The 144179-nt window shown below is 36.7% G+C and overlaps 1 protein-coding gene across 2 annotated transcripts; it reads left to right on the top strand.

Annotated features, from left to right (window-relative positions):
- The first annotated feature begins 47768 nt into the window (after window positions 1-47768).
- On the top strand, window positions 47769-141984 carry NPFFR2 (neuropeptide FF receptor 2). 2 transcript variants are annotated; one of them, XM_053217264.1, is made up of 5 exons: window positions 47919-48055; window positions 115762-115898; window positions 123200-123549; window positions 132705-132804; window positions 139248-141984. In XM_053217264.1, exons 3-5 carry the CDS (start codon window positions 123222-123224, stop codon window positions 140095-140097), a joined length of 1278 nt encoding a protein of 425 aa, XP_053073239.1. In that variant the 5' UTR covers window positions 47919-48055; window positions 115762-115898; window positions 123200-123221; the 3' UTR covers window positions 140098-141984. The 2 variants fall into 2 exon arrangements, with proteins under 2 accessions (XP_026913961.2, XP_053073239.1); XM_027058160.2 differs by lacking the exon at window positions 115762-115898 and having other exon boundaries at window positions 47769-48055.
- Window positions 141985-144179: the final 2195 nt, after the last annotated feature.

The raw sequence follows: 144179 nt of genomic DNA, 5'->3' as shown, positions 1-144179 counted from the left end.
ACAAACAACAATAGCATTAATTTGCTAAGGAAATTTAATCTTTTATTGAAGAAGTAAAAGCATAAATATGAGTAATATGCTTTTGGCTATTCTTGAGACTAATATGAGTTTCAAATGCTCTGCATTGAAGCCAGGAAATTTGCTAATTTCAAATGAGATAAATGTATCCTGCTAGAGCTATTAAAACCATGTTGTTGAAAGGGTTATGAATGAGTTCCAAATTCAGGCAGGCTGCTAATATCACAGCATGAAAATACAAAAAAAAAATCAACATACCTGTGTTAAGAGATATGAGCAAGGGCATGAACTTTTAGTGTGTGATTACGATCAGTCAAGGACTGTGCAGTATGTTCTATGACACCTACATTATCTCATTTAATTCTTACAGATTATGCTTACCATTAGTGTATTTTACCCTCATTTTAAAGATGAGTAAACTGAGGTTCAGTGTCATTCACCACATATTTGAACTCAAGTCTTCTGCTATTAAACCTAGTAAATAAACTTTTCATTTTACTGTGGGTAATGTAAGCATGTTAATTATTTTGTAGGAAATGATCCCTTCACACCCAAAGGCAGTGGAAAAATTAATAGAAATTTCATCATTTCCTTTTTGAAGCCTTTGTGCCTATCATATAAAGATTCAATTTCTAAAAAAAATGGTTTAGGGTTTTTTTTTTCCTTTTTTGGAAGCAGAAAACTTTAGAGCATATTTTACGCAAGATAAAAATGTTGGCTTTATGCAGCTTTTAGAAAAGGGTTTATTTGCTGAAATACACAGGTTTTCCACTGTGCTTAATTTCCCCTGAAGTAGTATAATGTATATATTGCTACAAAAATGTGTTAAAATCATCAAATAGAACTTGATTTATGTACTTTACCAAATATTTGCTATACTTAAATAAAAATTGTATCTACTTCTTAAAAAGTGCTCCTGCAAGCAGAATTTTTAAAGACTTACATAATGAATAGGTATTTTCCCCCTGAATGGCACCCTTGGAAAATGGATGAGAAGATATTTCCTCTGATGAGAACTCAAAGGCAGTTCTGCAGAGAAAATACCTTTAAAGATGCTACACAGTTAAGAGATTTATTTTTAAATGAATTTATAGCGCTGAGGAAAAATTGGCATGGCATTTACTACATGTCTTACATTAACTAAAGAATTAGAGCCTTTTTTAAAATGTTTATTCATTTTTGAGAGAGAAAGTAGTAGGGGAAGGGCAGAGAAGGGGACAGAGGATCTGGAGCAGGTTCTGTACTGACAGCAGTGAGACAAGCGCAGGGCTCGAACTCATGCACTGTGAGGTCTTGACCTGAGCTGAAGTCAGGCACTCAACTGACTGAGCCACCTCGGTTCCCCCAAGATTAGAGCTTTTTATGGCTATTTTAAATCAGTCTAAATTCAGGTGGGTTCTCAAGTGTTTCCTCTATATAAATCCTTAAATGTCTCTAAAATAGTGATTATAGGCGTACATTTGATAGACAATAAGCTGAGAAGAAAGTTTTAGAAACAAAAGGAATTCTTAAAGTTAATAAAGCTTCTAATTTCGTCGCAAGTGATTTTCTGTCCACTTCGGACTAGGGTATAACCTCACTGATAATATCACTATATCTGGATAAAAGACTGAAGATAAGAAGGTTTGACCAGTGATGAAAGCATTAGAAAAGGTAGGGACCCAGAGAACAATATTTGTGGTGATTGATTTAGGATGTGGCTTCCCACATGGAATGTGTCAGCTGTCACAACTGTTCAGTTTGCCTGAAGTTTCAGTGTCTCCCTATGATGGAGTACATTTACATAACCTGCTTCCTTGAACGCTATTGGCATTCTTGACATTGGCTGAGTTTAGAGCACTGACAATATTGTTTTTATCAGCCTGTGAAGTTGAGAGCTGTGACCTAGACCTTTATAAATTCACCAAGGTAGTCTCTGGGGCCTGGCTGGATGGTCAGCTGCCTGCTCTGGTAAACATTCCTTCAGCATCTGTAGGTGAGCGTTTCATCACTCAGTAGATGAGCACTTTTTCCTCTGGGAAGATTTATACTGTGTGACTTATAAAAGTGATAGCATTGGTTTCCAAAATATTCTCGTGAAAGACAATATTGTGAGTCCTTTGAGAATCTTCTTCACTCTGTCCTCGGGGCTAATCACTGTGCTTGGCACACAGTCAATGTTGTTGGACAAATATTTCTTGAATTAATAAGTAAATGAATAAGAGACATAATTTAAACAATGAAAATGCCTAGTTAGGAAAGGAAAAAAATTGCTAACTCCAAAACCAATGATGTATTAACCTACGTATTGTATGCAATGATGCATAAGTCACCTACTTATTAGCTTTCAACCACAATGATAATATAACCTTAAATACATTCCGATAATGATTATATTTAAAGTCTCATTTTAATATCATCTCTCATTTGTTGGGCCGAGAAAGTTGGGTTACAGGCTTGAAAGTGAAAAGTGAGAGGAAGAAGTTTGCAGAGTTTTGAATCCAGCCAATGTCATGTAAGAATTTTAAGTGCTTCATTAGTTTAAAAGGGTAGACTTGTTAAAACAGTTTTTGGTCATTCCTGCTTCCTTGAAATATTTTACATTTTAATTAATTTCTCACTCTTCATTTGGGAAAGAAAAGAGAACAATACAATTGTCTGTTCAAGTACAAGAATTGCAGTTTTAGACCATTTGTCTGCTTGGGATTGGGATATTCCAGTTAAATAAACACATTGGGGACTGATTTCTGGTTGAAACTATTATTTGGGGAAAAAAACAGACTGGTTAATATGTGAATTAGTGTAGATGGAAAAAATCCAGTTTGGTAGTAGCATTAACTGTCTAGATAACATATATTTTATAAGGATTAATAATAACTAATTCTCATTCTGAGAACAAAAGGAGGAGCAACATTTAGTTCTTATTTAAATACTCCTATTTAAATAGTCCTTTGTAGGCAATTAATGAACTTCTAACCAGTCACTTGAGTTTGTAAATTCCTGAAAATTTGCTCTGACCTCCCTAGCAGACTAATACTGATCTAAGACCATTTTTAGCAAGAGTGGTACCAGGAAGCTCTCAGTAAAAGTGGATTCTAGACGTAGGTAACTCCAAATAAACGTAATATCAACACTATAGTGGAACAATGTCACATTCTGCAGATTGCTCAGATGGTTCAGTCCTATAGGACTATATTGTGATAGAAAACTGTGGAATTGATATAGTCCTAGGGCCAGTTTATGAATATGTATGTTTGCTCAGCCATGTTGATGAAAACCACCTTCGAGTCTCCTTTTTGATGGGTTTAGAAAAGAATGCATTTAACCAGATCAATAATTGAATACCATGTCCTTGAAGGAATAAACACTAATAAACGTGCCATATTCACCCCATCAGCTACAATTTGAGGTATGACTTGGTTAATTTGCAGTAGTCCACTGGCATTTCCATGATGCATCCTTTTTTTTTTTTAAACAGCAGCCAGTAAAGTGAAATATTTCTTATTTTACAAAGTAAGGAACCAATGTGACGGTTCTGACAAATATTAACTATGACCATTCCTGTTATACTTCTGAGAACTGAACTTTTGGTAGGTCCATGGACCTAGTGGAACCACTGTGAGACAAAACTGGGTTAGAATTCCACCTGACCCCATGTCCTCATGTACCTTATGTTGCTGGGAATCAGCATCACGAGCATTGTGTCCACTAGTTCTGTCATTACATGAAGGGCCATAGGTCCCTTTGGGAAAGAACTATAGGAATCAGTACTATATACATAATAGTAGTTTTTGCAGACTCTTGCATGGGTACCTGGCCTTTCCTTCAGGTTTTGGTTCTGCTCTCAGACCTGGTTCAGATCTGGAAAGTAGACAAAAGGCTTTCCATAGGGCAGCAAATCTTAGGCTTCTAGACATTTTAAAGCAATATTCTTGTTGGGTGCTCATCTTCCTTGCTACCATGAACACCTTGCTCTATTAATCATCTCCATAATTCCTATAGGTCAGCATTCCGATCTTGTTGCCCAATATGCCTATCCTGCTTCTACCAAAATCATAGGTGCCTAGGGAGCCTGACTTTTTGAAAAAAGCATTGCAAATCATTGGCCTTGAACTACAGAGGATAGCCATCTCTGAGCTTTGTGGTGATGCCACTGCTTCCTCAACATTGCATTCCTTATTTCATGATAAATGAAGTAATCTCCCTGAAGAACATACGAAACTGGTAGATTTCTGGTGTTGTAGAGTACATTCATTCTAGCATGCCCACTTCTGAGACTTTGGATGCTTTCTTCATAGTCTGTGACAGCAGTTCTGGTATCTCTACTTGTCTGGGATTCTAAGGGCCATTCTATCAATGCATTAGATCTGTGTGTGATGTTCTTGCCAGGTATTAAATTCACTTTCTTAAAAATACTGTCCTATCCATAAACTCTCCCTTGTTCATATTTATATCCCATCCTCTCAACCCAGGACTCCCAGAATTCACTTGCAGACACTCTTCCACTTCCTGCTTCCATTTTCAGTAGCTCCTTTGGTGTCCACTTCCTTTCCTACATTTGAGGCCCAACATTTTCCTATTAGGATGATGCAGAGATTTGACCTGAGTCATCAGAAAGATGAACATTGAGTTACAAGGCACCATCATAATTTGAGGCCTCTGCAAATTTTTTAAGCAGGGCACATAGGGAAGGGGCTCTGCCTTTCCACAGGGGGAATGGACCATTACTTCAGGCTTTGAGGGTTTAAAGAAATCTGAAGATTTATAGTTTTCAAGTGTACACACCCTGATAGGTCCATTCTAAGTCTCTGAGTCCTGTTCATTCTGTATCAGGGCCCTGACTTTGACGTAATAGTCTAGGCTCTGAAAATTTAAGCGTTCTTTGAAGTTCTGCTGCCATTACATTCTGCTCTTGAGCTCTATCTACCCTCTAGCTGCAGGAGATGAATGTCTCTTTAAATACGTACAAGATGGCCATGTCAGCCTCATACTTTCTGTCTTTAATGAACAATAACACTCAACAGCTATCTAAATCTGTAATCCTTATAGTCCATTATTTCCCCAGCATGCTAGGGACTGTGAATAATCCTCTTCTCACCAGTGATAGGGTTTTGGGGGGTGAGTTACCTCTAGAATCCATTTTTATTAAGAGTTTTCTGACATCACTCTTGGTGCAAACTGTCTAAGGTCCATGTATTAGTCTGCTAAGGCTAGCATCACAGAATACTACAGAATGGGTGGTTTAAAAAACAGAAATTTATTTTCTCACAGTTTTGGGAGCTGGAAGTCCAAGAAGAAGCTGCCAACATGGTGGTTTTCTGGTTTTCTCTCTCCTTAGCTTACAAGCAACTGCCTTCTCACTGGGTCCTCACATGTGTACTCCTGGTGTTTCTTCATCTTATTGGGTCAGGCCCCGCTATTTGACATCATTTAATTAATATCTAATTTTCTCTTTAAAGGCTGTATCTCCAAATACAGTCACATTGAGGATTAGGAGTTTAACATGAATTTTGGAGGGACACCATTCTGTCCATAAAAAGTTAAATAGAATCAGAGCCTGAGAAAAGGGATTCCTGCGAATATGATTTATTGAGGGAAGACTTTCAGGGAAAGAGAAGGAAGTGGGGGCATGATACAAAGCGAGAAAGAACTAAGCAAGACTGTAATCCATCTGAGACGAGTTTTGACCTGATTCTATAGAGAACTCTGGAGTTCAAACAGCCCCACAGAATTGACCCCATCTTGAGGCAAGGAGGCTGGCACTTGTACCCCATATCCATCCGTTACTGGCTGCTGGATGTCCCTGGGAGTGTGGCTAGCCCTCAGTCCCAGGAGAGGGCAATTCTTTAGAGAAGAAAGCAGCTGTAAGCAGTTACCAGCTGGTGATATGTGTATCTACTTGTAAAGGAGGTCTGGACAACCAACAGCATCCACTGTACACAAAAAAGTTTGTTTCATGTCTCACAATATGTACACACCACTTAAACCACAATTTCACTTCTAGAAATCTATTGTTGGAAAAAATTCGAAGATACAATCAAACACTGATGAATAATGAAGTATGCCACATTATTATTTATGGTGTTGGAAATTGGCAAGCATTCTAAATGTCTAAAAAGAGAATAATGCTTAAAGGGATTGTAGTGCATCTCTATCTGGGAATTTCTGCATTAAATTTTCATAGTTTTAATGACTTGGAAATGTTTATCATATGTTGTTAAATAAGAGTAGAGATTTCAAAAAACTACATACAGTTTAAGTTCAATTGTCTATCTCTATATATTTATATCAAAATATCAGAATAACATTAATATATTAACTGGGATTATCTACTAGTTATAGAATAAATGAGTTTTGGATTGTAGTTTTTCTAGGCTTTTCTGTACATTTTAAATTACAAAGTCAACGTCTTTATGAGTTATAAGACTAGAAAGATTTCTAGTTATTCTTAGATCAGATTTGTTCATGTTTCTTTTAATGGACATGTCCATTTTGTCCTCGCGAAATTTATTGGCATAGAAATGTTTATATTACCCCCATGTTTCTAGTAATGCCTAGAAGATCTTTGGTGGTATCCTCTTTTCATGCCTAATATTGGTGATTATATCTTCTCTCTTTTCATAATTGGTCTCACTAAAGGTTTGTTAATTTTATTGAGCTTTCAAGGGAACAGCTTTTGCTTTGTGGTAGCAGAGTAATGACACTCCAAAGATGTCCATATCCAAGTCCCAGGAACTATGAATATGTTATTTAGACAGCAAAGGAACTTTGCCAATGTGATTGGGGTTAAGGATGGTGAGATAGAAGATTATCCTGGATTATCTGAATGGGCCCAGAATAATATAAATCGTTAAGAGTAGAGAAATTTGCAGCTGAGTCAGAGAGAGATGTGACTACATAAGGTCAAAAAGAGGCAATGTGAGGGGCTCCTGGGTGGCTCAGTCAGTTGAGCGTCCGACTTCAGCTCAGGTCATGATCGCACGGCTTGTGGGTTCAAGGCCCGCATCAGGCTCTGTGCTGACAGCTCAGAGCCTGGAGCTTGCTTATGATTCTGTGTCTCTCTCCCTCTCTCTCTCTACCCCTCCCTTGTTCACACTCTGTGTGTGCCTCTCTGTCGAAAATAAACATTAAAAAAAATAATAAAAAATAAAAAGAGGCAATGTGAGTTGACACTATAATCCTGGCTTTGAAGATAAAGGAAGGGGGCTAAGGAATATGGCAGCAGAAAATTAACACATTGTTTAATTTCTCTTATTCTTTGGTCGTTTATTGATTTCCTATTTATACTGTATCTTTCCTTCACTTCTTATGGTATGTTTTGCTTCCCCCCTCCCCTCACCTTCTTATGCTGGAAATTTAGATAATTTAGACGTTTTAAATGTCTATGCTTCTTATGCTGGAAATTTAGATAATTGATTTTAAATTTCCCTTTCTAACATAAACATTTAAAGCTAAATTTTTAATTCTCTAAATTTATAGCTGTACCCTACAACTAGTTATGTTGTGTTTTTCTCATGATTTATTTAGAAATATTTTTTAATTACCCTTGTGATTTCTTCTTTCACCATTATGTAGTTTCATTTCTGTATATTTGGGGGATATTTTGGAAACTGTCCAGTTAGTTGTAATACAATTCCATGCCAGCCAGATTTGTGTGATTTCAATTGTTCTAAATGCGTTGAGGCTTGTTTTATAGGCTAACATATTGCTAACTTCCTTTATCATTTCTTATAATTAAGTTCTTCTGTTAATGAATTTTCTTGTATTTTTGTCTGGAACATCTTTATTTTCTTTCATTTCTAGATAAATCTAGATTGACAGGTTCCCTCTCCATCTTCAACATGCTAAGGATGTCATCACACTGTCTTCTGAATTGCATTATGTCTAACAAAATGTGCACGATCATGATTATTTTCCCTATGTTTATGCTTTTAAGATTTTTTGTCACTGGTTTTTAGTAATCTGATAGTAATCTGCCTTGTTGTGGTTTTATTATCTATGCTGATTAGAGTTGGCTGAGTTTCTTGGATCTGTGGGTTTATAGTTTTTATTAAGTTCATAAAGCTTCTAATTATTATTTTTTCAAATATTGTTCTGACCCTTACCCTTTAATGAGTCCAATGACATGTATTTGACCTCCTAATATTTTTCATGTGTCAATGAGGTACTCCTCATTGTTTTTCAGTCAGCTTCTTTGTGCTTCAGTAGTGCTAATTTGTCCTGTTGTTTGCTCATGTTCACTAATCTTTTCTTCTGTGGTATCTAATGTGTTGACACCATCTGGTAAAATTTTCATTTTGGTAGTTGTATTTTTCAGCTCTCTCAAGTCCATTTTGACTTATATATATATATCTTTTCTTCCTCATTATGTTAATACAAATTCCAGTTGCTTTGACCTCTTTGAAGGCCATCTCTTTCCTCATCTCAACAGAAATGCCATGCTCTGCTTAAAGTGTCCCTCTTTGATCTGGGTCCGGAAAATACATTTAGAAAGAAAGCTAGGAAAAATGATGGGACTCCTCATTTGTACCTTCTCATCTCTCAGGGACCACAGTTCTGTACTATTTACTGTTAAATTTCAGAAAACAGGGTCGCCTGGGTGGCTCAGTCGGTTAAGCGTCCGACTTCAGCTCAGGTCACGATCTCGAGGTCCGTGAGTTCGAGCCCCGCATCAGGCTCTGGGCTGATGGCTCAGAGACTGGAGCCTGCTTCCGATTCTGTGTCTCCCTCTCTCTCTGCCCCTGCCCCGTTCATGCTCTTCTCTCTCTGTCTCAAAAATAAAAATAAAACGTTAAAAAAGTTAAAAAAATTTTCAGAAAACATTTTCCCATATATTTTGTGTAGTTTTCTAGTTGTTTTTAGTGGTAACATAATTCCTGAGTCTGTTTTTTCCCTTATGACCCAATGCAGAAGTCTGCTGTATTTTTAAGCTATGTCCGAAAAAAAAAAAAAAAAAGAAAAGAAAAATTGGCCCAACCAATTGATTTGTGAAATGTGAGTATGTTGAATTATGAATAACATAGTTGCTTCTTGTTAAATTTTTAACAAGCTATGCATCTCTATTCAAGTAGGAGAAAGGAATATTTCTTCTGCTTCTCAATTTTCTACTTTGTAGCTGGATCCCAGAAAAGTTTTCCTGCTTAAAAATCATGCATACCCTTTAAGGTCAAGATCACATAATTGTATCTTCCAAAAGAACTTCTTTTTCTCCAAGGAAACAAGGGAAATTCTTTTTGCCTTTGGACTTCTTAGAGCATGTATTTATACCTTTGTTAGGGGACTTACAATATACTATCTTGAAAGCAGGCATGTCTCTTACTTTTCTAGCTTGCCTGAAAATTCCATAAGGGAAAGAACTGAATCATACCATCTCTAAAATTGCCATGATAGCCTACACAATACTTTTCTTAGAGTAACTATCAAAAAGTATTTTTAAATAAGTGAATAGACTTAACTGTTTTGTCTTTGTATTAATTTTGTAATACATATCACATTCTTATATATTGTGTATAAGGAGAAGTTAAGTATACTTTTGAAGTGTCAGTATTGTGTTAAGGAATATTTTGGAGTTAAAAGGGGCTATTTTGGAAAGAATTGAGTCATACCTTTAAGATTCGAGCTAAATGGAACAGTAGAATTCCCATTAGTTTATTTTTATGTGCCAAAAAACAGTACAAATCCATGATCTTAAAACCTGGAGGCACATTTTCAGCAGAACTCCTTTTGAAACTTTTATTAATTGTAGGCATACGTAGAAGAGAACTACACATTGTTCTGTTTCAGTTGTCATATGAACAGAGTCACCCTGAAATAAAATTAAGGCTACTATTCTGTCTTTAGAAGAGAATGAATATATCAAGCTAACTTTAAGGGGAAAATGTACTATATAACATTTGGAGACCTATAAAAATAAAGAATAGTGTTATTTTTTAAAAGCTAGCTTATTGCTGCTCAACTTTTTTTTTTTAACTTTTTAACGTTTATTTATTTTTGAGACAGAGAGAGACAGAGCATGAACAGGGGAGGGGCAGAGAGAGAGGGAGACACAGAATCCGAAACAGGCTCCAGGCTCTGAGTGGTCAGCACAGAGCCCGACGCGGGGCTCGAACTCACGGAACGTGAGATCATGACCTGAGCCGAAGTCGGACGCTTAACCAACCAAGCCACCCAGGCGCCCCGCTGCTCAACTTTTTTATTGTTAAATTTTCAAATCTACAGAGGAATTGAAAGACGAATACAAGAAATATCTGCCTATCCTTTGCATAAATTCACTCATAGTTTACCAACATTGCTACTGTTTTGCTCTCTTCCTCTGCAAAGACACACACATACACACCCCTTATTTTTGGTTGAATCATTTGAACTGGAGTTGCTGACATCATGACACTTGAGTTTCAGTATTCAACTACAAAAAAGTATAGCAGTTTTCCAAGTTAACTTAATTATCACTAATACAAAAACATCATAACCAATATAGTTCATATGTAAATTTCCCTGATTGCACGAGGTGTAGATTTTAACAGTTACTTAATTATTCATCATTCATTCATTCCTTTGTTTGTTTTAGGTAGTAAGATCCATAAGCTTTAACTGAAGTTCCTGCACAGCCTTTGAGTGTTATAGGACTTTTGTTTCTTTTAATACCTAACAGTAGAAAAGTCCCAGTCTACTTTTGTTTTTATTTTGTTCTGTTTTTCATAGTATTGAGTCTTTTAAAGGATCCAAGCCAGTTCCTTTGTAAAATGTGCCAAGTCCTGGATTCATTTGATAATCCCTCATGATTGGATTAAGTCCAGAGAGTTTAAGCAAGAATATACTATGTTAGTGACATGTATTTTTTATATATCACATCAGAAAGTGTAAAATGTCACATTGTCACACACTAGTCATGCTAAGATTGATTGTGCTTAAGTAGAAGAAAGCATAATTTTGTACAAATTTGTACAAGTATAGTATAAAGATTTATGTAAAGAACAGTATAAAATTATATATAGTATAAAATTTATATAAAGAATAAATTTATATTGATCATAGCAAGTGAAGGCATTTTAAAAATAATGCTAAATATATAATTTATTGTTGGGTTTCTCTACTTCATTGATAAGTGTATACATTTAAAACACATTCAGATTTTGAATCTGAATATTAGCTGTTATAGCTTTGCTACATTAAAGCACTTATTTATTTCTTTTTGGTGCATATTATCTTGGTTCAAGCTATTATCTTGAAGACCATAGAAAGGTGAATTTCAATGAAAAATGTGTATACATAAAATAAATTTGGTTGCAAAATTTTATTTTTAATGATAAAATGACCAATTAATCTGCTCATAAGCATGAATAGGATAGTGTGTTATTGTAGTTAGGTCCATAAAACTAATTTGAATAGAATTTCATGTATCACAATTTTAAATGAGCCTGAATCACCAACCATCCTATTTATTTGATAACCAGGAGGAAATGATTATGCTAAACATCTTTTAATGAATAATCATAACTTGATTTGAAAGCACCAGAAAATTCTGCAGATTTTGATAAATTGTCATAGAAACTTTCTATCAGTAACGGGCCAAGAAAATGAAATGCTATCGTCTACTTCTGTTTGCGAAGCTACCTCTTTCCTGTTCTTACTGCATGTGCCAGAAACACAAGCATTTATAACTAACTGAAGCTCTCTATTGAAATGTAAGTCTATGATCAGAAAAGGTAGGCAGGTTGGCATTAGGATTAGCTGAGGAGAGCTGATTTTACTATTATGAACTACTCTTTGAGTCATGGTTTGAAAATAATATTTTTTGTCAGTTCTTCCATCTGGAATTGGTAATATAAAAAATCCATTCCCCTTCTACTTCTTTCCATTCATTTATTCTACAACTACTTACCCAATAGCTACCAGGTGCTGGGATATGGTTGAATGGGCAGGAAGAAGATAACATTTCCTATGGAGCTTACATTTTCATGAGAGAGACAAATAATAAACGGATTTGTATCATAAAATGGCAGGTTGGGACAATTACATTAAAAAATAAAGCAGGGATAAAGAACAATTGAAAATAAAAGGGCCTTTTACACAGAGTGATTAAGGAAAATATCTTTATTGACATTTTAGCAGAAACCAGTGAAGTAAGAGAGAACCATGAATTGATTTGGGGGAATAGAATTTACGGCACATGGAAGAAAGAGCAAGCATAAAGGTCTTGAAAAAAGAGAGATTGATGCATTCGTAGAAAACCAAGGAGGCCAAGGGTGTTAGAGCACAATGAATAAAGGCAGAAGGAAGTGATATGTGATCAAGGCAGGTTAATTAAGAACTGGGATGTTATCAGAGTGCAGAGTGTAAAGGACAAAACCCTTAGCAGTAGTTCTCAAGCAGGGGTAATTTTGTCCCCAGGGGACATTTGGCAAAGGCTGGAAAACTTGTGAGTTGTCACAACTGAGGGTTTGATATTGACATTAGTGGGTAGAAGAAAGAGATAACTGTCAAACTTTCTACAAGGCACAGGACAGCCATCAACAATATAGAATCTTCCCATCCAGAATGGCAATCGTGCCAAGGTAGAGAAACCCTGAGGACCAGAGGGCAAAGAGGTCTCTCGGGCTACTCTGTGGAGAGAGGTGCACCTGTGAGCAGGTGCAGGTAGAGCTGCAAGAATAAAAGCAGTGCGGCTGGGTAGGAAGTTATTGCAGGGTGGTGGTTTGGACTACTGGCAATAAAAGGAATAAGAAACAACGGAGCAATGCAATCAGATAGTGATTTAAATATATGATCAACCAACTACAAATCAAAGGAATGGGAATCTTAAGAATGACATGTTATTTATCATTGACAAAATGAAAGGTATGGGTTAATTTGTCCCACGCTTTTCTGGGCAACCTGCTTATCCAGAAAAAGTCTCCACCCACTCCTGCAAAGCTCCATGGAAAAATGGATATCATCCAGTGCTTAAAGCAGTCAGCCCTGATCGACTCCAGGAAACGGACCCCGGTCCGACATACCCAGGCAAGGACTGGTATTTGCACAGCCGTAGAGGCTGGTGTGGCAAATCCTTCCAGAATCTTGATCTGGTAAGCTGCCTGCAATGCAAAGCTTTGACCCCAGGCAAGTGAGTACATCAGGAAGAGGCAGGATGGGACTGGAGTTAAGGTTCTGACATATCATATTGCTACTGTCCCTGATCCCACCAGAGGAGGGGTTAATACTTCCCCTAATTATAGACTTACAGCCACATAGTCCATGGGACAGGGTGTCTCTCACTGAGCTAATGTTCTTTTCTGCCACATTGCTGACCATTGCTTTGAACTATGAGGAGGCAAGAGGCCAGGTTAGGAGAGAAGAGGGACAGCCCTACACCTGCTCTTGATCCTTTCTCAGCAAGTTTTTCCCTACAAAAGCAAAACCAGCACATGTGGTATATGTGCCCATCGGCCATTTGGATTTATTTGTATCCAAATACACGAATATTACTACTTGGAAATATACTTACAAATACTAGTGAGTATATCAAGAGATAAGCACTCTTGTATATGTCTGACCTTTCTGGGGTGAAATCTGGAAATAAATTCCAAAATATAAATCATGGAAATGCTGTGATGCAACAGTCTAACATCTAAAAAATAATTAGGCAAATATACAAGGATATATATATAAGAAGTAAAGCACTATCTTTGTTAGTGAAAATTGGCCAAAAGACTTAATCTAATCAATAAGGAATTGGGTCCATAATTTATAATATATCAACAAAAGGATTCCATTGGATATGATATATTTCTGTGTAAAATAATATGTAGTAGCATGGATAGTGAAATTCCTTTTTATATTAGTAGATAAAAATATATACATGTGTGCATTACATATTCAGCAAAATGTTTATTAGTAATGATTTTCTCTGAGGAATAGGAGTGAGGGGGGTTTTCCAAATTGTGATTTTTTTATAACTAGTTTGAATTTCTTAAGATAATCATACTTTTATAAAAGACACACTAAATTTTATTTATTTTTTTAAATTTTTTTAATTTTCTTTATTTTTGAGAGGCAGACAGAGAGCGCGAGTGGGGGAGGGGCAGGGAGAGAGGGAGACAACAGAATCCGAAACAGGCTCCAGGCTCTGAGCTGTCAGCCCAGAGCCGGACGCGGTCCCGAACCCGGAGATGGTGAGATCATGACCTGAGCCGAAGTCGGACGCTTAACCGACTGAGCCACCCAGGTGCCCCTAGACACACTAAATTATAAACACAGGAAACTCTCCATCTTAATGTGTTCTATATTTTGCCTTTTAAATGTTGTTTCAATATATCACAAAAAAAGAACTGGAAAGTAAGAGAATAATTTTCAGTCCTCCAATTGCTACATCACGATAGATTTGCTTTAAATTAATTTTCACACACAACTGCCTCTTGAATTTCCATACAGTATCTTATAGGTGAAAAATAAAACGAATGCCAAGAAGAAATACGTTGTCTTTGAGTGGTGCTATATTTAAAGGGAAATTTGACTTTTTTGTATCAAAAAGGTGTATTTATTGGCAATATAACACTATAGTCATATAGTTATATATACGTTCAGTGTCTTGCTTTTACCTAAAGTGAAGAAATAAAAGGAATCTATGCAAATATTATGTAGAAAATACAGGGGCGCCTGGGTGGCTCAGTCGGTTAAGCGGCCGACTTCAGCTCAGGTCATGATTTCACGGTCCGTGAGTTCGAGCCCCGCGTCGGGCTCTGTGCTGACAGCTCAGAGCCTGGAGCCTGTTTCAGATTCTGTGTCTCCCTCTCTCTGACCCTCCCCCGTTCATGCTCTCTCTCTGTCTCAAAAGTAAACGTTTAAAAAAAAAAAAAAAGAAAAAGAAAATACATGCACACGGAGAAATTACAGATCTTGTCAGTGCTAGAAAGAAAAACTGCCCCCAACATGCAGTAGCTAGTACTCATAGCTAGATCTTGGTGTTCTTCTTCTGGACATACATTTCCGGGAGCACTGACATCTGACGAGGCAAAAACCAGATTGCTGCGTAATGACAATCATGACAGACATGATTACATGTCTGAACACAAAGACATAAAAATTGTCCAAACCACAAAAATGATCAAATATCCCAATATGTCAGCCAATATAAGTAGTGTTTCTTCTTTAATTAAGGCATTAGCTTAATTTCATCCTTCCTACCTTCCAGATAAGATTTATTAGGCTATCCAATCAGAGAAAACTTCCCCACTTTCTGATACCATCCAAGCCAGAGAAAGCCCTGCTTTTTAAAACCCACTTTGAAATCACTTAACATAAAACCTAGATGTTAAAATATGTCTTTCCCACCCTTCTTCAATAAGCTGCCGCAGAATCACCATGACACAGGTTCTCCCTCACTGCAACAGCATGAAAAGGAAGATTTGTGTCCCTGGTGCTATTGAGTTGGATCGACAATACCACCGGTTCTTGAAATAGACAGATTTGTCTCTATGGGCCCTTTCAGCTCTAAGGTTTTTCTGTTCATCTAGTCATATTGAAGCTGTCAAGTTAAACCATTCTTAAATAGTTGATTGTGATGTTTTCTGGTGCTTAAGATCTCCATGCCCCGACATGAAATAGCTGTTTAGTCATGAGTAAATTATTTAGCCTCTTAAGTTTTAATTCTTTCAACTGTAAAGTCTGGAGAATAATACCTATCTGGGAGAATTTGGCAAGAATTAAGTCAGATGTTGTATAAGAGTATTTAGCACTGTTGTTGGTCTGTAGTAATTGCTCAATAAGTGGTACTTGAATTGACTGTTAGTGTGGTCATTATTATTTTTTATTACTGTAATTATATTCAATTCTCTGTGTAAAACATGTTTTTCTATGATTTATCTGAGTATATGAATTTAAAGTCTATCCAATGTCTAAATTTATAAATTTCTACTGCATAAGTCAATATTTTCAAAAAATTAACATCCACATCATTGTGTTATAACTTGATTTAAGTCTACTATCTTCACCTGTTGGCCATACTACTTTAAATTATCTCAATTTCTTTAATAACATTTATACCAATATGTACAGAAAGCTCAGTTTTTATATTTCCTTTTTATATTTTAGAATAGAACATATAACAATGAATAAAATATTCCAGAAAAGAGTGAAACATCTAAATTTAGGGGTGTCTGGCCCCGATTGTACATGGGTGACTGTTTACCTGTAGACCACTGTGACTTCTTCATTCATTCCTTCAATTGCTTAGGCTATAAATCTGAGTTAGCCCAAGTTCCTTTCTTTCTTTCCTATTGACCATTTCTCCTTCTACTCTCCTCTCCTTGGCTGAGTTACAGCTCCTGCCTCTTCCTATTTAACAATAAATCCTTTAAAATATATGATGACCTGATAATTTATGTTCCCCTCTGTGTGAACCACCCCAGTTCAAATCATGTCTGTCACCAACACAGACTATCACAAATGCTTTCTAATTGACTTTTCTGTTTCCATTATTTTTGCTTCTCTTTTGTACATTTCTATCTGATAGCTGGGATGAACTTTTAAACAAACAAATCATATCAGGTCATGTCCCTGCTTACAACTTTCCAATGGTCTTTCAGTAAACTAAAAACTCAAACTCCTTATAATGGCCTACATGATCTAGCCCTGTCTCCTTTCACTCATTTCCTCATCTTTTAACTTTGTCACTATTAGCTCCTCTTTTGATCTTCGTTAATGAGTCTCTTCTTCAGAAAAGTTTTTTACCCATCTAAAGTGTCTCTCCCCCAATCCCTTTCAAGTCCCTTATTTTTTTCATAGTATCTATCATGATCTAATATTATATCACTTGCTTGTTTGATTGGCTATTCCACCTTCCTAACTTCTCAAATCTCAAAGTATAATGGAAACTATTAAAGAGATAAACGGTAGGCATGGAGGTGGCCAAGGTTATTAATGCTAAAACGATGGATTCCCAACAATGCAAATGCCAAGGCAGTTCTGTCAGAACACAATTTATAAAATATGTTAGTAAACACAGGGAACCAGTTCCTACTTCCTGTGCCAAGAGGTCAGTTTGCTGTTTTAGATAGTAAAGGCAGTTCTGACAAAACTCACCAATACCCCTTCCTGCAGAGGGACAAAGATGGAGGCAAGGGAGAATGACCTCAGGGACTTTTTCACCAAAGATAGAGGATGATTCCCCTCTCTTCACCACATCCAGAATAACAAAAGTAATTTTAAAAATGAAACAGTAACAAATTCAGAATCAGTAGGGTTTTTTAGTCAATTCTCTTTATTTTTTTGATCTGATAAGTAATAGATTTTACCTGCACTATTTCCTTTATGTTAAGATTTCTCTCCTTAATGGTGACACTGTTTCAAATTTCTAGCAGGGACATAAGACCTCCAAACTGCTCACCCCCATCCTAATTTTAGAAAAGGTAGAGAAAAAGATATTTCTTCATTGAAAATATGCTGATCTTGGTCCAGTCACTGTTTCTCCCTCTATAGGTACTGTGCTTCCCTCTTTATTCAATGTGAATGATCATGTGGATTCAAAATTCAACTTGTCCTTTCTCATTTTGAGAGGCCAACCTCATATATTCTCTAACAGAGCTCTTACCAAATGACAAGAATGTAAAAGAATTCTCACAACGTAATGCATAAAACTAAGGGACATGCTATGCATAACTCTGTAGCCTTGTCAAAACTTACATAAAATAACCTACAGGGAACAGAACAATTTAACCTTTCTGATTATGCTAACTAGGAGTTCCCCAGATATACATGTTCACAAAAAAGGACACACTATCATCTAGAAATTAGCCTACGAGCCTCATTAGTTTGCTTAGGTAGAATTGCCCAAGGTTCTTTGGCAAAGCAGATCCTGCAAGTGAACAGAATTAACATGTACTTTGAGATCCTTTCCCTGAACAATCTGGGGTCATGAAAGAAAAATGTTAATTTTCCATTTTTCACCAACAAGTTCTGTTAGCAGTGGAAGAGACTCCCTTCAGTGAGAGGGAATCATAATTATATTGAGGGAGAAGTCTGGAGGCCATCCAAACCTAAGAAAGAGATGAAGATTGATGTATTTGAAAGTAATTTGCACATGTTAACCAATAGTCAACACAAGGGTGGCTGATGTGCAGTACAGAATACTTCACTAGAAAGTCACAGTTCTTAGGACACTTCTCTAATTCAGTTCCCCCATTCTATTCCAAAGCAAGGCACCTGAAGTACATGATAATGAAAGAGATTAATCCATCCACAGGGACAGGTGGAAAACAAAAACACAGAAATTTTAGCCATATTGTATACTTGAAGGGAAAAAAAAAGCTGAGCAGAGATAGAACTAATTACTGGGCCACTGGTTTTAATATACCTGGGAAAACAGTTCCAAATGCCTAAAATGTCCCTCTTTGTTCAGGCTGTCTAGATGACTTGAGAGGATAATGTAAACATTATTAAGCAGGATCTTCAGCTTAAAGTCTAAGGATGACATTTCAATATTACTCAGTGACTCGGATCTACCCTTGCAGGTTCCACCCCAATGACTTTAAGACAAATAGCTGTGCTAGATGAACCTACTCCCATTCAAAAATGAATACAAAGGAGGGGCACTTGGGTAGCTCAGTCTGTTAAGTGTCCAACTTTGGCTCAGGTCACGATCTCATGGTTCATGGGTTCTAGCCCCATGTTGGACTCTGTGCTGACAGCCTGGAACCTTCTTTGAATTCTGTCTCTCTCTCTATGCCTCTAACTGGCTGCACTCTGTCTCTCTGTCTCTGTCTCTGTCTCTCTCTCTCAAAAATAAACATTAATTTTTTTTTAATGAATACAAAGGAAAAAGAAAGAGAGGAAAAACTAGATAAGGGTAATAAAGACCATGGCATCTATGCAAAAATTCTGCGAAAGAAAAAAATAAAATTAGCAAAGCATTCAAAAACTTTTTAAAAAAAGCATTCTTTTGAAAAATATGCCATATTCTTAACAGCATTTTTACAAACCAAAGTTATAATTGAATTCAATTTAAATCACAAGAACTATTTTTTTTGTTTTCCCATCATAACACTCTCATAACAAATATTTATATTTTTATTATCCCTTTTTAACATTTAAAAATGGAGAATTTTACTGCTCTATATGTAAGATTTAAAGCCCTTTTATCTGTATATACTTTGAAACTAAACCGTATAAACATTATGTTAAAATTCTTATTCCAAACTATTACCAGAACTTGAGTGGTGTCATCAACTATGGATATTGTGGTATAATATTAAACTTGCATGGTTTTCTTTTTCTTGTAAGGCTAGTTTAGTGGTGATAAACTCCTTTGTCTTTTGTTTATCTGTAAAGCTCTTTATCTGTCCTTCATATCTGAGTGATAACCTTGCAGCAGAGAGTAATGTTGGCTGTAGGTTTTCTTCTTTTTTTTTTCTTTTAATGTTTGTTTGTTTATTTTTGAGAGAGAGACAGAGAGTGGGGGAGGGACAGAGAGAGACAAAGAATTCAAAGCAGGCTCCAGGCTCTGAGCCGTCAGCACAGAGCCCAACACAGGGCTCAAACCCACAAACCATGAGATCATAACCTTAGCTGAAGTCAGACCCTTAACTGACTGAGCCACCCAGACACCCCTGTAGGTTTTCTTCTTTCAGAACTTTGAATATGTCATGCTACTCCTTTGTGACCTGAAAAATTTCTGCTGGAAAAGCAGCTGATAACCTTATAGGTTTTCCCTTACTTTTACCTATAAAAAGTTATAGGTAACTTTTTGTTTTTGTCTTGCTGCTTTTAAGATTCTTTATCTTTGATCTTCGATATTTTAGTTATTATGTGTTACGGTATGGTCCTTCTTGGGTTTAAGGGCAGTTTTCAGTTATTATTTCTTCAACTAAGTTTCATCTCTTTCTCTTGCTTCTTCTCTTGAGACCCCTATCATATGAATGTTTGTTCACTTGATCTTTTTCAAGAGATCCCTTAATTTATCTTTTTTTTTTTTTTTAATTAATGTGTATTTATTTTTGAGAGAGAGACAGACAGAGTGAGTGCAGGAGAAGGGCAGAGAGAGAGGGAGTCACAGAGTCTGAGGCAGGCTCCAGGGTCTGATCTGTGAACACAGAGCCTGATGCGGGGCTCAAATTCACAAATGCAAGATCATGACCTGAACCGAAGTTGGACGCTTAACCCACTGAGCCACCCAAGTCCCCAAATTTATCCTCTTTTTAAAAAAATTCTTTTTTTTGCTGTTGAGCTTGTATGCTTTCCATTACTCTTTCTTCCAGATTGCTGATATGTTCTTCTGTATCCTCTAGTGAGATTTTTACAAATTTCCTCTAGTGTGCTTTCTATTTTTACTTATCATATGCTCCAACTCTTATTGGTTCTTTTGAATATTTTCTATCTATTTATTGAAGGTCTCACTGAGTTCTTCCACTCGTTTCTCCAGCCCAGTGAGTACCTTTATGATCATTACTTCAAATTTTCTATCAGGCATTTTACTTACCTCAGTTTCATTTAATTTTCTGAAGTTTTTTTTCTTGTTTCTTATCTTAATGCATATTCCTCTCTCCTAATTTTGCTTGACTTCCTGTGTTAGTTTCTGTGGATGCTGTGGATTTGTTTTTATGTATCTAGTGAAGCGGCCAAGTCTAACATTAGAGAAATGGTCTTATGTATGATGGCCTCTATGTAGACTGTGTATTTGGTGCCTCTTGCTGACTGTTTGGACCTGTGGCTTTATATGCTAATTACTCTCTTAAACTGTGGTGTGCCTTGATCTCTCTTGCAGTTCTCTCTCTTTGGTTGTCCAGAAGCTATTTAGTCCTCCCTGGGTTCTTCAGGAGGAATTGTTCTATTATTAGGTGTCGTTCTGTGTGTTCTGCAGAGGAGGGGAGTTCAGTCTTCCTTCACCATCTTAAACGGGAACCCAGATTATTCAGTTCACTTGACTGGTTATTTCTTCACAGGTGACAGTTACGTGGGCAGGTTCACATTGTGGTAACTCATTGAGCTGTACGTGCATGATCTGGGGGCCTTTCTGTATAGATGCTATTCTTTCACACACGTAATTATTGTTAAAAGGATTGATTAGCTTTCTTTTTCATAGGCTCCTTTATTTAAATTTAGGCCTGGGTTTTTGTTGTTGTTGTTTGTTCTGGTTTGTTTTACTATGGGAAATCACATAATTTGGGCAAGCAGCGAGGTGTAGGAGCCGTTGGGAATACACCAGATGGAACACATTCTGATGCTGGAGGTAAAATAAGTGTGTGTGTCTGCATGGCACTTTTTCTTTCAGGCAAGCCCTGCCTCACCTGTCATTAGGAACACAAATTATGGGAGATCATTACTGAATATCAGCAATACATACTATTCTGCTCTCTGTGGACTGTGAGGGTCCCAATCCAGATTCATTCTCAGAGAAGACCAAATAAGGAATCACCTTCAGAGAAAATGTTGTCAAAGCAGAGAAATTAGAATGAAATATATATATTTATATACACACAGTAGATATATAAATTTAGTGTGTGTGTATATATATATATATATATATAAATTCAGTGTATAAAACATATATGAATATGAATATATATTTATATTTATGGCCAATGGTATTTTATGTTGTCATTTTTAAATAACATTGCACTCATATTGTCTATTAAAAATGACTAGTTATAAAAACTTGTATTAAAAGAAAAATATTTGGGAGCATCTGGGTGGCTCAGTTGACTAAGTATCTGACTCTTGATTTTGGCTCAGGTCATGATCTCATGGTTTGTGAGTTCAAGCCCTGTGTCTGGCTCTGCACTGACAGTGTGGAGCCTACTTGGGATTCTGTCTCTCCCTCTCTCTGCCCCTGCCCCTCTCCCTCCCTCCCTCCCTCCCCCTCACTCTCTCTCAAATAAACTTAAAAGAAGAATATTTGGAATGAAGTAATATCACCAAAGACTTCAATGTACATTGAAAGATTCATTAGGATTTGATGAAGATAAATTGATTCGCATAGTCATTTAAGTTGCTTAATGAATCAATTTGAAATTAAAATTAGTTTAATTTTATTAAATGTCATCTATTTCTATTGCAACGAAAGCTGTAGCGCATTGCTTAGATGTTTATCATAAATATTAACAGTAAAAATTCTAGGTCACTGGGTAATTTTTCATTCTTTTGATTTTATTATCTATGCCTTGGTACAAACAGGACTATTTATCAGCGAGGTAAAAAATCTGACAGGGTAAGCAAATTGAAGACTTTTTCCCGAGTATTATTTATGGTACCAACTACTCAAAACTTAGTTTTTACATTACTTCTATTCTTATAATTTGACTTGTCTGTTTCTATATACACAGATTTCCAATTTTTACTTACTTTCTGTTTAACACTACGTTAAGGAAAATCTTCCCACTTTTAGGTTCATTTCTAAAAATAGCCATTGATTCATATACCAAAGTAAAAAGCAAACTAAATATTTATAGTCAGTAGTTTCAAAATATTTTAGTAGGCAGTATAATTTTTGTTTGTTTTTTATTAAGTTTTTAAAAGAAATTTTAGGTTCATAGCAATACTGAACAGAAAGTATGGAGTTCTCATATACTCCCTGTGCACACATACACACAGTCTCCCCCTCTGTCAAATCTCCCTCCAGAAGGGAGTACATTTGCTACAGTCAGTGAACCTACATTGCCACATAATTATTGCAGTGCAGTATTTTTAACTGACATTTTCTAAGAACTTTAGTGCTAATCTGTTTCTTCAGGCAGTTTAAATGCCATTTGAGAGATAATACCATAGTGACTCAGAATCTCTGAAAACCCCTCTTATTCAGTGAGGCATAGTTTGCAAAGCAGGGTTCTAAATAATAGTTATAAGTTATGAAGCACTAGTTATTACACCTGTTCATCAACTAATAAGAATTCAACAAAACAGAACCTTATAAATTAATATGCTCCTCCTGCATTTCTTTTTTTTGTTTTATTTTTCAATAATTATTAAGCAATTGTTGCCATACACTGAACATTTCTTACTGTCCAATATCTGTATAAGTGACAGTTATATCTTGTATTTGCATAGTACACCATTGTTTACAATACACAATGCTACCTCATATTTAAGCATGAATACATTTATTCTGCTGTGAAATGATCTTCACAATCATGGCCCTGAAACCCTTTGGCATCCTGAGTAATCCAAGAAAGCCCAATTATAACCCTGCTACTATACTTTAAAATCCAGAGGAGTATAGATTTTTCTTTTAAGCATTAGGTAGTAGTTTGAAAAAAACAACATTGGTAGCAGTGGTAACAAAATAATCATATATCCTGGCTGTCGTTATTTATGCAGTCACTGCAATTATGTTAAATTTTCTTATATCCCTATTAAGCTAATATTTTACTGTTTAAAATGTACAACTTTATTATATCATTTCTCCCTTATTTCTTTCTTTCACACTTTTGTTACAAAATCATAGCGTATATAGTCAATAGAGATTACAAGCTTCAAGATCTAAGGCAAACATTATATTGACTAGGCTGGACTGAGGATTAATATGAAGACTTTGGGCAATGATATGATTCTTTACATCTGATGTGGTGGCACCTTTAACTTCACCTTACTCATCAATTAATAAAGGCTATTTATTGATGCATGGATTTTAAATAAATACAAATAAATTGACAACACACTGCAATGAGGACAAATACCTGAATCCACAGAAGTATCCATGCCCAGTAAAGATAATATAGAGCACAGCAGACTAGTAATCATGCAACACAAGAGAGTAAGATCAGGAAACTGAACAGAGCCAAGATGACATTTCTTAGCCTCACCTGGTAGAGTCTATACTAACTAGTCAGGAAGTAACAACCAAGCAATTTTGGTTTATATGCTATTTTACTTTATTGTCTCTGTGTTCATGGTTATGTTAGCTATTGTAATAGTTAGGAATGTTTTAACCAGGGATCTCTACATCACAGGGCCTCAGCCTAGGATGAAAGCACTCTGTTTTCTTTTGGACTTCGCAAGCCTAAGGCCACAAAGTGGGAGAGGTGAATCTGACACAACAAAAAATGAGAAGCGCTAAGAAGTTACATTTGACTATGCTGGCTGTCACTCCACCATAAGCCATTAAGAGACACAGCATAATTTTTGGAGATACTTATGTTTAGCCTGGGAGACTTCTCCGTGGCTAGAAAAATCATGCATCAGAGCAGTCCAAGGAAGAGAGAGAATTAATCTGCCTAATTCCCTCCATTCTCCCACTTCCCATTGGTCAACTACCTTCAACTTCTGGGTTTCATTTCATTATTTGGTCCCGTCTGTTTTTATCTGGTATGCCATATTTCAATCCCTGTGGTATGGTGGTTCACTGAAGCCTCGAAGGGGAAGTAGGGATCAGAAACTCTAGGCATGTAGCTAGTCAGCCTAACTGTTCTAGAGGGAAAGGGCTCCACAGTCCCCAGCTCTCCTAGGGTAGGTGGTTGGTCACAGGCAACGGAAGTTCCAGCAGTCCGATGGTTGAGTATGGAGGCAACTGAGGAGGAGAGCAAGAAGCTGCTGGTTTAGGGAATCTGAGGAGGTGCCCAAGTCTTATACAAAGTCCCAATAAAAAGCACAACACTTTAGTTTGGTTTATTTACGGAGAGTTTATTGCCAAAGTGGTTTATTTAAAAAGCTTATTCTGCAAAGGTGTGGGTGGATTGTATTGGAACCATAGGCACTAGTATAATTATAGTACTCTTTTCACTGTGTGCTAGAGCTCCCCATGAGCTGAATCCAAGAAGAAGCCAGAGCCCTTTGATGCTAATCAAAACAGATTTTCCTTCCCAGACACAAAACAGGATGGAGAAGAGTGGAGTTGATCAGAAGGAGCAAAGGAAAGCTCTTGCGCACCATTTAATAAATGGAACTTGTTATCTTGTAATGTGAAATTACTTAAATTTCCAAGTAAAGGAATCTCTTCAAGCTTGTCTATAGTGAACTCTACTTTCTGCTTTTAAACTAGTCTCACCTACTAATCCAATGGTTTTCAAACTGTAGTAAGCACCAGAATCACCTGGAGCGCTTGGTACAACACAGATTGTAGGCCCATGACCAGAGGCTCAGTTTCTGATTGAGTAGTTCAGAGACAGGCCCAAGAATTAACATGTCTAACAAGTCCCAGGTGATCCCATTGTTGCTGGGCTGGGGACCACACTCTGAGAACCATTGCACTTGCTTATCATAAAGGCAAGCCTCAATGCAAACATTGTCTGAGGTGATTGCTCAGGTGCCCCCTTGACCTTTCACCATCTCTTGCCTGGCAATCTGTTGCCCACTATAGCAGCTGCTCTTTCTACCTCGCCCCTGCCTATACACAGAGTTTTGATCCTTAGTTTTGCTTGAGATGGTTATAAATTCACGGCTTTAGTGAATTCACTGACTTTAATCTTTTCCTCCTACCCTTTCCGGACTAGCCTCTTGACCATTGCCCTGCATTTGGATTACCTCTCTCCCACACTGTTTCTGGTTTAGCTCCCCTGGCAAGGCTTTCTGTCTCCTTTTCTTTGCCATAATAGGCTTCTGATCTTGGGAAGGATCTTGAGAAGGATTCCAGTTCCCAGACTTTCAAAACCTCAGTCTTGTTCATTCTCTTCCTCAGTGTCTCTCCAGAGTTTCCTTCCTCACCTCCAGGATAGGTGGTTGTGAAAAAATGACCAGTTGGGACTCTGACCCCAATTAACAAATGCAATCATAATTCTAATGCCCAGAATGAAAACGCAAAAATGTAATGTATGCTACAATATAATACAGATCAAAATTATTTTTTTCTCTTCTCTAAGTCTAGGTGTTTTACACAGTACGTAAACAGTTTTTGTTTGCTTACTTTTTTAGGTAGATTAAGCTGGAGGCAGCATTCAGGATGGATGGGAAAATGAAGAGCCAAAAGTTCTCTTTGGAAATTTAGAAAGAAAAATATCTTCTAGCTAGAACATTCAACATATCTTTAGTCTGTGTGATGACATGCTCTTTGGAATGGGGGGAACAAAGGCAGAAAAAGTCATTGCTTTGTGTACTAAGATTAAGTTTTCTAGTAGGAGGGATTTTAGGCTACATATCAATCTTGTTGATGGCTAATGAAGAGAGATTGACATCTCGAAACAAGTAAGCATTTTTAAGGCATCTGTTCTGCTTTCCCTCTCATAGCTCTGATTAAGGTCATATACCTCTGCTACTGTGCATACCCTCCCTCCTAGACTTACCCATGTGAAGGTGGTCATTACTGTCCTGGACATGGTAGTAAAGTGCATTTATTTTCTCTTAATTTGGGGAGCACAACCATTCTGATGAAATCACATTGTTAAACTTCCAATGGCACGTTGTAAAGTCATGATGACTTCCCTGGTGAAGCTGAATTAATTCCGAGAGTTAAGTTGGCATCTTGCCCTCATTGCCATGATTACAGCCTCCTGGGAAAGAAAACATACCCTAAAATTTATGCTTCAGCTCATGGATACCTAATACAACAGTCTTTGAATTAAATATATAATAGTGCCATTCAACTCTTTGTTGGTTAAAAGGCTGTGTGCCTAGTTTTGTATACTTAAATCTTTAGTATGGCCTTGGTGATTTATTTTTAAGTATGGTTCCCTAGAATTTATCTTCCATTTTCTGGGGCATAAGGAATTCCTTCTGTGGAATGAACTCTAAGAGTTTTCAACAAGAGTTCTGGGAAGACAATGTCATCAAACACTGCAGAAAGGAAGTTGTTTCTCTAAGTGCCTTGTCTTGATTTAGATATGGTAGATCACAACATAACCCACTCAGTCTCTTAACTGAAAGCTTGAGTCAGAAATCCATGGGTGATCTGGGGCGCCTCAGTGGCTCAGTCAGTTAAGTGTCCTCAGTGGCTCAGTCTGTTAAGTGTCCCACTTCAGCTCAGGCCATGATCTTACATTCACGAGTTTGAGCCCTGTGTCAGCCTCTGTGCTGACAGCTCAGAGCCTGGAGCCTGCTTTGGATTCTGTGTCTCCCTCTCTCTGACCCTCCCCTGCTCATGCTCTGTCTCTCAAAAATGAATAAACAGTAAAAAAAAAAAAAAAAAAAAAAAAAAAAATCCATGGATGGTGTAATACTTCCTCAACCTTAATAGAAATTAAAAATTTGGCAAAACTGGAACATCTTGTAATTAAGTTAACCATCAAGGAAAGTTTTTGCATCTTGTTCTTTCTGAAGTGCTCCACTCATCAAAACCACTGACATACTCTCTCCCTTTCAAAATGCTGCTTAATCCCAGGCACTTGATATGTTTGGCCATACTGGGAAATTAATAATATTCAACTCGTCTCTGATCACTGAGTTCCTCTGTTTTTCTCTATTTCAAAGAAAGAGCAGAAAAGCTTTTTTTTTTTCAAAACTTTTGTTTCAGGATGTTTAAGCAACTTTTTTGACTTTTGTTTTTTCAGTGAGGTGACTCAGCTCTTTTGAGGAAACATAATTCAGGAACGTTTCACAGTTGATTAAAAAACATAAAGTGTATGCAATAAAATGCTAATGAAGAGAAATGCTAATCCTGAATAATGTTAAGAGGAAATACACATTTTAAAAAATGAGAATAAGAAGTGAGTAAAAAGGTCTCTCTCTCATATAACCACATTTCCCAGGCTTTCATGCCCCACATGGCTTCTCGGTAGGTTAATCGGAGGCCCTGGCCAAAGACTAGAAAGTGGAAGGGGAGAAGCAGCCAAAACATTTCTCCTCTTTCTGTACCATCTGTCCCTTGTTCATGGCCCCAGTTTCTCATTAGATTGTCCTTCCTTCTGTAGTCCCAGCTCTCCTTGGACAGGCCCACTGTTATTCCAGCTTCTTCTGGGCAGCCACTCCCTGAGCTCTGCTAATACCACCTCCCCACTTGACCCTCCAGCACTCGGACTGCTAGCAGCTTCCACCTCTTTTCTCTTTGGTTTCTTAGCTCTTCCATCTCTCTCTTTTTTTTTTTTAACATTTATTTATTTTTTTGGGGACAGAGAGAGACAGAGCATGAACGGGGGAGGGGCAGAGAGAGAGGGAGACACAGAATCGGAAACAGGCTCCAGGCTCTGAGCCATCAGCCCAGAGCCTGACGTGGGGCTCGAACTCACGGACCGCGAGATCGTGACCTGGCTGAAGTCGGATGCTTAACCGACTGCGCCACCCAGGCACCCCATCTCTTTTATAACCAACTGTTGACATTAAATTCCTTTTGATTGCAATATCTCAAGTCACTTCAGTTTTCATGATGTACATAATGATTTCTCTTTACCGGTTTTTTAGAATGTTTGTTTATTTGAGAAAGAGAATGAGGAGGGACAGAGAGAGAGGGAGAAAGAGAATCCCAAGAGGGCTCTGCATGTCAGCATGGAACCTGATGTGTGGCTCCATCTAATGAACCCTGAGATCATGATCTGAGCCAAAATCAAGAGTCGGATGATTAACTGACTGAGTCACCCAGGTGCCCCTTTACTGATTTTTTAAAGTAAATTTTGTTTTTTAGAACAACTATGGTATACAGAAGATGTATGAAAATAATACAGAGAGTTCTCATACACCCTGCATTCAGTTTTCCCCATTAGGAACATCTTACATGAGTAAAGCACACTTGTAACAATTAATGAATCACTATTAATATATTATTGTTTTTAAAAGTCTATAATTTATTCCAATCTCCTTTGCTTTTTTGCCACATATCCTTTTTCTGTTCTAAGACCTTATCCAGGATATTAATTACATTCATGTAGAATCATCTGGGCCGTAATAAGTTCTTCAACTTTGCTGGTTTTGTATAACTCTGACAGTTTTGAGAAGTAGGTCAGATAGAATTTTGTAGAATGTACTCTATTTGGATTTATCTGATGTTTTTCTCATGATTAAACTGAGTTTTGGGGAGGAAGATTGCAATAGTAAAATGTCATTTTTTGTCATCTCATATCAAAGGTACATACTATCAACATCATTGATCTCTATGGAAGTTGTCCTTAGTTGACTATGGTAATGTTTGTCAATTTTCTCCATTGTAAAGTTGCTCTCTCCCCTCCCCTTTTCATACTGTACTTTTTGGAAGGAAATCACTATGTGTGGCTCACATGTAAGGAGTATGGGTGCTCTAGTGATTTTAAAGCCCTTATCTTGTAATTCCACAGGATTGAAGGTAATGTTTCTTGATGTAATGTTACTTGTACAATAGGAGAGCTGGCCCCAGACTGCTCAAGAGATCTTTGTCCATCTTGGCTATGAGCTATTCCTCTCATTTAATATGTTAACTACAGTATGCCTGTGAGTTACACAGACCACAGACCACAATACCTTTATACTATAGAAGAGTTGCCACTTTCTCTACTTCAAATGAAAAAAAATCTGAAATCAGCCAAAGCTCTCTTTTTCTATTACTTAAAATAGTCTTTGTATTCCACAACTCAAAGTGGGATACCAGAACCATGCAGTGTTTAAAGCCTCAAAGATTCCCTTCCCTGGAAAGGAACTGGAAGAACAATTAGGTATTCATATGGTAGAATCCTCTTATCCTCGTTTGCATAGATGATAATAATAATAATAATAATAAACAGTACAAATGTAAGAGATTCAGATGAAACAGCTGTCAGCCACTGATCAAACAATTAGCAATAAGGACCAAGTTCTCACTTAGTGGGATAGCCTTTAGCTTTTCACCTGTAATAAGACTTAGTAAAAGCAAGCATGGCACAAGTCTGCTGCAGTGAGCATGTCATCGTTACTTTTGGGAATAAATAGCTTGAATCAGACAAACTAGTCATAATATTTTGAATGCAATGTTTCTTTTGAGGGTATTTAAAAATTGTTCCTCTGAAAGGATTTTAACAATCTTAATCAACAGTGCACTAGGTAGTAATATAGTAATGAAATGTTCATATGAAAATACCTCCTGTCAACTTTTTCATGTTACAACACTGGGCATTGAGTTAAAGTTCTCATTCAACAAAAACCTACTGAACATATATAATATGCAAGCATATCTAATTTCTGTGGTATCCAGGGGAGTGCTACTCAAGGTGCTGTTTCTCAGTGGGATAATGGGCTTATGTCAGGAATATAAATGAGACACAATTACCTTCATCAAGAGTCTTGTTATAATTTTTCATAATATTATAATCCTATGTATTTCTGTGATGTCAGTTGTTTGTCCTCCATTTTGAGTTCTCTCTCTCTCTCTCTCTCTCTCTCTCTTTTTTTTTTTTTTGAGGAGTCTAGCTAGAGGTTAATCAATTTTATTTTTTCAAAGAACCAGATCTTGGTTCTATTGATCTGTTCTACTGTTTTTTAGTTTCTATTTCATTTTCTTTTGCTGTAGTCTTAATTATATCTTTTTTTCTCTACTGCCTTTGGATTTTATTTGTTCTTTTCCAGCTTTTTTTTGGTGTAAGTTTAGGTTGTTTGAGATTTTTCTTGCTTCTGAGGTAGGCCTGTATTTCTACAGTCTTCTCTCTTAACAGTTTTTGCTCTATCCCAAATATTTTGGATCACTGTGTTTTCATTTTCATTTGTTTCCATGTGCTTTTTGATTTCCTCTTGATTTCTTGGTTGATTCATTCATTGTATAGTAGCATGTTATTTATCTTCACGTATTTGTGTTCTTTCCAGATTTTTTATTATGATTGATTTCTAGTTTTATACCATTGTAGTCAGAAAAGATATAGTATAATTTCAATATTGTTTAATTTATTGAGACTTGTTTTGTGGCCAATGAATCAGACAACCTAGAGGAAATGGATAAATTCCTAGAAATATGTAACTTCCAAAACTGAGTCAGGAAGAAATGGAAAATTTGAGCAGAGTGACTACAAGTGCAAATTGGTACAGCCACTGTGGAAAAGAGTATGGAAGTTCCTCAAAAAATTAAAAATAGAGTTAACATATAATACAGTAATTCCACTATTGGGCACTCAAGCAAAGAAAACAAAAACACTAATTTGGAGAGAGATGTACATCCTATGTTTATTGCAGCATTATTCACAATAGCCAAGATATGGAAGCAAGCCAACTGTCCATCCATAGATCAATGAATAAAGAAGATGTGGTATATGTGTGTGTGTGTACATACAGTAGCATTATTTATAATAGCCAAGATGTGAAAGCAGCTGACATGTCCATTGATGAATGGATAAAGAAGATGTGGGATGTGTGTGTGTGTGTGTGTGTGTGTGGTGTGAGAGACAGAAATGGAATATTATGAGGCCATAAAAATTGAAATCTTGCCATTTGCTACATGGATGGATCTAGAGAATATAATGCTAAGTGAAATGAGCCAGTCAGAGAAAGACAAATACAATAACTTCACTCATATGTGGAATTTAAGAAACAAAACAAAAAAGAGACAAAAACAAAAGAAAAGAAAACAAAACAAACCCCGACTCCCCAATACAGAGAACAAAGGGTGGTTTGTCGGGAGGGATGGGTGAAATTGGTGAAGGGGATTAAGAGGACACTTACTGTGATGAACACCGGGTGGTGTACTGAATTGTTAAATCACTATATTGTATACCTGAAAGTAACACTATGTGTTAAGTATACTTCAATTAAAAAAAAAAAAAAGAAAGTCTAGCTGTAAAGAAATGTGAGCTTAACTACACAATGTTCTTAGTGATATATTTAACTTACATTCTGTCACATGCTCTTCATTTTGTATCTGACAAGTAACAAACAGTTCATAGATTCACGCCTGTCCTTGGACTGCATTTTGAGTAGCAATGGTCTAGGAAATGATATATAGTGGCTTAGTAGTTACCTGGATTTTTGTTTTGCTCTTAGAATATGGTTAAGACAGATCTATATGACTTCAGTTATTCTAAAAATCAGGTTAGAGCTCTTTTGTATTATTCTAGGCATACCTTTTAATGTAAAATCAAGAAGAGTAGGTCTCAGAGATGAAGAAAGGACAGATCATTCAGAAAGTATGCAAAGGATTAGATTTTGAAGTCAGGACAAACATCTGCATACCCTTACAGAGTCCAGAATAACAGAAGGATTTCATTGAGAATGCAGAGTGTTTTTTATAAGGAGACATAAAATTCACATTAATTGCTCTGTTTCCCCCATATGATAGATATTAAATTCAATCTCCTAAAATGCCCTTTAATGTGATCAGGTCTCTCCATTCCCACTGCTTCTGCCACATTCAAGACTCTTATTTATCCTGTACGATCATTCATAGCATCTTATACTTTTTTGCTCATGTTTTGCATACTCTGCTTTATAACCATTTCTAACATATATATTTTATATTAGATTTTAACAATTTGGAAATATCAGAAGTACTTGAGGATATAATTTTACATATCAGATAAAGGGTTAGTATCCAAAATCTATAAAGAACTTATCAAACTCAATACCCCCAAAAATGAATAATCCAGTGAAGAAATGGGCAAAAGACGTGAATAGAGATTTCTCCAAAGAAAACATCCAAATGGCCAACCAACACATGAAAAAATGCTCAACATCACTCATCATCAGGAAAATACAAATCAAAACCACAATGAGAAACCAACTCACACTGGTAAGAATGGTTAACATTAACAACTCAGGAAACAACAGATGTCGTTGAGGATGTGGAGAAGATGAACCCTTTTGCACCACTGGTGGGAATGCAAACTGGTGCAGCCACTCTGGAAAACAGTATGGAGGTTCCTCAAAAAATTAAAAATAGAACTACCCTATGACCTAGTAATTGCACTACTATGTATTTATCCAAGGGATACAGGTATGCTGTTTCGAAGGGGCACAGGCACCTCAATGTTTATAACAGCACTATCAACCATAGCCAAAGTATAGAAAGAGCCCAAATGTCAATCGATGGATGAATAAATGGATAAAGATGATGATGATGTGTGTGTGTATGTGTGTGTGTGTGTGTGTGTGTATTATATATATACACACATATATATGTATATATGCATGTGTGTACACACATACACATACATACAATGGAGTATTACTTGGCAATCAAAAAGAAAGAAATCTTGCCATTTGTAACTACGTGGATGGAACTAGAGGGTATTATGCTAAGTGAAATTAGAGAAAGTTGTTTCTTCTAAGACTCATTTGATGACCGTATCCATAAGTTTTCTATAATTTTAGACTGTGAGCTTTTATTTGGCCAATCTTAATCTATGGGAATACTGCAAGGCCTGGTTCTATAAAGAAAACATTTATTTTCACTTCTTCCATGAACTCAAGAGTTCTATTAATAAGGGACCTCATCAATTAACTCATTATATTTTGTGTATAGAATCAACCGGAGAGTAAAATTTCAAGTTCTAAACCTGTCCAAAGGCAGAATTATGTTTTTAATTTATCTCGGGAATCACTTTTCTCTGTAGAACACAGGCTTAGATAGGTATCTTTCCCTGTCTTCCACTTTTTCCTTGACTCTTCCCTCACCCTTAATATTAAAGGAATAACTTTTCAAAGATCCTGCTTCAGTGGTGTCTCAGTTCCAACTTACGTGCATGATTGTGTATCCTTGTCTTTTGTTTTCTTTGCAGTCATTAAAATGCAAGGGCTAGTATTGGCAAAGGCCTTCAAAGTCTCGAGAGCTGTGGCTTTAGCTATGTTTTTCCAACATCTTCGTGTTTGACCCTAGGGATTTCCCTATTCTCTTGTACTTTCAAATAGGTATTTCAAATCATCGTTACTATATTATCCTCACCATTAATAATATTTTCAAGCAGGAATCACAAACTCCCCAAAATGGAAATTCACAGAAGCTTTTACCTTCTGATTTTCCTTTTATTTCTTAAATATTATGAAGAAGACATGTCACTGCTTTAAATCATACTGTTCTAATTTTATAGTGGTGATTCACTAATTTTCTTTTTTTTTTTAATTTTTAAAAATGTTGATTTATTTTTTGGGAGACGCAGAGCAGGGGAGGAGAAGAGATAGAGGGAGACACAGAATCCAAAGCAGGCTCCAGGTTCTGAGCTATAAGCACAGAGCCCTGTGCAGGGCTCAAACCCATGAACCATGAGATCATGACCTGGGCTGAAGTCAGACGCTTAACAGACTGAGCCACACTGGTGCCTCAAATTTTCTAATGTCTGCTAAATAATGGGCAGATGCTTTTATAGCATATAATAAAACTTGAAAGCATTAGCCAGAGTTTGAAGTCCCTAGTGCATCCATTAGGCAACTGGGTTGGACAGGTTATTGCTAGCCTTTTCTCTAACACTCATGTGTTTAATTTTCTCTGTCGTTATTTTATCTAAATTACCTTTATATTTCTAGAAGCAGCCCTCAGGGTGGATTTTTTGTTCTTTATGCCAATTCTATTCTTTCCTGCTTAAATGATACTTCCCTTTGTGTCTATTTGATGCCCTGATTGTTGGACAGTAATTGTGCATTAAAAAGTCACCATTTATTTTTTCTCATTGAAAAACTGAAGACTTATTACATTATTCCAAGGATATTCTCTCTTGAGGTAGGAAAGCACCTTTATGTGAGCAAAGTCTCTTTTGAAATAGCTCTCCAAATGTTAAAAACTATAGCAAATAAGTAATCAAGACAAATGGTCTAATGATGACAATTTTATAATGACATGAATTTGATAGGTTTAAGTTAACATTGCTGTAACAGTCCGTTGATATTCGATGTTAAGATGTTTACTGTCTAGTCTAGCAGACTCTTTTGCTGTCCCCAAAAGAGTGTTCTTATATTTTTTTCATAAAAAACAAAAAACAACAGGCCTGGAATACTGTACAACTGCCTAGGTTTCGTTTGTTTTTTTGTAATGGTGATGTAATTATCTAATTATCAGAAACATCCAACTGAAAAGTCTAGTACTTTGGGACGTGCTCAGTGGATTTCTTTGTAGACAAAAATATTTGTTTAAAAAAAATTTTTAACATTTATTTATTTTTGAGAAACACAGAGAGAGACAGAGCATGAGCAGAGGAGGGGCAGAGAGAGAGGGAGACACAGAACCCAAAGCAGGCTCCAGGCTCTGAGCTGTCAGCACAGAGCCCAATGCAGGGCTCAAACCCATGAACTGTGAGATCATGACTTAAGCTGAAGTCGGACGCTCAACCTACTGAGCCACCCAGGTGCCCTTGTAGACAAAAATATTTACACTAACTGTTTCTTCTACAAATTGAGAGTATTTATATTTCTCTGATTCTTTAGAACTTTTGAGAACTGATTTGTTATTCAAAGTAAAACACATAGAATATAAATAGACTGACTAATCCTCAATTCTACTGTTCTGTGTAGTCACAAGGAACCAATATGTTATTTTTAAATAATTTTAGTGCTTATATTTCACTAAAAATGTCAAAATAATCAGTCTATCCAATGAGTGATAAATTCTTCACATTGTTTTTTATTTAAAAAGCATTAATAGATAATTGGCATGAAGCTAGTATTTTAATGGAACATGTTGATTTATTACTGGGTCAGGATGATATTATTAAATGAATTTGTTGTCAAGGGGCACCCTCCACAGAAATATATGTAAATTGGTCATGAATAAATCACTAATATGAAGAATGTATTAAAATCTTAATCTAATTATAATTTCATTGAAAGTTTACAACTTTCTATTCTTATAGCCCACATCCATTGTTACAAATGTGTAAAAAGAGAAATATTAGCTAATTGTTTTTTACATCTTTTAAAATGCCCAGAGTTCTTTTTTAAAGTTTATTTATTTTAAGAGAGAGAGAGAGAGAGCATGGGAGAGGCAGAGTGGGAGGAAGAGAGAGAGATTCCCAAGCAGGTTCCACACTAACAGTGTGGAGGAGCTTGAACTCATGAACCTTGAGATCATGACCTGAACTGATATCAAGAGTTGGATGCTTAACCAACTGAGACACTCAGGTCCCCCAGATTTCTTCATTTGAATACTTTTGGGAATTCTTCATGGGTATGAAAGTGATGCTAAATATAAATCCTCGTATCTCTTTACTTATAAAAAATTATAATATAGGGGCACCTGGGTGGCTCAGTTGGTTGAGCGTCCGACTTCAGCTCAGGTCATGATCTCATGGTTTATGGGTTTGGGCCCAACAACAGGCTCTGTGCTGACAGCTCAGAGCCTGGAGCCTGCTTTGGATTCTATGTTTCCCTCTCTCTCTGCTCCTCCCCTGCCCACACTCTTCTCTCTCTCAAAATTAAAGATTAAAATTTTTTAAAAAAATTATAATATATAACCAATATCTTTAAAAATGATGTAATACTTATTCAAATCTACTGAGAAATTTGATCTTTGGTGATTGGTAAGAAAATACTCTAAGATAGCAAGAGTTCATAAATAAAACATTTATTTTGAAATAAACCCAGATCTATTACCTATCTTGTATTGTGATTTTTTTAATTAGGCAAACGATTCAAATATCTCTTGCATCGATACATTTTAAAAGAGGGAAATGGGGATATATTTATCATCCAGCTTTCTGGTAGACTACTGTGAAGATTAATGGGATACTACTATTTACACTTTAATGACAAGCATTTTATCTAAATGAAAGTAACCTAAATTCTACTTCCCTCAGAGCTGGGTGGTGAAGAGCATTATTCATTGTTAAGCATATAACATCTTTTTTTGTTGTTGTTCTCTTAGATCCTAAGAAAAGGGAAACATAATCTTGGGAGAGAAAGAGAAAGAAAGTAAAATTTGTGACTAATATCTACCATCTGACTAAAACCTGGAAATGAACAGCTAATTTTTGAGGTCTCTGATGTATTAGATATTATTATACATTATATGTGCTAACTTATTTAATCGTCACAAATGCCTTATGAATAGATAATACTATTATCCTCATTTTACAGATAAGGAAACCAAATAACAGAGAAGTTAAATAACATGTCCAAAATTCACAAAGCTGATAGCTATGGGACTAAAATTCAATTCCAGGTAGTCTAGCCCCAGTCATGCCCTCAACTATGATGTTCAATTGCTTTTATAACAAATACTACTTTTATCAAAGTAACGCCATACTTGATGACATCATATCTGGCTTTCTAATCCTGATTTCCTAAAGCAATTTGTTAGTTCAACCAACATGCTTACCTGTTATGTACCAATAGCAATTTTAAGAGCTGGGTTTTCACAAGTGATTAAATCAGCACCCACTTACTTGGGGCTTATATTTAATGAAGGAAGCAGATAGGTAAATATATATTAAAATGTGATGAATTTTAATAGATGTATGCATGAAGTGCTAAAAGGGCACAAGGGAAGGCACCCTCTTTGAGGGGTAGGCCATATGCAAATACCCTGTGTTGAAAAAGCAGGGCTTGTTTAGAGAACCATAGACTCAGAATGGCTGGAACATAGAGAACCAAGGCAGACGAAAAAGAGATAAGAAAGGAAAGGTGGTAGAGGATAAACCAGAGAGCACAGTCTGTTCAATTGTCTACTTGATATTTTTCACTTTGAAAACATGTTTAAAACAGAGCTCATTTTCTTCTGGTAAAATGTGGTCCTTCTGGAGTGGTTCTCAATTTGGTGAATAATGCCCTAAACTACCTAACCAACCAAGGGAAAAATATTTGAGGCATCTTCATTGCTTCTTATTTTCTCGTATTGTAAGCCAACGAGCTTCCAAGTTCTGTCAATTGTACATCCTAGGTATCCAGATGGTCTCCATTCATCTCTCAATCTAAATTGCTACGTGCAGTCCAGTACTTCTTTTGTTCTTAACATCTTTTGAGGCAATCCTATATGCTTGTTCTCCCTCCAATGCATTGTATGTATATAGAGAGCAATCATTGTATAATACCAATGCAATCATTCCATTATTCTGCTTAAATCTTCAACAGCTCCCTATTGCCCTCAGGAAAAACCTCCTAATTCTTGGTGCACTCAGCTCTTGACTTTCTGCTGCAATCTGTCCTTCCAGTCTTTTCTTTACTTCCTGATGGCATGCGCTCTGGAATCTTGCTTTCCTGAACCACTTACTGTTATTCTAATGCAGATGTGGAATAGTTTCGTGGTTAAACTTGTGGCCTACCTGGTCAATCTGACTTGATTTCAAGTCACTGGCAATTCAACTGTTAGCTGTGTGGTTTTAAAAAAGTTATTTAGCTTCTCTGAGACTACACATTCTTAGCTCTAAAAGAAAAAAAATACACAGAATTTTTGTAAGGAGCAAATAAGATAATGCACTTTGCAAATTCCTGGCCTTTATTTAGCATTTAATAAATATTAATTTTGTGTCTTTTTTTTTTTCTCTTTTCTCCTTGGTTCCTGCATATATGTTGTTCTGTCTACTTGGAATGCCCTCTTTCTACCCAAGGGTTTGTCTGACAATTTTTTCCTTGCACTTTAGTATTATTTGAAATACTAAATACTCTAATAACAAACAGCTGAAATGTCGCCTCTTCCAGGAGGTCCTGTGTGGAGTCCCGAAGGAGGATCTAGAGAAATCTTGTTAAATATCCCCATAGTGACTTTATTACAGTTATCACAGGAATGTAATTATTCATTTGCCTGCTTTTGAGACCTAGAAGAGAGACACTCTTTGAACTTGCTGCGCTCTGGAAATCCAGTAAATTCACAATACTTGTTGACTGAATATTATCAACCAGCTCAAGCAGATGTTTTGTTGGCTTGACTGTTACCATCTTACCAATATGTACTATTTTCTCAAGATAATTTTAAACCTAAGAAAAATCAGATATCTTTGCCCATTTACTCCTTCATTTATTAAATATTCATTGGGATTCTATGCTAGGGCACTTTGCTAGGTTCAGGGATAAAAGCAACAGCAACCTCAAAACAAGCATTTAGTTCATACTATTGATATTTGAAGCCAAGACTTGATGTGTTAATAACCCCTGAGCCTGAAATAATGCTATAACTATTGGTTAACAAACCATCTAGTTAAGAACTGTTTTATTGATCTTTTTAAAATCTATCAGTCTGCAAACCCCTGCAAAATCACTCTTCTTTATTTACATGTACATATGCTTGAAATACACATAGTGTTACTAAAAGAGACACTGACTTTATAAGACAGTAAGAAGCTTTTGCATGGCTTTGTATATCAGGTGGGCCAAACTTAGCAGACAATTTCTGACATTGGAAATACTTGTAAGTCTACACATGCATCCACAGGGAGGAATAGGAACATCCCAGGTATAGCTATATGGATATAAGCATAAAGATTCTTAGGCCTACATCCTAGATTTGATTTTGAGTGAAACACTTAGCTTCTTTCTCCCTTACTCTTCTCAAGTGGAAAAAGAAAACTATTTGATCATTTAGAACTCTTTATGATTTAGGGCGCCTGGGTGGTTCAGTTGGTTAAGCGTCCAAATTTGGCTCAGGTCATGATCTCATTGTTCGTGGGTTTGAGCCCCATGTCGGGCTCTGTGCTGACAGCTCAGAGCCTGGAACCTGCTTCAGATTCTGTGTCTCCCCTCTCTGCCCCTCCCTTGCTCATGCTCTGTCTCTCTCTCCCCAAAAGAAATAAACATTAAAAAAATGTTCTTAAAAGAACTCTTTATGATTCTCCATAGTCTATGTGTGCCAGACCCATAACTTTATGTCCCTGCCCCCCTCACCACTTGTCATTGAAATCCTCCAGTGGCCTTGTCTCCTTGCTCTTTCTCTTGACTTCTTGAGGCATCTGATGTTAGTATGTCCTTTTTGAAACTTGCCTGCTTTGATTTGATTTCCATGTCGCTGGACACATTCTTTTCACACCTTTCTAATTTATCCTCATTTATTTCCCAGGACTGTCTTGCTTTCTATCTTATAGATATTCCTTAAAGCTCTTAATTCAAGCTGCCTCTCTTTTCAAATTTTCCCTTGCTGAGTCAACTTATTCCTTCTGCTTTAACTATCATCTCCATGTGGATGACTCCCCAAATCTAAATTGGAAATCTGATCTCTCTGGCATACTCCAATTCCATATTTCAGCTGCTTATTTGGTATCACCATCTGGCTCTCCTGGATTCAAGTTAAATTCAGTGTTTAAGGCAGAATCAGCATTGTGTTCAGGATGTACATCTTTCTCTAGACTTTATGTTAATTGTGTTAGCATCCCCTGGTTATTGAAATTCTAAATCTAGTACAGGAGTCATCTTGGCCACATAGCAAGTTCCTGCAGCATGTACCTATATCAAGCATCCTACTTACCCCTTCTTTTCCCTTTCACTGTCTATTTAATGCAGACTACAGAAGATCTCTGCCCACATCCTCTTCCTGCTTACTGCTACTCTCACCTTTGTTGTCTGCTTAGGATTTGATGTACTCAATATTTAGGTCAAGCTCCTTCTCCTCAGCTAGCCTTGCCCATAGGGACCCACACATGCCCAGCTAGCCCACCCCCATCCCAGGTCCCCAGCCATAGTCCTCAAACCATGGGAGAAAGACAACACAAATCTTCCTAAATTGTAGATAACCCAATGCATGGAACACACAGTAGAGATGCTGAAAGTAATGGATAAGATATTCAAGATTTCCTTCTATAAAATTTTTTTTTGCCTACTCATTCTAAGGATTCAAGAAATATATCTCAAATCAATTGTAATCAAATACATACAAATAACAATACATTGCTTACTGATAGCACCATTGGTTGTATCCTTTTTTCCACTTGCCTATTTCCTTGGGTTTTTTACATTATGACATTTGTCAAAGTAATAGCTTAGTTTAGGCAGATTAAAATGCTAAGGTGGAAGAAAGGAATTAGATCTGGAACAAAAAGAGGTCTTCTATTTTCCTTTCTAAATTGTGGTCAACGCTGTGAGCTTGGTCAACTTTCTGAGTGTCTATATGAGTGCACCCTTTCACCTTCATATAATACAGAAATAATGCCTGTCCTGATTACTTCTGAGTGATTGGGAAGCTCTAATTAGATGTAAAAAGATCTTCAGAGATTCCCAAACCTCTGGGAATTTGGCTAATCATCCAAATCACCTGGGAGAGTTTCCTAAGGCCTTGTCCCCAGAAATCTCATCTTTAAAGTCCCCAGTAACCTGCCATTTGGAAACCTTATTATACAAAATTTCAAAAGTGAGTATTATTGTAATATAACTCCTGGAGTCTAACAGTTGTCTTCCTGGGTCTTTGGCCACTGTTATTTCTGAGTTCAATAGCATCTTGATCATCTTTGGACTGCTTTTAGTTCTAAGCTTCATATGTGTAGTTACCCTGACTTAAAGTTCAAAATCTTTAGATAATGACAAGTTTTGACCTTTACCTGTAAGGCCTCTGGCAAAGGGTTGATAAATGGATTTAGTCATTTCAGATGGTCAGAGCATTTTACAGTCTAAGTTGACAACATAAATCCACTCTTACATACAATGGATTAAACTAAATTCTCTAAAGTTATGGGTACTTGAGAAAACCCAGAAACACAGATATTTTGGAGTTAATAAAATGAATTGAATGAAAACATGCTTCTCACTCTAATGCTTCTTGGTGGTTTTGAACATCATCTTTCCAGGAAATGTGAGACTTTTAATTCCTAAGCATTCACCATAATGTGATCTATTTTTCCAGAAGCAGCACATAACTTTATCTGTCACATATTGTTACTGGAGTTTTGATAACCCATGATTTTTTAAGGCAGCTTAAATGTAAGAATGAGCTCCTGGAATAGAACCAAAGCATATAACTAGAAATTACTTTGTAATGCCTTTCCATGGTTCAGTCTAACATAAAAGAGAGGTTAAGCAGGAAAGAAGTCTAATAATATCATTCTTTGAAGAAGAAGAATGAAGTCTAATAATATCATTAATATTATTCCACACTACTCGGCAAAGCATTCATCACATTGTGGAGATATATAAAAAAGATCAAATATATATTGTTTAGAAATCAATTGTCCAGTTGACCCTTGGACAATGCAGGGGTATCGGGGTGCTGACCCCATGCAGTCAAAACCCATGTGTAATTTTTGACTCTCCAAAACTTAACTATTAATAGCCTGCTGCGGACTGCAAGACTCACAGATAACACAGTTGATTAACATATATTTTCCATGTTATATATATTATATACTGTGTGCCTACAGTAAGGTGAGTTACAGAAAAGAAAAATTTATTAGGGAAATCATAAGAGAAAGTGCATTTGCAGTACTGTACTGTATTAATGGAAAAAATTTGCATATAAGTAGATCCACACAGCTCATGCCCATGTTGTTCAAGGGGCAATCGCATCTTGATTGATTCTGACTTTACCAATTCCTTTGTAAAAGAAAAGAAACTAGAGTATTTAGTACAAATTTGTTCCACGTGCTTAACGGACCCCTGGCTTTGACATATGCCAAGTTTTAGCCTACCTACTCATCTATAATCAGGCCTTGAATAACTTCCATACTATCTATCAAAGGTCCCTGTGTTTCGATTTTATAAATGAATTTCAATTTCCTTATGTAGAGTTAGCATAATAGATAATCACGAAGGCGTGGGGCTCAGGCAAATTCGGGTTCAAACACTGTCCCTATCATTTACTAGCTGTGTGACTTTGGTTAATTCCTAACTTCTGTAAGATTGTGCTGCTCAAAGTGTTGTCACTGGACCAGCAACATTTGCATCATCTGGGAGCTTGTGAATTCATAATACCACAATCACTTCTTGTTTGGATAAGATCTTGTGGCAATGCAGTCTTCTCTTCCCTGTTTCCTGCTATGATGGTATTAAGTCATTATAGGTAGAGAAAGGGCACCAGGCAATGATAGGTCAGGTCTGGTTCCTTGAGCTAAAACCAGCCTCATCTGGCCTTTTAGAGAAAGGAGCTGTCCCTCACTGCTGAATCTGTTTTTCTGATTGCATAATTCCTGTGCACAGAGACTTCTTATGCAGATCCAGACCCAGACTCTCTAGGCACTTTGAATAATTTCAGTGGAGAATATGTGGGGTTTTTTTTTGTTTGTTTTTGTTTTGTTTTGTTTTGGTTCTTCATTTCACACACAATTTGTGGGGAATGAGGAGAGGAACAAGGCTTTGGACTCCTCTATTTGATTACCTCACTCCATAATGGCAGCTCTGTCCCTCCCATGGAGCACCTTTTAGGGTTCATGACAAGCAACTGAAAAAGCCCCTCCTATCACTTCAGTGAGCAGCTGTGCAGACAGTGTTACAGAATAGGCTGGCCCTGGTCCTAAAGAGTCTAACATTCTCTCTCATCTCCTACAGCCTATGCTTCTCTCATATAATCAAGCAAGGAACTGTTTCTACACATCCCTCAGAGTTCCCTAGCTCCTTAACTTTGCTCTTGCTGTTTCCTTGTGTCACCTGCCTAATCTACCCTATCCCCATCTTTCCATGTCTGAATGGAATTTATTCTTTGACGCTTAGCTCTTGATGCTTCCACATGTGATAACCTTTCTTCTTTGACTCCAAACCTCTTTCCTAATCACATGCTAACCTGTGTCTTGCCACTCCATAACAAGCACAAATGGAAGTTTCCCGAGTTTAGGAGCAGAGTTTTATGTATTTAAGTCCTATTCATTTTCCCCTTGCCCATCCAAAGTATTAGCACATGATTTTACCCAAGTAGAGCGTCAACAAATGTTAAGTGAATGAAATAGACTTCTTTCTGGAGAGACAAAGAAATATACTAATTTGGAAAGCAAGGTAGACCGTTTGCATGGCTGGGATGACTAGAATAACTCGGTAACTAGATTTTAACTGAGAATTAGAATCATAGGCCCTTTATAACTTGAAAAACACTGGTTGAGTATCTTTATACTACATAGAAAAGCTGAAATTCATGAAGCACTAAAATGAAAAAATGGAATCAGGTTCTAGGACTCCTGATTTTCCATTCTGGTGTTTTTATCCAACTAAATAACATTTTCTTTTTAATTTTACAAACATTATTATAGTATAGTTAATAAAAATTCTGGAAAAAATATATTCACTCTACAATCATACCACCATGACATGTACACTGTTTTATCATTCAGACGCTCACTCAGATATTATACATAAGAATTCGTATTTTTGTACACATGAGATCCTAATTTACCTAAAATATCATGCTTAATTTATTTCACTTAATATTTTCTAATTTTTTCTCTCTGAAGTTGTCACAGTCCTATAAATATCATTGAGTTTGTATGCCAGATTGCCTATGGTTTTTCAACTTTAAGTTATTACAAATAATTTTCTGCTTGTAGCATTTATTTCCTTTGAATTACTTCTGATGGATATATTTGCAGGAATTAGTTTATGAAGTCAGAGTCTAGGAACATTTTTTGTTGGCTTTTATATATATTATCAAACTGCCTTATAAAAGGATTATGTTAATTATGATACCTTCATATCAACCTGACAAGCTCATATTATTATATTTAATGGGAAAATGGAGCTTGACTATTGCCTTAATATGCATTTTTCTGATTATTAGCAATATCTGTTTCTTCTTTACAATAATAATGGTGCGAATTTTTACCTATGTCCTTTGTCTTTAGGTTTTTCGTAATACTACATAAGCCTTGGTTATCTTCAGTGCAAACATTATTTTTAATCAATCTGTTTTTTGCCTGCCAAAAAACCACGAGGTCAAAACAACTAAATCAGAAAATATTGGATCAGAAACGACTACAGTTATGGTTATGTTCTTTTCCCACCCTCTTTCCCTCATCTTACCCTCCCACTAGTCACTTGGTTCATTTCTGCTCCTTTCTTTCTGGTTCTCTTTCTCCTTCCTGCTGTGCCTTCTCTGATCTACTCTCCCAAAGCTACCATATGGTTAGCATGTCTGATCCTTCCTTCTGCACCACAACATATCAGTTTATTATCATACTGTGTAAAGCAATATTTCCAAAGTAGGGTACACATCATTTTAAATACCATGTAGACAAACTATTTTAAAATTCTTATTTTGTACTGTATATTAATATGCACTTTCTACTTACATCAATTATACTGAAATTTTTAAATGTTTTTTTAACGTTTTATTTATTTTTGAGAGAGAGAGAGAGAGAGTGCAAGTGGGAGAGGGACAGAGAGAGGGAGACACAGAATCTCAAGCAGGTTCCAGGCTCTGAGCTGTCAGCACAGAGCCCGATGAGGGGCTTGAACTCACAAACTGTGAGATCATGATCTGAAACGAAGTTAGATGCTTAACGGACTGAGCCACCCAGGCGCCCCAAGTTATACTGATTTTAAACTTATACTAAAGATTATACTAAGTGAGGATTATACTAAGTAATAAATAATGGCACATAAAGATGTATATCTTTCTTTTAAAGATGAACTTTCATTTCTCTCACATGTAAAAGAAGTCAGAGATAAGCCAGTAAAAACTGGAAAAGGAGTTTTCCAGAGCAGTCAAGGACTCAGGCTCCTTTTATTCTGCTTCTCTGCCATCCTCAGCATGTGGTTTCTGTCCCATTATGCAAGGTGGTGTCTTGGGTTGCACCATCTTTAAGTCAGCAGAGAAAAGGATGGATGGAAATGCTATTAACTGAGCAGGGAAACAATGTTTTAGGAAGAAGACGATGAATCTAATTAGACATGTTGAATTAGAGTTGACATTGAAACAGCAATTGGAGATGTCAAGTAAGAGTCTGGAACTCTGAGGAGAGGCCTACAGGTACAAATGTTTGGGTATCCTGCATATATGTGGTAATTGAGGGCACTGGTGTGGATATGAATGCCTAGAAGTTTAATTCAGAGTAAGAAGAGAAACGAACCTAGCACTGAGCTTTAAGTTGGTGCATTTATTAAATGGCTGTGTTGGAAACAAGAAGCCTGTAAGAGAGGGAAAAGTCATTAGCTACATATGCAGGGTAAATAAACAACAAAAGAATAGAGAAGAAAACAGGTCGATAAGTGAGCAAGAAGTGAGAAAATGCCAACAGCACAATTGGACTGCTGTTTACAGTATGGCCTTGCCTGGAGGGACTGATGTGGGTGTGTGTACTTAAGGTCTTGCAGGAGCTTTTTATTAAATGGGATGGATCGAGTTGGTTAAGCGTCAGACTCTAGATCTCGGCTCAGGTCATGATCTCACAGTTCATGAGTTCTAGCCCCGCATTGGGCTCTGCGCTGGCAGCTTGGGATTCTCTCTCTCTCTCTCTCTCTCTCTCTCTCTCTCTCCCTCTCCCCTCTCCCTCTCCCTCTCCCTCCCTCTCCTCTCCCCTTGCTCTCTGCCCCTCCCCTACCTTGTATCTGCTCATTCTCTCTCTCTCTCTCTCTCTCTCTAAATAAATAAATAAATAAATAAACCTAAAAAAAAGTGGGAATAACTCATTTGACAGGGAGATATACAAGAGAGATAGTGTGAGAATGCAGAAATGGGGGAGAGGGTGGCGAGCAAAGCTTACAGTTGTATAGGTGAGCGTTAGCTAGTGGGAAAGACAAGCTTTTCTATTTGAACCAGGTGAGGTGAAGCAGGATAAATGAAAGGGTAGAGGTTAAAGCAGCGTGTGTGGGTATTCAAGGGGAAGTAGAGAAGAGAAAGGGCATCTCAGGTCCTTCTCTGGTTTTATATAATTTTCTCCTGCTATAGACATGGTCTAACATTTCCAGTAGGGTTTGGGGGTGTCGGGTAGAGAATCAGGACAGCAGGTCACACTGTGTCATTTTATATGGTACAGCAAGTGTCTCACAATTTAATGACTATTGCATGACAAGTTTTGTATTTCTTTTCATTTGTAATAAAATTCTCACAAGCTAGACATTACCTCACTGTCTCATCAAAAACATTGCCATTATTCCTATCATTTTGATGATCTTTTTTTCCAGTAGGAAGAGAGATTGAATGGGATGGTGGTCTACATTTTTTTTTCCACTTCAATTTGAGAATCTCAGATTAATTACAGAATGCCTTCCTCTTTTTAGCTTTATTTCCCTGACGTAATTTATTTTCTAAGTCTTGCCTCCTATTAGTTATCTGTTTAATGTCTTTCTTTTTTCTATGACTTTCTATGCATAGGGTATCCGGATAAACCTCACAGAGGTGGGAGTGGTGTCTCTACCTTGAACTTGGTGAAGTCTTAGGAGAGATACGTCTTTCTGCATCTTCAACATAGCCATAAAGCAGGTTTAAACACATGCATATCTGAATCAACAACCTTAATTCAAGGCCTAGGGATCCTATTTTAAAAGGTCTCTTCAAGCAGTTTTTGTATCCCACATTTACCAGGGATTCAGGAAGAAAGATTTAATAGAGAACTGAATTCAGCTTCTGAAGTCCTGCTTTGTCATTTGAAAACTGCCTCAGTGGCTTTGGACAAGCCACTGAACCTTGGAGCCTCTGTGTGGACTGGGGAGTCATTACATACCACCCATTGCTTAATAAGCCCACCCTTGTGAGGATCAGACCTGATAGCAAGCATACGCAAAGGCTTTACCCACACTTGACCCTGCCTGTGTTGCTATCTTAAAGTACCTTTAAATGTTCCTTTCTCAGCAATTCTATAAACCTCTAAGTTAATACATTAAGTTTTAGGCATGATCCATTAGCAACTTCCAGCTGAGCAGATTTTCTTGTCACAGTCACTGAGCATTCACCCCTGGCTCTCTCCTTGCCCCTTCTAATTATGATGTGAATTCACATTTCCAGAATTCCAGAGAGGTTTTCTTGCAACCTAAAAGGCCTTTGCAAGGACTCACAGGTGTGATGAGAACCTTAAAACAATAGCTAACGTTTATGGAATGTTTAACATGTCCAGGCATTTTGCACATACATGCCCACTCAATTCTCAGATTCCCCAGTTATTATCACCATAACCTCTATCTCTATTTTACCAAAGAGGCAGCTGAGGCACAGAGAGGCTAAATCACTCGCCCAAGGTGTGGAGAGGCAACTAACCACGCAAAACCAGAGGGCTGCTTTCTTTCCTTTGCTGCGCACAGATTCTTAATTTCACAGAAAGTATCCACGTTGCGCTAGGCGGGATGATAATAGCTTCTCCTTAATCCCAGCAGCCGGCAGGTGCCCCCTGGAGAGTGACGTTTCAGCTGAAGGGGACCAGGAGGCAGCGAGCGGAGCGCAGAGCCCGGGGCGCCCAGCCGGCGGGCAGCGACAAGCAGGGTTGGAGCGGCGGGGACAGCGGCAGGTGGCGGGAGCCGGGGCCGAGCTGCAGCCCCGGGAGAGGTGGAACCTGTTGCTGAAGCCCGGCCAGGGCTCTCTGGCTGCCGGGACTCGGCCATTGTGCGGGTGCAGGTAAGGGCGCGGCCAGGCTGGGCTGGGGTGCGCAGCGCTTCCGCCGGCTTTGAGGATTCCTGTTTGCGATTGGGGACGGTTACCTTGGATTTTGCACCTTTCCTCTTTCGACCTTTCCTCAGTCCCTCTCCATCTAGTTCCTTGGGCACCCTCTGTGGAATCACTGTCCAGGAGGGTGTCACTTTGGTCACCAGCCCAACTTTTGGTGGGGGGGGGGGGGGGGGTCTTTCCCGCCCGGACTCTCCAGGCCACGGATGCCTGTTCCCAGGCTGGCAGAGCTGGGACGCGACGAGGGAAAAGCGGCGCTTTGTTAACCATGAAGTTCAAAAACCCTCTCCAGGGCCCTATTGATACAACTGTTAGATCTCCTCGCAGAGCGTGCTTGTTGCTAGCGAGACTTTTCTAAACTGCTCTCTTCACCCGTGGTGATTCTGAGCAATGATCTTTGTGTCTATGGCTGCATCTTGTGCCTTTCGACTTGCCAGAAAGGCTAAAATGTGGTTTCTTACCCTGGTACGGGACACCACAGAGCCCTTATTGGTGAAGGCACTTGGAGAGATTTTTTAGCTCTTCTTTGGACTGATCTAGGGTTTCCAGAAATGCTGGTTTACCCTCCCTTCTACCAAACCACCAGGCATTTTCCAACATGCAGCCCTAGGTCAAGGTTAGGGTCTGGTGTGGGAGAAAAGGAAAATTAATCTGCCCTACGCTGTCGTTTTCGCTAAAGACAGAACTGTAAGGAACGAAAACGTATTTGTTTACTCCCGCCCCCTCCCCCCCCACCCCGTTTCCCCTCGGCCAGATTGTAGATACTTAAAATATTTATTTATTTTAAAGACTTTTAAATATGACGTAAGCTATAAGAAGATGCTGGGTTTTTTTTCCCCGACCAAAATAGTTGAGGTTGTGTTAACCACGTGTCTGAATTTCTCTTTCCATCAGACAACCAGATTATTTTCTATTGATACAATCTGATGAGGGAGGAGGATAAGCCAACGGTGGTTTGTTAACTTTGGATATACTTGTTTTCAGCTAGAATCCTAATTAAACCAAAACACAGCTCGTGTACAATTACCTTAATAATGGTATTTTAAGTTACAGTTCAATTTGCAAAATTGCTGTGAAATGGCCAAAGATAGAATCACTCTCATGAACAGAAAGTTGTGTGGCAGACTTGTGTGTACAGCTCAGTGAGAGTCTTCTGTCTGTTAAAAGCTGTGATAGATTAATCATTTAAGAAAATAGCTGCTTCACTATACAGTGCACTATCTTTAAAGGTACACGTATTAAGATATGTATCAATATTACCAAAGAGTAGATATTGTTGTAATAATCTAAACTGTGCTTTCATTATTGCTTGATAAGGAGACATTACTCATATATCTTTATCCTGTGCTTTTTATCGCTGTATAAGGTTTTCTAAACTCCATATAATCCAATAAGATCTTTCTACCAGCCATTTTTTTCTTGATGTTTATAGGTATCTTCGGGAGAGCTTGGATCTGAAACTTCTTTTTTCTTCATTTACCTAGCACTCTATCATCTTATCCGGCATTTTTATTCTGGAAGATTTTGTGAATGTATTATTTAAAAGTATATGTTAGAAACTTGTTGTTTTATTTTTGATTCTTTTACCTCATAGCTCCTGTCAATCGCGCCGCTCACCAGTATTTTCTCTCACAGGTGTCAGAGACTATAGACTGTATTGATATGAGTTCACTAGTATCAGTGAATAATTTCCTCCTAGAAAATCGGTTCATTTATGGCTCTTGGCTGTTGTGTGATTCTTTTATGAGAATTCCATGCAAATGTCTCTGTGATAAATATTCATGAACCTTTTCACTGTATTGTATTAAAATATATTTCTAGCTATAGTCAAGATGCAAGATGAGAAGTTTGTTCCTCAAAGCTTCATCTACTTAAAAATAGTCATTTTGTTAAATACTATCCATTCTCCTCATTATGAAAAGGAGAATTGATTGTAGGGGAACCCTTCCAAACTGTCCTATATATTTAAAGAATGCAAGATAAATACAACCTTACATTTCTTAAACATATCTATATGCTCTCCTAACAATCTTAAATTGTTTTCTTAACCCCATGATTTCTGTGCTTACCGTTAGCCCAGCGTTGACAGCTTATTTTTTTCTTTCTCTTTCTCTTTAGTTTTAAGCTCTGGCTCTATGGGATAACATGGCTCTTCAATGAATTTTCTGGTTGCCTTGAAGCTGGACATGAAGGGTCCAGAGGGTCCCTCCCTCTGCTGAACCAAAGGCAGATGTAAATGTACTGCCCCAGCAATGAGCTGGCATGGTCACCCCAACAGACAGCTGTCTAGCATGGATCTCAGGTCCTCCCTGTGCCTTGCGGGATTTTAAGATATGAGCCTTCTAAAAGTGAAGAGATCTGGTTCTCTTCCCCGACAGGCTTCTAACTGGCTCTGTGCCTGAAGCAAATCATTTAGTTTTGAGTCTAAAATTTTCTCAGATGTAAAAGGAGTTATGAATTCGTATAAGATTCCCCGCAATTTTTCACTCCTCTTGGTTTCCTTGTTTCTGTAGTAAGTGGGCAAAGGATCCAGAGGGAGAAGGCTTAGATACCCTTGACACTTGACAGCAGCTATCTCAGGCAAAGCCCTGAAAATCCTGTGACCTCAACGCCTCCTGTGTAAAATGGGCTCTTAAAAGAAGAGAATAGGATGGTGTATATGACGGCTGGATGCCGCTTCGGGCATGTGGGAGATGCACAGTGATATTTTTTTAAGGCACCCATCTGACAAATGTAAAGGTTTTTCTGGCTCTGGCCAGGGAGGAGAGAGCAAAGGGCAGAGAAGTCTCTCCTACATGTTCGGATGGTCATTACTGGTATGGCTCCTATGGTAGCAGCCGAGACCAGGTGATGGAAGGTTAGAACCTCAAGCATGTTATGAATGCCTCTTTGATGTCTCCCCAACCCCCACCCCTGCCCCCGAACACCTGCAAAAAAGTCAGAGTGAATCAGGACAGCACAGTCATCAATTTGTTGCAATGCCACACAAGACTGGGAAGACTGCCCTGTTCTAGTTGTCTTGTAAAACTAGCTTCGGTCGTCTGTCACCAGTGAGCACACCTGGTATGTTACATCACGGAATCAGAATAGCAGCATGACCCAAATCACACCATGCCAGTAATTCGGGAAAAGAAAAAAAAAAACAAAATGACCCCTGGAGTGCCAAGAAATTGGCTCTTTCTTTGTTGCCACTGAAAATTTGACGTTTCCAAATATTCCCCAAGTACATTTCTTATTTGCTTCTTGGGCCGTTGAAAGGGGTCCCATTTAGGTGCCTGCCTAAATGGACAGTCTGGGTCCACTGGAGTCTGGGTTCCAGTGTGACAACAGCAGACTGACATCCTCTGCTAGAACTGACGCCCGTTTCTCCAGTCCCTCACAGAAATCTCCATCGGCCCATGCTTTCAAACCTCCAGAGGTCTACCAAGCACGTTAGAATTTTCTAGCTCTGGCTGCATTCCCACAAAATTTAAAAAATAACAATTTTCCAAATGAGATAGGAATAACTCAACCTGGAGGGAGCAGTAACTATAATATGAAATAATATGCATAATCTCATTCAATTTTTATGATTTTAGATATTAAGTACAATTACAATCCCTGTCTTCTTCATAAGGAAACTGAGGCTCAGGAATCAGTTGCCCAAAGTAAACATATTAACTAGGCTGAGGAATCAGGATAATGAACTCAGGTAGCCTTAAAACCCACATGCTTAGGGGCACCTAAGTGACTCAGGTCATGTATGATCTCACAGTTGGTAGGTTCGAGCCCCTTGTCGGGCTCTGCACTGACAGCTCAGAGCCTTGAGCCTGCTTCAGATTCTATATCTCCCTGTCTCTCTCTCTGCCCCACTGCCCCTTTCCCCTGCTCACACACACACACACACTCACTCACTCTCTCTCTCTCTCTCTCTCTCTCTCTCTCTCTCTCTCAATAAATAAATAAATAAATAAATAATAAAATTTAAATTTAATTAAAGGTAACTGTTTAAGTTTTTAAATCTTCCTTTCCATTTTATTTCCTGTCCCTGAATTCTTGGCACACTGGTACTGAAGTGAATGTCGGCTTTCTCTAGGAACTTACCTTCTGATCCTTTTTATAAGCAGAGGGTATCAAATTTGTAACAGGAACCCTTTCAGCAGTTTATAGCCTTACCTCTCCTTTGGCTCCTTACTCGGAATCTTCCGGTTATGTCTCTGGAATTCCCTAAACTTCAACAGGTTTGCAATCTTTTTTTTGTTTTCTCCGTAGCCATTATATAATTGATATCACTTGATATACTACTTCAGGCTTAAAAGTCTTCGGCTAGAATCCCGCGTCTTCGAGGAGGTTCTCTTTGTCCCCGCTTAATTCAGCTGGAGTAGCTATCTCAGATGATTTCTGACGTGGAGTGCGCTTTATGCTCCTTAAAGCGAGCGGCCCTACAGGTTCCCTGGCAAGTAAACCCTGAGCTTCCCCAAGTACCCCATCCTCAGCTTGCTTTCCTTGATATTTTGATATTCCAGGTTTTAGCAACTTCTAATTTGTGTTTTCTCACACAGGTGAGGCCTTGAAGGTTATACCACATGCAAAGCCTTCCAGTTGTCTCTGACTTGTCTTTAGCCCTCAGCCCTCTTGTCTTCATTTAGTCCCCTCCAGCCTTGTATGGACCAGGCTTAGTCCTACTTACAGCTTTGGCATTCACTATTCTCCCCGCCTGAGAACGTTGCCTGTCAGAGCTGCACTGGGAGGCATTTTGCCCTGTCAGTCTCAGATCGTCACAGTACCATCTGCTGTCCCCGAGCCCACTTGCTCCTGGAGACTACCTCCATTGACTTGTTGACTTGTTTATGATCTTACTTTTCAGAAAGAGAATCTAAGCTCCATGTAAGGAACTGTGTGCTTTCATTTTTACCACTGGCTTCAGTACCTAGAACAGAGTCTGGCACCTGGGGGATACTGGCAAATATTTGCTCGTTGAAAATTTCATTGCCATCTCCCTATCAGATTCCCCTGCATCTTTCTGGAGGTGCAATCAAGTTACTAAAATTTCAACCTTAGGCTGGTCCCATTCTTCCTTTCTGCTGTTTTCTCCTTTCCACCAATTCTACCTTAATTAAAAGACAAATCCCTATATATGTTTTCCCTTTCATGTTGGAGAAAAAAATTTGAAAAAGCTATTTACCATCGGTTGCATTATTTTAATATACATTCAAGCTTTGCAGTATCATTTTATGTTGAATTTTAAGAAAATCTGGGTCTGAACTAGGAAAATATAAATGCCGCATTTACTTTAGATTTAAGTTAAATCTACCCATTCTGTTTTCATCACCATGATAATTTTTCATCTTTAAAAATATTTTATTTAAAAATATGTACATATGTAATTTTATATAAATGTCCAAATTATATCACAATGCTATTGCTTTTGAATTTGTAATTTTTCTGTTTCCTTTAACTGCCTTTGTCCACTCCTTATTCTCTTCTGTGTCCATATCACAGATAACCCATGTTAGCAACTGAGTTCTATTATCCTAGATTTTCATACTCTTTTATAACCATTCACATACATACATGTGCAAACATGTTTGTGTATACACACATGCACATCAGTCTTTTTGTCATCATTTTTAAGAAATATGCACCTTATTTTTTCTTACTCATTGATACCTTGTGGAAAGTCTCCATGTCAACCATTATACATGAAACTAAAATTTTACATGTCTGTATAATATTCATGATGGACATATTAAGAAACAATAAATTCAGCCAATCACCACTTTATAAACATTTACTTTATTTCCAGAGGTTTTTATTGTCTTCAGTTTTATCACAAAACAAGGTCATAATAAAAATTGTTAGTGATTTCTTTTATTTCTAAGTTCAAGGGGTAGAAATATTTATAAGTTTTAAAGTATGTGGCCCTATTGCTTCTGAAGTGTTATATTCACATTTTTACCAGCAAATTGTGAAACAATCCGTGTCCCTACAGCTATCAATGTTGTAATTCTTCAGTTTATAATTGTTACATTTATTTAAATATCTTAACTTGTGAAGTTAGTATCTTTTGATGCTTTTCAGATATGTGGATTTGCTCTTATGTAAATTGTTTAATCAATTCTTGTCATCGTCTGATGAATATTTAAGTGTTCCTTAAATATTGTCAATATTAACTCTTGTACAGTAAATAGTTCCCATTTTGTCATGTTTTTGCTCATAAGTTATACTGTGCACATTCAAACTATTTTTTTAATAATCCACACATTTAATTCTTATTATGTAAATTCTAGGATTTTAGTGTTTGATTACTGCAGCTTTGTAGTATATCTTGAAATCTGGAGTTGTGAGACCTTCAATGGATTGCTTTGGTTTATTGGGGTCTTCTGTGGTTCCATACAAATTTTAGTAGCATTTGTTCTAGTTCTATGAAAAATCTGTTGGTATTTTGATAGGAATTGCACTGAATCTGTATATTCCTTTGGGTAAGTATGAACATTTTGATAATATTAATTCTTGCAATCCATGAGCATGGTATATTTTTCCATTTGTGTCATCTTCAATTACTTTCATCAGTGTTTTATGGTTTTCAGAGTACATATCTATCACCACTTTAAGTTTATTCTTAAGTAGTCTGTTCTTTTTTGGTACATTTATATATGGTGTTGTTTTTTTTTAAATTTCTCTTTCTGTGACTTCATTAGTGTCACAGATTTCTGTGTATTACCGATTCTGGGTATTAATTTTGTATCCTGCCACTAGACTGAATTCATTTATTACTTCAGTAGTTTTTTGGTGGAGTCCTTAGGGTTGTCTATGTAATATCATGTCATCTGCAAATAGTGAAACTTAGCTTCTTATTTACCAATTAGATGCCTCTTATTTCTTTTTGTTGTCTGATTGTAGTGGCTAGGACTTCCAGTACCATGTTGAATAAAAGTGTTGAGAGTGGACATCTTGCCTTGTTTCTGATTTTAGAGGAAAAGCTCTGTTTTTCACCATTAAGTATGATGTTAGATGTGAGTTTTCATATATGGCCTTTAGTATGTTGAAGTATGGTCTCTCTAAGCCTGTACTGTTGAGATTTTTTATCATGAATGGCTGTTGAATCTTGTCAAATGTTTTTTTCCACATCTGTTGAAAAGATTGTATGATTTTTATTCCTTGTTTTGTTGATGGGTATAATATTAAATGATTTGTGTATATTGGACCATCCTTGTACTTCTGGAATAAATCCCGCCTGATTATGGTGAATTATCTTTTTAAGGTATTGTATGCCATTTGCTAATATTTTGAGGATTTTTGAACTTACCTTCATGGGGATATTGGCCTGCAGTTTCTTTTTTTGTGGTATCTTTTTCTGGTTTTGGTATCAAGGCAAAGCTGGGCTCATAAGAATGTATTTGGAAGCTTTCTTCCCTCTTCTATTTTGTTTTGTTTTGTTTGAAATAGTTTGAGAATAGGTGTTGACTCTTCTTTAAATGTCAGAGAGAATTCACCTGTGAAGCCATCTAGCCCTGGTCTTGTATTTTTTGGTAGGCTTTTTATTACTAATTGAATTTAATTACTTGTAATCAGTCTGTTTAGACTTTCTATTTTCTTCCCAGTGTAGTTTTGGAAGATTGTGTGTTTCTAAGAATTGATCCATTTCTTTTAGGTTGTCCAGTTTGTGGCAAACAATTTGTCATAATACTGTCTTATAATTCTTTGTATTTCTGTGGTGTTGTTACTTCTCCTCTCTCATATCTGATTTTATTTATTTCAGTCCTTTTTCTTTTTTTCTTGATGAGTCTGGCTAAGGGTTTTAGTCTTTACATCATTTATTTCTGCTCTTATCTTTATTATTTCCTTTCTTCTACTCACCATGGACCTTGTTCTTCCTTTTCCAGATCCTTTAGGTATAAGATTAGACTGTTTGAATTTTTTCTTGTTTCTTGAGATAGACCTGTATTGCTACATACTTCACTCTTAGAACTGCTTTTGCTATGTCACAGAGGCTTTGGACTGTTGTATTTTTATTTTCACTTGTCTTCATGTATTTTTTAAATTTCTTCATTGAAGAAGAAATCACCATCAATTTCTCCACTTATGTCCATTAATATTTGCTTTATGTATTGAAGTGCTTCAGTGTTGAGTGCATAGATATTTACAATTGTTATATCCTCTTGTTTGATTGATCCCTTTATCATTATGTGATGCCCTTCCCTGTCTCTCGTGACAGTGTTTGTTCTAAAATATATTTTCTGATATAAGTATTGCTACCTCAGCTTTTTAAAAAAAAAACAAAAAACAAAAAACAAACTTCCATTTGCATGCTGAATGTTTTTCCATCCTTTCACTTTCAGTCTGAATATGTCTTCAGATCTGAAGTGAATCTCTTGTATGCAGCAGGTAGATGGGTCTTGCTTTTTTATCTGTTCTGCCTCTTTGTGTCTTTTGATTGGAGCATTTAGCCATTTATATTTAAAGTAGTTATTGATAGGTGTGTACTTGTTGCCATTTAAAAAATGTGTTTTCTTGTTGTTTTTGTAGATCTTCTCTTGCTCTCTTTCTTTGTGATTGATGAAGATAGTGTTTTCTTCGACTTTCTCTCTATTTTTGTGTATCATTGGTTTTGGGTTTGTGGTTACCATGAGGTTTATATTTAACATCTTAAGTAACTAGGCCATATTAATTTGATAGTCATTAAGTTCAGACACATTTAAAATAACAGAAAAATAAAAAAATATTTTTCCCTTTTTCCCCTTATCTTCCCTTTTTACCCCTTTCTCCACCTTTTATGTATACGTTGTCATAGTTTACATCTTTTCATCCACATTTTTCTTATGTCTAATTATGGACATTTCTTCTCCACTTAAAGAAATCTCTTTAAAATTTCTTAAAAGACTCGTTTAATGGTGATAAACTCCTTTATCTTTTGTTTTTTTCGTGGGAAGCTCTATTTCTCTTTCAAATATGAACAATAACCTTGCTGGGTAGAGTATTCTTGATTGTGGATTTTTTTCCCTTTAGCACTTTGAATTTATCATGCCATTCCCTTCTGGCTTGCAAAGTTTCTGCTAAAAAATCAGCTAGTAGCCTTATAGATTTTCCCTTGGAGGTAACTTTTTTTGTGTTTCTCTTGCTGCTTTTAAGATTCTCTTTATCTTTAACCTTTGACATATAAATTATGATGTGCTGTGGTGTAGACTTCTTTGGGTTATTCTTGTTTGGAACTCTCTGTGCTTTTTGGACTTGGATGTCTATTTTCTTCTCTAGGATAGAGAAGTTATTTCTTTAAATAGGAAACTTATTTCTCTTTTCTTCTGGAACCCCAAAATGTGAATGTCACTTGATGTTGTTCAAGAGATCAGTATCCTCATTTGAAAAATTCTTTTCTCTTTTTGCTCTTCACCTTGTGTGTTCTCCATTACCTGTTTTTGAGATTGCTGTTATGCCCTTCTGCATCCTCTAATCTACTGTTGATTCCCTCTAGTATGATTTTATTTCAGTTGTTGTATACTTCAACCCTAATTGGTTCTTTTTAATATTTTCTATCTCTTTATGGAAGATCTCACTGGCTTCTTCAGCTCTTTACTCCAGCCCAGTGCATATCTTTTTGCTCATTATTTTAAATTCTTTGTCAGGCATATTGCTTATCTCTTTCATTTAGTTATTTTCCTGAAGTTTTTTTATTGTTCTTTCTTTTGGAGCATATTCTTCTGTCTCTATGTTTGGTTGATTTTTGTGTATTTATGGATTAGGTGAAACAGCTACTTCTCCTAAAGTTCAAAGAGTGGTCTTGTGTATGGTGTCCCCTATGTAGACTGTGTATGCAAGGTGAATTTTCCTGGCTAGCTGACCTATGGCTGTTTATGCTAGTTACTCTTTTAAACTGTGACATGTCTCTGTCTCTCTTCCTGTACTCTTGCCATTCCACCTTTGGTTGTTCAGTAGCTTCTCAATAAGCCCTCAGTTCTTTTTCAGGAGGAATCTTTCTATTAGTATGTATAAACTGGTGTGTTCCATGGAGAAGGTGAGTTCGGAGTCCTCCTAGGTCACCATTTTGAACTGCAACTCCTCTGATACTGTTTTCTTTTTATGATACTGTTTTTAAAACTGCTTCTAATTCCTTTCTGCAGTTTTTTAGCCCTCTATAATGTTTTTTTGATCTGAGGTTTATCTAGAATTAATCATGTTAGTTTCCAAATGCTCACTTTTCAATTATTTATTTCTAACTTTATTATTGTATAGCCACGGGTTGTGCCAAGTATACATAGATAGTTCCTAAAACGAATACAGAGATCATTAAAAATCAACAAGGAAAATGAATGGGGGAATTACATGTAAACATTTAAAAAAAAATGATGCTGAAACTCACTGGTAATCAGAGCATTCAAATTAAAACAAGATAGTGATGTCCGCAAGATGGCTGAATAGGATGTCCCTTGCTCATATACTCCTCTCAGCAGCAACAATTTGACATCCATCCATGGGCAAAAGTACCTTTGTGGCAACTGTAGGATCCAGGAAGAATATTGTGAAACTGCATGTCGTCCAAGAAGAAGGAGAGATGTTTTGAGAAAACAGGCACCCACCCAGACAGGTGACTGCCAAATGGGCCTCAGCTACGGGTCCAGAAATAGCTCCATACCCCTGAACATTTGGCTTCATCACTCTTTGGCTTTGTTTCTGTCGATGGTACCATACATCAAGGTACCTTGGCATCTCACTCATGTACCTGGTGATGGGCAAACAGATCTCAGTCCCATTCCTGGACCTTGAAGGGTCCTGTGAACTGGCTCTAGCTCCTCTTGGCCATGATCTAGGAGACTCTGGCAAACACTTATTTAAATAATCACCCACAAGCAAGAGAGCTTTAGTGGAAGTTCAGGAAGCTAGTGGAGAAATTCTAGCACAGCACTGAGAAAAACATTCAGAGGTCAGACACATTGGAGAGAATAAGAGGAACTGGTTAGCTTTACCCACAACACCCTCCCACCAAGAGGGAGTACAGCTCAGTCCCAAGAGAGCCCTTCTTGGCCTATGATTTCTCCTTCAGGGGAAAGTGAGAGCCTAAGATTAAGTATCAGCTTTCCCAGCTGTGTGGGATGCTGCCAGAAAGGCCCATTTATCTCTTGCCCCATTCAGAGTACTGAATCATGAGCTTCATAGCTGGGAACACAGCAGCCAGAGCTTGAAATAGATGCGAATCCTAGTAACTGTGTCAGACTACAGGCCTTCCAGGCCTGCCTATGAACCACTGGAGACTCCTCAGCTGCAGATTCCCCAACTGGCAACCCCCAAAACTTTACATGCCTCACTTACATATCTACCCACCCACATTGTGCCTAGCTCTCATTGGCAGCTCCAGGGAGCAGAGAACAAGCTTTTGCAGTAAGTGGGGACAAGCAATAAGCCAGCCCTAATATGTGGGTCTGGAAGAAACCACAAACTTGAGCATTTAGCAGTGCCTGTGGAAAATAAAAGGGAGGCTGTCAACTCTCAGCCTGGCTTGGCAGGATCAAGAGAAGATATATAAGCTTAAGAATCCTGCTACATAAGGGAGCAAGAAGTGTGAAGCAAGTGTATCCAAAAGTGTGAAAGCGACCAAGAATCCCTAGCTGGGCTGATGAAAGGTTTCTGTCCTAATGTCCATCAACAAACACTGGAGGAAATGAATCCTTCTACAAATGTGAAGACAGCAACACAAGACCTTAAGGAACATGAGAAATTAAGGAAACATGACACCACCAAAGGAACACAGTAATTTTCCTGTAACTGACCTCAAAGACATGGAGATTTTGATTTACCCAGTAAAGAAGTCAAAATAGCTGTTTTAAGGAAGTTCAGTGAGCTACAAGAAAATGGTTCAATGAAATCAGGAAAACAATACATTAATAAAATGAGATGTTTAGCAAAAACATAGAAGTCATAAAAAAGGACCAAACAAAATCTGGAGCTGACAAATACAATATATGAAATGAAAAATGCAGTAGAGAGGGTCAATGACAGAATGGACCAAGCAGAAGAAACTATGATGCAGAGGACACAAGGAGACATATATAAGCTTCACTATTCTATAATGTGAATTACTGTATTGTTATAATGAAACAGTGGAAGTCAGAAAATGCAATCCTAATCAAAACTGCACTGGCATTCTTCTCAAAGCTAGAACAAACAATCCTGTAATATGTATGGAGCCACAAAAGACCCTGAACAGCCAAAGTAAAGTTGAAAAAGAAAACCAAAGCTGGAGGCATCACAATCCCAGACTTCAGCCTCTACTACAAAGTTGAGTCATCAAGACTGTATGGTATTGGCACAAAAACAGACACATAGACCAATGGACCAGAATAAAGAACCCATAATTGGACCCACAAATGCATGGCCAACTAATTTTTGACAAAGCAGGAAAGAGTATCCAATGGAAAAAAGACAGTCCCTTTAGCAAATGGTGCTGGGAGAACTGGACAGCAACATGCAAAAGAATGAAACTGGACCACTTTCTTATACGATACACAAAAATAAACTCAAAATCCTAGGTCCTTAGGATTAAGGACCTAAATGTGAGACAGAAAACCAGCAAAACCCTAGACGAGAAAACAGGCACACCTCTTTGACCTCAGCCACAGCAGTTTCTTACTTGACATGTCTCTGAAGGCAAGGGAAATAAAAGCAAAAATGAACTATTGGGACTTCATCAAGATAAAAAGCTTCTGCACCATGAAAGAAACAATCAACAAAACTAAAAGGCAATCAATGGAATGATAGAAGATATTTGCAAATAACATATTGGACGATAAAGGGTTAGTTTCCAAAATCTATAAAGTACTTACCAAAGTCAACACCTGAAAAACAAATAACCCAGTGAAGAAATGGGCAGAATACATGAATAGACACTTCTCCAAAGAAGACATCCAGATGGCCAACTGACACATGAAAAGATGTTCAGCATCATTCATCATCAGGGAAATACAAATCAAAACCACACTGAGATAGTACTTCACACCAGTCAGAGTGGCTAAAATTAATAACTCAGGAAACAACAGATGCTGGCAAGGATGTGGAGAAACAGGAACCCTCTTGTACTGTTGTGAATGCAAACTGTGCAGCTGCTCTGGAAAACTGTTGAGGTTCCTCAAAAAATTAAGAATAGAAATACCCTACAACCCAGAAATAGCACTACAAGGAATTTATCCAAAGGACACACATCCAAAGGATATCCAAAGGATATGAGTGCTAATTCATAGGGGCATATGTACCCCAAATGTTTATAGCAGTGCTTTCAACAATAGCCAAATTATGGAAAGAACCTAAATGTCCATCAACTGATGAATGGATAAAGGAGAGGCGGTTTATATATACAATGGAATACTACTTGGCGATGAGAAAGAATGAAGTCATGCCATTTGCAACAACATGAATGGGACTGGAAGGTACTATGCTAAGTGAAATAAGTCAGACAAAGACAGATATCATATGTTTTCACTCATATGTGGAACTTGATAAACTTAACAAAAGACCATGGGGGAAGGGAAGGGGAAAAAATAGTTTCAGAGAGGGAGGCAAACCATAAGAGACTCTTAAGTACAGAGAACAAACTGAGGGTTGATAGCGGAGCAGGGAAGAGGAGAAAATGGGTGATGGGCATTGAGGAGGGCACTGGTTGGAATGAGCACTGGGTGTTGTATGTAAGCAATGAATCATGGGAATCTACCCCCAAAACCAAGAGCACACTGTGTATACTGTATGTTAGCCAATTTGACAATAAATTATATTTTTTAAAAAGTAAATATAAATTAGATTATTTGGTTATTTTGGTTCTGAGTTATATATGTTCTTTATGTATTTGGGAAAATAGCCCTTTATCAGATGTGTCGTTTGCAAATATGTTCTCCCTGCTTTCATTCAGTAGGTTGTCTTTTAGTTTTGTTGGTTGTTTCCTTTGCTGTGCAGAAGCTTTATATTTTAATGAAGTCCCAATATTTTGTTGTTGTTTTCCTTGCCTGGGGACACACTAGAAAGATGTTGCTATGACCAATGTCATAGAAATTCCTGCCTGTGTTCTCATCTAGGGTTTTTATGGTTTCAGGTCTCACATTTAGGTCTTTAGTCATTTTGAATTTAGCTTTATTTTTGGTGTAAGAAAGTGGTCCAGTTTCATTATTTTGGCATATATTTGTCCGGTTTCCCCAAAACCATTTGCTGAAGAGATTGTCTTTTTCCCATTGTATATTCTTGCCTTCTTTATTGAAGATTAATTTTCCATATAATTGTGGGTTTATTTCTGGGCTTTCTATTCTGTTCTGTTGATCTATGTTTCTATTTTTGTGCAGTTCCATACTGTCTAAATCACTACAGCTTTGTAATGTAACTTGAATTGGAATTGTGATACCTCCAGCTTTGCTTTTCTTTTTCAAGATTGCTTTGGCTATTTAGGGTATTTTGTAGTTGCATGCAAATTTTAGGATTGTTTTTCCAGTTTTGTGACAAAAATGTTGTTGGTATTATGATAGGGATTGCATTAAATCTGTTGATTGTTTTGGGTAGTATGGACATTTGAACAATATTTATTCTTATCCATGAACGTGGAATATCTTTCCATATCTTTGTGTCATCTTCCATTTCCTTTGTCAGTATTTTATAATTTTCAGAGTGTAGGTTTTCACATCTTTAAGTTTATTCCTAGGCATTTTATTATTTTTAGTGTAACTATAAATGGGATTGCTTTCTGAATTTTTCTGCTGCTTCATTATTGGTGCATAGAAATGCAACAGATTTCTATATATTGATTTTGTATCCTACAAATTCTTTGGTCAGTTCTAATAGTTTCCTGGTGGAGTCTTTAGGGTTTTCCATATAGAGTACCATGTCATCTGCAAATAGTGAAAGTTTGACTTCTTCCTAACCAATTTGGGTGCCTTTTATTTCTTTTTGTTGTCTGACTGCTGTGGCTAGGAATTTCAGTATTACGTTGAATAAAAGTGGTGAAAGTGGACATCTGTGTCTTGTTCTTGACCTTAGGGGAAAAGCTCTTAGTTTTTCCCCATTGAGTATGATGTCAGCTGTGGTTTTTTTTCATGGAAGACCTTTATTATTTTGAGGTCTGTTTCCTCTAAACTTACTTTGTTAAGGGTTTTTTTTCATGATAATGTACTTTTTCAAATGCTTTTTCTGCATCTGTTGAAATGATTCTATGGTTTTTGTCCTTTCTCTTAAGGATATGGTGTATGATATTGATTGATTTGTGAATACTGAAGCTTCTTCACATTCCAGGAATAAATCCTACTTAATCATGGTGAATGATTCGTGATTAATATATTGTTGGATTGGGTTTGATAATATTTTGCATACTTTTGCATATTTTTTCTTTCTTTTAAGATTTTATTTTTAAGTAATTTCTACACCCAACATGGGGCTCGAACTTACAACCCCAAGATAAGGAGTTGCATGCTTTACTAACAGAGCCAATTAGGCACCCCTGCATCATTTTCATTAGAGATATTGGCCTGTAGTTTATTCTTATTTTTTTGTAGTGTCTTTATCTGATTTTGGTATCAGAATAATGCTGGCCTCATAAAATGAATTTGGAAGCTTTCTTTCCTTTTTTTTTTTTTTTTTTTGAATAGTTCGAAAAGAATAGCTATTAAACCTTCTTCAAATGTTTGGTAGAATTTACCTTTGAAGCCATCTGGTCCTGGAATTTTGTTTTTGGGGAGTTTTTTGATTACTGATTCAATTTCTTTGCTGGCAATTGGTTTATCCAAATTTTCTATTTCTTCCAGCTTCAGTTTTGGTAGGTTATATGTTTTAGGAATTTATCTATTCCTCCTATGTTGTCCAATTCATTGGCATATAATTTTTCATAATATTCTCTCCCAATTATTTGTATATCTGTGGTGTCAGTTGTTATTATCCCCCTTTCATTTGTGATTTTGAGTTCTTTCTCCCTCTCTCTCACTTTTTAAGAGTCTAGTTAGAGGTTTATCAGTTTTGTTGATCTTTTCAAAGAACCAGGTCCTGGTTTCATTGATATGTTCTATTTTTTCTTAGATTCTACATCATTTATTTCTGCTTTAATTATTATTTCTTTCCTTTTGCTGGTTTTGAGTTCTGTCTTTTTCTTCTTTTTCTAGCTCATTTAGGTGCAAGATTAAGTTGCTTGAGATTTTTCTTGCTTTCTGAGGTAGACCTTTAATGCTGTAAACTTCCCTCTTTTCCTATATCCCCAAAATTTTGGACTGACCATTATGTTTTCATTTTCGTTTGTCTCCATGTATCTTTTCTTATTTCCTCTTTGATTTCTTGGTTGACCCATTCATTTTTTAGTAGCATGTTATTTATCGTCCATATGTTTGTGCTCTGTCCATAGTTTTTCTTGTGATTGATTTCTAGTTTCATAGCATTGTGGTCAGAAAAGATGCATGGTATAATTCAGTCTTTTCAAATTTGTTGAGACTTATTTTGTAGTCTAAAATGTAATCTATCCTGGGGAATGTTCCATGTGCACTTGAAAAGAATGTGTATTTCTGCTCTGTCAGAATATGAAAATATCTGTTAAGTCCATCTAGTCAAGTGTGTCATTCAAAGCCACTGTTTCTTTGCTGAAGAAGAAACAGCAAATTATCTGTCCATTGATGTAATTGCTGTGTTAAGGTCCCCTCCTGTTAAATTGTATTACTATAAATTAATTTCTTTATGGTTGTTGTTTTTATGTATTTGGGTGCTTTTATGTTGGGTGCGTAACTATTTATAATTGTTATATCTTCCTGTTAGATTGTCCCCTTTATTATTATACAATGTCCTTTGTCTCTTGTTACAATCTTTGTTTGAAAGTCTATTTTGTCTAAATACTGCTACCTTAACTTTCTTTCAAAATCCCACTTGCATGATAAATATTTCACCATCCCCTCATTTTCTATCTACATGTGTTTAGGTCTGAAATGAGTCTCTTGTAGTAAGACTTCATGTATTAATAACATATTTTATGAATAAGCAATTACAAAAGACAAAATATAAAAAGCTTAAAGTACACGTAAAGATTTGCCATTTCACCAATAATCAAAAAAATGTTATTTGGAGCAAAAATATGCAATTGTGTTGATCTCTCATATGAACAATTTTTAAAATGATAATGTTAATGAAACAGGTACTATTTATGTTGCTAGTGTGGCACTGTAGATTTTTTGATAACCTCAAAATAACTTGGGTATAACTTAATATAAGTTAATACGTTTACTTCATAGCTAGTAAATGAAAAATGCCGAATAAACAATTCTATAAACAGTGATGTTTGGGCATGTCAGTAGAGGTTTAATATCTATTGCCCTTAGGGTACCATCCAAGTTCTTATTATGGCCTAAAAGTTGCTTTTTCATTGAATATTATATATATTTATATATGAATAATTATATATAATGAATAATTGTATATATATTATATATAATATAATGAACTGAGCATAAACATCTCTGGCCTTTTTATATAATATAATTTCATTATGTATATATACATATATATTTATATATATGCAAAGAAGGCTATTTTAGATAGATACATAGATTTATTATGTATATAATAGTTTTCCTTGCACCACACTACCTCTTCATCTCTAGGCTTTGTCTACAGTTAACTAACTCCTGCCAGGCTCTCTTGTTTCCCTCAGGTCTTGGTGAATACTGATTCTGCTATTCTTATTGAACCTCCCCTTCCCACCTGCCCATCTCCTGCCTAAATATGTCTCATACTTCAGGTCTTGACTTAATTTTTTACCCATAGGAGGCCTGTCCAGTCCAGGTTAAATCTCCCTGATTCTTTAAACTAGTGCTCACATTGCCCAGTCATACAACTCATTATCTTTGTAGTTAATTGATTAGTGTTTGTCTTTAATTCATGACTGTTAGCTTTATGTAGGCTGCTAAGTCTGAGTACTGTGTTTTGTTAATGCTGAAAGATAATATATGCATGCATGCATGAATATAAATAGAAAAATATGCTGACATGTTAACATTTGGGTTCTATAAAGTATTACAATTAATAACAGCCTCCTTTCTACCCACCTGAGTTTGGAGCTTTTTAGAGATAGATGCAGGAGTCAGGCATAAAGATATCATATCAGCATTTGATTATTTGAGAATCTGGCTTAGAGTTGTAGGCAAGGGGATTTGCTATAAAAGTTGGTTTTAAATTAGACGGGGTTTCCCACTTCATTCCTCTGTCATAGGGAGACCACCCAGTTCATTTTTTATGAACACAGAGAACTTCTCCTTACGGCAGCAAGTTCCAAAAGAGAGTATTAAAAAGGCCAGAGGCTTACGTTCAGTTTCTTCTCCCAAACTTTCTGATTCTTATCAGAAGAGTGAATGAAGACCCTGGAGGTTGATCTGAAACAAGCTTTCTCTGTATGGAAACATCAGGAATAGAGAATGTTACCTCTAGGTAGTAGTAATTTGAGTTTTTAGTTTTTTTCTTTATAGTTTCTGTATTTTATAATGATCATGAACTATTTTTAATCAGAAAAAAAATTCCTAAAATCTAAGTTGCAACAGTAGTTTTTCTTGGCTATATTTTCTCACCAGTGTTAGCTGAGCCAATCTGTAACATATCTATATCCATGTAAAATTGGAGATCCCATGTGAGGATGAAAAAAAAGCCTGATGGAGAAAAATTAGCACATTTTTGGAATATATAGAAGAAAAATATCTATATTAATGGTTTACAATTGCATGGGGGTACCCTCCTATATGAGAAAGTTATGTTTTAAACAAAGTGATTGTTGCCAAAAGATATGAATGCTGAGACTCATGTTACAATACTTTGGTAAGGTGACCGAAATTTTTTTTCCTTGTCTTTTCTCCAGTATTTTCTCACTATTTTCCCACCAGCAATTCATAATCATTAGGGGTGTGTGTGTGTGTGTGTGTGTTTTGTTTTTTAAGTTTTATTCATTTTGAGAGAGAGAGAGTGTGTGAGCAGGGAAGGGGCAGAGAGAGAGAGGAAGAGAGAAAATCCCAAGTAGGCTCCTCACTGTCAGTGAAGAGCCCAACACATGGTTTGAACCCATAAATCAGGAGATCATGACCTGAGCCAAAGTTAAGAGTTGGATGTTTAACCGACTGAGCCACCCAGGTGCCCCAGGTGTTTTTTTTTTTTTAATTTAAGTATACTTGACATTGAATGTTATATTAGTTTCAAATGCGCAACATAGTGATTCAACAATTCTATGTATTACTCTGTTCACCACAATAAACGTAGTCACCATACAGTGCTATTACAATCTTACTGTCTATATATGCTGTACTTATCATCTCTGTGACTTCTTATAACTGGAATTTGGTACCTCTTAATCCCCTTGATTTCCTTTGCCTATCCCACCCACCCATCTCTTCTCTGGGGACGACCAGTTTGTTTTCTGTGTTTCAAAGACTGTGTTTTGTTTTTGTTTTTTAGAGTCTACATATAAGTGAAGTCATATGATATTTGTCTTCTCTGTCTTATCTCACTTAGCATAATACTTCTAGGTCCCTCCATGTTGTTGTGAATGACAAGATTTCATTCTTTAAATGGCCAATATTCCATTGCATGCATGTATATGTATGCATGTATCCATTCATCTACTGATGGACACTTGGGTTGCTTCCATATCTTGGCTATTATAAATCATGCTGAAGTAAACAGAGGCATTATAATCATTAGTTTTATTGGAGTTAATGGGAAGTTTTAAGGCTAGAAAAACATCACACATAAGTTTTATGTTCGAAATTTTAGGGATTATCAAATTAAAATGTATAAATATTAAGTCACATAGCTTAGGGAGAACCAAAATGAGGAGTCAAATTTCTTATCCTCTAACTGGATGTATTTTCTGCTTTAGAATACTGCCATCCAAAGACTGTACTTTCAGGGATCATTTATATAGTTCGTAGAATACTGCCATCCACCACAGTTCACAACTTCTGAAAAGCTTATAAAGGAAGAAATACAGGAAGGTCCACAGCAATACAGCTTCCAATAAAGAAAAGGAAGAAAGTTCTCATTTCCCTGAAAACTTTTTGAATAAAACATGATGGATAGTTCTGCTAGGTGAACTAACCTTTTTTCTGTGGAACATATTATTCAAATTGAAAGCTTATCTCTTACATTCAAATATTTTTAAACCGACTTTTAAACTTTGTATTTGATGATTTTAGTGCTCTGTTGCACAACATAATTGGATTATTTTCTCTACAAGTAAATGACAAGGATAAAACTTCAAAAATAGAACTGTTTGACCTTGAACCATGTCCTCTTAAAAATACTATTTGGAAATGAACCAATGTACATTTATTAAATAGAATCTTTAAAAACTCAGTTTCAAGGTGTGGTTGTTTCATTGGTTGCCTTTAGTTAGACCCAGAGAGTAATTTTCAACTCAGAGTCCTCATAAAGAATGCATATGTGTTCCAGTGCATTCAATATGAACAAAAGTTTAATTTAGCTTGGTAGGGTATAGCGCGATAGAATTTTTTGAGGGTGGTTATCTTGGTAAAATGGGTAAATGGCCTAGGAAATGATCTTTTAGCTAAAGCTACAGAAAACAGACTACCATTGATTTGCAGAATATGTTGTTTGGTGTTTATTTTAAACATCTGGGAAATGTTTTGGGGAAGTTTTAAAAAGCTAATACAATTTTTGCCTTGGACGTGATAGGGTTTGGTAACTAACAGATTTACCTTACAAAGCCATGATCCCCTAGCAGTGGTCTGGTGGGAACACTGATGTGATATATGTCCTGATCCATATAACTGACCTGTGGTGACATATGTAGCAATTTGTCTGGTTTTCTAAAGTAGCAGTGGTTGGTTAGAGGATTATATAACTGTGCTTCCTTGTCAGCCTGTGAACAGGCTTAGGAAAAATAAAATGTCTGGGCTGTTTATGATTTAATTAGAATTATTTGAGTGTTCTATTTAAAGTTATATCTGTTTCAATAAAGATAAACATGGCTATGGAATGAAACCCAATTATTTTGGAATACAAGGACCAGTTCAATAGAAAAATATGTCAATCTTTTTTACTGCCGCATCGGTCACAAGGTGCTCCTGCCACATCCTGTTGTCCCAATAATAGATTGTGTCTCTGTCTAGACATATGGGTTTCCTCGTATCATCTTAAGTGGATTAAGGACAGCTCATGCCCTGGTTGTAGGCTGGTGGTATGTGCATTTAATGGTTCGAAAAAGAGATGATAGCTAGTATACTCAGTGGTAAAAAAAAAAACTTCATTACAGTGGGATATGTGTTTCTGTGTTTCTTGTATTATAATTTTATGGTAGTAAGAGTTCTCATAAACAGCTGGCATCCTGGTATAATCTGACTAAGTTTCATCATAGACATGCTTTGGTTAGAATGAAGTTGCCAGAAAAAAAAAAAAAAAAGAATGTAGTTGCCAGGTTAAATTAGGGAAAGTGTGTGGAACTTTTGCGGAAGGACAGCTGAACTTGTATATGATAAAACTAAGAGAACTAATAAGGTCTTGGCAATATGTGATATTATTGCTGGTTACCTGTACTGCAAGGCACTAAGGTCCTAGGAAAGAGGCAGGTTGCTTTAGAAGCTCAACATCTGTTTTTCCTATTGGTTGTAGCTCTCACATATTGTAGAACAATAGGTAAGGTTTCAAATCAGTTGAAATATGTGCTATAACAAAACTAATCCATTTGTTCAAAATTTAAAAAAATTCCATTTCTTCTTCCCTAGTACACTCTGCAGGTGATGACAAAGTTAACTTGTTGTACAATAAAATTTGTTCATTTATTTTCCTCTTAACCACTGAAATTTTCCCTCTGTCACTGATAATGCGAAAAGGTAAACCTGATGCGGGAATGCTATCATTAGAAAATTTTTACTCTAATTGAATAAGTTCTTCTGCAAAGACAATCTTCTATTCTTATACATGATGAATGTACAGCTACAAAACAATAATTATGCCCACTTGGAAGTAGAGCAAAATGTTTTTTTAGGTTTAATAAAGAAATCAAAATATTAATTTTGTTGTCACAATTGATAAAAAAAAGAGGTTTCTCTAAGTTAATAGCTTGACATGGTATGAGATGATAGCCATTTGTTTGCTTTGTTGGTAAAACAAAGTATTTTTCACCCTGAATTATCCTCTGTTCTCTGCTACTATGTGAAATATAAAAGTAAGATGGGGAAGAATATTTAAAGGCTATAAGATGCTTCTCCAGGTAATTAGCATATAAAAAAACAACTTGCCTTGCCCCAATTCTTTTTTCCAAGGGCTAGATCTTATAAACTGGATATATTCCAAAGGAGTTTTTCATTTTTTATTAATAAAATACATTCACTTGAGGAAAAGAAATCATATTAAAGGATGATACCTGAACTTCAAAGGAAGCCCATATAATTTCTTTTCACGCTACATTGGTATTTTTATTTTTAGTTTCAATATCTGCATGAAGTACACTGCAGTCGTATTAAATATCTGGAATTAAGTATACCATATATGGGTTCCTTTTAGAATAAATGAACATTTCCCGGGGCGCCTGGTTGGCTTAGTTGGTAAGTGTCCAACTTCGGCTCAGATCACAATCTCAGATATCATGGTTGGTGGGTTCGAGCCCCACATCGGGCTCTGTGCTGACAGCTCAGAGGCTGTCAGCCTGTTTCATATTCTGTGTCTCCTCTCTCTCTGCCCCTCCCTCCCTCCCTCCCTCCTTCCCTCTCTCTCTCTCTCTCTCTCAAAGACAAATAAACATTAAAAAAATATAAAAAATAAAATACACCATGCTCCACAGTTTATTGTTTTGTTGTGACTAAATGATCCCAATAGAAGAAGGATATGATTGATTCTGAGGGAGTTTACATAGTAGAAAAGCTTATATTGAAGAAGCAGTGTAGCCTATGGGTGAGATTTCAGTTAAAAAACTGTGAGCCCATCAGTGAGGTTTCAGTTAAAAAAAACCAGAGATTGAAGCAAGAAGAGTTTTAATATAGATAATTAGGTTTTTGCAAAATTGTTTGGAGAACTGGAGGAATGGAAGTCAAGGAAAGCTACTGCGAAATCTCAGGTTTACTCCAAATTTTAAAGAATCAGGGTGTCGCGTGACACACAAGAAACTACCACCAGTGATCACAGCTCCCTGTCACGGGGGGTGCACGGCTTGCAAGAATGCTGTGAGTTTGCAAAAGCCTATGCTGCTTCCCTCTGTTGCCAGAGGAACAACAGTATCACTTCTAATCTCTCTTCTGGCCTCCAAACATCATTTGAGTAGCTCTTGTTGTCAGTGTCTAACATGGAGCTCTGCTGGCAGAGAAGTGCAATGAAGGAAAGGGGAATGCTGATGAGCTGGGAATAGCCATGTAGGGATAGTCTTTTCTTTTGGCTACTCAGCATTCTTGCATATCTTTCTGTGCATGTTTACCTTCCAGATTACAAAATCAACAGCATCAATCCTCTGTCTAAATTGGTGAATATATCTCTCATGGAAGTAAAGATGTGCTTACACTCTTTCCAGTTATAGGAAACCCATCGGTCACTGTACCCATTTCTATGTGATGCTCATTCCTCTCTTTTAAAAAAAAAATTTAATGTTTTTTTTTAATTTATTTTTGAGTATGAGAGTGTGAGTGGGGGAGAGACAGAGAGGGGAACGGGAGATCTGAAGCGGGCTCTGTGCTGATAGCAGCAAGCCCGAGGCAGGGCTCAAATTCACAAATTGTGAGATCACGACCCGAGCCAATGTGGAATGCTCAACCAACGGAGCCATCCAGGCACCCTCATTCCTCTTTGAATTAACTCACAATCCTCCTTTGATGTCCAGTAATATGAAGACTAATTAGAAATTTAACCACCACCATCACCCATTATATATTATGCTAGTGGAAGAGAAAGAAGGTTTAAAAAAATAGGACACACACACACACACACACACATGCACACACACACACACGTTACCTAAATAAGCAAGAAGAAAATATTCATAGGTAATATAACCTTCACTTATGCACCTAGTATTTAGACCAGAATTGGTATTTATAACTTCATTCACTACTTATTCATTGTCCATACTGATTTTGTTCTTTACCAAGTTGAATAACCCAAACTTTCATTCTTGGTGTCCTACCTGTACTGGGTTGCTGTAGATTCCATTTAGTTTTACCACTGGACATGGAAATATTAAGAAAAACTCCTAGAATCTAGACATACCTTCATTGTATGTAACAACAGCCCTATATCCCGTTATAATTTGATGAATCACTCCAACTGGTACAGTAACCTCCTTCTTTGCCTCTTGATTCAATGACACTATAATCCCAAAATGGTTAAATGAGATCTCAAATCTCATTCACTGGAAATATTTTTGTGTTCTCTGGTAGTGGAACTCTTCCTTAGGAACCCAAAATTTAAACCAGAAAAGCTTAAAGATGTATGGCTGGAATCGAAAAATTTTGCAGTTTGATTCTCATGAGTACTAGGGAAAGGAACCACTACTGTTTTGATACTCTAGTATAAGGGCCTGTGTATTCTGTTGTGGGAAAAAACAACATATAATGGCTGTATTTCAGAGAAAATAGGGCAATCTGTAGGACTGGCTTCATTCTGAATGATACTGTTTCCCAAGGAGGGAGTCTACTGTTCTATAAAGTCTATTATTTCTGGGTTATGAATTCCATGGAAAGACCAATGAGTGCATTGGATACCATATGATTGTTTTCCTTATTTTTTCTGTAAAATGTTTGTGGAGCAGAAGCACAATGTGTAATGTGCCATGAAAATGAGTCATGTATTTAGTAAGTGTTAGCAGTACAGACAAAAGCATCGCAGCAGGAAAGGCAAATCCATATCCATAGTTAGAATCTATTTTAGTAAGAAACGAACCTTACTGCCATGGTGTTAGCTGGATTAGTGTCAAAAAGAGAAATTTGTGTTATTGAACATATATATAGTATCTGTGGATATTTAAGCACAGGGTAGCTTGGGAAAGAGGCTAGTTAGCCACCTGGAATAGGTCGCGTTTTATATATATACGTGAATATTGAGAGTCTCCAATGAAGAGAGTCTCCATCTTCATTCACATGAAAATGACCTCACAATCTGTGTTTATTTAAATTGCTTGATCTGTATACTTCATTCCCAGACCCAATATCACCAGTTCTCCAGTATTGGTCCATTAGCCGTTGATAATTAATCACTATATATCCATGTATTTGGTAATCTCCCATGGCAGACAAACTACACAACCAGATGACTAATCAATTTGCTATCCACTGGGAAGATTTCCTTCTCCTGATGCCCCTCAGAGCCATTCCTAAGCTGTCTGTTGCAAAACCTTCCCTTGCCCTGGGCTCCATTAAAATTTGGCAGCTCTAGGGGTTATTTAGCAAATACATTAGTAATCCTTTGTAAAAATTGTTTATAGATGTCAGATGAGCTCCTCAAATGCTGTGCTGCTAAGCTGTTGAAGGGTACAAGATGAAGCAAAGGGCTTTCCTTTTGGCAGGGATAATTATTCATGCCTCGGATCATTATTCCCCTGGAAATTTCATTAAGTGGCAGGTTCCTGAATTTTTGTGGAGTTTATCTCCTACCATCTGGTACTCATGGGTCTTATCAAGGCATCTACTGTATTAGCTAATTTCTGTTCACCAGGTCTAATTAAGATGATTTCATCATTTTAATAGACCAGCGACAGGAATATGAACAAGGTCCCTGCAAGCTAAGTTATAAAACAGAACTAAAGAATTTACATAGTTCAACATAACCTTGAGGTAAAGGAATGAAGATGTACTATTGTCTCTGCACAGTAAAAGCAAATTAGTTCTTGTAGCTTTTGACCATGGCATGGAGAAAGAGACTTTTCAGACAAAGAGCTGCATACTAGGTTCCAGGGACTCTAGTGATTTTTTTCCTATAATAGAAGTACTTCTAGAATAGCAAAGTCAATGAGAATCAATACTATATTCAAATTACAATAAGACCCCATCATTCTCCAACATCATCTTTTTTCCTCCACTTTTTAAAGTCTATTTAACAGTTATATTGATTTGTAGATAATTGATATAAAAGAACTGCACATTTTTAGTGTGCACAATTTGATTAGTTTGGACATATACAAACACCCATGGTATCATCAACACAATCAAGGTAGTAGATCCAACACTTCCAAGTTTCCTTGTGTCCCTTTGATTTTGCTTTATTTTGTTTTATTTTGCTTTAAGAATACAACATGAGATCTATCTTCTTAACAAATTTCGAAATGCACAATACCTAAGTGTTAACTATATGCACTATGCTATATAGCAGATCTCTAGAATTTATTCATCTAGCATAACGGACCTTATACCCACTGAATACCATCTTCCCATTTCCCTCACTCCCTAGCCCCTGGCAACCACTATTCTATTCTCTGATTCTATGGGTTTGACTATTTTAGATACATCATTTGTCCTTCTGTGAATGGCTTATTTCACTTAGCATAATGTCCTACAGGTCCCTTTATGTTGTCAGAAATGGCAAGAATTCCTCCTTTTTTCAGGCTAAATAATATTACATAATATGTACACACCATATTTTCTTTATCCTTTTATCTATTGATGAACAGTTCGGTTGTTTCTATGCCTTGACTATTATAAATGATACTGCAATGAACATGGGCGTGCATATATCTCTTTAAGATCTAGATTTCAATTCATTTGGATATATACCCAGATTGCTGGATCATAAGGAAGTTCTGTTTTTAATCTTTTGAGGAATCTCCATATTTTTTTTTTATTTTTTGCTTACAAGTTTTTATTTAAATTCCATTTAGTTAACATACAGTGTAATATTTGTTTCATTTGTGGGATTTTGTGATTCATCACTTACATAAAACATCCAGTGCTCACAACAAGTGCCCTCCTAATCCCCATCACCCATTTAACCTATCCTTCTGCCCACCTCCCCTCCAGCAATCATTAGTTTGTTCTCTATGGTTAAGGGTCAGCTTTATGGTTTCCTCTGCCTTTTTCCGCCCCTATATTCATCTGCTACGTTTCCTAAATTCCACGTATGAGTGAAATCATATGGTATTTGTCTTTCTATGAATGACTTATTTCACCTAGCGTAATGCTTTCTAGCTCTGTGCCCATCATTGGAAATGACAAGATTTCATTCTTTTTTATGGCTGAGTAATATGCCAGTGTGTGTGTGTGTGTGTGTGTGTGTGTGTGTGTGTGTGTGTACATGCCACATTTTCTTTATCCATTCATCAGTCAGTGGACATTTGGGCCCTTTCCATAATTCAGCTACCATTGATCATGCTGCTATAAACATTGGCGTGCATGTAACATTTCAAATAAGTATTTTTGTATCCTTTGGGTAAATACCTAGTAGTGCAATTGCTGGATCATAGGGCAGTTCTGTTTTTAACTTTTTTGAGGAACATCCATACTGTTTTCCAGAGTGGCTATGCTAGTTTTCATTCCCACCCACAGTGTAAGGGGGTTCACTTTAATCCACATCCTTGCCAACATCTGTTGTTTCCTGAGTTGTTAACTTTAGCCATTCTGACAGGTGTGAAGTAGTATCTCATTGTAGTTTTGATTGTATTTCCCAGTTGAGTGATGTTGAGCATCTCTTCATGTGTCTGCTAGCCATCTGTGTCTTCTTTGGAAAATGTCTATTCATGTCTTCTGCCTGTTTTTAACTGGATTGTTAAAAATCCAGTTTGTTTTTTGGGTGTTGAGTTGGATAAATTCTTTATATATTTTGCATACTATCAGATATGTCATTTGCAAATATCTTCTTCCATTCTAAAGGTTGCCTTTTAATTTTGTTGATTGTTTTCTTCGCTGTGCAGAAGCTTTTCATCTTGACAAGTCCCAGTAGTTTATTTTTGCCTTTGTTTCCCTGGCCTCAGGAGATGTATCTAGTAAGAAGATGCTTCAGCCGATGTTAAAGAGGTTACTTACTGTCTCTGTTCTCCTCTAGGATTTTTTTTATAGTTTCCTATCTCACATTTAGGTCTTTGATCCATTTAGAATTTATTTTTATATATGGTGTAAGAAAGTGGTCCAGTTTCATTCTTTTGCATGTTCCTGTCCAGTGTTCTCAACACCATTTGTTGAAGAGACTTATCTATTGGATATTCTTTCCTGCTTCGTCAAAGATTAGTTGACCTTATATTTGTAGGTTAATTCCTGGGTTTTCTGTTCTGTTTCATTGATCCATGTATATTTTTGTGCCAGTTACCAAACTGTCTTAGTCACTATAGCTTTGTGATCTATCTTGAAGTCCAGAATTGTGATGCCTCCGGTTTTGCTTTTCTTTTTGAAGATTGCTTTGGCTATTTGGGGTATTGATAAAAATCCTCAACACAGTAGGGGTAGAGGGAATATACCTCAACATCATAAAGGCCATATGTGAGGATATCTAATATCATCCTCAATGGGAAAAATTGATACCTTTTCCTCTACAGTCAGGAACAAGACTGGGATGTCCACTCTCCTGTCAGCACAGAGCCCACTTTGGATCCTCTGACCCCTCTCTCACTGCCCCTCCCCTGCTTGCTCTCTCTCTCTCTCTCTCAAAAAGTTTGGAACACTTGCTTTTATTACATGCATTTCTTATTCTTTCAAAAGTCTATTGGCAACACATACAAGTCAGAGACATTTAATTATTAAAAAAAATTTTTAATGTTTATTTTTGAGACAGAGACAGAACATGAGTGGGGGAGGGGTAGAGAGACAGAGGGAGACACAGAATCTGAAGGAGCCTCCAGGCTCTGAGCTGTCAGCACAGAGCCTGATGCGGGGCTCAAACTCACGGACCATGAGATCATGACCTGAGCTGAAGTCACATGCCTAAGTGACTGAGCCACCCAGGCACCCATTTACATTTTTTATTCTGTACTTATTTGCTTGCTTACATTGAAATAAACAAGGCAATTTGAAGAAATGAATGTTTTCCCTCTAATACTGCTGTGCAGCAGGGAAGGCAGCCTCTAAAGAAATGTGGTTTGAAGTAACTAAAGAGAAAAAAAAAGTGTTCATAAGTACGTTGGGGTCATGAAGATGCCCTAACAATCAAAGTAAGAGGAAAATGTTGCAAGTGGAAAGCAGTGCAATTTCAAGCGTTGAATGTGCAGCCTTTCAAAGCAAAATGTCAACTGGCACAAATAGGAATAAAAGCACCCTGAAGATTTGCTTGAGAAAGGCAAGAGTGATTATTTCTCAGCAACCCCACTCTTAACTCAAGACCAAGGGAAGCTTTCCTGCTTAGGGGAATAGGACATGGAAAAACCTTTATGAGAGGAGGGGGTCTCAAGTCAATTCAGGAAAATCTGGTCTTTGACTCTACTAGGTGCTGAGGATACAGACTTGGCCAAAGGAAGTGATTGTTAATCTGTGTGAAAAGCAGAATAAAAGCATATATAAGATGAAAGCAATAAAATTTGCTTAATCAGAGAATGGGTCATGGATGAGGAAATAGGTGACCGGGTCTCAAGTTATGTTTATAGTTTACCAGATAAAATAAGTGGTGGCGGTAATAAAAAGGAATCATGTATACAAAAGCATAGCCGTGAATAAGTGAGTCACAATGGGAAAAATCTGTCCGCCAGGAGCATAGGTGCTCTGGGATAGAAGAGAATGAAGATGAAATATGACAGTAAAGATGGCATATTAATTATTTATTACTGCAGGTAAATTATCCAAAAACTTAGTTGTTTAAAACATTTGTGTCACAGTTTCTGTGGGTCAGGAATTAGGCATAGTTGAACTGCCCTCTGGCTCATGATCTGTCACAAGACTGCAGTCAAGAGTTTGGTTTCATCTGGTGACACAATAGGGACGGATCCACTTCCAAGCTCACTAGCATGGTGGTTAGACAGATCCAGTTTCTGGTGTGCTCTTGGCTTGAGGTCCAAGGTTCCCCATCTCACCCCCAGTTCCTTGCACTCTCCTTACATAGCTCACAACTTGTCAGCTTGCTTCATCGCAATAAGTCAGCAAGAAGAGCCAGGGAAAGAATAAGATGGAAGTGACAATCTTTTGTAGCTTAATCTCAGAAGCGACTTCCATGATTTTTAAAACTTTTTAATTTTTTTAATTTTTTAAGTTTAATTTTTATTTGATTTTGATGTAGTTGACATACAGTGTAATATTAGTTTCAGGTGTACAATATAGTGACTCAACATGTCCATACAGTACCTGATGCTCATCACAGCAAGTACACTCCTTAATCCCCATCAGCTATTTAACCTATCCCTCCATCTACCTCACTCTGGTAACCATCAGTTTGTTCTCCGTATTTAAGACTCTGTTTCTTGGTTTCCCTCCCTCTTTTCTTTGTTCTCCCTTTGCTCATTTGTTTTGTTTCTTAAATTCCACATAGGAGTGAAATCATATGGTATTTGTCTTTCTGACTGACTTATTTCACCTAGCATAAAACTCTAAAGCTCCATCAATGTTGTCCCAAATGCCAGGATTCTATTCTTTTTTATGGCTCAGTAATATTCCATTGTGTGTATGCATGTGTGTGTATATATATATATGTATATATATATATATATATACATATATATATATACACACACACACACATATTTCTATTTCTATTTATATGTATGTGTATGTACATGTCTGTTGGCCATCTGTATGTCTCCTTTGGAAAAATGTCTATTCATGTCTTCTGCCCATTTTTTAATTGGAGTCTTCATTTTGGGGGTATTTAGTTGTATAAGTCGTTTATGTAATTTGGACACTAATGCTTTATCAGATGTGTCGTTTGCAAATATCTTCTCCCATTCCGTATATTGACTTTTAGTTTTGTTGATTGTTTCCTTTGCTGTGCAGAGTTTTTTATTTTTATTTATTTTATTTTTTTAATCTTTATTCACTTTTGAGAAAGAGACAGAGCATGACCGGGCGAAGGGTAGAGAGAGAGGGAGACACAGAATCTGAAGTAGGCTCCAGGCTCTGTGCTGACAGCTCGTGAGATCATGACCGGAGTTGAAGTCAGACACTTAACTGACTGAGCCACCCAGGCATCCCAGAAGCTTTTTATTTTGATGAAGTCCCAATAATTTATTTTTGCTTGAGTTTCCCTTCCTCAGGAGACCTATCTAGAAATAGGTTGCTACAGCCAATGTCACAGAGATTACTGCCAGTGTTCTCCTCTAGAATTTTTATGGTTTCAAGTCTCATATTTAGGTTTTTAATCCATTTTGAATCTACTTTGTTTGGTGTAAGAAAGTGGCCCACCTCATTCTTGTGCACGTTGCTGTCCAGTTTTACCAATACCATTTGTTGAAGGGACTGTCTTTTTTCCATTGGATAATCTTTCTTGCTTTCTTGAATCTTAATTGACCATATGGTTATGAGTTCATTTCTGGGTTTTCTATTCTATTCTATTCCATTGATCTGTGTGTTTATTTTTGTGCCAGTACCATACTGATTTGATCACTACAGCTTTGTAATATAACTTAAAGTCCAGAATTGTAATGCCTTCCAGCTTGCTTCTCTTTTTGAAGATTACTTTGGCTATTTGGGGTCTTTTGTGGTTCCAGACAAATTTTGGGATTGCTTATTCCAGGTCTATAAAAAATGCTGTTGGGGGGCGCCTGGGTGGCTCGGTCAGTTGAGCATCCAACTTCAGCTCAGGTCATGGTCTCATGGTTCGTGAGTTCCAGCCCCGTGTCGGGCTCTGTGCTGACAGCTCAGAGCCTGGAGCCTGCTTCGGATTCTGTGTCCCCCTCTCTCTCTGCCCCACCCCTGCTTGTGCTCTCTCTCTGTCTTTCAAAAATGAATAAACATAAAAAAATTTCTTTTTAAATAAAAATTAAAAACAGTACTGTTGGTATTTTGATAGTGATTGCATTAAATGTGTAGATTGCTTTGGGTAGTTTAGACATTATAACAATATTTGTTCTTCCAATCCATGAGCATGGAATGTCTTTCCATTTCTTTGTGTCCTCTTCAATTTCTTTCATCAGTATTTTATAGTTTTCACAATACTGTTCTTTCACCTTTTGGTTAGGTTTATTCCTAGGTATCTTATTTTTGGTGCAGTTGTAATTACAGCTGATTCCTTGATTTCTCTTTCCACTGCTTCATTATTGGTGTATAAAAATGCAGATTTCTGCATGTTGATTTTGTAGCCTGTGACTTTACTGAATTCATTTGTCAGTTCTAGCAGATTTTTGGTGGAGTCTTTCATGTCATGTATATACATATACATATACATATACATATACATATACATATACATATACATATACTTATACATATATATATATATACACACACACATATACATATATATATAAATGTATTTGGACACTGTATTATATATATATAATATAGTGTGTGTGTGACACATATATGTGTGTCATCTGCCAATAGTGAAAGTTTGAATGTTTCCTTACCGATTTGGATGCCTTTTATTTCTTTTTGTTGTCTGATTGCTGTGGCTAGGACTTCCAGTACCAAGGTAAATAACAGTGGTGAAGAGTGGACATCCCTGTATTGTTCCTGACAACAGAGGAAAAGCTCTCAGTTTTTCTCCCTTGAGTATGATATTAGCTGTGGGTTTTTCATATATGACCTTTATTATGTTGAGGTATGTTTTCTCTAAACTAACTTTATTGAGGTTTTTTTTTTTATCATGAATTAATGTTGAATCTTGTCAAATGCTTTTTATGAATCTACTGAAATGATCATATAGCTGTTATTTTCTTAAAGTAGGTTACATACCCATCATGGAGCCCAGTGCAGGGCTTGAACTCATGATGCTGAGATCAGTACCTGAGCTGAGATTGAGTCAGATGCTTCACTGACTGAGCCACTCAGGCACCCCAATGATCATATGGTTCTTATCCTTTCTTTTGTTAACGTGGTGAATTTGTGAACATTGACTACCCTTGCAACCCAGGAATAAATCCCACTTGATCATGGTGAATGATTTTTTTAATGTATTGTTAGATTTGGTATGCTAGTATTTTATTGAGAAATTTTGCATCCATATTTATCAGGAATATTGGCCTGTAGTTCTGTTTTTTAGTAGAGTCTTTATCTGGTTTGGTATCAAGGTAATGCTGGCTTCATTAGAATGAATTTTTCCTACCTTTTCTATTTTGGGGGGATAGTTAAGAAGAGTAGGTATTAACTCTTTTTTAAATGTTTGGTAGAATTTGCCTATGAAGCCATCTGGCCCTGGAGTTTTTTTGTTGGGAGATTTTATGATTACTGATCCAATTTCTTTGCTGGTTATCAGTCTGTTCAAGTTTTCTATTTCGTCCCACTTCACTTTTGGTAGTTTGTATGTTTGTAGGAATTTATCCATTTCATCTAGGTTGTCTAAATTATTGGTATGTAGGTTTTAATACTATTCCCTTATAATTGTATCTATGGCATTGGTTGTTATTTCTCCTCCCATTTGTGATTTTATTTATTTGGGTCCTTTCTCTTTTCTTTTTGATAAGTCTGGCTATAGGTTTATCAGTTTTGTTATTTTTTTCAAAGAACCAGCTCCTGGTTTCCTTGATCAGTTCTATTTTTTTATTTCTATATTATGTTTATTTCTGCTATAATCTTTATTTCCTTCCTTCTGCTGGCTTTAGGCTTCATTTGTTCTTTTTCTAGCTTCTTTAGGTGTAACCTAAGCTTAGGTGTAAGCTTAGGTTGTTTATGTGAGATTTTTCTTGCTTCTTAAGGTAGGGTGGTATTGCTATACACTTCTGTCTTAGGGCCCCTTTTGCTGCATCTGAAAGGTTTTAGACCATTGTATTTTTATTTTCATTTGTTTCCATGTTTTTTTTTTTTTTATTTCTTTTGATTTCCTGGTCCACTGATTTCATTGTTTAGTGGATGTTTTTTCAACCTCAATGTATTTGTGGTCTTTACAAATTTTTTCTTGGGGTTGAATTCTGGTTTCATAGCATCGTGGTTAGAAAAGGTGCATGACATTATTTCAGTCTTTTTGTATTTGTCAATACCTGTTTTGTGACCTAATATGTGATCTGGAGAGTGTTCCATGTTCATACACTTGAAAAGAAGGTGTATGCTGCTGTCTTAGGATGGAATGTTCTGAATATATCTTTTAAGTTGGTCTCATCCAATGTGTCATCCAAAGCCATTGTTTCCTTGTTTATTTTCTATTTAGATTATCTGTCTATTAATAAAAGTTCAGTATTAAAGTCTTCTATTGTGTTATTATCAGTTAGTTCCTTTACGTTTTTTATTGTTTTGTATATTTGAGTGTTCCCTTCTTGGGTGCATGAATACGTACAATTGTTATTTGTTGAATTGTCCCCTTTATGATTATATAGTGCCCTTCTTTGTCTCTTTTTAAAGTCTTTGCTTTAAAGTTTGGTTTATCTGAGATCATAATTGCTACTCTAGCTTTCTTTTGACATCCATTTGCATGATGTTTCTCCATCCTTCTACTTTCAGTCTACAGGTTTCTTTAGGTCTTAAAAGAGTCTTTTGTAGGCAGCATATAGATCCATGATTTTGTCATATTTTATCCATTAAAGGCAAGCCACTAGGTGCAGTGCCCATTCAAGGAAGAGGGTGGGAAGATTATACAAGGGTATAGATACCAGGAGGCAGAAGTCATTGGGGGTCGTTTTAGAAACAAACTTCACAAGATGGTAAACGTAGTTCCTTCCATCAGGAATAATAGTATTGTAGAAAAGAGGTAGGTTATAGGGGAAAATGGAATTGATGAAGTAGGCATGTAGCAAATTGTGGAACAATTTAGTGTTCCAGTGGAATGACAGGAGAGCTTGCATAAGAGAGAGACACTGAATCCTGTGCTTGAGGCTAAAGAATGCTAATGTTTGTCACCAGAGAGATCCAGAAACAAAAGGGCTTCAAGTACTTCAGCAAGGCCTGACAGCTTACTGATGAACACAGATAGCACTGGCCCACAGCACCAGGGACACTCGTTCCTACCCTGCAGGTGTACTGCTGCCAGAGAGATGCTTGCATCCTCACCAGCCTGCCAAATATGAACAGGGACATGAGAGGCAAATGACAGAGGGCAGTAGCAATGCCCTCTCGCCCCGGGGTGGGGCAGGGGGCTCAAGGAAAAACAAAACTAGACATGACAGAGACAGTTTGCACATAGTACTGAGAACATTTAAAAATTTACAAGAAAGCATAAAAAGACTTTGTAAAAAAAATCATTATTTGGGATTCAAATTATTTTGTAGGCATGGGAAGAGGTAATGTTAAGAATTGAGAACAGAATTAGTGACCTAGAATATCAAGTTAAGAAAAGGTTTTCTGAAAAAAAGATGTGAGAGATAAAATAGAATGAGATGGAAATAATGGATGCCTAAAATGTGAATGTGAGAAGTTCTAGAAAAAGAAAAAGTACTGGATAAATAACAAGTAATTATTAAATAAATAAGAGAAATAGGCCCTTGGTCTGACGAAAGCTTTCTTCCTTAACAGATTGAAACAGAAATCAAACTCCAGTGTTAATGTTTTTAAAGAAACTCCTGGTCATGTGTTAGCATAATTATCTAATTCTGATGAAAGAGAATTTCTGACCCTACTATAAGTAATAAAAATTGACCAAAGGAAGTATACATTTTTTTTCTCATGTGCTCTATTCCAGCCAAAGTGGACTATTTACTATTCATTGAACACACACCACCATTTACTCATTTCCTTCTGCTGGAGGAGCTTTTCGCCAGCAGTAGATGTACTATGCAGCTTATATTGGAGAATAAAAAGTCTATAATAATTATATCAAGACAGCAGCAGGATGCTGCAACTCTCCCAGGCAAACTGGTTCTGTGGTCACCCTACCAGAACTCCAGAAGGCTCACCATTGCACTGCCTTCAGGTCTCTGCTCAAGTATCAACTTCTTAGCTTTCCAGATCACCCTACATGAAATAGCAGTCATCACTACACCTGCACTTCCTGTCACCCTTGACCTACTTGATATTTCACCGTGCATATTATGCATTTACTTGTTTATTATTTCTTCCCACTTCTGATAGTAGGGCCTCCTCTGTTTGGTTTACTGCTATATCCCCAGTGCCTAAAAGAGAGTGGCACATTGTAAGTATTCAATAAATGTGTAATGAATGGATCAATTAACAAATGAGTAAATGAAGAAAGTAGAAAACTCAAATAGACAATTTCTGTAGAAGAAATTGGAAAGAGGATAGGGAGATAGGTCTAGCTGAGGCAGTATAGAAGTAGTGGTTAAGTGTAAGGTTCTGTAATTTGCCTGCCTAAGGTTCACTTCTGACTTTTCCTTTCTTAGCTACATGACGCTGGACAGATATTACTTGGTTTCTTTACTTCCAATGTCTTCAGTTTTGAAATAGTGATGATAATTACAGCTTCTAAATAATAAGGAACTTCATGAGGATTGAATGTCTTAGGAGTGAAGTACATAGATCTGTGAGTGGCATAAAATATTTTTTGATCTTTTGAAGAATATAAAATACCAATGCTATTTAAGCTATCCTAATGAGGAAAGTAAGATATAACAGTAGCATAACACTAACATTAAGCCTTGTAAAAACTAAATCTCACTGCTGACTAATCTCATTTATGAGTAAAATTTTTTTTAAAAGTAATCTAAAAATGAGCTGTGTGTCAAAAGAGCAATGAAGTATGACCTATAAATGAATATCCTATGAATGCAAATAAAGTTAATGGTAGATTATAAAACTGAATCCTATCAACACAAGTAATTTTAAAAACTTTATCATTGCATCCTGAAAAGACATTTTATAAAATGTCTTTCTTTACCAGTATTTCCTAGGTAAAGTGCTAAAAAACACAGAAATAAAAGAAAAATGTTTATATAGAGAGTCTTCACCAAACTCCAACTGGAAAAATTCTGATAAGTGGGTTGCTTAAGCCATTTTAGGAGTCAGACAAAGATGCCCATGATTACTGCAGGTGCTGCGGTTATTATTACTTAACACAAGAGTTCCAAAGCATTTGCCGTAAGACAAGAAAATAAACAATGTTGGTGAAAGATGTAATGCAATCAAAAGTCTTTTCAAAGATTAGAAAATTCCAGCTTTTTTTAGGTAGATATTTAATGTACAGATTATTTCTGCAAATTAATAAAGAAGTGACAACCAACAAAATGAAAATATTGCTGGAAATAAAATTGGAAGTGCAAAGCAAAATAAATCTAGTCATTAACCATATAGAAGTATGTTCAACTTAGTTATAAGGAACTATAAATTAAAGTTAGATAACACTTTCTGTATATCAGATTTGTAAAAATTAAAAGATGTGATCATACCATACCCACTTTCCTTAATAATAGCTTGTATTTATCAAGCACTGATTATATACTAAGGACTGTTCTCATATTCCATGTGAATAACTCATTCTTCATAATGAGTATATGGCTTAGATACCATTATTATCATCACTACATTCAACACCTGGTTAAACTGAAGAACATGGAGGGTTAGTAATTTTAGTAATTTAGCACAGTCACACTGCTGAAAAGTTGCAGAGCTAGAATTTGAACCCAAGCAGCCTGGCTTCAGAGATTGTGTCTTTAAACACTAAGACAAATTTCTTCATCATTCTCAGTAGTAGAGATATAGGGCTCTTAGATATTACTCATTGAGATGGGAATTATTACAGACTTTTTAGTGAGTACACACACAATGTCTATTGAAATGAAAACTATCAGTATTCTTTTACCCCACATTTCACTGAGGAATCCATTCCATAGGGGAAAAAAGTACAAGAATATATGGATATTTATACAAGGCTGTGTATTATAGCATGTGGCTCTAAGGAGCAGAGGTAAAGGGGATATGTAACATTAAAATAATAATTGAAAAATCTATAATTGTAATAATGGGCCTTGAGATTGCCTCCTTAATATTATTCCCATTTTTCTTAGAAACATCTTTATTCAGCATTTTTTTCTATCTGCATTCCCCCTCAACCCATGCCAATAAGACATGCTCTATTTCTTTTAATTTTTAAATTTTTAAAAATTTTTATTTTTAATTCCAGTATAATTAACAGTTTATATTAGTTTCAGGTGGACAGTATAGTGACTCAACAATTCTATGCATTACTCAGTGCTCATCATGATAAGTGATCCCCTTCACCTGTTTCACCCATTCCCCCACCCGCCTCCCCTCAGGGAACCACCAGTTTACTCTCTACAATTAAGAGTCTGTTTTTTAGTTTGTCTCTTTACCTCTTTGTCCCTTTGTTTTATTTCTTAGATTTTACATGTGAGTGAAATCATATGGTATTTGTCTTTCTCTGATTTATTTCACTTGGCATTTATAACCTCTAGATCTATCCATGTTGTACATGGCAGGATTTCTCACTGTATTTTATGGCTGAGTAATATTCCATTGTGTTTGTGTATGTATATACACATATACATATATGTGTGTGTATTTACTTATCTATTTATTAATTTATGGGAGCAACCCAAGGGTCCATAAATAGATGAATAGATTCTTTGTCCATTCATTTGTTGATGGATCATTCATCTATTGATGGACACCTGGGTTGCTTCCATAATTCAGCTATTGTGAGTAATGCTGCAATGAACGTAAGGATGCATATATCTTTTCAAATGAGTGTTTTCATATTATTTGGGTAAATACCCAGTAGTGGAATTACTGGATCATATGGTAATTCTATTTGTAATTTTTGAGGAACCTCCATACTGTTTTCCCCTGTGGCTGTTTCCCCAGTTTGCATTCTCATCAACAGTGCATGAGTGTTCCTTCTCCACATCCTTGCTAACACTTGTTGTTTATTGTGTTTTCTATTTTTAGCCATTCTGCCACGTGTGAGATGATATCTCATTGTGGTTTTGATTTGGATTTCCCTGATGATGAGTGATATTGACCATCTTTTCATGTGTTTCTTAGCCATGTGTACGTCTTCTTCGGAGAAATATCTCTTCATGTCTTCTGCCCATTTTAAATTGGTTTATTTGTGTTATGGTGTTGAGTTGTATTAGTTCTTTATATATTTTGGATACTAACCACTTATTGGATATCTCATTTGCAAATATCTTCTCTCATTAAGTAGGTGTATTTTTGTTTTAATTGTTTGCTTTGTGCAAAAGCTTTTTTTTTTAATGTACTCCCAGTAGTTTGTTTTTGCTTTTATTTCCCTTGCTTCAGGAAACAAGGGAAACAAAATAGATAGACATATCTAGAACGATGTTGCAATGGCCAGTGTCATAGAAATTAGTACCTGTGCTATTTTCTAGGGATTTTGTGGTTTTAGGTCTCACATTTAGGTCTTTAATCCATTTTGAGTTTATATTTGTGTACGGTGTAAGGAATGGTCCCATTTCGTTTTTTCCATGTAGCTGCCCAGTTTTCCTCCCATTTTATGAAAAGACTGTCTTTTTTCCCCATTATATATTCTTGGCTTCTTTGTCATAGATTAATTGACCACACTACTGTGGGTTTATTCCTGGGTCTTATTCTGTTCTGTTGATTTCTGTGTCTAATTTTGCACCAGTACCATACTATTGTGATTACTACAACTTTGTAGTGTAGTGTATCTAGAAATCTGAGATTGCAATACCTCCAGCTTGGTTCCTTTTCTTCAAGATTTGCTTGGCTATTTGGGGTGTTTTATGACTCCATACAAATTAGGAGTGTTTGTTCTAGTTCTGTGAAAAATGCTGTTGGTATTTTGATAGGGATTGCACTAAATCCTTAGAGCACTTTGGATAGTATCAACATTTTAATAATATTTGTCCTCCCAATCCATGAGCATTGGAATATCTTTCCATTTGTTTGTGTCATCTTCAATTTCCTTCATCAGGGGTTTATAGTTTTCTGAATGTAGGTCTCTTACCTCCTTGTTTATTCCTGGGATTTTATTCTTTTTAGTGTAATTGTGGATGGAATTGTTTTCTTAATTTCTCTTCCTACTACTTAATTATTAGTGTATAGAAATGCAACAGATTTCTGTATATTGATTACATATACTGTGAATTTACCAAATTCATGTATTAATTCTGGTGGATTTTGGTCAAGACTTTCAGATTTTCTGTATATAGATAGTATCATATCATCTGCAAATAGTGAAAGGTTTACTTCTTCCTAACCAATGCTTTTTATTTCTTTATGTTGTCTCATTACTGTGGCTAGGACTTCCAGTTCTAGGTTGAATGTTGTCTCGTTCCTGACCTCAGGGGGAAAGCTCTCAGTTTTTCCCCATAAAAGGTGATGTTAGCTGTGGGGTTTGCATAGATGGCTATGTTATGTTGAGGTATGTTCCCTCTAAACCTACTTAGTTGAGGGTTTTTATTATGAATGGATGTTGAATCTTGTAAAACGCTTTTTCTGCATCTATTGAAATGATCATATGTTTTTTATCCTTTCTCTTGTTGATGTGGTGTATCTCTTTGATTTGCAAATATTGAACGATGCTTGCATTTTAGGAATGAATCCCACTTGATTGTGGGGAATGATGCTTTTAATATTCTTTTGGATTTGGTTTGTTAATATTTTGTTGAGGATTTCTGAATCTATGTTTGTTAGAAATGTTGGCCTCTGCAGTACTCTTTTTTTGTAGTGTTTTTATCTAGTTTTATTATCAAGGTAATGCTGGCCTTGAAGAATGTATTTGGAAGCTTTCCTTCCTCTTTTATTTTTTTGGAATAGTTTTAGAAGACTAGGCATGAACCCTTCTTTAAATCTTTGGTAAACTTACCTTGAAGCCATCTGGTCCTGGATTTTTGTCTGTTGAGAGTTTTTTGATTACTGATTCAATTTCATTGCTGGTTTCAGTCTGTTCAAAAAATCTATTTCTTCCTGGTTCAGTTTTGGAAGGTTATATGTTTCTAGGAATTGATCCATTTCTTATAGGTTGTACAATTCATTGACATATAATTTTTCTTAATATTCTCTTATAATCATTTGCATTTCTGTGATTTCAGTTGTTATTTCTTTTCTTTCATTTCTGATTTTGTTTGAGTCCTCTTTTTTTTTTTTTTTGATAAGTCTGGCTGAAAGTTTATCAATTTGTTGATCTTTTCAAAGAACTAGCTCTTGGTTTCATTGATCTGTCCTACTCTTTTTAGTTTCTATTTTGTTTATTTCCGTTCTAATCTTGATTATTTCCTTCCTTCAACTGTTTTGGGGTTTTGTTCTTTTGTTTCTAACTCCTTTAGGTCTAAAGTTAGGTTCTTTATGTAATATTTTGCTTGCTTCTTGAGGTAGGCCTGTATTACTGTAAACTCCCTCTTAGAATACCTTTTGCTGCATCCCCTAAATTTTGGACCATTGTGTTTTCATGTTCATTTGTCACCATGTATTTTTTTATTTCATCTTGATTTCTTAGTTGACCCATTTATTGTTTAGTAGCATGTTATTTACCTCCATGTATTTTTATTTCAGACTCTTTTTGGTTGATTTCTGCTTTCATACCATGGTGTTCAAAAAAGACTTCAGTCCTTTTGAAATTGTTGAGATATGTTTTGTGCCCTAAAATATAATGTATTCTAAAGAATATATATGCTGCTGCTCTATGATGGAATGTCCTGAATATACCTGTTAGATCCATCTGGGCCAATGTGTCATTCAAAGCCACTGTTGTTGATTTTCTCTTTGGATGATCTATCCATTGATGCGGTAGATCATCCAAATACTTTTGGAGTTCAAAAGTCTCCTACTATTATTGTATTACTACCAGTTTCTTACTTTATGTTTGTTAATAGATGCTTTATGTATTTAGATACTGCTATGTTGGGTGAATAAATACTTGCCATTTTTATATCTTCTTGTTGGATTGTTCCCTTGATAATTATGTAGTGTCCTTTGTTTCTTGTTAAGTGCCTTTATTTTAAAGTCTATTTTGTCCAATATAAGTATTGCTATCCCAGCTTTCTTTTCATTTCCATTTGCACGATAAATACTTTTCCATCCCTTCACTTTCAATCTACAAGTATCTTTAGGCCTGAAAGGAATCTCTAATAGGTAGCACGTGGATGGGTTTTGCTTTTTTATCCATTCCATCACCCTGTATCTTTTTGATTGGAGCATTTAGTCCATTTACATTCAAAGTAATTACTGATAGGCATGTACTTATTGCCATTTTGTTACCTTTTTATGCTTATTTTTGTAGTTGTGTTTCTTTTCTTCTCTCAGTCTGCTGGCTTTCTGTAGTGAAATTTTTGAATGCCTTTCTCTTTTTTTTGCATATCTATTTCTGGTAGTTGATTTGTGTTTACCATTATGTTTATATGTAACATCTTATACATATAGCAGTCTATATTAATTGGTGGTTGCTTAAGTTTGAACCCATCCCAAAAGAGCTAAAATTTTACTCCTTTGCTCCCTAACACTTTAGGTATGTGGTGTCATACTTTATATACTTTTGTGAATCCCTTGACAGATTGTTATAGGTATACTTAATTTTACCTCTTTTGTGCCTTCTACTTTTCTTATTCCTGCTTATGGTCTTTCCTTTCCACTCAAAGAACCCCTTTTAATATTTATTTTAAGGCTGGTTTAGTGGCTATGAATTCCTTTAACTTATGCTAAATGTCAGTGAAACTCCATCTATTCTTCTATGCTGAATGATAGGCTTGCAGGATAGACTATTCTTGGTGGCAGGTTTTTTTCTTTCAGCACTTGGAATATATCATGCCACTGTATTCTGGCCTGCAAAGTTCCTGCTGAAAAATCAGCTGATAGCCTTATCTTGCTGCTATTAGAATTCTCTGTTTATCACTACTTTTTGATATTATAATTACTTGTGTGTCTTGGTGTGCACCTCTTTTGGTTGATTTTGTTGGGGACTCTCTTTGCCTCTTGGGTCTGAATTTCTGTTTCTTTCCCCAGATTTGGAAAGTTTTCAGCAATTTATTTTTTCAAATAAATTTTCTGCCCCCTTTCTCTCTCTTCTCCTTGTGGGATGTCTATAATGTGAATGTTATTCTGCCCGATGGTGTCATTGAGTTTTCTTAATCTATTCTTATTTTTTATTATTCTTTTTTCTCTCTCCTGTTCAGCCTGGTCCCTTTCCATTACTCTGTCTTCCAGAATGCTGAAGACACTCTGGTTCCACTTCTGCTTCCTCTAATGCACTGTTCTGTCTGCTGTATTTTTTTAAGTTTATTTATTTATTTTGAGAGAGAGAGAGAAAGAGAGGGAGGGAGGAAGGGAGGGAGTGCACACGTGAGGCAGGGCAAAGAGAAAAGAGAGAGGGAAAGAAAATCCCAAGCAGGCTCTGCACTGTCAGCATGGAGCCTAATGTGGGGCTCGAACCCATATACTGTAAGATCACAACCTGAGTCAAAATCAAGAGTTGGACGCTTAACCAACTGAGCCACCCAGGCATCCCTATTCCCTTTCATGTATTTTTAATTTCAGTTATTGAGTTCTTCATCTCTGATATGTTCATTTTTATGTTTATCTCTTTGTTATGTGTCTCACTGCAGTCCTCCACTCTTTTCTCCAGCCCATTGAGTATCTTTATGATCATTAGTTTAAGTTCTCTATCAGGCCTATTATTTATCTCTGTTTCATTTAGCTCTCTTGCTGATACTTTTGTCCCATTCTTTCATTTGAGACCTATTCCTCTGTCTCCTCACTTTGTCTAACTCTCATTCTGTTTTTATGTGTTAGGAAAGTCAGCTCTGTCTCCTACTCTTGAAAGTAGTGGCTTTATGAAGAAGAGGTTCTGTAGTGTTCTACAGTATAGTGCAATGTTCCCTGATCACTGGGATCTGGCACTTTAGGGCTATCTCCTAAGTGTTTTGTGTGTCCCTACTATTGTGGCTGAGCTGCATTTATGTTCAGTTTAGTCATCTGCAGTGGCTCTTTCTGTCTCTTTTGGGCAGGGTTTAGTCCCTGTGTTGTTAATGGGCCACCTGAGCTGCCTGGGCTTGATTTGGGTTAGAAGAAGCATTTGCCACTGCTGCAATAGCACCGAAGTTCAGAGCACTGTCTTTGTGTTTTCATTGGTGGATGGGGCCTGCAGGCAGACCAGATCTGCCCTCAGCCCACTGCTCGAGCCACAGTAGAACTCCTATGTGTGGTTTTCTTTTCCTCTTCCTGGGGCAGGAGTCACTTTGGGGTGGTTCTGACCCCTGGGGGCTGCTTGCACACTGCCAAACTTGTGGCACCACTTTGGGTGGACGGTAGCCAAGGTCAGGTTGGATGGAGCAGGTCTGCAGGAGAATGCAGGAGTGGAGGTATGCTGTTAGCAAACCAGGTGAAGAGTGTTAGGCTGTGCTTGTTCCCATAGGTGTTCATGTATCTAGGCTGGAGGGTATGGGAGGGAATTGATGCCTTCTAGCTCTTTGTTCTTCTAGAAGTCTCCCAAAGGCTCCTGCCCTTCTAGCACATGCTCTGAAATAAGGAAACAAATATCCATCCCATTTACTCCAGGCGTTTTTCAAACTGCTGCTCCTGTGTCGTACTCAGCAGACCTGTTATTCTGTCTCTTTAAGAGTGGAGACTCAATTTCTTCTTGCCCTCCTGCTTTCCCAGGGCCAAGCGCACTGATTTTTAAAATTCCAGATGTTAAGCTACACTGATTGTAAGAACTCGTGAAGCAATACCCCTTCTGTTTTCAATTAAATGTTATGGGGATTTGCCTTCCCAGTGCAGGTTCCCCATGCTTGGGTACCTAGGGGGTCTGACTTGGGATCTGCTTCTTTCCACTCTCCACAAATGGGGCCTCCCTCCCTCCCACAGACATTCTTACAGGTCAGCTGGCTCCCAACTGCATCTCCACCCTTTTTATTCTCCTTGATGTAGCCTCTTCTCTACATTTAGCTGTGGAGAGACTGTTCTTTCAGTCTTCAAGTCATTTTCTGGGTTATTTAGACAATGTGGGCATTTAGGTATATCTGGGGGAATGAGGTGAGCTAGTATCTTCCTACTCTGCCATCTTCCCCAGAAGTCCTTTTTTCTCATTTTTTATTACTACTTTTCTCTCTCCTATTCAGCTTGATTGTTTTTCCATTACTCTGTCCTCCAAGTTGTTAATCCATTCTTCTACTTTCTCTAGTCCACTATTTTTTCTCTCTAGTGTATTTTTAATTTCAGTTATTGAGTTCTTCATCTCTAACTGGTTCTTCTTTATGTTTCCTATCTCTTTGTTCAGGATCTCACTCTAGTAGTCCATGTTCCTTGAGAGAAAGTGACAGCTAATTCTATCCTAGCTTTAAGCATGGGGTAGATAATTGAGGCCTTATCAGTGCTATGAAATAGAACTTTCTGCTATGATGGAAATGTTCAATCCAATACAGTAGCTAGAAGCCAGCAAGCTATTGAGTACTTGAAATGTGCTAGTGTCTATCATAGTAGACTGTGCAGCCTCAGCTAATCAGTGTAATATCATTTCCTGACCACAATGGTCACTTTAAGGATAGTCATGTTACCTGATTCAAATCATTGAGACTCATGGAGTTTTCTTTGGATCTTCAGGGATAGCATTTTTTGTGCCTTTTTTGAGCTGTGCTTTAGGCAATCTCCCTAGATGTGGATGAGGCATCATGTAGTCTCAGGAGTAATTGCGATCCACTCTGGAAATGTGAAAGGTAGCCATTTTAAAAATAGGTAGACATGATTGAAGACAAACTAGACAGAAACAAGCTAACCAACTGAATCCAATCAAGTTTGTAGTTGATTCTACTTCTGTATTTTCTAGTAACATATGCTATAAATCATTCTTCTTGTTCAACACATCTGAGATGGGTCTCCTCTTGCATCTGAGTATATCCTGATTCAATATTTGTCACGTGGAATAGTGTATATCAATTAACATATGATTTACAATTGTTTTAGTTCAACTAAAATGAATTCTAGGACATTTTTTTTAAGTTTTTATTTATTTATTTTGAGAGCTAGCAAGCACAAGCAGAGGAGGGGAAGAGAGAGGGGAATAGAGAGAGAATACCAAGTAGGTTCCACACTGTCAGCACCGAGCCCGATGTGGGGCTCAATCTCACGAACCATGAGATCATGGCTTGAGCTGAAACCAAGAGTCACTTGCTTAACTATGACATCCAGACACCCCAAGTTCTAGGAAATATTTTTAAAAGAAAAAAGCAAGATACAAGAGACAGTATATGATGTCACATTTAAATGAATGATTTTAAAAACTTTCTGTAAGTGGGAGTTTACAGACAAGGAAGGGGGACTCAGGCTCTGGTGGTCTGTATGGTGATGGATTAGAGTTGGAAACATCAGTATCAACTCATGTTCAACTTAATATAAACATTGTTACATGTAGAAATATTTATAGATATCCATTTATGCAGGAGTTAGTGTACATATTTCCTGTTCTAAGATCAGAAAAAAAATTAAAATTAAAGAAATACAAATAAAATATAGACTTTAGTTAATAATGTGTCAATATTCAATAATTTTTAAAACTGTACCAAACTAACATAAAATGTTAATAGGAGGGAAAACTGAGTTTTGGAGCGTATGAGAACTCTCAGTTCTATGTTTATTTAAAAAATCCCTATATATGTGTTACTGTGGAATTGAAGATGAAGAATGGTGTAAAAACAATGCACAGTATCCTTGTGTAATAATTATTGAGGGAGTGAGAAAAGGGGAGAAAGGAAAAAACATTGTAGATAAATGGAAAATATCGAAGGCATAAATTAATCAAGGCATGTAATATAAAATATGTGAACAATGTTGTTAAACATAATTAGATATATTTGTGAACAAAAATTATTTCAGGAATAAATGACGATGTTGATGAAATCTTAGGATGAGTCATTGAGATTTTCTTCCTGTATTTCTGTCACTTTTTTGTACTATCTGTAGTAAAATGTCAGAAGCAAATAACATTGAAACTCAGAGAAAAACATAGTTTTGAACACCATCAACAGAAGTTGTGATTCAATAGATCTGGGGTTACTGCTCAATGAACCTGTGTTTTTAGCAACTCCCTAATGTTTCTCATATACAAACATGTATAAGAAACAAACATGAGTACAATGAATGTCAAAACTGTTTGGTAAATTTCACCCTGCAGAAGCTATGGATTCATGGAGAAGAGTGTAATTAATTGTCAAGATCAGGGGAACATGCAGAAATTGACATTTAGTTGATTTTTGAAGATCGAGTAGGATTTTGTAGTTGTAAGGAAGAGTGTGGCCTAAAAGAACGATAGCACAACCAAGACAGGAACGAATGAAGCCTTTGTATTTTTGGAAATAGCAAAAGGGCCTCTGAGGCTACAGGGTATAAGTGGTCAGTAATAATTCTAGAAAGATAGGTAAATGCCAAATGTAAAAATCATCAAATGCTCTTCTGTGAAGCCTTTTTCTTATAGTTTATTACTAATCCATTCCTGTAGTAAAGAACGAAGTGACCTAATTTGATGTATGCATTAGAAAAAAAAAAAGATTTCTCTGAAAAGATGGATTACAAGAAGAAAGAGAGTTGGGTAATAGCATATATTTTGTATTTTTGATGTTTGGGAAGAACATTGTTTTTTCTGTTTTTAACTAAATTGTTATATTCTAATAAAATTATGTATATACATACGTGTATATATATACATATATAAATATACATATATATCATTTTAAGAATAAAATCATATATATCATTCTAAGAAAACTTTATGCAAACTACTCCTCTAATGAGCATGTACCCCAAAAATGAAATTGTCAAATGTATTAGAGTATATAAGAGGTCAAGATTCAGACTGCAAAAGCAGCCATTGCCTTCAAGCTTTAGGAAGTGGCCTTAGCAAGTACAGGTTCGATGGAAAGTAGAGGCGGGGCCCAAATTGCTGTGCACTGAAGAATGAATGTTCTAAAAATAGACAGCATTATTCTTCTGCAGGAGAAATGATAAGCGAGTGCTATGTGAGGAGGCAGGCTTGAGAGTGACCAAATCATTTTAGCAAAAAACCAAGCTGATATATCCAAACTGTGAGAGAAAGAGTTCATGAAAAAGTCATCGAGAGAGAATGATTGCTCATCACCCACTTTTTGCTGCACTCTTAGACAATAGATCTAATGTAATTGTATGAGATCATTGAAGAAGTACTATGCATTGTCAGCAAAACATTGTTTAAAATGCTTATTCAATGTTGCTGCCTATAGCAAACGGCATTCCTCAGAAAAAGTAAAATATTGCCATTTGAACTACAAAGTAATAAATTATCTGGATGTAATCCTACTTTTTCTTCAAAATGAGAAAATATGCCCTCCTCCCAACTTACATAATAAATGACTTGCCTGGGTACGTGGGATAAAACTCTTCTTAAAAAATAGCTTTTGTTTATGTCTTGAGGTTTCCACGGTCGTCCCCTACCTCATATTCAGCCTGTTCAGAAATACTACTTTCCGGAGTTCCATTCTGTTTCACTAATGTAACCTTGTGTACATGATACTGAATGTGTTCTGTCTTTCTGTTGGCTGGCATAAACCAATTAGTAGAAAATTGGTCCCTGTGCCACATGCTATGGGGATAAAAACCACCTCTTCCAGGGGCTGTAGTGGGCCAGGGAAAGTGGAAAATTTACTGCTAAGTCTAATGAAAGATAGAATTAAATAAAAAGAAATATTCAACTGCTCCTCAGTCACCACACACACATAACTGAGGTCTCTTGCTTCTCTTTCCAGTTGACCTTCAACGAGGGCAATACAAAACTTACAGTCCATTCATGATTTTAGTCCTGGTATAAACGAAGTCCTCTTAAAAGGAGGTTGATTATTAATTAGCATCCCTGAAAGGTTGTTCATTTTGCCAGTCTTTACCAGTGGTACTGACAATGTTACAGATCATAACAAGCACATACTTAGAATCCTCACTTAAAGGGGCTCTCTGCTCAGGTAAGAGAACCATCAACTCCCTTAGCACATGAGTGTCCTGAAAATTTAGGGCAAACTTTCCACAGGGCTTTACTTTTCACTTGATTCCATTTGCCTATTTTGCTGTGGTAATTCTTTCACACATTGTAGCTCTTAGGAAACCAGTATTAACTGACATATTCTTGTAAAAAAAAATAGACTTGCTTCAGAAGATATTTTACTCAGGATGTAAATTTGGTTTAGTTTTCAATCTCCATATAGAGGTTTTATCTTTTTTAATGTTTATTTTATGAGAGATATCATGAGCAGGGGAAGGGCAGAGAGAGAGGGAGGGAGAGAGAGAATCCCAAGCAGACTCCTCACTGTCAGCATGGACCCCAGTGTAGGGCTCAATCTCATGAACCATGAGATCATGACATGAGCCGAAATCAAAAGTCAGAAGCTTAACCGACTGAGCCACCCAGGTGCCCCTCCATATAGAGATTTTAAAGGTCATTTATGTTTGTGTAAGTGTGTTAGGGTGGTATGTTGAGAGTCATTATTTCTTTTCTTTTCTAGAACCATTCTTATATTTAACAAGTTAATATAAATTAGGAAATAATGGTATCTGACCCTTTATAATGTATACTTGTGTTACAATGTTTGTTCCATAAGACATGTCATGGGTTATCAGGCATAAATTATTGTGCCTTAACTTTTTGGAGTTCTTCAGTATAAGGCTGTCTTACCCATCACTAAAATATAATTTAAAAAATCATATTCTTATTTCTTAATTGCAGCTGCTGGTTTGTAGTAAATATTGATTAGCTATATTTTGTTTTTAGAGTAAGGATTTGCATGCACAATATGCTGAAATTTTCAAAAAGCTATCCAAACATTAGTATTTAAAAGCAAATGATATATATATATATATATATTTTTTTTTTTTTTTTTTCACTACGGGCTACAAAAACAAAGATAAGTAAGACCAAATCATTTCTCCTCCATCCTCTTTTTTTAGTATTTTATTTTGAGGTTATTTTGAGGTAAGTGTAGATTCCCATGCAGTTGTAAGAAACTATACAGAGAGATTCCAGGTACCTTTCACCAAGTTTCCCCAAATGGTAACATCTTGCATAAGTAAAATACAATATCACAAGCAGGAATTTGACATGGATACAATCAATTGATTTGACCTAGATTTTACCAGTTTTATATTCTTGTGTATGTCTTCAGTTTTATGCAGTTTTAAAACGCGTAGCTTTGTTTGACCATCACAACAGTCAGGATACAGACCAGTTCCATCACAAGGATCTGTCATGCTGCCCTTCCGTAGCAGTAGCCACCTCCCACCCCCCTAAACTGCTAATGTGTTGTCTACGTCTAGAATGTTGCCATCTCAAGAATGTTAAATAAGTGAAGTCATACACTATGGAAAATTTTGAGATTCATCTTTTTCACTCAGCATAATTGTACTGAATTCACAGGCTTGTAGGTCTACTTTAGGGTCCTCTATTCTGTTCCACTGACCTAGGTGTCTATCCATTCACCAATACCATATTTCCTTTATGAATGTAGTTATGTAGATAGCTTTAGCAGCAGGTAGAGTGATTCCTTCCCCCTTTATCCTTCTTTTTAAAATTGTCTTAGCTATTTTAGATCCTATGCCTTTCCATATAAACTTTAGAATAAATTTGTCTAGGTCCCCTCCAACCCCTACCAAAAAAAAAAAAAAACCCAAAAAACCTTGTATGGATTTTGATAGAAACTGTAATGAGTTTATTGATCAATTTTGGGGAATCTTCTGTCCTCTTTTAACTTTTTTTTTTTTTTTAACTTTTATTCATTTTTGAGACACAGAGTGTGAGCAGGGGAGGGGCAGAGAGAGAGAAGGAGACACAGAATCGGAAGCAGGCTCCAGGCTCTGAGCTGTCAGCACAGAGCCCGACACGGGGGCCAGCTCACAGACCTTGAGATGATGACCTGAGCTGAAGTCAGACGCTTAACTGACTGAGCCACCCAAGCGCCCTCTTCTGTCCTGTTTTAAAAGCCCCAGATTTTTTGAAGCTCATGTCATAACACAAAGCTCCCTACTAACGTTCCTTGTTGCTATCATGTGATCTCACTTATTCAGTGATATCTCTAGCTCTGGTTCACTGCTTCACTCTTTCTCTCCATTCTTTTTCTAGGCGTTGTCAGAGGGCTTATTGTAGCTTTGGGGTTTCTTAACTGCCTTCCCTGAAATGACATTTTTCTACATGCTGTCCTATCACCTTTATGTTTTACTCCCTCATCTTCATCTATGTATCAGGAAACACTCTTTAACATCCAGTTCATTTACTTGAGCACATCACTCCAGTGATTCTTCAACTGTATTAAAAGCTTCTTTTCAATAGTACTGGAACACTATAAGATATCCATATGCAAAAAAAAAAAAAAAAAAGGAGTAAAACGATTCTTAACCTGTACCTCATACTGATAACAAAATTTAATTCCAAGTGGATTAGAGACCGAAATGTATAACTTCAAACAATAATTTATCTAGGGGAAAATATGAAGAAATATTTGTGGTTTTGGTTAGGAAAAGATAAAATTCAAAAACTGAACATCATACGAATTAACAACTTATACTCTAAAAAGCCAGTGTTGAGAGAATGAAAAGGCAAATTGCAAAAATAAAATATTTGCAAACCACACATCTGATAATGTTATGTATCCAGAATATATGAAAATCTTCCAAAACTAAATATTAACAAAACAACCCAGTGAAAGCTTGGCAAAAGATTTAAGTGAACACTTTACTGAAGAAGATATATACATAACAAATAAGCACATGGAAAGATGCTCACCATTATCATTAGGGAAAGACAAAACCACACTGATGTATCTCTACATACCTATTAAGATGGCTAATATTTTTAAAAATGATAATACCAAGCGTTAATAAAGATCCAAAGCAAGCAAAATCCTATATTGTGGTTGAGAATACATAACAGTACAACTATTCTGGAAAACTGTTTGGCTGTTTCTTATAGATATGTTTACCGTATGACCTAATAGTTCTACATGTAGGCATTTATCCAAGTGAAATGAAAACCTTTATTCGGACAAAAACCATAGAGAAATGTTTATAGTGTCCTTAGTAGTGGTTGCCTCAAACTAGAAAAGAAACTTCAAAACTAGAAAATAGATAAATGTGGGATGGGCAAAATAGGGAAAGGGGTGGGAGATACAGATTTTCAGTTTGGAATGAATAAGCCACAAGGAATAAAAGGTACGGCATAGGGAATAGTCAATGACATTATAATAGCTTTGCATGGTGACAGATGGTAGCTATACTTGTGAGCACAACACAACATATAGAGAAGTTGAACCACTATGTTGTACACCTGAGACGAATGTAACATTGTGTGTCAACTCAAGAAAAATTGTTTTAATGTGGTGCATTTGGGGTGCCCGAGTGGCTCAGTTGGTTAGGCTTCTGACTCTCAATTTCGGCTCAGGTCATGATCTCGCAGTTTGTAGGTTTGAGCCCCGCATCGGGCTCTGACGGTGCAGAGCCTGCTTGGGCTTCTCCCTGTTCCTCTCTCTGCCCCTCTTGTTATTTCTCTCACACTCTCTCAAGATAAATTAATAACTTAAAAAAAGATTTAAAAAATGTGATACATTCACACAGTGGAATACTACTCAACAAAAAAATAGTTCAGTAGTTGCAACAATATGGAAAAATTTCAAATGTATTATGCTAAATTGAATGAAACGACTCAAAAGGCTACATCGTATAATACCATTTTTATGACATTCTGGTAACTGGAAAACTGTAGGGACAGAAAACAGTGGTTGCAAGTGACGGGAGCTGAGGAGGAGAGATTGACTACAAGTGGTGCATGGAGGCATTTTATGAGCTATTGGAGTTGTTCCGTATCTTGATTATAATGGTGGTTCACGACTGTGTACATTTGTCAAAAGTCACAGAACTGTATACTAAAAAGGTAAATTTTACTGTATATAAATTATTTCCAGCAAATGAAAAATAAAACCCACATCTAATCCAATGACCTTACCATCCTGTTATTATTCATACACCCATTAGGTTCTATTGTCTACACTTGATTCCATGTCATTTGTAAGTTCCTTATAAATACTTAACTAATTTATTCTCTCTACTATTTTTTTAATTTAACTTTTAATTTCAGAATCATTGTGGATTCACATGCAGTTTTAAGATCTCTCCACAGAGGGGTTTCATGCATCCTCACACAAGTTCTACCAGTAGTCACATCTTACAAAACTACAAAGTACAGTATTACAACCAGGACTTCGACATTCATAGAGTCAAGACACAGATGCTTCTATCCGTAAATACACAGACATTTCCATCCATGTTGCACTTTGACTACATCTACGTCCCTCTTACCTGTACTGCTTCAACCCCTGGCAACCACCAATCTGTTCTCTCATTCTATAATCATGTTATTTCAAGAATGTCATAAATATGATACCACACAGTTTGTAATTTGGGGATTTCCTTTTCACTCAGCATAATACTCTGGGGATTTATCCAGGTTGTTGTTATCTACCAATGATTCATTTCTTTTTATTGCTAAGTAATATTCCGTGATTTAGATGTATCGTAGTTTAACAATTAGCTCTGTTTACTTCTAGGTAGATATAGAAGTCCAGGTTTCCCACTCAGGGTGAGTCCAGGGGTAGATGGGTGGTGGTTATTGCTCAGTAGGGGTGGAAGTCCTAACTGTCCAATAGACCTCTGTTGGTACCTTCCAGACCATGAGAGCTGTGTTTGTCTCATAACTGCTTCCCAGTAGCCATCACTGACACTGGATGGGGAGGACTTGTTACCACTTGGCAGTGATGAAAGTCCTAGCTCTCTTAGTTTCCTCTGATGCTACCATGGTAGAGGGTGGAGATGCCTTGATAGAAGTTTGGTCCACCCTCTTGTCCTTTGCTGGTATGAGTATTGATGGAGCCTCACTTTTTGTGTGTGTTTTTGTCTGGAATAGGGTAATGAGTGTTTAAGAGTTTGTTGTCACACTATTCTGTCCCATTTTTGGTCCTTTGGCTAAAAAGAGCAGACCTTTGAGCACCCATTGGCATTTCCAGTTTGCGTGGTTCTTCAGCTTCAAGTCTGAAATCTATGAAACACAAAGAAAACCCAGAGAACTCTCCACCATATCGTTATGGTGGAACTCTCCACCTCCATCATTATCATCCAAATATCTCCGCCTGCCCTGCCTTCTTCTCTCCACTATTCAGAATCTTCTTGTATTTGCTTTATGTAATGTCCAGGATTTTTAGTTGCTTTTAGTGGGAAAAATAGGGGAAAGATGCATACTCTGTCTTCCCAGATGCAGAAGCGCTTTCCTAGTTTATTCTCTTGGGAAGAATTCTGAATACAGTTAGAACCAAATGTCTTTCTACTTTGTGTCTATACAGAATAGCCTGATTTTGCTGGAGGAAAAAAAAATCATACAATTACATAACTAATCATTTAATTTCATTAATGTAGACTTGGCCTTTGCCTTCATTCTACATTTCTTTGTAAGCTCTATTTTTCTCTTTTTTAGATATCAATTTCATAACTTCTCTTCCCTCTTTGAATCTCTAGTAAACTTTTCTCCCTGTACTTTGCTCTCAACTGGTAACTTTATTCACTCACACTGTACTTTTATCCATTCTAATAATATGTATAAATATCTAAGAATATCCATAAATGAGAACATGTCTTAGAATTAGTGATGCCTAACAATCAGCAAGATGACAGCCATAATATAGTTGTCATTGGTGACATTGGACAGTATTAGCTATTCATACTATTGTCGTTTTTCTGTCTAAAAGTATGCTATTAATAAACTCAATATTATAAGGGGTAAAAAGTATTGAATGTTTAATTTTCAACATTTTTTCTTTCTTGGCAGTATATAAAATAAAGTTGCATCTTATAATTTACAGTGTCTTGCATTTGATGAAACATAATGTATTTTAAAAAAAAAATTTAATGTTTATTTTTGAGACAGAGAGAGACAGAGCATGAATGGGGGAAGGTCAGAGAGAGAGGGAGACACAGAATCTGAAGCAGGCTCCAGGCTCCGAGCTGTCAGCACAGAGCCGGACACGGGGCTCAAACTCACAGACCGTGAGATCATGACCTGAGCCGAAGGCCGACGCTCAATCGACTGAGCCACCCAGGCACCCCAGATGAACCATAATGTATTATAAAATTATAAGCAGTCTGAGGTGTTGCCCCATTTGCATAAATACATATTTCTATATAGATAGATAAATGGACAGACATATGCATACTTAAAACACATGAGGTGGCTAAGTCAGGGAAAAGAGTTTTATTTATACCCATGGAAAGACAACAGGCAGATTAACACTGCAACATAGGTCCCCTGTGCCCAGCAAGTCTGTGGATTGGCACAGTGTGAGCCAGATGGAGATATGACCTACACAACTGGCAGATTTAACTTAGTAGGTGAAGGGAACAGAAAAAATGAATATTTTTCATTTATAAAGAAAAAAAAATCCCTGCAACCCCCCCCGCCCCCCCCATCTCCTTGTGAGAGAGTCTTCTGAAGATGTAATGGAAAGAATCTGTGCTCTAGCTCTTTTATATATAAATAAATCTTTTTAGGGGTGAAATAAGTCCAATGTGTTCAGCATTCACAACTTAGAGATGTCACCAAGGGCCTGGGATTCATCTATTTTGAAGTGTAAACACCTGGGAGGGTTACACTAAAGTCTTCCTGGAAATCTCTGGGATAGCTCAGTCACTTTTGGAGTTAACATAAATGCCTATCCCATGGTATAACCATTTGGCTCTTGGAGAGATACTAGAAGACTTATTAGTCTTTTGTATGAGAGCAATTAACTTCATCAGAAAAACAAATGACTACAGACCTAATCTAATGATTCTAGATGAAGTAAAAGCAAACATTCTCAGTATTTATACTATATACATTTCTGTTTCAGAAACCTAAGGCATTTTAACAGAAACATTGAAAAACCCAAGGAAGATTTATTTTCCCACAGTTACGTAATGCTAAAATGAGAATCTATCTCAATTTCATCTATAGTTCAAAGATAGAACATACCAATTTGTTCCAATGCCAGCTTTATTAAATTGGGAATTGTGTTTCCTAGAATCTCCTCACCTGTATATTTCTACTTTAGATTTGGATAAGAGAGAAAAATCTCATGAAATTAGGGAAGTTAAAGGGAAATAGTAACCATTACTCTTGGAAGGACCTACGAGTGAGAGGCAGTGGCAAATAGTTGGAGACATGCTTAGCTTTTGCTCACTCTCCTCGGTTCCAAATCAAACCCTTTTCCCAACTGCTGACCCTGAGGACCAACAGAGGCAGTAGACACACGGAGACACCAGCTTCCCATATAATTCCCTTTATACAATCTTTGTAAAGTTGTTGAACTTGCTTGGCTTCCCACGTGTCCTCTGCACCAGTGCTTAAGGATGACAGTTTAGTGACATTTAATAAAGCCCATATCACGTGGTTCCTCCTTCTGTACTGAACCCTTATTGATATACCCCCTAACCAGGACAAATAAAGGGGATGGCTAATAATTGGCCTAGTAATTCTTTGTTGACCTCCCACTACCCACCTCTGAAAATTTTAGAGTCTCAGAATTCAAGGAACAATTGGAGATGGAATTTTGCTGGAGAAAAATGGCATAGAGATGTGGCATTTTCCTTTGTTTACTGTTCTCCCATCCCACTACTAAATACACATACACTTCATAAGCAAGAGATGGGTATATTCCTACTAATATCAACCCTACTCGGGGAGTGAGATGGAGGCAAGAGTGAATTTAAGGAGACTACCATGGGTTTGAGACTAAAGACTTGTAACTGACTCAGACTTAATGGGCAGGAGGCTGGTTGATGCTGACTACGGTAGCAAATAGATGACTGTGTTTGGAAAGTAACTGTACTCCCAATACAACTTCAGTAAGGATACATGTTTCCCAGGGAACAGAGAGAAAAACTGTGGAGACCCCAGCATGGGACTAGTTTAGAAATAACTTCTTTCAAGACAACTTCCTTCAAGGAATAGAGCAAGCTCAATAAAAATATTGGAAGGGTTCCGTCTAATGAAGTAGCTAGAGGAGAGTATCTTCTCTCAAAATTACTTTTTGTCATTGCAGTCAGGCTTTTGTCCTACATACTCTGCCAAAGATAATCTCGTATAGTTTATGCAGAATATCTATTTTGCCAAATCCAGTGACTACTCTTTTGTTCTCATCTTACTCAATATCTTAGCAGCTTTTGAGTATTTGAGATAATTGAATGTTCTCTCCTTCTTGAAATACTTTCCTCTCTTAGTTTTAGAAACATCATACTGCTGGCTTTTTGTTACCTCACTAAGTGCCCCCTTTCCAATCTCCTTCACTGATTTGACCTCCTCTGCCTAAACTCTAAATATTGGAGGACCTTGAGCTTGCCTCTGGACCTCTCTTCTTCCTGTCTACCTTCTTTCCATATGTGACATCATCAGATTCCATAACTTAAAATACCATCAATGTGCTAATAGTTTCCAGATTGGTCTCCTCAGCCCTTGTCTCTTCCCTGAGCCCCAATTCATATAGCCAATGCTTTCCATCTTCACTTGGGCATCTAAAAGGCATCTTCTCTATGATATGTCCAAAACAGTACATGCTTACTAATTTAAATAAATATTGCTGCATCCCATTCATTTCTCAGGCCAACCCAGAGTCTGTCTGCTTGTTCTAGTCTTTTCTACCCAAGTCATATCCAATTCATTGGCAAACAGAATTAGTACTACCACCAACAAAGATCACCAATCCATCCTTCTCTCTCTATTTGCGCTGCTGTTACCTAATCTAAGGGATCAGCATCTTCTATGTGAATTGGAATCACTTAACTGACTTTTCTGCTTCTCTTCCTGTCCCCTCCTCTGTGCAATCCATTCAACATATAACAGCTGAGAAAATATTACTAAATTGTAAATCAGATTATTTCCTCCCTAGCTTAAAACGCTATTAGAATAAAATTTATTATTTTTACTATGACTTATAAGAATTTACACGATTTTGTCTTTGCCCTCTCGTCTCAATTCCACAAAGGGACAGAAAACAGCATGTTGCAGCTAGGTAACTGCAAATAGTTTATATGGTTGAGGATAAAGTAGGTGGAAATTTGGAAATTGATGACACTGGAAATATATGAGGGGTCAATGTGAGAAAGACATAGGAACTTAGAAGTTCAGATACTCTGAAGAATTTGAGCAATACAATGACTAGATCAAAACTTAAATGAACATTTCTGAGACCAACTGATTGGAAGTAAACCAACTTCTCTTATATAGTCATGATATAAACAATGGTTCAGATTCACCTTTGTAGTAGATGTTCTAAGTGACCCACTCATTCTGTCAGCCCTCTTGTGATTTCAGCAGCCGCTGCAGTGGACAGTTCCTATCACAATATCAGCATTCTAGCTCAATAGTCTGCCCACTCTGGATTCTCTGCTTCAGTGCTTCCCAGGAAGCAGCAGTACTTTCAGCCTGGGAAGCAGACGTTAATGCCCTGATAGGCAATGCTCAACAAGAGTCTGCAGTCAGTAGATAAATCATTTGGCCACCTATTATGCTTTCAACACATTTACTCAGAGAGTCCTCCTTTGTCCACAGTGGAAGCCAGCTTGAGGACTCATCTTTATTGGTTTTTCTTCTTTTACTTTCTTGTTCACCCTGCTCTTTCATTCTTAATTCCTGAAATTTCCTCTTAAATAAACTACCTGCACTTAAGTCCCTGTCTTAGTCTCTGCTTTACATGGAACCCAAGAATGATAATCATTCATTTCTTTATTCAAGAACTATTAATTGAGAACATTGTGTAGTATGTTAAGAAAACAAAATCATTAAAAAGACATCTAATAGGGGAAAGTCTTCTAAGAATATAATTTGAATCTATTGGACAAAAAAGAAACAATATTAACACTCTTCTACATTCTGTAGCCATATCCATTTTTTCCCTAGTTATTATAAGTGACATGAGGTGGTTTTCAGCTAAACATAGAATTATGGTTTGTTCCAAGATTTATTTCTTATGTCATTGCTATCCCAGACTTCTTTGAAGCTAAATAATCTTCAGCTATGCAAGAGGAGAAAAGAATGTGTATTAGGACTAAGGGTTTATGATTGGATTTTGCATTTCAAGATTCAAGATTGGTGGTGGTATTTTTCCCAGCATTTTCATGTTTTGCTCTCCTTCCTCTCTCCTATATGACTTAATCTTTTTTTTTTCTGTTAAAAGTAGATATATGCTATGTTGAGATTATCAGAGCATAAAACATATCCTTTAATTTTAGAGTTGTTTTTGCATAATTGCCTTGGCAAATGGTGTTCTATTACTTTTCTTTTCACTTTTTATTGAGGTAATTACTGATTACGGAGAGCAACTGAATTATGTCAGATTTGATGAACTAAATCCATAAGACAATTTAGACATAAAGAAGTGTTAATCATTATCTAATTAAAAACAAAAGCTTCTGAACCCTCCTACACTACCTTTCACACCATTCTGTAGCATATGATTTCTTAGAGAAAATTAAAACTTTGAGATGAAATTAATGGGTAAAAATCAAATGACCTTTGGTAATTCCTAAAACTACCAGTTTAGATGTACATGCATATTGCCACAGCAGGCCAAAATCTGAGAGAAAAGGATGGAGTAGAAAGGTGGCTTTCCTCATCTTACAAGCTTCAAGAGAGCAGGGGCTGTGTCTGGCTTCCATGATACATAGTAAGATGCTTGATAATGACTGCTGGTTCTCAGTGTGCCCTTATAAGGTCATTGTGAGCATTCTTTACATGAAATAATGCATATAGGATTATTGAGTAGCAAGTACATAGTAAGTAGCAAAATCAATGTCTTTTCCTTGGCATCCCCAATTTCTTGTTTGGTCATCAAAGTGTCAATTATTGCTCTCAATTGAAGTTTAAAAGTAATTTTAAGAAAACAGTCCATGAACTGGCTTAGATAGGATACAAAGATTTAGGCCTCTTTTGCTGTGCAATAGGGAAAAGGTCTTAGCTTTTGAAGCCCTCAAATCTTCTAAGTCAGTAATACTTTAATGGTCCAGATCATGGGCGTCATTAACAACTGTTTCTGTAGGCCTGACTATAGGCAGGCTACGTAATTTGAGCTGTTCTTGGCATCTGTATGTTCTATTTAGGCCTTTCAGCATGTAAGTTGATAAATTGACAATTAAACATTAGTTCTTAATTTTAAGCAAGGGCATTCTGGATACTGAGATAGTGTGAAGTAATCTACGTGTTTTCTGATTTTCTAACTAATTACAAGGGAATGATCTTATGTCTATTTACTTGAACATTTTAAACTGGTTAGCAGAGAAAAAGTTCGAAATTGATTCATTGCATTAGCTCTGTTTAGTATTCAGGATACTTTAAAATCACTTTATTCCAATTGTATGCTATTCATCAAAAAATGGATTCTCTTACAGATATTTTGGAAGAGTGTTAACAGCTTACTGCTAAAGCAGGGTAAATAGCAAATTGTCGGTAGAGACTGAGTTGAATATAAACAGTGTAAGATGACATGCTTAAGAAAGAGTTATAAAGCCATTGGGAACAGAAAAATATATCTTTTAGATGACTAAATTGTTGATAAATTTTGGTATGGTATTTAATTACAAACAATAATTTTACAGATCTGTAATTTGCTCATAAACATTGTTAGAAAAATTGGGAGAAAAAATAAAACTTAAAAAACAATTATTTAGCGTCAGAAGAGTGTTAGGCCCCATCAGAAATGACAACTGGAGTTTGAGAGGTTATTTCATGCTAACACTATTTTGTTGATGTGCATGAATATTTTGATATGTGGATTGTGCCCCGAAGGTACGTGGCAGCTTGTAGGAGTTTGAGTTTTAACACTCATCTCTGATCACTGAAAAATCTGAGTTATGCGACACACAGTAGCTTGCTAGAAATATGTCTAAGACCCCCTAGAGATTCTGTGAATTGTTTTACTAAAAGCTTTGTTTGCTGCTGTTGCTAATGCGCTGGGAAGAAAATCAAAACAACATACAAAAAAAAAAAAATCCAGGACCCTTGGTGTTTCCCCTGGAAAGACAGATAATATGATTTTTTATTGCCTTCTACTTCCAGAGATTGTTGCAAGGGCAGACAAACCAATCTAAATATGTAATCTAGAAAAAGTTTTATTAAAATTTTAAATTTTGCTGGTTATTTGAGTTGCTAAGTGTTAGTAAATGATCAAGCTTTAGTGAATGATTCTCTTGTTTATGTAACCTTTTTTCAGTTGTGACTGGTGGGGACCCCTCTAAAGAATCTAGAAGAAGATTCAGAGAAATAAGCTAACTTTCTGAATAAAAAGCTAACAAGGATTTGAGAACTTCCCCTAGGCTGAGGATAAAAGGGATGTGTTTGTTTTCTTGGAGCAGGTGGCTAGGATTGTGGGAAGAGAAAACTGAAGGGACTGAATGGTGAGAGTAAGAGCAGTTCCTACCAGTTGTGGTTACAGAAAAGGAATTACCCCTGAGGGAAAAACCTTTTCATGGGGGACATGGCTGAGAGAGATAATATTTTTAAATAAAATGAATCTTGGGTGGTGGGGGGGGGGGGGAGGAAAAAAGGGGAGGGAGAGAGCCAAACCATAAGAGACTCTTAAAAACTGAGAATAAACTGAGGGTTGATGGGGGGTGGGAGGGAGGGGAAAGTGGGTGATGGGCATTGAGGAGGGGACCTGTTGGGATGAGCACTGGGTGCTGTATGGAAACCAATATGACAAAATTTCATATTAAAAAAAAAGATTCCACATATAAGAAAAAAATCACTATGTTGTAACCTGAAACTAATATAACATGTCAACTATACCCATATAATATTTTAATTAATAAAAATTCAAATATTAAAAATGAATAAAAGGACATGAAATATGAAAAAATAACAAAATTAAGACTTTATTGCAAAATACATAATATGTAAATACTTTTTTTTTTAAAGACTAACAATCTGAGCTCATACCTAATTTCTGAATTTGTACCTTCAGAAATATTGAAATATTTTGATCCCTAAAAATAAGTTTAGGTCATTTATGCTTGAAGTCCAATTTCATACTTTATATGTAGATTTGATATTTAACTTAATAATTCTGCTCAGCTAATGTATTTTCAGCATTCCACATTCTGTACTCCAAAAAATTAGTAAATTTTCATTCCAAATGTAACTATAAGAAGTATATGGAAAACATTAAGAAATAAAGAACGTAGGATTTGGTCTCCATAATATACAAATTAAGAAACTGCTTACTTCTAGCTGAGTCAGTCACACAAGAATTGAATCAGTAACTTAAGAATTGTAAAGAAAACTGTATAATCTCTGGATTCAGACACAGTTGAATTCAAATTTTGGCTCTTTTGCTTAATTCCTGTGTGATGGTGTTTTGAGTTACTTACTCTTCTTAACTCTGTCTTTTCATTTATAAAATAGGGATAATGCATGAATTTCAGAATTGCTATGATTAAATGAAATAATAACTGTATAGCAGCTAATACGTGGCTCAATAGAATTTGTCATTACTATTAACTTCCTATCTCTGACAGTAATAATAATAATAATAATAATAATAATAATAATATATATTTTTCCAAATTGCATACATAACAAATCATCTTCAAACTAAGATAGCATACGAAGGTTTGCTTGACTTTGTTTTCCTTTGCATACCATTAATAGCAGATTGAGTTTTGGTAACGAAGTTTCCTATTAATATAATTTCTTAATTTGTTTAACATGTATAAAATATGTCATCCAAACACAGAGATAATTATGTTACAATTGAACATGATGAATAGCAGAGAACTGAAAGTAATACAAACTTCAGAAATGTTTTGTGTTGTTAGAACACTAACCAGCAGGAAGATGCTCTATTTTAGGTCTGTTATCATTTCAAATCATCCAGGCAGAACTCAGAGGTCTGAGAAGCATCTTTCCATGCGTTTTCCACTCTTATACCTTTATATTGAGAGAAATAGTTCTATTTTCTTGTCAATGATAGTATCCAGTTGCTAAAATATAATTACTTGCAAACAGTCTTCAAGAGTTATTTTTTACCTTATAGGAAGAAGAAACATCTGTGCTATGTCCATTTACTTACACATAAAATAATAAATTTCCATTAGGAAAAATAAAAAAAAATGCTTGGTCACAAGAGTCAGTCTTTGTTCTGCACATCACTTCATTTTATGTTAACAAATTTATTTAGATAATTCACATACCATGAAATTCACGGATTTCTGCTTTTTACTTCCTGAACAAGATCTACCTAAGATTCCAGAGATAAAAGCTAAATAAATATATATTGAATACTAAATCCATTAAAAAAAAAAGTCTGGAGTAGAATATAGTAGGTGCTCAGGAGGAGACAAATATTTACAACATTTTTTTCCCTTCAAGGCATTAATGTTTAAGGGAAATAGACATATGTACACAAATATTTAAAATATCGAAACATAATTATATATATGTATATATATGTGTGTGTGTGTGTGTATATATATATATATATATATATATATATATATATATGGAGAGAGATTATTTTCAGTGACTAATAATCAAATACCTGGCACAAAAACTGAGTTAGGAATTTGAGGGAAAAATACATATTTCACACTAGGTTAGTCAATGAGAATTTCCTAGATAAGATTTATGTTGGGAGTTTAAAGGAGGGAAAGGATGAGGGTATCTTACCCATCTTCCTGAGTGAAGATGAAAGAAGGCATAAAATCATGAACAGAAGCAAAGGAGTGGAAAACAAGAGGACATCCTCAAGGAACAGTATGAGGAAAAAACCCAGTTCCTCTTAAGGAAAACTATAATATATTCTCCGACTAGGATAGTGATGAGTAAGATTGTTAGCCAGCACTTCCACAAAAACCACAGGATGTATAGCAGTTTCCTGAAATATTGCATTTTCACAGGAGTAAGCTAATTGAAAATTATTTTCATTTTTTAAAAACTCGGATATGCAGATACACTAAATATTATTTTCTAAGTCATTTTAAGTGTTTCAAAAATGCACAAATTCCATGCATATGGGCTCATTCTCTTAACCATTTGAGTTCTTGAGTAGAGAAACTGGAGTATTGAGAATTGAAGGAGATGAGGCTGAGGAGACCCATTGGATTCACCTTGGGGAGGAACTTGAGTGCCAGGTAAGTAGGTGGACTTCACTCAGTAGTTTTGAGAAGCCTTTGAAAAAAGCTAAACAACTAGGGAAACGTGAAAAATAAAAGTACTTTAGGAAATTACAATGGCAACTTAATATACAGGATGGATGAACTAGGAGAGATTATAGGCTGAGACCAGCTTAGAAGATGCAAACACCAATGATTGATTGAGAGTCGCACTGCTGTGAGAGCCAGTTCTGTGATCTGATTCATAAAAACTAGGGTCCTTTCTTCTTGACTGTTAAAGATTAGAGAACTCATTTCATTGGGCCCTACAATTACTAATTTAAAATCTAACAACTGTTGGTAGTCAAAGGGAAATATTACAAAGGCAGTAGCCTTGCCTTTAAGGAAACACAGTGACACTAAGTGATAGTGCCATGTTATTTTTAAACTGTTATTTCTAAACAAATGGAAAATATTACCCACTAATAATCTGTGTTGAATATCAGAAAAAAGTGCCTTCCAAATTTTATCAGAAGTCATTCAAGAAATACATCTCATTTTATATGAGACATTAAAGTAGAGCCAATCATAAGCTACCCTAAGTCACAAATGTTCATATGGTCATCTATTTTAAGAAAAATATCAGACAATGTTTTGAAATCATTCTCAAAAAGTTAACTATTCCTCAAAAGGCGGTAATGTTTTTAAGCATTCCTGGCAGAATATTTAATGAGCAGTTTAGCTGTGGTTCCTTAGCAGAATGAAGAGGTCTTGGAATGGTGAAAACTATGAGGAAGTAAGTGGTAAAGTCACATTTCTGCTCAGGAGGATCTCTGTTATAACCACATAAGTCTTCTGCCATATTTAATTCTCTCCATTTCTGTAGATAGTAAAACATTCTTTCACAGGAAGTAAAGAAGCTACCATGAAAGTAAAAGGCCTTAGGGTACCACATCAGGCCTGTTTCCCTTGATGATAAGTCTGTTATTTGGGGCTTTTATTCATCTTCTTTGGGGCATGGAACATTATTTCATAAGATATCAATTTCTTGAAGCCGCCAGGACAGCTAGGACAACATATAGTCTGGCTATTTCTTTTTTACAAAGGCTTACATCATGATGTATGGTGAAATCCCTGGTTGAAAGTGTGGAATGTTTATATACATTTCTGAAGAGTGGTAAACTATCTAGTTTCCATATTCCTGTATTAATTTTCCACTCAAATCATCCAAGACTCAAATCTCATAACCCCCAAAGCCTATGCGGCTGAGAGTGGAATAAAGTGGGCCAGGGATGCCTGAGACTAGTTTCTGCTCTTGGTTCTTCCCTTGTGCTTCCCTTCAGATGGTCTTTCCAGAAGATAGAAGTATCATTAACTCCTGGAAATCAGTTCTTCCTTCAAAATGGTTACAAGCATAAAACCAGAAGTGTGCTAATAATATCAAAGGGATATTCAAGTTAAAGAGGGTTTTATATGCGATGTATATATTCATAGGACATTGTTAGGTGACACAGGAAATTGGGAAATCTGTTATCTTTCTGTAGTCCAAATATTTAAGGATAGATTATAGAAACATGTAGGAAAGAGTTGTAAACTACTGTAGTACAATGCCAGCTTTTTGTCAGATTTTAAAAGTGTATGAAGTACTGACAATTGTTATGATTCATATTTAATATTTTCAAAGGCTATATAATTGATGTATCTGAAAATTTGTCACTTAATTTTCAACATAATATGTATACTTTGACAAGTAAATTTAGGTGTTCAGAAAGTAAACAAAAAGCAACCAAATTTCTTCAGGATTCACAAGAGCACATGTATTTGAGTATTACTAATCATAATATGAAGGAAAATTAGTGAAAACTCAGATTTCAGATAATACCATTTCCATTTTAAAAGGCTTCTTTGAATGAATAATAGAGAAAGAAAAGACATACAATTAAAATAATAAAATACAAAATATATTTTAAATTCTATAAAATGTATGTGGATACTTACATGCTTCCAGAAAAAAAATATTTTACAGGAAATACAAAGAAATAATAGATTTTACTACATAAACATCTGAATTTTTTAACCTAAAAACACTGTAAAAATTAAGTGCTGGCTGAAAATGGCAAATGAAATATATATAACAAATGGCAAAATGTCTAATAAAAAAGCTTTTACGAACCATTAACAACCAAAAAAATGAATATTCAATATGAAAAAAGACAAAAGAAATAAGCAGTTCACCTAAAAACAAATTCCAAAAATATGGAACTAAAGTTCAACTTTATTAATATATTTTTTAATTTAAATAAGGAGTTAACCATTTTTAAATATAGTAAATTGGCAAAATTTAAAAAGTAGTGGGGGGTAGAATTTTAGTGCCTAGTATTGGCAAGACAGAAGGAACATTTTTCGGCACCACTGAAATGTGAATTAAGGTCAGTGTCTGAATAGACAATAAATAATATTTGTCAGGAGCAAAAAATGACCATGATTTTTTATCTATTATTCCCATTCTAAGAATATTCTAGAAAATTCTAATAAGTTATAAAATATCAATATATTACTTTAATGCCAGAAAAGCTGGAATTTTTTAAATTGTCCAATACCAGATGATAGGTTGAATAAATTGAAATACATCTTGTAACAGATCAATAGTCACCAATGAAAAATTATTCTTGGACAGAGTCAAAAAATTATTTTTGACTATGAACAAAAATGTATGGTATATCCTTAAGAGACAAAAATAATATAAACATGTTTTTAGTATAATTCCGATTTCAAATATGAGTGTAGCTTGCTAAGATATTCACAGATCCTCACGCCTTTGGGGTTTATCCTTCTGTTAATTATGGAATGGAATGTGAAAATGAAAGTATTTCGGGGGTTCCTGGCTCGCTCAGTCACCAGAGCATGCAACTCTTGATCTCAGGGTTGTGAGTTTGAGCCCCACATTAGGTGTAGAGATTGCTTAAAAACAAAATCTTAAAAAAAAAAAAAAAAAAAGACATAAAGGAACGATTCTGGTTTTAGTTCCAGGTAAAACCCCCGGACAACTATGTAGGATCACCATGCAGATTTGTAAAGGTGGGTACCAAGGGATACTGATCCTCGGGTTGAAGAGATTAAAAGGCCCAGGATTACAGATTAGAAGATGATTGAGAGAGGTTTGCTGAGGTGTGGTGAATCACCCACGTACAATATGGACAAGTGGGGGTGCTTGCCCCCAAATCATGCTTAGAAGAGGGACTGATGGAGACATGCAGAGTTTAACATATGAACTTACTATTTCAGAGGACATCGTGAACTTTTATCTGCCTCGCATGTAAGACTGATGGGGTTCTTGAGCAAACGGCTAAGAAAGAATTCTTAACACCTCTTTGATGCAAATAGGTGATTTTGTTAAAGCACAGGGGACAGGACCCATGGGCAGAAAGAGCTGCACTGGGATCCTATGGACTGACTGATTATATACTTTTAAATTAGTGGGGGTTAGGGATAGCATAAGTCTCTAAAGAATTTGGAAGCAAGGCTTTCAGGACTCTGAGGGACTACTGTGAAAATAAGAGTTACTTTTAGTCTTTAATAAAACAAAACCATAAAGGAAGTAACGCTGTCATGAGTTGCTTGAGGAAGGTCACACTCTGCCTGTTTCAGGTGTCTATCAGTGGGCTCCAAGCTGTGAGGAGATTTAATTTAAGCTACTTTTCTCTTGCTTTTGTTTCCCTTATTAAGACCTCCAAAGTGCCAGGACCTGGCTGACTGGCTTGTTTCTCTGATAGCAGGTCGAACTACAGTTGATGGCATCGGTCAGCTTGCACTCCTAGAGTCTTTTTGGACAAAAGATGGACGAGTGTTCACAGTGGGACAAGGTGATTGGCACGGCTGCATGATGGTTAACACGGCTGCTCTATGGCATGGTGAACAGTTGGGTTTCTCAAGGGTGAATAGAGGAGCCAGAGATGAATTTCCTCACATGAAGGGAACTGTATTTGAGAGATCCACAGCAATAGTTTAGTGTCTCTAAAGAGCCCACCAAAAGTGCCCACAAAAGTGAGCGTCAGCTTTAAAATTCTTTCTAGTCCAAGAACACCTCATAACAAGACTGGAAAGAAAAGTAGGACTTTTCCTGCCCCTTTCCACCACCCTTTGTCCACGCACAACTCTGGCAAGGATGGGAACTGAGACTGACAAGATGAGGGTGGAGATATTACAGAGCAAGTCAGCAAAGAAGACCAGGAGGCATCCTTCATGGAAATTTAAATTTTTGTTATACTAGACAAGACATATTAATTACTATATTGCTTTTATGATCAGAAAATGATTGTAAAAGTAATAAAACCTCTTCGAAATTTCACCTCGGGCCAAGGAAGAAATTAGCCTCAAATAATAAAATTAAAGTGTCAGCAAGATACAAATGTAGTTGCTTTTACATTGCATCAGACAACTCATGCTTATTCAGTGTAGCTGTTATTTACAAATGGTCTTCATCCCATGTGCTTTGGAAAATCTAGCATTCACCTGTCTCTCCACCAACACCCCCCTCCCCAGTATCTCTAGGAATTCTCTAGATATCTGTGATGCATTCTTGTTCCTGTCTAATTCTTTGTAATTGCTTTTTTCTCTCTGCCCTACACTAACCCAAATATTATAACACTTCCCTTGATATTTGAAAAATACCCCCCACAAAGTCAGTTAATGTTTAATAGACTCTTGCTGACAATTTGGGGTTATAGGCAGGGAGGAGTTTTCTGTGTAGAACAAAAGTTAGTTTGAAATTAAATATTAGACATGACAGAGTCTAGAAGTTCCTTGGCCACATCCAGGTCATGGAACTTCATTCTGGTCAGTTTCTAACTCTCAAGTTGCCCACGCTTAGCTTTGTTGCTAATTTTTATACTCTTAGGATACCCTTTTTAATGTTTCCTGACTCTTCTTGCCATTAATTGTGGAGCTCGAATCAGATTACTTAACATCTCCTGTCTTACTTTCCTTATATACTAAACAGGGGTACTTTTAGTAGCTACTTTTACTAGACTAAATGGGTTGACACATATAAAGAAATTCACAGAGTGCTCAGCACAAAATATATATCAAAATGCTCAAAGGTAATAAAGTAATTAAAATAATAATTTAAATAAAGTACTTTGGATATTCTACTCATTGTTATTATGCCCTAGAGAGTGAGGTTGTATGAGTTAATTCCCTTTCTCACATGAAGACAATTCCTCAAAGTATTTTTCTAAATGAAAGTTCTTATCCTAATAGAATATATTATCTCCTTGAAAATAATATTATTTTTCTTTCCAGCATATTTGTACAAAAAGATTGGTAGAAGATATACTAAAATATTAGATTATGTATTTCCAGGCATAATTATATGAAAGGCTGTTTAATTCTCCATGCATATTGGATTTTATAGCTAAAATCTGAATTACTTTTTTAAAGTCGGAGATCTTATTCATGTTCATGCCTTGGTAATAATTTCAAGGATATAGGCAATCAGGAAGCTTAATCAAAGAAGGTATGGGACTTTGAGGGTGGCATTTTAGGACCCCTCCTCCTGCTGAGTGTGACTTTTTAGGACCCCTCATCCTGCATGAGATGTTCACTCTTTGGCTCAGAGTAATAGGTAATGCAGCTGAACCTTACCTGAAGACCTCATCTAACATGGCAGAGTGAGTGTTCCATTCATGAAATATCTCCATTTTATATCCCAGTTTATATGCCATTTCTTAGGGAGTCATACCTCATAAATCCATAGATTCTGTGTTTATTTACTCTAATATTTATCCAGGAATATCCTATTAAAAACTTTATATAGGTGAAGACTTAACATCCTAGCAAATATCATTCCCCTACCTGGAGGTAGAGTTATAATGTCCACAGGAACATTAGTCTGAATCCTCAGTCTTCCTTTCTTTCCCTGGGGGCATTCTCCTTGTGTCTGGGGGAGAAATGGATTACTGGTTGGCTGCTTTAACATCTTCCACCAATTCTCTCTGACCTCAGTTAATATTACTTTGCCACACATTTCTCGTTGTTATTCTTTGTCTTACTCCATTTTCTTTAGTAATTCAAAGAAAGAATAGTATTTATAATGCCTTGATGACCACCAAGATTTGATTTGAAGGTCCAATGAGGAGTAGGAATAAAGCATGTTCATAGTGACTGTATCTCTTTAAAGGTCTTTTGAAATCCTTTTGCCTTCTCTATGACTGTTTATCTTCAATTGTGCACAGTTGTTTGAGCCTTGTTGTATGATCTGATGGAGACATTTAATTGAATGTGCAATGTTTCTAAAGTCCAGTTCACTTCCTCTTCTGGATAATGAATTGTAACGTGTTTTATATCAATCAGAGGTTTAGCTCAGCTTTCCAATGCATTACTTTCTTCTGGGGATCATCATTTGCATAAGTCTGGTTTTCACTTAATTCTACCAATGAAGTTACAAACCCTCTAGCATACCATGTTGCTGCAGCAGAGGCTTATACAACATTTGACACATTCTGCATTAATAAAACAAGGAGTAGTAACCTTCAGGGCCGTGTGTTCCTTCTTTTTTTTTTTTTTTTCTTCCAGATTACAGATTAATGACCCAGTCTTTTTCCAGAGGAAAGAGTTCCAAGGATTTTTCTCTCAATGTTGACTATGTATTAATCAGGACCAGATCTGAGAGAGTGGAACTGACCAAGTTCGTCTTCCCCACTCCAGTGCTTCCAGACTGGTTTCTCTGTCCTCAGGAAACCAGGATCTAACAAAGGCTCACTCATCTGTGGGTGTCTTCCCAATTCAGCCCTCTCCGAGTTTTATCCCACTGTGGCTGGAAGGGGCTGAGGCCAGCTCATGGGCCCCTGCTGGTTCCACAGCCATATGAGGTCGGTCTGACTCTTCTCTGGTGCACAGGTGGGTGAGACTCCTCCTCCAAATGTTTTGGCTTTTGGTGCTGGTTGCCACAGCTCCCACAGAAGCACTTCTGTTGGCAGACAGATGCTGAATTTTAGTTGTTAGAAGGGCATCTTATGCTTTCATGATGCTAATATCCTAAGGTCATATATTTGAAAGTGCTTTGAAAATGCAAATATTAGGCATTATTACTGTCTCATAATTATTGCCAGTGATTCACACCCGGCTCGACCATGTGTGTTTACAACATTTCTGGCCTTACCATTTTCCCTCTCTCTCCTTTTCCATTATTTTAGCAATCTAAGTTGTCATAAATTAGTGACTTTAGTAACTACGATTACCCTTTAGTGATAATCATCAGAGTTTAGTTTAGGTCATCCAACATAAATGGAAGCAAATACTGCCACCTTCCTCTCCTTAAATCCTTGTATAAGTACACGGGGAAAAGAAAAGGAAAAAAATGAAGACTAGCGTATAATAATAAATACCATGGTAATAAAGGCAATACTGCAAATCCCAAGAGATGGATGAGCAAAATAGGGAGTAGCGACCACAGTTCACTTTTTTGCGTCTGGCAGTCTATGTAGCCTGTGATTGGTGACGATTTATTACAAAGTTGGTCACTTTAATGAGTATTTGATACACGAATAAAGGTCTAGACTCTTCCTTCAGATGACTCATTCTTTAGATGATCTGTATGAAACAGCACATTTCATACCAAAACTTAATAGGTTAGGGTCTTTATGGATTCTTTTTTAATTGAAATTGGGGGGACATATCTATTTTAGGTAAGATAACACCATTGCTAGCCATTGGATGACTTACTCTGATTGTGAATTTATAAGAGTTTGAATTACATTATCTGCTTCTGTTCTGTACAGTTGCATTCAGATAATAACACATTTTTTTCCGGATCATAAAAAAACCAAAAATCTGGAAATGTGAAATAAGTTGAAAAATATAGAAAAACACCAACATATACTAATATCAAACCAGTCCATCTCCCACTGAGTAATGCACTGTTAGTGGTTTCTAGCAAATACAATTACAGGAAGGAAAGAATTTTAAATGACTTGCTCTCTTGATTTCTCTTTCTGAAGACCCAGACCCTGTTTCTACAGATAAAGCATAAGGGTCTGGATAAGCTCTGGCAACTTGGGCTCTAAATGGAGCTGATGCAGTTTAACCTACATCTGTGTTCTCCCCAGGGTCAAAGATGAAGGAATGATAAAGCTCACAACCAAGTTATTTTATTCATCACATGGAATTCCATGTAGAAATAAACAATACAAGACTAATTAGTGTTAAGATGGCTTATAATTAATTTACTCAACTTGTAAAATACTAACTTACAAACTTTAGACTTTGTTATTAAAAAGAAATTACACATTTTCAGTGAAATATTCTAAAACTATTGAACCATCGATATGGGTAGACTATAAATCTGCCTTCTAGAAACTGGTATACACAAATTTCTTAGTCCTTATATGATTTCATCTACAGAATTAATATGCACAGAGTATACTTTAATTCTAGACCTAAAGATATTCAATCAGAGATTGATTTTATTTAAAGCATTTTAATCAACTGTATAGAACTTTTAAGTGTCCAGTGAAAAAGATGCCAGAAGCAGGAATACCAAAGGGCAATTTTCCTTGGTGTATTAAACTGAGATAAGTGGATCCCCCTAGAATCAATCAGGACCTGGCTTTTCTCTCACTCACTACAGTAATACTAGGGGTGATGATGTTATCCCCAAAGTTATACTATTATAGGTTAACCTAATAGCCAAAGCTGTGGCCTCACATACAAAATTTTACAATTATGTGTCAGGAGGAAGTTAACACTTAAATATGACAGGTTCCTCCTTTACCCTCTATATGGCGTGTTGGCATGTTACCTTGCCAAATATAGTCATCAAGCCAATAATAGGAATAGTGAAATCCATGTTGGCTCCTAAAACAAAATCTTATTTTGGTTTATCAATAATACATTAGAAGAAAAGAAACACTTACCTCTCCAACAACTGACATGGAGTTTAAGTTAATACACGGGAAGGTTTTGAAAACCTTGTTCCATCTCAACCTTCCAAACACTGTTATCCCAGCAGATATGGTTGCTCTAAGCTGGAGCATAAAACAGAATGTGAAAATATAAAGCATTATGTCTTATGAGATATTTCCCCCAATATATTTTTCAGCTCTAACTGAATCTGTAGACAGAGGTTTCTTATCAGTGATATTTAGTGACCTACAGTGTTGTCATGCAGTTTTCATTTATATTTACAGCATTTCCTTGCCTTGGATACAAATATCTTTAAATATTTGTGTGAATGCTTTTCTTTTGGATACTTTGAAGCAATTTTTATCAAGCTAGTAGGTATTCTCAGTGTCAGGCTCTGGACCCAGACATTTTCAGCTTGACTCTGTATGGTAGAGTATATCTAGTCTTACTCAGATTCCATTCTTTTTTCTTTTCTCCTAACCCTCACCCCATCCCACACTCACTTTCTTTTCATTTTGCATTTTTGTTTGGGCTTAGGGACATTAAACATAGAAAAGCAGAGATGAGCTTTAAAAATTAGAGGAAAGGGAAGAAATAAAATGGCAAAATATTGGAGGAAAATGATCCCCTTTTATTGACTTATGTTTATATACTTGTTTTGTAGTAATTTACCTTGTTTACTTACTGTTTGTTCCCTGTACCTAAAATAGAGAAAACTATCCAAAGCTGAGTATTTGAAATGAATACTACATATCTTGATCTCCATGCAGTATTTACAAGAATAAACATGCTCCCCTAAAATGATACAGATATGTAGTTGGTGAAAGACTGAAAAATGCAGAGTGATAATGAGGTCGTTAATGTAAACTGGGGTCTGATTATCTATCTTACCAATTCAAAGTCCATGAAATTACTCCCCCCCCCCCAAAAAAAAAGAATATGGGAGCTCAGTTGTGTACTATCAAATTTATTTCCCTTTAAGGGCACATATAACGTTCTGTCCAACCAGTTGCAGAAAACAACATATGCAGAAAAGAGTTAATGAGCAGGTCAGAGCCTGACATCTTTAGAAAGGACTGCTTGCAAGGTCTGCCCTTGGTTAGAGTCTGGAACGTAAATCAGAAACAGTTCCCTATAGTGACATAAAGTGTCCATAAGTGACTGAAGTGGCTCATTATACCTAATCTGTTTGTACAGACATTGTTCATGCTGCACATGTACTTTCCATCTGGGAGTCTGAAATTTTGATACTGCTTGGAGAAAGGTACCATGTGACCATTCTCCAATTAAAAACCTAGGATGCTGAGTTTCTAATGAGCCTCCCTGGTAGACAACACTTCACACATCTCATCAAACTCATTGCTAGAGGAATTAATCTCACTGTGTGACTCCACCGAGGGAGACTCTTATAAGCTAGTTCCTGGTTTCCTGCAGATATTACCTTATGTGCCGTATTATTTGCTGATTTTATGTTGTATCCGTTTGCTGTAATAAATATTGGCTGTGAATACACTATATGCTAAGTCCTCTGAATTCTTCCAGTAAATCACCAATCATGGGCATGTTCTTGAGGACCTCTGATACACAAGGTTGACTGAAATATCTACATGAAGATATATTGATTCTAAATAAAAATATGTATTGAATATATGTGAATGGAATTATGTTAAGTAAAACCAAGGCAAGTAGCATGGACTTCTTTTAAGAGATTCACAGTATAGTGGCTATCTCTGCATACAGAAGTATATAAAAAGAATATTCAATTAACAGAGTCAAAGCAGAATAAGGAATATACAAAAAACTTATTTCTATGGGAGTTTTGAAGATATAGACACCTCATCTTGTTTCAATTGCCAGGAAAGCTGAAAACCTGTTAAGTTAGCCTTAAAGGAACAAGTAGGTTTTGACAGGTTATGATATCTAGAGACAGGAGAAAAGGGGAATTTTGGAAGGTTTCCCTTACAGAGTTTCTCTTGAAACTTTGCAAATGAGTATGAGGTGTTATGAAAAAGTGAAATATAGAACCTATTGAGGAAATAAAAAATAATAATCGTAACTTAGGACACAAAGTGTACACTTCAAATCTCTTGGTACAAATCCTAATAATTTGAATGATCCATATAACTCATTTCCATGCAACATTCATGGATTATTATAGAAGGACCATCAAAATTCCATAGTATTTTAAAAGTATTCCTCTTAAATTCAGGCACAGAACTGATTTATGTTCTATTGGTTTCTAATTATGCTTTTTCTTTTCTAGCTCTCCTTTGTTCAGGTCCATCATGAGTGAGAAATGGGACTCAAACTCTTCAGAAAACTGGCATTATATTTGGAGTGTCAATGGCACAAAATATCACCTATACTCAGATATCAATATTACCTATGTGAACTACTATCTTCACCAACCTCAAGTAGCAGCAGTCTTCATCACTTCCTACTTCCTCATCTTCTTCCTGTGCATGGTGGGAAATACCGTGGTTTGCTTTACTGTAATGAGGAACAAGCATATGCACACAGTCACTAATCTCTTTATCTTGAACCTGGCAATAAGTGATTTACTGGTTGGCATATTTTGTATGCCTATCACGCTCCTGGACAACATCATAGCAGGTATGTTGACATGTGTGCTGTACAAGGATGATATGTTTGTCCCACATTCCTGTACCCATGGCAGGGTCATCCATTCATCTGCAAATATTTATGGAGTTCCAAGAACTTCTCCAGGTACCTGCCCTCATAGGGCCTACATTCTAAAGGAGGAGAAAGACAATAAACAGATGGAGGATAAGTAGTCAAAGAACGGTAGGAATTATGGATAAAAATAAAGCAAGTGACAGAGATGAAGAGTGGAAACTGTCATTTTTATAGAGTTCACTGAAGGTAATCAGAGAATGAGATCTAACGTTTTTTTACTGATGACTTTAAATTTGCTTAATACAGTTCAGGGCACATAGAATGTAGTAAAAATATTGGGAATATTCTACACTGTAGAGTTCAAGGAACTGGTAAAGTCTGGTTTCAAATGATATAACGTCTTCAGTCTAACAGATGTTGGGTCCCTCTTGTGGTTAGCTAGGGAGATTTCCAATAGTTTTTGAGGGAAGCAGCAGTCCCGTGTACCACAAAAAGTGGTAGTTTAATCAGTGGCAATGTACATACGCAATATGAGTAACTTAACACTGCATCAGTTAGGGTGCTGCCCTGGAGTCCTTGTGGCCTGTCTTGCTACTTCTCTAGGGCTACGTCATACACTCTGGAAGTGCAGGGGCAGTGGATCTCCTGCTCCCAGAACAATTTTGGCACATGATACCTGCTTAATTGTTGTAGACTCCAACTCGGAAGTTCTCTTTGGCCAGCAAAAGAGCAGACTCAAGATTAAAACGAGAGATGGCTAATGTCCAGGAAGAGACAAGAGCCCTAATAAGGGTCCTTGTCCCACATTTATTCAAATCAGAAGGCTTGCAAACGTGATGGTCGTGTACAAAGAGACAAAGAAACTAGGAACATTAACTTGGGGACATGATGGGGAAAGGGGGATTTTGAAGATATACAGTGTTTGGGGTTTGGGTCAATATAAAACAAAATCCAGGTGCCAGGCAGATGGGTAGATAGCTGTTAATGGCAGACAGGAGGCATCGTGCCAGCCTAGGGGATGAGACAGATGGGGCATAACCTCAGGGTTAACAAGGTTAACCCTTTTCTTTTGTTAATCATCTCCGTTCTGGGCTGCTTTGCCTGCAGTGCAGCAGTCCACAGTCCAATTCACCAATTTACCTACCCTGGCCCTCTTCTCCTCTGAAAGCAGCTTTCTGCTATCGTACTAAATTTGGGGTGCTTTCATCATGAATATCTAATCTTGTTATTCCTATGTATTGGGCAACTTTGCGCCATTTCTATTTCAGGCCTTTGTCTCTATTTTGGGGGGCTCAGCACCCCCTCCCTATTTTGGGATGCCTTTGGACCTCCCTATTCCTGGCACCTTTATGTCTCCCTATTTTTGGAGTGTCTTTGCACCCCCCTATTCTTGGAGTGCCAATCTGGTATACCCAAACTCAGGTGTGAGCATTTTATGGCTTTGTATTTCTTTATGCCTTGTTTAACCATTGGTGTAACCCTGGGGGATTCCTAAGCTTATCCCCCACACTTAATAAATATTTGTTGTATTAATGAGTGAGTGGTATTCATGAGAGATACTCATATTCCAAATATGTATAAGAAAAAATGATACAATAGGAACATATCAAAAATATTTAGAGTAGTGTGAGCCCTGTCATAGGTCCTACCCCTTCATTCAAGATCAGTGCACTGAAGAATAAGAGGTTTATCTTTAGAGATGACATCTGTTGCCTTCCTTTCTCTGCAGTGGAAGCAGGGAGAGTTTAAGAATGCCTCTTCTAGCATCTGTACTGCATAGATTCTGTGTTTTTTATGTACTTATTTTTAAAAATAGTTTATATTTTTAACAAAAAGGAATGTGCATTTAAATTTTTTTTTAATGTTTATTTATTTTTGAGGGAGAGACAGAGTGCAAGCAGGGGAGGAGAGAGAGAGGGAGACACAGAATCTGAAGCAGGCTCCAGGCTCCGAGTTGTCAGCACAGAGCCCGATGTGGGGCTCAAACTCACGAACTGTGAGATCATGACCTGAGCTGAAGTCAGATGCTTAACTGACTGAGCCACCCAGGTGCCCCAAGGAATATACATTTTTAAGACACTGGGCTAGGCAAAAAGAGAGCAAAACAATTGATCTAAATTATTGTTATCGCTCTCAAGAAACTTACTTTGCCAGTAAGAAATGTTCTCACTATCTCCCCCTATAAATATTTATAAAAAAATTATTATCTAAACTCTTCCTTAATATTACCCTTCCTTATCCCTGATTCTGATTCGCAGGAGGCAGCCACATTCAACACCTTGCCTTTATTTTTGGTATTTATTCTCATGTTTCTAAATAACATATTTCCATTATAAAAGGTATTATCTTCACACTGTGGGAGATGTGATGTAGTTCTTCTAATCTTCTACCACAAGAGGTATTTCCCCCAGCAGCCTCCACTGAAATGACATAGAGCAAAAGAACATAAATTCACAGAAACTGCCACATACTGCTGAATGTGAAGGTGGGAAAACAGGATTGGCTGGAATTGTGTACACATGCAATCTGATGCATTTATATTGACACACAAGATCACATTCACACTCTTTACCTCCTCTCATTTTCCCCACATTATTATAATTTTTAGTTGTCAGTATGCAGAATATATGTTCCTATTATTTGTATCTTAGCTCTGCTGAGGCATGAATGTTAATACAAGAAAATTCCCCAGGATTAAGCACATGCTATTTTTGATTGAAAGGACTATGATATTCATATGAAAGAGTGCTGTGATATCAATTTCTTTTTTCTTAGGTTTAATAAGGGCATCGTATTTTTTTTATTTAAAAAAATTATCTTTGTAACGTTTATTATTGAGAGACAAACATAGAGCATGAGAAGGGGAGGGGTAGAGAGAGGGGGAGACACAGAATCTGAAGCAGGCTCCAGGCTCTGAGCTGTCAGCACAGAGCCGGATGTGGGGCTTGAACTCAGGATCTGTGAGATCAGTGACCTGAGCTGAAGTCAGTTGCCTAAACAACTGAGCCACCCAGGCACCCCAGGGGCATTGTATTTTGATTTGCTTAGTTGGGGGTATGTACCTGTAAGTAACATAACCTCAACCTCTCTTCTACAAGTGTTAATTTCTTGTTAATACCTTCAGACATGTCAGGTAACTTGTGAATTGCATCTTTTTTTTCTGGAGATACCCTGCTGGTGCTCTCTACCCTTTTGTTTCTATTCAGACATACTGCTTTTTAGGCATGGAGCTCAGCTGCTACTGCTCTGGGAAGTCCCTTCACTGAGACCCTAAGGACTCTCTTTACTACTCTTCGTGTTCAATCCCCTGTTTTCCAGAACCATGTCTTCTTTCTTGGTTTATTTCTCTGTTAGTTTCCTGAGAAAGTGTGCATTAAGATTAAAAAAAGAAAAACCAGGGGCACCTGGGTGGCTCAGTCGGTTAAGCGTCTGACTTCGGCTCAGGTCACGATCTCAAGGTCTGCTGTGCTGACAGCTCAGAGCCTGGAGCCTGCTTCGGATTCTGTGTCTCCCACTCCCTCTGACCCTCCCCCGTTCATGCTCTGTCTCAAAAATAAATAAACGTTAATTTTTTTTTTAAGAAAAAACATTTGAGATCTTGTTTGTCTGCAGTTATCTTTATTCTGCTCTCATACCTGATTATGGTTAGCTGTATGAAGTATTTAAGACTGGACATTTTTCCCCCTCAGAATTTTAACAGAGTTGTCTATTGTTACTGCTGGGAAACCTGATATTACTGTTGAAAAATCTAATGATGTTCTTCTTTTATCATCATTTGCATTTTGAAAACTTGGGGCTTGTCTTCATCCTCAGTGTTCTGAATTTCAGGCAATTATGCCTTCCGTAGGTCTTTTTATTTTTCATGTGTTGGACACAAACCAGGTTCTTTCAATCAGAAACAGAATGCTCCTTAATCCTGGGGAATTTCTTGCATAATTCTCTTCCATTTTACTTTTTTCAATTCATATTAGTCAGATATTAGAGGTTCCGGGTTGCCTTTTGTTTCTTCATCTTTCTTGTTTCTGTTCCTTATTGTTCTTTTTTCAAAGATTTTCTTAGTTTTCTCTTCCAGACACTATATTGAATTCCACATTTCTGCTCTCATGTTTTAAATTCTTTGACCTATTTTATTTTCTGCATGTTTCCTATACTATAGTGTACATTTCATCAATAAAATGTGTTATATCTCTGAGGTTTATTTTTATGCTTTTATTTTAATTCCAGTTAACAGGGTTATATTAGTTTCAGCTGTACTGGTGATTCAAATGGTGATTCAAAAATTCCATACATCACCCAGTGCTCATGATAGTACGTGCACTCCTTAATCCCTATCACCTATTTCACCCATCCTCCCACCCACCTCCTCTCTGGTAACATCAGTTTGTTCTGTATAGTTAAGAGTCTGTTTCTTGGTTTATCTTTTTTCCTATGCTAGTTTATTTTGTTTCTTAAATTCTACATATGAGTGAAATCGTATTGTATTTCTTTCTCTAACGGGCTTAATTCACTTAGCATTTTAATCCCTAGGTCCACCCATGTAATTGCAAATGGCAAGATTTCAGTCTTTTTTCGCAGCTGAATAATATTCCACTGCACATGCATGTACGTGTGTGTGTGACACATCTTCTTTTCCATTCATCAATCAATGGATACTTGGGCTGCTACATATCTTGGGTATTGTAGATAGTGCTGCTATGAACATAGGGGTGCAAGTATCCCTTTGAATTAGTATTTTTTTATTCTTTGGGTAAATAGTAGTGAGATTGCTGGATCTTAAAGTAGTTCTATTTTTAGCTTTTTGAGGAACCTCTTTACAGTTTTCCAGCACTCTGGAAAACAGTTTGCATTCCCACCAACAGTGCAAGAAGATTCTTCTTTCTCCACATCCTTGCCAATACTTGTTTCTTGTGTTGTTGATTTTAGCCATTCTGACAGATGTGAGGTGATATTTCACTGTACTTTTGATTTGCATTTCCCTGATGATGAATGATGTTAATCAGCATCTTTTCATGTGTCTGTTGGCCATCTGTATGTCTTCCTTGGACAAATGTCTGTTCATGTCATCTGCCCATTTTTTAATGGGGTTGTGTTCTGGGTATTGAGTTGTAGAAGTTATTTATATATTTAAAATACTAACACTTAATTGGATATGTCATTTGCAAATATCTTTTCCTATTCAGTAAGTTGTCTTTTAGTTTTGTTGATTGTTTTCTTTGCTGTGCAGTAGCTTTTTATTTTGATGAAGTCCCTATAGTTTATTTTTGTTTCTGTTTCCCTTGTCTCAGGAGACCTATCTAGAAAGAAGTTGCAATGGCTGATCTCAGAGAAGTTACTGCTTATGTTCTCATCTAGGATTTTTGTGGTTTCAGGTCTCAAATTTAGATCTTTAATCCATTTTGAGTTTATTTTTGTCTATGGTATAAGAAACTGGTCTAGTTTTTCCAGGTTTCTTGAAGAGACTGTCTTTTTTTCCATTGGATATTATTTCCTACTTTGTTGCAGATGAGTTGACCATATAATTGTGGGTTTATTTCTGAGTTTTCTATTTTGTTTCAGTGATCTATGTTTCTGTTTTTGTGCCAGTTTAATACTGTTTTGATTACTACAGGCTTGTAATATAACTTGAAGTCTGCACTCGTGATATCTCCAGCTTTGCTTTTCTTTTTCAAGTTTGCTTTGGTTATTTGCGGTCTTTTTGTGGTTCCATACATATATTAGGATTGTTTGTTCTAGTTCTGTGAAAAATGTTATTGGCATTTTGATAGGAATCACATTAAATGTGTAGGTTGCTTTGGTAGTACCGACATTTTCACAATATTTGTTCTTCCAGTCCATGAGCATGGAATGTCTTTCCCTTTCTTTGTGTTACCTTCTAGTTCTTTCATCAGTGTTTTCTACTTTTCAGAGTATAGGTATGTTACCTCTTTGGTTAGTTTTCTTCCTAGGTATCTTATTATTTTTGGTGCAGTTGTGAATGGGATTGCTTTCTTAATTTCTCTTTCTGCTGCTTCATTATCAGTGTATAGAAATGCAACAGATATCTATACATCGATTTTGTATTCTGCAAATCTTTTATCAGTCCTAGCAGCCTTTTGGCAGTCTTTCGGATTTTCAGTGTAGAGTATCATGTCATCTGCATAGTGAAAGTTTGACTTCTTCCTTACTGATTTGGATGCGATTTTTCTTGTCTGCCTGCCATGGGTAGGACTTATAGTACTATGTTGAATAAAAGTGAGAGGGAACATCCTTTTCTTGTTCCTGGTCTTTGGGGGAAAAGCTCTCAGTTTTTCATCATTAAGGATGAAGTTAGCTGTGGGTTTTTCATATATGTCCTTTTTATGTTGAGGTATGTTCCCTCTAAACCTACTTGTTGAGAGTTTTTATCATGAATGGATATTGAATGCTGTCAAATGCTCTTTCTGTGTCTACTGAAATGATCATATGATACTTATTCTTTATTTTACTGATGTGATGTATTATGTTGATTGATTAGCAAATACCGAACCACCCTTGCAACCCAGGAATAAATCCCACTTGATCACTGTGAATGATTTTTTTTAATGATTGTTGGATTCAGTTTGGTGTATTTCATTGAGGACTTTTGCATCTATGTTCATTAGAGATATTGGCCTGTGGTGCTCTTTTTTTTGGTATCTTTATCTGGTTTTAGTATCAGAGTAATGCTGGCCTCATAGAATGAATTTGGAAGTTTTTCTTTTTCTATTTTTTGGAATAGTTTGAGAAGAATAGGTATTAACACTTCTTTAGATGTTTGGTAGAATTCACCTTGAAGCCATCTGTTCCTGGGCTTTTGTTGAGAATTTTGTGATTACTGATTCAGTTTCCTTGCTGGTAATTGACCTGCTCAAGTTTTCTATTTCTTCCTGTTTCAGTTTTCATAGGTTATATGCTTCTGAGAATTTATCCATTTCTTCTAGGTTGTCCAAATTGTTGGCAAATAGTTTTTCATAATAATTATAATTGTATTTCTGTGGTGTTGGTTTCTCCTTTCTCATTTGTAATTTTGTGGCCTTTTTCCTTTTTTCTTAAAAGTCTGGCTAAAGGTTTGAAGTAATTTTTTTTATATTTTTCATCTACTTGATTTTTTTTTCTTAAGTTTCTTTTTTCCTATTTTAGCCACTTTTATATTCGAGGCTTCCCGTCTGTCAATTGCTGCTTAGCTGCTTGTGTTTCAGACTGAGACATGGTGCGGCTTCCTTGGACCTCTGCATGCCTTAGGTTTGAGGTTAGGCCCACTCTTAGCCTCATTAATCTGGCCCATTCGCTGGGAAATCCACAACTGTCAAAAATTGCACATCAGGGGGCGCCTGGGTGGCTCAGTCGGTTGAGCGTCTGACTTCAGCTCGGGTCACGATCTCGCGGTCCGTGAATTCGAGCCCGCGTCAGGCTCTGGGCTCTACCCACCACACTTGCACCTGCTGACTCGGAGTCTAGAGCCCCTCTGCTTTTACTTCCTCAGAGAGTAACCTCCATTCTTCTGCTAGCAGGGGAAGAACAAGTGGCATCTGGTTGTATTTATTCATAATTCAGCCAGTTGTGTCATTTTCCCAGCTTTATTTTCTTTCTGCGTATTTGAGTTCTTTGTTCTCTGGTGCTTTCATTTCAGTGGAATTTAGTGAGGGAGATGAGATAAATCATATGTTCTATTTTTGACCAAAGGCTGTTGACACTCCTTTTTGCCTTTTTAATACTGTAAACAGCCAAACATATTTTAGGACTAGAAAAATGTGTTCACTTTTGGTTTCTATTCAGGGGAGTCATTCAAGCATCTATTTTAACATGAGCTGGATAGATGCCAAAATGGTTTTTCTGGTAGACTTGGATGATTTAGATTATTGGGAATATTTTAAATTAGGTACAAATATTTTTAAAAAATAAATTACAGATCTGTTTAAAAGAAAATGAATGTTATTTTTTTTCTCAGATTTTTAAAATTTATCTTTTGGGAAACGAGAATATTTGCTAGTGGAAGAATATGATTACTTTCTTATAATAGCAGGGGTGTTTATATCAACCTGTTATAATTTTACTAATTTCTTTTATAAACCTTCCAGTAAATGAAGTTTACTTAGAAACTAATTCAAATGGACTATTTTTGTTTATGCAAAGTGCTCTTTATTCTTGAAATACGTTTTAGTCAGCTCAGGCTACCATAACAAAATACTATAGACTAGGTGGCTTAAGCAAAAGACATTTATTTTCTTTCTATTCCAGAGGCTAGACGTCTGAGATCAGGGTGCTGGCATGGTCAGCTTGTTGGTGAGGGTCCTTTTTTTGGTTTGTAGACAGCTACCTTCTTGCTTTGTGCTCACATGGCCTTTCTTCTGTGCATGCTCCTAGAGAAGAAAGTTTTTTTTTTCTCCCTCTTCTTCTAACGGCACTAATCCCATCATGGGGGCACCACCTTGTGGCATCATCTAAATATAATTACTTTCCAGAGGCCCCACTTCCAACCACATTGAAACTTAAGGCTAGAATATATGAATTTGATGGGAGGGCAGGTAGAGCACAAACATTCACTCTATAACAAAGTACCTCTGAGGTAAATTGTCTCATTACATTATATATGAATAAATATTAATTTTATTTATTCTACATGTGACTCCTATTCCCCATGATTTATGAGGTACATTTTCAAAATTATAAAACCAATATTCTTCCTGTCTTACTCATTTAAAGGGCATTATTGCATAAAGTTAATGGTTTAGGCTCTGGAACCATACAAGTGGGATTGAAATCCTAAGTATGTTGCTAACTAGCTGTGGCAAGGTATGTGATATATGTGTGTTTATTAGCTAGTCTATATCATGAGGAAGAGAATAAAGCCTTTGAAAGTCTATTTGGGGGATTAGATAAATTAACAGGTACAAAACACTTACCACAGTGCCTAGAATGTTGTAACTACCATAGGAGTTCTGACATTAATAGCACTATACTAAAAACAGCTCTGGAGATATTAATGAAAATAATGGGAAACATTGATTGTTTCCTGGATATCATTTAGGAAATAGTTGCATCAGTCTTGATTTCATGCTTTTCTGTTCATATTTTTTGTGAAATTAAAAAAAAAAGTATGATCTTTTCAAAGACTGTTTCAATTTCCCTTTCAGGATGGCCCTTTGGAAGCACAATGTGCAAGATCAGCGGATTCATTCAGGGAATATCAGTTGCAGCATCAGTCTTTACTTTAGTTGCGATAGCTGTGGATAGGTAAGTCAGCACCAAAATATGAGTCCAGAGAAAAATTTATTATCTACCAAATTTGGTTATATTTGCCCCAAACTATATCCATAATATCTATCCTTTAAGAGCAAGGTGTATCTATCTACTAAAGGTTCAGTAATAAAACTACTGAAATTTTCATATTTTAGAATTAAATAATTAGGGATGATACGTGTCTTAGTTTGGGCTGCTCTAACAAGATTCCATAGACTTTGTGGCTGAAGCAACAAAAACTTATTTCTCAGTTCTGGAGGTGGGACGGTCCAAGGTAAGGATGCCAGTATCTTCTGTGTTTAGTGAGAGACCTTTTCTTGGTTTGCAGAAGGCTATCTTCTCCTTGGAGAGCACAAACTCTAGTCTCTTCCTGTTCTTATAAAAGGTCATTAATCCTACCATGAGGAACCTACCCTCTTGATCTCATCTACCTAGTTACTTCCTAAAGGTCATGGCTCCTAATATCATACAACCAAGGTTTAGGGTTTCAACCCTATTCAAAGTATGAATTCCTGGGGGACACAAACCTGAAGTTCATAACAGCATAGTTTATATATTTTTCACACTAGAATATTGTATTTTCTAATGGTGAAAATGTGAAATAAATCTGATATTTTATCCAAATGTTAAGGTAAAATTTAATAATCCATTTACACATATTGTTGAGTGTGCCTGTAATAGGCTGGGTTGTATACCATCTCAAACAAATTAGACAAAGTACCTCCTAAAGAAGTCCACACTCTGGTAGAGGTAGACAAGACACATTAATGAATACTACTCTCTTACATAACAATGGTATAAAGGAGAGAGTGATCAAGTTACTTCTCAGGACAGGGAGTGTTGCATTCACAGAAAAGGTCATATCTGTCTAAATCTTGAGGGGTCAGAAATTTACCTTGGAAAGAAACCGAGGAAAGAGCATCTCTTAAAACAGAGATATATATATGGCAATTGAAATAGGAGGATACTTGTCAAGAGAAGTACAGAGAGACAGTCCAGCTAGAACATGGGAGGGTGGAATAGCACATTAGGTCACAGAAAGTCTATGATAGACCTGGGGCACCTGGGTGCTCAGTCAGTTGAGCCTCTGACTCATTTCAGGTCAGCTTACGATCCCAGGGTCTTGGGATAGAGCCCTGCATCAGGCTCTGCCCTGAGTGTGGAGCCTGCTTGAGCTTCTTTCTTTGTAAAACAAAACAAAACACATGTCTGTGGATCTGTCTTCCATTTGTCCTGAAGGCAGCAGGGAGCTGCTACTAACATCTTTTATGTAGGGGAATAATGACTAGATTTTCATTTTAGAAAAAACAAGTAGAAAGGGTTTAGAGTTGTGTTAAGACTAAAGAAAAGAAAAAGAGTTAAATTTTTGTAACAACTTAGATGGGAGAGGATGTGTGCATGTGTTAAGGCAGTGGCAATTAAGGGATACTTGAGAAGGAAACTGAACAATGTCCTGAAAGATGTTTCCCCAGCCAAGGAAAAGGACCAAAAAGGAACCAACCAGTCAGCGACACATACATGTAGATGAGAGAGTGTTTAAAAAATACAATAGAATTGTTGACATTAAAAAAAGCAAAACAACTAGTAGATCCTATTTTCAACATTAATCTGTTTTTAAGAACCCATCTTATACATCCAGTTTTTTTGGTTTACATGTAAGAAGAATAAAATTTATATATATATATATATATATATATATATATATATATATATATGCTAGCCACCAAATGCCAAAGATATCTTTTTACATTAAAATTTGGAAGCTAATCATTTCCAAATTTACCATATCCTGTTACTACTATTATTTTCTACTACTAACTAGTGCTACTACTAAATTATTTAGTTGTGAATATTTGTAGTACTATAGCTTAATTTTATAATTATTTATGTCATCTTTACAGTGAATTAAAAAACTGTAATATCCTTTGTATTTTCTACTTGAATCTTGAGTTTATCAGGTTTATTTCATTACATTTAGTATTAAGTATCCCTTAATTTCTTTTTCACGGTTTCTAGTATGCCTCCTAATTAGAGATTTAGAAATAAACATTGCTGTTCATTTTGTAAAAATGTTTATTTTTGAGAGAGAAGACTGCGTGTATGTGCACGCACACAAGTGGGAGAGGGGAGAGAGAGAGGATTTGAAGCAGGTTCTGCACTGATAGCAGAGAGCAGAATGCAGGGCTTGAACGCACAAACCTTGAGAACATGACCTGAGCTCAAGTTGGATGCTTAACCAACTGAGCCATCCAGGTGCCCCGACAGGAGGGATACATGGCAACGTCAAGATTCCTGAGTAAAATGGAAAAGGATTGAGTAGACCTACCAAGAGAATTTCAGCAGTGTCTGTCATGTTTTATGTCTTTTAAAAAGTGATGAAAATATGGTCACCTGTGACATACCCTTTGCCATCTGCCTTCCAATCCATATATCATTTCTTTGTGGTTTCAGTTATTTTTTGTAATACAACAAGTCACCTCCCAAAACAAGCCACTTATTTAGTGGCTCATCATGCTCATGAATCTGTGATGTGGGCAGATTCCCTGATTAGGGAAATATACCTTGTCTCTGCTCCACTTGGCATCAGGGAGGGGAGCTCCATAAAACCCCACTCTGATGGTGGTGCCCAGATTGGGAGGACTTAAACAGCTAGGAGACAGAACTGAGTCTTCTCAGGCACTTTATTCCTACTGGTTTTTCTCCACATGGGCTCTATAGCATGACAGTAGCTGACCTTCTTACATGTAGTCTAAGGCATGTGTGTCCTAAGTGCCAGTGAAAGTCACGTAGTGTCACTGCTGCATCCTATTCATTAGAAGGAAGTCACTAGGGGTGCCTGGGTGGCTCAGTCGGTTGAGCGTCTGACTTCGGCTCAGGTCATGATCTCACAGTTCGTGGGTTCGAGCCCCACATCAGGCTCTGTGCTGACGGCTTGCTCAGAGCCTACAGCCTGCTTCAGATTCTGTGTCTCCTTCTCTCTCTGCCCCTCCCCTGCTCACGCTTTGTCTCAGTCTTTCTCAAAAATAAATAAGTGTAAAAAGAAGTGAGTCACTAAAACCAGCTCATATTCATGGAGAAGGGAATTGAATTTGGAAGACATGTTTTCAAACCATCACACACCTTCATGTCCATCTGAACTACCTGCATCTGAATGCCTTTCTCAGGGTCAGCTCTTAGAGGAAGCCAAACTAAAAAATCTCCCAAACCTATTTCTCCAGACTAAGTCTTTCTCCTAAATTTCATACTTCTATTCAAAATCCCTCCTGGATAACTTCACCTGCATATCCAACAACAAGCACTTCAAAATAGATCCAGAATTGAACTTGTCTTCTCTACCAGTCCCCCACAAAATAAGTAAACAAAAAGTTAGCTCCTTTTCTCATTTTCCCAAATCAGTGAGTGATAGTATCACACATCCAATCTGTTCTTGAACTTTCCGTCTCTCTCCAACTTCTATCTAGTCACTCTTTAAATCCCATAAGTTCTTCACCAAACTCCACACCCAAGAAACAAATAATCCAGTGAAGAAATGGGCAGAAGACATGAATAGACACTTCTCTAAAGAAGACATCCAATTGGCCAACAGGCACATGAAAAGATGCTCAACGTTGCTCCTCATCAGGGAAATACAAATCAAAACCACACTCAGATACCACCTCACGCCAGTCAGAGTGGCTAAAATGAACAAATCAGGAGACTATAGATGTTGGCGAGGATGTGGAGAAACGGGAACCCTCTTGCACCCTCTTGTTAGTGGAAATACAAACTGGTGCAGCCACTCTGGAAAACAGTGTGGAGTTTCCTCAAAATATTAAAAATAGATCTACCCTATGACCCAGCAATAGCCTTGCTAGGAATTTACCCAAGGGATACAGGAACGCTGATGCATAGGGGCACTTGTACCCCAATGTTTATAGCAGCACTTTCAACAATAGCCAAATTATGGAAAGAGCCTAAATGTCCATCAACTGATGAATGGATAAAGAAATTGTGGTTTATATACACAAAGGAATACTATTTGGCAATGAGAAAGAATGAAATCTGGCCATTTGTGGCAATGTGGATGGAACTGGAGGGTATTATGCTAAGTGAAATAAGTCATAGAGAGAAAGATAGATACCATATGTTTTCACTCTTATGTGGATCCTGAGAAACTTAACAGAAGAACATGAGGAGGGGAAGGAATAAAAAAAGGTTAGAGAGGGAGCCAAAACATGAGAGACTTTTAAAAGCTGAGAACAAACTGAGGGTTGGTGATGGGTATTGAGGGCACCTGTTGGGATGAGCACTGGGTGTTGTATAGAAACCAATTTGACAATAAATTTCATATTAAAAAAAATCCCATCAGTTCTGGGTGCTAACGGTCTTGAACAAGTCTACTATCTTCCATTGCTTGAGATAGAATACTGAGATTTTTTTCCCTAAGTGGTTGTAGTGATAAATTTTATGTGTGACCTTGACTGTTCCATGTGGTACCCAGATATTTGGTCAGACATTATTCTGGGTGTGTCTATGAGGGTACTTTTGATGAGATTAACATTTGAATCAATAGGTTGAGTAAAAGATTGCCCTCCCTACTATTTTTGGCCCTTATTCAATCAGTTGAAGGCCTGTATAAGAACAAAGAAGCAAAAAGGCTGACCTTCCTGCAATTAAATGCCTGACTTTTATTGCTGAGACATCAGTCTTTTTCTGTCTTCAGACTTGAACTGCAACATTAGCTCTTCTGGTGTTGTGAGCCTGATAGCTTTTGGAACTTATATCGGTGGCTATCCTGTTCTCAAGCCCTTAGATGTGAACTGGACTATACCATGGGCTCTCCTGGTCCCCATTTTGCCAGCTGCAGATCTTGGGACTTCTTCCCAAATTGCATGAGCCAATCCTTTAAATATCTTTCTATATATTTATGCATACTGTTGACTCTGTTTCTCTAGAGAAGCCTGAGTAACTTACTGGCCAAATCTAAACTCCAGCATGATTTTAGCATAATTGCACAATATTTTCTTTGGCCATTTTCTGATAGCATTTTCTTTTTTGTTCATATACATATATGTGTGTGTGTGTGTGTATACACACACATATATATATATATATGAATATATTGTATGTATATTCGTTGAATGAATGAAAAAATATTTGAAGACCCAATAGTTGGTTTGCAAAAAAAGAACAAAATACCTAGAATTGTGCCTATAAAGTTACCTATAATTTAAAGGTAGGTAGATGGGAGGAAAGGGGGTGCCTGGGTGGTTCAGTTGGTTAAGTGCCTGACTTCAGTTCTGATCATGATCTCGCTTGATCTCACGAGCCCCACATCAGGCTGTGTACTGACAGCCTGGAGCCTGCTTCCAATTCTGTCTCCCTCTCTCTGTGCCCCTCCCGCACTTGTGCTCTTTCTCTCTCTCTCAAATAAATATAAACAATTAAAAAAAAACATTAGAAGAAAACTTGTTTAAGATAGCAGACATTACCCATGTAATGAAGGACAATAGAGCAATTGAAGTTCAAATTAATTAGTATATGAAGATATGTTAGATAAAGCTTTTAAGTGGCTCAGCAGCAACTCCGTGTTAATTTAAGTTTTCTTATCTGCTGATCTGGAAAGTAATAGTTTTCATAACATTTCCTTTTTATAGAGTCATCACAAAAATCAGAGATTAAGTAGGTGATAATACTTTGAAAAATATAAAATATTACACAGTGGTATATGGTATGATTATAATGAGCATGAATAATAACATCAAGACTCACAAAAGCAAAATTGCAGTAAAATGAAATCAGCATTATTCTACATACTGACATTGAACTTTCGTGCTCACCAGAGGGCATAGAACGTCTAGAAAGCAAGTAATCAGAACTCATAATGGAAATTCTCAGACTCTTATAGTTGTGAACCAAGCCACCAAAACACTTTAGTGACTTGAAACAAGAATGCTTAAACATTTCTCATGATGCTGTGGTTTGGTTGGGTGCCTCTGTGTCGATTCTGTCATCTTGCTAATGTTCAGTTGGCCAAGCACACAGATAATGTGGGAGGGGAGCACAGTGGTCATGAAAGGAGAGTTTAACAATATGGTCTCTGAAGCCAAACTATCTGTTTTAAATCACGTGTAGTTGTGGGCAAGAGTTTTTACGTTTTCTAAGCCTATTGTGCCAGTAAATGGGGAAGCTTAAAGACCATCAATGCAAACCAATGAAAAAGAGCCTAAAACAAAATACTAACTATTCATGTTCAATATATGCTAGTTACCACTATCACTCTCATAGTCTGAGTTGAAATTTATATCAGTTACAAAAGACATCAATGCATGCCTCTCTACTGCTAATGGTAACTTTATGCTTTTTGAGGGGAATGTGAGTGGGAGAATTAAATTCAATTCACAACTTGGTCAAAAGTTACAAGGCAGTGTCCCACTGCTATTTGCCTTTAATTGCAGGTTCCGCTGTGTTGTCTATCCTTTTAAGCCAAAGCTCACTATCAAGACAGCATCTGTCATTATTGTGATCATCTGGGTCCTGGCCATTGCCATTATGTCCCCATCTGCAATAATGTTACATGTACAAGAAGAAAAATATTACCAAGTGAGACTCAACTCCCAGAATAAAACCAGTCCAGTCTACTGGTGCCGGGAAGACTGGCCAAATCAGGAAATGAGGAAGATCTACACCACTGTGCTGTTCGCCAACATCTACCTGGCTCCCCTGTCCCTCATTGTCATCATGTATGGAAGGATTGGAATTTCACTCTTCAAGATGACAGTGCCCCGCACAGGCAAACAGAACCAGGAGCAGTGGCATGTGGTGTCCAAGAAGAAACAGAAGGTCATTAAGATGCTCCTGATTGTGGCTCTGCTTTTTATTCTCTCCTGGCTGCCTCTGTGGACACTGATGATGCTCTCAGACTATGCTGACCTGTCTCCAAATGAACTGCGGGTTATCAACATCTACATCTACCCGTTTGCACATTGGCTGGCCTTTTGCAATAGCAGCGTCAACCCCATCATTTATGGTTTCTTCAATGAGAATTTTCACCGTGCATTCCAAGATGCTTTTCACTTCCAGCTCTGCCAAAAAAGAGCAAAGCCCAAGGAAACCTATACCGTAAGAGCTAAAAACAATGTGATCATAAGTACATCTCATCAGTTAGCCCCAGGACCTGCAATTCAAAATTCACATGAGGAAAATTTGCTTTGTAGGAAAAGTGCTGAAAAACCCAACCAAGAATTAATGATGGAAGAATTAGGGGGAGTCACCCAGAGCAATGAGATTTTAAAAGAGCTGGTATGATTATTTTAACTATACAGTGTGTTATATATAGAAATACTATTGCTTTCTATAGCTTTGTACTTGAATTCTACGAATGTTCTAAAGAAAATATGTACTGAAAGCCCTCTTTGAACAGAAGTGGAATAGTCTTATGTTCATATCCAATCTTATGGTATATAAAATATGTAGAGACAGACTCACATACAAATTTGCCTGGATAAATCCATTTTCTAGGAACAATTTTCAAAGCCTGACCTTTTCCAATTTAGTCAGTTGGGTAGGAGTCAAACATATGTATTATGTGTATACAAATATATGCAACACACACACTTATTTTCTCCAAATGATGATACATGGGCAGTTATTTGCATGAGAGTACATTTTGTCAATTCTCTGTTTGCTTTTGGAGTTGAAATTTTAGACTACAAAATTATTTGTGCTTTTAAAATATACTTAGCTTTCTTAGAAGAACTGCAATAGCAAATAGACACTATTTCTTTGTGTTTAAGGTTGATTTTTCTTTGAAAGAGTACAGTTAAAGTTGGTGAAATCATAACATTGTTGGCTTTTTAATATTTTCATAAAATTCATGCCGTAGCTGAACCCATATTTCTTAGAGGTGACTTGGGATGCCAGTTTGACCCCCTCTCTAATAGAATCTCTGACAAAGAAGAAAATCCTTTTTTTTTTTAATGTTTATTTTTTGAGAGAGAGAGAATATGAGCAGTGGAGGGGCAGAGAAAGAGGGAAACACAGAATCTGAAGCAGGCTCTGACCTGTCAGTACAGAGCCTGATGCGGGGCTCGAACACACAGACCGTGAGATCATGACCTGAGCTGAAGTCAGAAGCTCAACTGAGTGAGCCACCCAGGTACCCCAAGAAGCAAATCCTTTAGTAATGCAACATTTGGCCAACATTGGAGAATGACCACTCTCCTTTGAAGGGCTGAGTCAAAGATGCGTGACAATCATTAGTAAAATCTGTTCAGAAAACGACCAATTATTATTCCAGATTTCCTGCTGGGTACAACAATTAAATCCAGCACTCTTACTGAATTAGTAAACTAATACCACTGCTAAAAAGAGAATTGCAAACCCTTGGGTTCTGCTATGTTTCAATTATGTAATGGCAATAGCTGTAAATGTTAGCTTTTATTCTAGGGTGAGATTTTGAAAATAATAAATAATTTGGCAAATAAAAATTGCTTGGTTCAGGCCAAGAGTGATGAAAAGTGTTATTTCCTACAATCAGGAAGGACAACTTTTGAAGTCTAGGTATAGAATTTGATCATCTATTCCTTTGCCCCCAGTTACCGAAGTACTATTTACAGTAAATGTTGAAGGTTATTTTGTTGGACTCCTACTTTCTAATGGGCATCCTCACATTCTGTCAGCACCTGAAACTCATCATCACTAAACCCCACACCCTTACTTGTCATCTAACTACCTTCTATCAACTTCAACCCCCTTTCATATGTGTATTTCCACCAATAGTCTGTTTGTGACAATGTAGGTATTATCTAAAGTGATATATTTTCTCTACTGTGCTCATTTTCTTGAGTCCTCCCAAGCAGAGTTGTTAATATCCATATTCTTACTAACAGTCTGTTCAAGACAATCTAGGCCACAAGCCACAGAGCATTAAACTTAATGGAATTTGCCTGGCTAGATTTCAGACTTTCTTGGGATTAGTGACTTCTTTTTTCCTTCCATTTTTCTCCCTTATTGAACAGAAATATCTACAACTGTTATTCCATGCTTGTACCACCATTGTGTTTGAGAAGCAGATAACCTGCTTCTTTAGTTTCAGTGGTCCACAGATGGACAGAAATGGTGTCGCTAAATTTGTGATAACGTGTTATGGCAAAAGTACAAAATACACTTCCTTTTCTTTTTCGTAGTTAATTCTTTGATGTTTGAAGTGTATTTTTTGTAAGAGAAAAATACAAGTTATTTATAGTATTTAAGCAGTGTTTCCATTCAATCATACCTCTGCCTGGCTTGAGCACTAGCTTCTTAAGGGATTCCAGTTTGAGAACGCCCTCCCTTCTGGGTGTGTTGCCCGTGCTGCTCCCTGGCTTAGGGACCGTGCTATGGTGCATTACCTTAATGGGAGATAATGGCCTATGAATTACACCATGTACAGATGAAGCACATGTTCAATACAGCAAAACGAATAAGAAAAATTCAGCTTCGGTGAACTTATACAGAAAGTTGTACTCCAAAGAGTATAAAAAGCTGTATGAATTTCAGTATAGATCTAAGTTTTGTGTTTTAGTTTTTGATTCCAACGTGGAACAAGGATCACCACAGTCAGTGAGTAAGACCAGCATGACACAAAGGCAGTATGTGTGGTAGTTAGGATGACAGATACTGGAGCAAGGCAGACAGGTTCAAATCAAGGATTCTCTGCTTGTTACCCAGTGCATGATTATGTCGAAGTTACTTAATCCCTCTGTACATTGGTGTCCTCATCTGTAAAATGGGGTAATAATGGTACCTGTTCATAATTTTGTCCTTAAATGAGTTATATTGAATAAAACATTTGAAACAGTGCTTAGCCTTCAAATACTCATGTGTGCAATTTGTTACATGTACTAAATAGTCAGGTGGAAAAAGCCACATTTCTTAATCCTGGATAAAAAACATAATCCCTGAGCACTTACTTGTGTGTCAGCTTTTACCTAAGTGTCACACAGTGATTGACTTACAGAGGCTGACATAGATGTGGCATATGAATTCTAACTAAAGGGAAACTGGAAAAAAATAAATGTAAGTGAAAATCTCAAGTCTGGAGGAATGACAGTGGGCTAAAAATGGACAAGAACTATGCATCACTTCTCTGTACGTTGCATATGTGCTTTCTTATGTATTTGCCTTCCTCTTTTAACTTTGGGCTCTTGAGGGCAAAGATGCAGCTTTTCAATCTTCATATCTCTAGAGCTCAGCATGTTGTCCTAACTGTGTAGGTGAATAATAACTGATTTTGAGTAAACTGAATATCAGAACAAGTATTCTTACTTATGAATTTGTTACTCTGCATTCTTCATTACGTCTAGGATAAAACATGATGATCTGTGAGTGTGAATTGTAATAAAATAAATAAAAAAATTTCCCCAATAAGAACTATTGTTTTTCAATGAAATATTTCTCATAAACATATTACTGAAGGATTCACAAGGGTACTTTTGATTTTACTGTGAAATCCAAAGTATTATGATGGCTAAAATTTTAGATAAATAATTTTGCCAGGAATTATATCACTAGCTTTTCAATTAGTTATTTAATTACATTTTAAAAAATATATTTTCAGAAATTATGAGTCTGACTTCTGGGTGAAATGGTGAAGTAGGAGCATCCAAAGTTCACCACATGAGTACACCTAGATAACACCCACATCAGTGTGAATAACCCAGCAAACAACCCAAAGACTGGCAGAACAGACTCTCTACAGCTAAACGTTGAGAAGAGGCCACATTGAAAAAGGTAGGAAGGGTGGATACATGGTCGGAAACTAAACTGACTTGCAACACTGTCCACAGGCATGAGAAATGGTGAGGAGCAGACCTCGCATTAGCCACCCCAGGCCCAGAAGACCTCCACTGGGAAGATGAATCCCCATAATACTTGGCTTTGAAACCAAAGGGGCTTCACTTTGAGAGTTGTTACAGTCAATGGGACTGAACAACTAGAACTTTAAAAATCAGCAGACTCCTCTCTCGGAAAGCTGGAGGGTGATAGGAAGCTGAATCCCTGTCCTTAAAGAGACAGCATAAGAGCCCCACTGAGAGAGAGCATTGGAGCAGCAGTTTGAAAAACACTTGGGGTATATGGGAAGGAGATTTGTTTACTGATCTCAGAGTATGTGTCAAAGGGGCAGGGATCTTTAGGAGACTTCTCTAAGAACAAAAAAGCTGGTAGCTGCCATTTCCCTCTCTCACCCTCCCCAGCCTAGATACACAGACACCTGCAGGGACCAGTAGGACCTGAGAACTCTATACAATAGCTTGCAAAGAGCACACCTAGCTCCTGTGCTCTTTCACAGAACCCCCAACCCCAAATGGGCCTCAGCAAGAGTTCTCCAGAACAACAGTTCCCTCCCA

This window comes from Acinonyx jubatus, chromosome B1 (assembly GCF_027475565.1).
Source record: "Acinonyx jubatus isolate Ajub_Pintada_27869175 chromosome B1, VMU_Ajub_asm_v1.0, whole genome shotgun sequence".
Taxonomy (NCBI): Eukaryota; Metazoa; Chordata; class Mammalia; order Carnivora; family Felidae; genus Acinonyx; species Acinonyx jubatus.
This window is presented reverse-complemented; position numbering and strand designations above follow the sequence as displayed.

What these genes read in the sequence shown, in the direction of transcription:
- NPFFR2 (XM_027058160.2), top strand. Translation starts at nt 123,222, where the DNA reads ATGAGTGAGAAATGGGACTCAAACTCTTCAGAAAACTGGCATTATATT. An exon ending in CCTGGACAACATCATAGCAG is followed by an intron (nt 123,550 to 132,704) that starts GTATGTTGACAT and finishes TTTCCCTTTCAG; the next exon opens with GATGGCCCTTTGGAAGCACA. An exon ending in GTTGCGATAGCTGTGGATAG is followed by an intron (nt 132,805 to 139,247) that starts GTAAGTCAGCAC and finishes CTTTAATTGCAG; the next exon opens with GTTCCGCTGTGTTGTCTATC.